The 144,179-nt window shown below is 39.0% G+C and overlaps 3 protein-coding genes across 4 annotated transcripts; all 3 read left to right on the top strand.

Annotated features, from left to right (window-relative positions):
- Nucleotides 1-27,595: 27,595 nt before the first annotated feature.
- LOC145995252 (uncharacterized) lies at nt 27,596-34,789 on the top strand. Its single transcript, XM_083131822.1, has 2 exons — nt 27,596-27,779; nt 34,248-34,789. The coding sequence occupies exons 1-2, from the start codon at nt 27,634-27,636 to the stop codon at nt 34,597-34,599; spliced, it is 498 nt and encodes a 165-aa protein (XP_082987948.1). The 5' UTR covers nt 27,596-27,633; the 3' UTR covers nt 34,600-34,789.
- Nucleotides 34,790-40,296: 5,507 nt separating this feature from the next.
- LOC145995031 (uncharacterized) lies at nt 40,297-100,537 on the top strand. The gene is made up of 4 exons (XM_083131564.1): nt 40,297-40,340; nt 60,332-60,612; nt 77,171-77,516; nt 99,911-100,537. Exons 1-4 carry the CDS (start codon nt 40,311-40,313, stop codon nt 100,535-100,537), a joined length of 1,284 nt encoding a protein of 427 aa, XP_082987690.1. The 5' UTR covers nt 40,297-40,310.
- Nucleotides 100,538-106,921: 6,384 nt separating this feature from the next.
- LOC145994801 (uncharacterized) lies at nt 106,922-124,388 on the top strand. Of its 2 annotated transcripts, none has more exons than XM_083131100.1 (3): nt 106,922-107,335; nt 121,036-121,283; nt 122,339-124,388. In XM_083131100.1, exons 2-3 carry the CDS (start codon nt 121,084-121,086, stop codon nt 122,679-122,681), a joined length of 543 nt encoding a protein of 180 aa, XP_082987226.1. In that variant the 5' UTR covers nt 106,922-107,335; nt 121,036-121,083; the 3' UTR covers nt 122,682-124,388. The 2 variants fall into 2 exon arrangements, with proteins under 2 accessions (XP_082987226.1, XP_082987225.1); XM_083131099.1 differs by having other exon boundaries at nt 107,025-107,331.
- The last annotated feature ends 19,791 nt before the right edge of the window (nt 124,389-144,179 follow it).

Here is a 144,179-nt window from a genome sequence, read left to right as displayed (position 1 = left end):
AGGAGCCTACCATGTACAGGCTTCTGTCATCGTTGAATCTTTCTCAGACATTTCCAAACGTCGAGATTGCGTTCCTCATCTATCTGTGCATGATGGTGTCCAATGCCTCCGGCGAACGGAGCTTCTCAAAGTTGGGAATAGTCAAAGGAGAGCTGCGGTCTTCAATGGGGTAGGAAAGGCTAAGCATGCTGGCGCTTATGAGCATTGAGCATGAGCTGTTGCGCAGCATTGACTTCACTGACACGATAGAAGAGTTCGCGCTTGCTAAGGCTCGAAAAACAGCAACATATGTAAGCAACACTAGCCTACCTCTCATAATCATTTCATGGTACATTATGATAAGCACAAAAATAATAATAAAGAAAACATAAGAAACAAGATAAACATTAAAATAGGAAAACAAAATATATATATGTTAATCATAGTGTAAGTGCATAAGGCCCAATTTGCGCTGCAGCATCAGGCCCAATTTAGTCTTAATCCGGCCCTGGTGATACTTAACAAGATGTTCGTATCCCGCACGTATTCAACAAGTCAATGTACAATGTGACAATTCCAAACTTTTGTAAGTTACAAGTTGAATGGATGCTAATATTTCAATCAATCAATAAAAAACTAAACACAATTCAATTCTTCTTCCAAAAAAGACCTGCTCTTTTAACCTTCCCTGGACGCCGAGTAGTTTACATTATTACATTGTCTACATGTATTCCATATACTACATAATCAGATCAGAGCCGGTCACAGGTTATCAGGTGGCTTTGTAAACAAAGTCCATTTTTCAAAAGTTTAACATTGTTAAATGAAGGTGAATTATGTGCGTGTGTGTGTGTGTGTGGGGGGTCATAAAGTTACATAAAATTTAGAAATATACAAAAACATCGCTTGAAGTGTTAATTGACTGCTATTGAAATCATCCCTTACTACACAATCCATACTACTTTTGATGATACAGATATATATAATCACACAAAAAAGTACAATATTCAATCATAGTGCCTACAGTACATTCTACCCCTGGCCGAAGCAATGAAACTCTCCTTCGTTCCCAAAACTTGGGATCTGTTGACCTTTGACGCAGATGCGGAGGGAATTTGCATGATGACGTCAAAGTCACAGATTTCTGTCTAAAAGGGAGGTCGCAACAGTGGCAGCAAAGGTAGAGAGAAATAATGCAATAGCTGCTGTTCATGTTATGTGAATTTATCCTTCACCAAAATTGTGAGCAAAATAATAAAATGTGCTGTCTACATTTTCACTCTACACTGCAAAAAAATATACAAAATAGTTTTGCCTAATGTCAAGGGAGCTGACGGCAGTGCCAGGGGGGGGGGGCTCAGCCCCCCTGGCCCCTGCCTGGCTACGGGCCTGGCTCTAACACCCATATAAATCCCCCCTTGTTGCGCCTATGGCATTATACACATACAAGCTAATCATGACTGAATGTGCAGTTAAAAGATTGCTGAGGAATTAACTATTAGAAGTAACTGAATTTATTTGCCGCTTACATGTTGCTAAATAAAGCAAGAGAATTACACTTTTCTGTGCCTTAGAGATGTTGGGAAGGGGTGGGGAAGAAAGAAGAGGAAGGATTTTGATTGATTGCAATCTTAGCACTTATTGCATCGTAAGTACCATGAAGTACAAAAGAGCGATATCAGATGGCAGCACAATGCTCCTCTGTTGTGCAGCACTCTGGCGGAGAACAAAGGAACTTCGTACTGCTCTTGCAGACAGATTTTTCTTCGACTTTTTCTAGAAGTTCTAAAAGATCTAAACAAGTCCAAAGCATTGTTCTGTCTGTGGCGGAGTTGTTAGCGGTTAGTACAGCGCGCTACGACGACAAGGGTGCCGGGTTCGAGTCCCGGATAGGGAGTTATTTGTGAGTGTCCCTTCATCAATTTCACATCTCATTCTTATTTTCGTGATCAACCAAAAGTGGCAGAAAAGCGAAGGAAACTAAACCAAATCAAAGAACATTGTTCACGGTAACAAATTAACGTTATTGCATGTTGGTCATTCTATGGAGAGGAACACCGGGGTAGCCCCTTTTCTGGCGGGGTACACAAGACTTCTTTTATTGTCGCGACCAGATATCTAACATTCGCAGTGACGTGCGGTGACGTCGACACTTGGGGTAGCAGTCAGTGGCGTGCTCAAGGGGGGGGGTTGGTGTGAGTCACACCCCTCCTCTCTTTAGGGCCAGTATTCCTTCAAAAAAGAAGAATGTCAGTAACAGGAAAAGATTGCAAAATTATGAATGAGTACTAGAAAAAAGTACACGTAAACCCCACCCACATTCGAAAATAAAAAAACTATTTGATTTGACTCTAAGCCAGAGATCATGGGTTCGAATCTCGGATTGGCCATTTGTGTTCTTTGTGTGTGTTCCTTCATCTATTTTGTTGTACCAAAGGTGGCGGAAAAGCGAAGTAAAATAAACCAATTTGAGCAATCAATCAATGATTTGATTTCATTTTTGTTACTTAGCGTCGCTTTTTTGTCACATTTGGTTAATTGTGAAGATGATACGATGAAACTGATGAAGGGACGAGCATAGGGAACGCCCATGCCCGGGTCAGGGTTCGAACCCGGAACGCCTGGTGTCGTAGCGCGCTGTGATAACCATTCCCAGGCGCTTGGTTGATTTGGTGACAGGAAACAAAACACAACACACTTTTTTGTAGTTTCTTCAATGATATTCATTTGACTTTTTGAGTTCTGAGATACATTTTTCATTCCAAATTATTTCATTATTCGCTGCAACACATAGGACAAGAATGCGCACTCATCACGGGTTCGAATCCTGGCGTGGATTGTTCATATGAGGTCCCTTCACCAATTTCATCATATCATCACTCAATCCTCATTTTCGCGATAACCAAATGTGGCAGAAAAGCGAAGTAAAATAAACCAAACCAACAACAATATGAACACGCGTTCTCTTGCCCAAATAAATACATCCGTATTTATTACTGTTACAGGCCAATATATTAGTATATTTAAATAAAACACTACTAAAACTAGAGTCAGAGAGAACCTGAGCACATATTTGTAATTTAATCATTATATATTCCATATTTGAAAAAGAAAAAAAGAAAGAAAGCATAACATTATTGTCTGCACATAACACGTTCCCATTTTATAAATAATAAAACTACATCCCATATTATACATACATATTGTACAACGTGTAAAAGGTTGTGTAAATACAGAGAACATAAATACTGCAGAAAATTTTACCCTGTGTTCATTAGAGGATTTACAAAAAAAAATATGAGAAACCAATCCCCTATCTGTCCTATAGGAGATAGACTGGGGGACCTGAAAGCCTGGGCTTTCAACCATTGCAGCGGGGGGCGTGGGGGCAAGGGAAGTAGAGGTCGAAATCTTCCTTTTCCTTGCGCCGGCCGTTTCTACCTGGAAACTGGCCTGGCTGAAGAAGAGCGAGCTAGGGTATCCAGCCTGCTTTGCCCGCGGAGAACACCGATGGACGAGAAGTGCGTGGAAAAGAAGATGTTGCATATGAGCTGTGGTGGCTTTAACAAGACAATAAATATTGTGATTTGAATATAATTCGAGATGTGAGATGGATTGATCTATCTCTGCTAGACTAGCTACTCCTCAGTGCACGTCACTGAACATTCGAACCCTTGATTATTATCCATGTGTACCTGGCCCACAGTTTTGGAACCCAATTGCCGTTACTGCGTGTAGCTGTAATTCATTCCACAGAAATTGTGATCTGAACATTTCAGGGGGGAAAAATACATTCAACTTGTTTCAGAAATATTAACAATTTCTTTAGAGACCGAAAACTATGCATTCTCCTTTCAGAATTACACTTAACGGACATACACAGAGTTATTTACAAAGTGCAGACAAGGACAAGACAAGACGTTACATTAGGTCATTATATCAGTCTTCCAGCGGAAGACCGTGTATGATAATTGACTTCCACCTTCCCCCCTTCTTCTCTCCTAAGACAACAAGTGTTGCAAAATCAGCGACGTCGTTGCTAGATCTATAGATTGTCCAGCGAAAAGAATAGACTGTTTTTCAAATGGGCTTTTACTTTCCCTACATCCTCCCTCTTTTTAAATATTGTTTTCACTACTGAGCCGAAAGGTGAAAACAGTTGCTTTTCTTTCGAATGTAAAACGCTATTCTGGAACTGGTTAAGCTTTCAGACCAGCAAAATTTCCTTCCAGCAGCGCGGGTTTTTAATTTTGTTTGTGCAGGGGCACGTGAACGGAGGGGAACGGCGAGCCCAGCGTTGTCGACTGCTTTCCACCCCACCCCCTCAGCCAGTACTGCGGTAGACAAAATTTCACGGAAGGGGAGGGTGACTGACCGTTGGTTTCGACGAGGAATGACTGTGGCGGATCTGTGCGTTGGGTTGTGTTGTGTTGTGCTGTAAAAAACCGTTGGTTTTAATACTGAAATATGAGCGAAAGTAGTGTAAAGAAGAGAAGGCATGGTGAGGTTCTCAAAAGTAAAGAAAGGCAAGTAGTAATGAATATTTTTGTTTATTTAAAACAGAAAAATCCGGATCGCAGTGTAAGTTGGTTAGCCAGCGAGACGGCGAAAGCAACTGGAGTTTCTCGGGCTACTGTGTATAAAATTCGGGGCGAGGTTTCTCAAGGTCCTCTTGAAACACCAGGTAAGAAACGACCCAGGAAAAGATCGCCAATTACAAGTAGAAATGTAAAATATAATGATTTTGTGAGAAGTGCTGTGCGACGTAAAGTTCACGAATTCTTTTTTAAAAACAAACCCCCAACACTTAATTCTGTTCTTGCTGCTGTTAATTCTGACTCCACATTACCGAAGTTTAAAAGATCAACGTTTCATGTCTTTCTCAAAGAACTTGGCTTTTCGTGTGAGAAAAGGGGCAACAAATCCATGTTAATGGAAAGAGAAGATTTAATTTCTCTTCGCCATAAATATTTAAGAGAGAGGAGGAAGTTTAAGCGTGAAAATAGAAATATTGTTTACACTGATGAATCCTGGGTGAACACCGGAACCTCAGTCAATTATGAATGGAAAGACAAGACAATTACAACTGCAAAACAAGCGTTTCTGGCAGGTCTTTCCACTGGATTAAAAAATCGAACATCTCGCGGAGCGCGATACGCTTTAGTGCATGCGGATAACGAACGCGGTTTTCTGCAAAACGCCCAACTTGTGTTTCAGTGCAAAAAGAATACAGCAGATGTCCATGATGAAATGTATGGAGAAACGTACGAGATGTATTTTCGGGAACAGTTGCTCGCCAATCTCCCTCCGGGATCTGTTATTGTTGTTGACAATGCCTCTTATCGTAGCCGCAAGCAAGAGCCAATGCCGACAACCTCGTGGAAGAAGAATGATTTAAGAGAATGGTTGAAATCTCATGGCATTCGTTATGATGAGGACATGTTACGGAGAGATCTTCTGGAACTTACAAATATTCATAAAATTAAGTACGATAAGTATAAGATCGATGAAATGGCAAAACAGATGGGGCATACGGTGCTTCGTTTGCCCCCATATCATTGCGAACTGAACCCGATTGAACTTGTGTGGTCACAGGTTAAGCATTATGTGTGGTGTAACAACACTACATTCAAAACTAAAGATATTGAAAATTTAATCACTGAATCATTTAAGACAGTAACAGTTGAAAACTGGCAAAATTACGTAAAACATGTCATGGACATAGAGAAGGAAATATGGAATGCAGATGAATTGCAGGATGACGTTGATCAGATAATAATCCACTTGGGTGAAGATTCCAGCGAGAGTGATGATCTGACAGAAGAAAATGATTCTGCAATGGAAGGAATTAACCCTCTGGAGTGACATATGAGTGAAAAGTAAGTTCATTAAGAATTATTCTTTCAGTTTATATAATTTTGTGAATTTGTTTCTTGTTTTTAATAATAGCTCACCGTGAACTTATTTCTTCAATTTGTACGTTTGTTTGGTATTGTACTTTCACTGCCAGCAGGTCCGTTACTCGCCCCTGCGGCAAGCGGCAACGCTGTTCTCATATACCCAACAGTCTATTCTTTTCGCTGGACAACCAATAATAACTTTTCATGCAATCTCTTCGTCGGGTCAGCTTGTCGGTTTGTGTGAAGTGATATTTATTTAGAACAATACCTGACCGATTCAAGTCACGATCATCTTTTCACTTCTACGCGTTCCTTAGTCGTTGCCTTGTGTTGTATCTCCATCGCATTACATTGCTTTTTTCCTTGGCTAGGCTAATCGCGATGATGAAGATGAATTGAATTAGATGCCTGACTTCTCCTCGGTTGTTATTCTCTGGGCCAAACTTTTCAAATGATAAGAAAAAGCATCTGATGTAGTCTCCCTTGCCCTCTCTTTGGATCCTCTTGCACCTGATTCCATCAATTTCTCTCTCCACCTGCCGGACCCCGTGGCCGAGTGGTTAGCACATCGCGCTGCGACGCTAGGGGTCCCGGGTTCGGATCCCGCTCGGGCATGGCTGTTTGTAAATGTCCATTCATCAATTTCATCATTTCATCCCTCATCCCCATCTTCGCAACTTAGCCAAGAGGCACAAAATGCGAAGTAAAATAAAACAGATCAATCAATCTCTCTCCACCTCTCCCTTTGTACCTCTCCCCTCCTCCCTTGCTTCATTCCCCATTCTCCTTCCTGCCCCGATGGAGGCACATAGCTTTTCGGATTCCACTTTAAACTATACGTCCAGTTCTGATTAGCCTTTTTGTGCATAAATGGACTTAAACAAAAGCTCAAACCCTTCTTCCCCTCCTATCTCTGTCCCAACATATTGCTCCCCCCTCCACACTTGTGCCCTCCTCATTTCTGTGCCCCCCGCCTTCACTGTAATAAGTTGGCTGTAGAAACGACCAAGCACATTGTCTATCGCCATGTTAATATTTTTTTTTTTGTTTACGCACTGAGAGCTTCAGGACAGTTTGCCAGTGTCAGTTGTGTGCTGTGAAGTGTCTCCTGTTTCTGTAGTTTGTTCCTCTGTGACCTTAACATCCCCCTTGTGTAAGCAGCATCCGATAGATTTTTTCCTTTGCTATAATATCGGATTGAAATGAAAAGGGACGTACTGAAATATTTCAGTGTTTTTACGAAAAACATCAACGGTACTGGTACTCTCAATGAAACTAAAGAAGACGAGAGCTAGCAAATGCGCATATGAATACGTGATTTAATTTATCCAGGGGTATATGCTTATATGCCAGGGATCCCGGATTCCAGTTCGGTTCGGACATGGATGTTTGTTTTTGTCCCAATGAGAATACAGAAAACAGAGAATATTGACATACATGAAAATTAAGAAAATGTGAATAACGGGGGGTACTACCACATAGTACGGTAGGGTGCCTGACTACCACGCGAGAGACCCGGGTTCGATCCTCGGTGGGGAGAACGCATTTTTTCCCACCTGTTGAAGCGGCTCCGGTGCCCACCCAACGTCGTAGGTGGGCACCTGGAGGAAACTCTAGAGGATAAAGGCGGCCAGGGACGAGGTGCTCATCACATCACCCCCAACATCGGCCTTGATCAAGAAAGTGTGGGGCCTTAACTCCACATCCACATACGCCTTCATGGCGTTGCGCAAAGCACAGGAGCGCACTTTATTTTGTAATAAATATAAATATACGAAGACATATTATGTACCAGTAACATAAGTGAAATACATGAAAGTCTTAAAAAAATATTTGATAATAATTAATGGTCGATTTGTGTAATTTGGTTGTAAGAAAATTTTCAGCAGAAAGTAACTGTAAAAGTGGCCGCAGTGGCTCAGTCGGTAACGCGTCTGACTACCATGCTAAAGGTCCCGGGTTCGATCCCCGGCCGGTTCAAATCCGGGAACTTTTCTAACGTTGGAAGCGGCCCCGGCGCCCACCCAGTGACGAATAACATGGGTACCTGGGGGAAAGCCTGGGGTTCAGGGGCATGATGCTGATCACATCACCCCCACTCACGACCGGATCAAGAAAGTGTGGGGCGTTACCACCACACCCCCTATACGCCTTCATGGCGTGGTGCTAAGCACAGGGGAGCACTTTACCTTTTTTTACCTTTACCTTGAAAGTAACTTGCAGTTACTTTTGAAGTACAGGTAACTGTAACTGAGTTACTTTTGTAAATGAGTAACTGGAACCGTTACTTTTTTTAAGCAAGTAAATGTAACTAGTTATCTTTTTAAAAGTAACTTTCCGAACACTGGTAGAACAATATCTGAAATATAGATAGCATAGAACTTGCTGTTTGTTCAACGAGATAAGAACATCTTATTGATAATTTACACAGAGAATGACTTTTTTTTAGTCAGATGTTTGAATTGTGGGTTACCTTTCGAATTGACTATTTTGTGTATTTTGCAAAGGAAAATGCACAATTGCGGTTTAATCTGGGCCCCGGATCGCATTTTAAGCATTGTTCTTGAGGTGTAGAGCACGAATTTACATACATACATTCATTCATCGTTATCTTCGTTATTAGGCAGGTTTTCACTTCAACCTCCAGGCCTTCCGATCTTTCACATTACGCTTCATTTTGAGTTTTCAGTTTTTAGTTTAAGTCCACAAAAGGGTTAATTGAGACTAGACCTACAGTTTAAAGTGGGATCCGAAAAAGTATGTGTTTTCACTGGGTATCGTACTCAGGACCCCTTGATTAGAAGGCCTTAAGCCAGTCTCACACGATAGTTAAGTAGGTCCTCACTTCTCGACCCACCTCCGACTCGAAACTACCATAAGATTTTTTACGTCTACAGTTCGCGAAGGCAGCAAAAGGGGTCTCATCTCACAGGATTCTTAAAATCGCATCTTTAAAAATGGCGACTGCACAAACACGAGTAGTGGTGGTGGGGGAGTTGAACGTCATCAAGTGGGGCTCGGTGGGGCTCGCCTTAATGGATTTCTCTCGTAAGGCATGAGCCCCATTTTCTGGCAGTGTTGCCAGCTGCTTACTCGAAAAAATCACCAAGGTTTTTTTTTGGGTCTAACCTAGCCTAAAGCAAGGAGCTGGCAATCTTGCTTGAGGCTCGCCTTAATGGATTTCTCTCGTAAGGCATGAGCCCTATTTTCTCGCAGTGTTACCAACATCTTACTCGAAAAAATCACCAAGGTTTTTTTTTGGGTCTAACCTAGCCTAAAGCAAGGAGCTGGCAACCTTGCTTGAGGCTTGCCTTACAGTGCATAAAGCAAGGAGCTGGCAACCTTGCTTGAGGCTTGCCTTAGAGTGCATAAAGCAAAGTTGGCAACCTACTGGTACTTTTGCCATAGCCTTTTACAAAAAAAAAAGAGAGAGGAGAGAGAGAGGGAAGAGTTAAACAACCGACAGCTGCCAACACCCACCTACAGCCTTTTTTTTTCTTGGTCTAACCTAACCTAAAGCAAGGAGCTGGCAATCTTACTTAAGACTTGCCTTACAGTGCATAAAGCAATTTTTGCCAACCTACTGGTATTTTTGCCATAATCTTTTACAAAAAAAAAGAGAAAGAAGAGAGAGAGGGAAGAGTTAAACAACCGACAGCTGCCAACACTCACCTACAGCTTTTTTTTTCTTGGTCTAACCTAGCCTCAAGCAAGGAGCTGGCAACTTTGCTTGAGGCTTGCCTTACAGTGCATAAAGCAATTTTTGCCAACCTACACACACTAAACAAGGAGAGCCGGCAACAAACACGCACTGCCGTAAAAGAGAGAGAGATGGGTGGATGGTAATATAGTATGTGTGTGCGTGTGTGCGTATAATATGTAGCATTATTAACTAGAGTGTGTTGGCAATTTACTTACAACTAAAAAAAAATAGAGATGCCAACTTTGCTGTAAGATGAAGAGAGAGAGAGATTTATGGCTGGCAACAGTGGTGAGCGATGTCCTCCCTCTTCTGTGCAATATGATATTATGATGTTACTGTAGTTTTTGACGGGGGTTACGAGTTAACTAAAAAAAAAAACCTGCAACTAGAGAGAGTTGCCAACACACACACGCTATTGTAAGAGAGATGGATGACTGGGAGGGGGGCATTTCTGGCTATTCACAGTGGCGGATGTACTTCCTGTTTTTTTTAAAAGCTAACAATAATGATGGAATTTCATGCTGACAGAGCGGATTTCTACTAATCCACGTTGTTAACCTACATATTACTCCTCGACTAATAAAACTAGAAGCTCGAGGGCATTAACATTAGACCGTCACAGACTTTCACATTACCCATCACTGATGCCGCCAGAACCAAGTTTCCTGCTTCTATTCATAAACCAAAAAAAAAAAAAAGACGGGGACAAGAGAGACATTTACACGCTTCCGACGCCATTTTATAACAACTAGGGGGAGTGGGGCGGGAGGCGGACATGTAACGGGAGATCACACAAGCGAGCTTCCTCTATTCTGACTAATAAAGCATCATTCTACTCTGTGAGCTGCAAGGAGAATATTGTGAGCTGCAAGAAGAACATTGTGATTGTGATTGAAATTAACTAACGTGAGTAAATTTGTTTGTTAGCTTCCATGAGTTGGCTTTGTGTTATATAAATAGGTAGTGTTGCTTCTGTGAGTTGATTCTGTAATAGCCAAACAAATGTAAAGGAATTGTAGATAAAAGGTAAAACTCTCTACAAAAGCCAAACAATTCTTAAGCATATTGTGGAAGGAATATATACTCACAAAGCAAGAAAAAAAGAAGAGAGAGAAAGTATACAAGTTTTAAGTGTGTTGCATGTATCTCTCTTCTTTTTTTCTTGCTTTTTTTATATATATATTTATTACATATTACTATATACACCAAGCATATGCAAAATAGCAATATGCGGGGTGTAAGAGGACGATTTTCTGGTAAGACGCCCAACAGTTAACCTCACTTCCACGTAGTACACCCTGGACTGTAGAGTAACGAGGCTCTGGCGTCTGGCAGACCAGTATAATTTTGCGTGTGTTAGCCTGTTTTTTTTTTTGTGCGTTTGATATTTAGTGGAGGTATATAGTGTTTCGAATTTTATTATTATTTAGTTTTATACACAGAAAAGATATTAAACATAAAATTAAATAAAATATATCTAATTATGTTTTTTTATCACAACAAGCATTCACAAAAAAATAACAATAATGTGGTTTAAAGCTTTTTAACGTAATTGCTACGTAAACAAAATGGCCGACTTGCAATGAGTGTGTCAAAGTTTTTTTAAGCCTAATTGCTACGTAAACAAAATGGGCGACTTGCAATGACTGTGTCAAATATAAATAGATTGAGAGATGGAAAGAGAAGTTAAATATGCTTAAATAAAGTGCTCCTCTGTGCATAGCACCATACCATAAAAGCATATAGGAAAACTGCCATGTTTATGCATGAAACTTAAATATACATATAAAATTAAAATATTTGGTGCTGACCACATCACACATTGCTGATTTTGCATTGTACTTTCCTATATTCACATATGCACAGTAAAACTAATCGGGACTAGGCCTACAGTTTTTTTAAAGTAGGATCCGAACCACTATGTACTTTTATCGGGTTCGAACCTAGGACCTCTTGATTACAAGGCAACAACACAACCACCGCACTTTCGAGCCCTAGTGAATATGTAGGAAAAAACAACGGTATATACATAATCCAAAGTTGCGTGGTTCTAGGCCCCATAGGAACCAAGAAAATCAATGTCTTGGAAAAACATCTTAAGATATTTGTCTTAATCTTTAAGAAAGTCGACTTCCGGTCTGTCAAGATGTTACTTCCGGTCTGTCAAGAAAATTTTCTTAAGATATTTGTCTTAAGATGTTTTCCAAGACATTGATTTTCTTGGTTCCTAATTGACCTAGGATGATGATTTTAGGTTTGTTGGATAGGATTTGACGAAAACTATACGACTAGCAAATAAAATCGATTCCACCGCCTCAAGTTTCGAAAATATAGACAATTTTTTTTATTTTTTGAGAAACTTGATTTGCTGGCTTAGTTTTTACCCTATTTCGAAAATTTTAATGATATTTGATAAAAAATTGAATGTACTCTACAACCTATTGGAAACATAATGATTAGTGCTTACTGTTTTCGAGTTATTTTAAATTTAAGTTTCAAGATGTAATTTCTAAGTTGTTTTGTAACTCGTAAACTAGGGGTCGTAGAAAACCCATTCTTGTTTTATCTGCTATTGCCCGACAAATACTATAAACACAAATAATGTTTATTGTTTGATTTAAAAAAAATCGAAAATAACTTTGTTTTCTGAAAATAAAAAATGTGTGTATGGAAAAAAAATACGATTGTGTAATTTTTTATGATGTATGTTTGCATGTAAAAATAAGTATACCTGAAAGTTTTAGAATTTCAAAAATAGCTATATATATATATATTTGCTATTATATCAGCCGAAACAATAGAATATATATAAACAAGTACATTTTCATAGTTTCATACCTCTACTAGATTGGTAGAAAAATATGCTAATGGGCAATAAAATCTGAAGAAGATTTGTGTCTAGCAAAAAATAAACTAAATAGAATTACACATGCATGCAATATTTATTGTGCTTTTTTCTATCTACAATCATATTTTTCTTATATATTTTTTTAAATTTTTTTACAGGGTTTATTAAAGCACATATTTGAGGAAAACAACGCCACCCATATATAAATAAACCCCTCAAACTAACACTAATTAGAATTAGCCTACAAAATTTTTCTCGTAAGGCATTTTTTTGTAAACACTCTACCACCAACAGATCACATATAAATAAACATACCCCCCAAAAAAATGCGCTCCATGAAAAGTTGTCCTGTGTGCAAGAGAACCATATCAAGCAAACGTTTTGCAAGACATTGTCGCACCTGCGTGCCGGGCAAGCATTTGGCTGCCACCGAACCATGTCCCAGGTGCGGTATACATATTACCATTAATAATTTAAAGAGGCATATAACATCATGCAAAATTGTCGTCGGAACACCTGTTCCACAACCGTCGACCAGCTCGACCAAGAGGAAAGCGGAAGCCGACTCGCCACCATCCGCCAAACGCGTCAAGCCTGTGGCGAAAGCTAACCAGTCTGCTTTCCAGCGTTTGTTAGAAGATTTTGTCATCACTTCGGAGGGCTCATGCGACGTGCGTAGCTTTTTGGAGAACGTGCAAGCCAAAATCATTTCCATCCTCGGTGATGCGCTTGCAACGCACTCCACCAAATTCTACGCATCGCTACGTTGCCAGTACAAGAAGCCGTCTGATGAAATTTACAGCTTCTGCCACAACACCAAGGCGAAGACGCTGCATCTGGCGGATGTCGACAACCTCGAGGTCATCTACAACCAGTTTGCCGATGAGCTGGTGGCAAAACAAGAAGAACATCAAGCTAAAGGCTCGGGGGGTTCGCTGTGTGGCGAGCCTCACGAACTGTGCGTCAAACTTTGTAAGTTCATGCCTCTCTCCGCCTCCAGCTACGTCCTCTTACCACCTACCATTGTGGCAAAGAAGGCCGTCCTGAACATTCAGAACAGTGACGCCAAGTGCTTCGTATGGTGTGTTCTGGCAGCGTTGCACCCAGTTGAGCCAAAAAATAATCCAAAACGCGTTACCCACTACCTACCCTACGAGGCAGAGCTGGAAGTTGCGATGGTTGGGATCGACTATCCCGTAGAGGTCCCGGACATTCAAAAGTTCGAGGCTCGTGCGCGGTTGGCTATCAACGTTTACGGTCTCACTGACAAAAATGCGGTGTACCCTATTTGCGTGAGCGACGTAGACAACAATGATGCTCGAGAAATCCATCTCCTACTTATCAAGAACGAGACCCATCACCACTACACCCTCATTCGCTCGCTCTCCCGGTTGGTGTCGAGCCAAAAAAGCAAGCATCATGGTAGCATAGAAGTTTGTCGAAGGTGCCTGATCACTTTTGACAATCGAGAACAGCAGGATTATCAGCGCATCAGAGGTCCCAACATCGCTGTCGAGAAGCTCGCTCGCCACAAATTTTATTGCAATGACAACGAGCCTGGGGTAGCAGTCTTACCCGAATCTGGCGTCGTGGAGCGTTTCCGCATGCACGGTGCCATGGTGGAGCACCCCGCTATCATCATCGCGGATTTCGAGGCCTTCCTCAAACCCCTGTCCACTTGCGATCCCGATCCCGAAGTTTCCTCCACCACCCCTTACCAACTCCACGAGGCATCCAGTTTCGCATACGTTGTGGTGCGACGTGACCAGCACATCGCCCCCGAGCCCTACGTGTACCGTGGCCCCGACGCAGCCAAACACTTCCTCGAGAGGATGGTTGTCGAGGCCAACGAGATAGGGAAGGTACTGTTGGCCCCCAAGTCTATGCTCCCACTGTCTCCCGACGATCAACGTAGACACGACGAGGCCATCGCTTGCCCTGTCTGCGTCAAGGAGTACACCGCCAACAACCGTAAAGTCCAACAACACGATCACTTTAACGGTAGGTACGTTGGTCCTTGGTGCAACGGATGCAACCTCATGGCCCGGGACCCGCGCTTCATCCCTGTGTTTTTTCATAATGGCTCGGGATACGACTTCCACCATCTGCTGCCTCACTTTGGGTACGACGACATGCGAATCAACGTCCTGGCGCAGAACGAGGAGCGTTATATTAGCTTGAGCAAGTGGGTTCGAATCTCAGGATCACACTCTACCGTCGAGCTTCGCTTCCTCGACTCCCTGAGGTTCCTCCCGGCCAGCCTCGATGCTCTCGCAGGGAAGCTTAGCGACGAGCAAATGCTCATTACCTCCGGAAACTTTCCGAACTTGGACGCCGGCCTCTTCAAGCGTAAGGGGGTCTATCCCTACGAATACATCACAGACCCTTCCAAGTTCGCAGAGACGTCGCTACCTCCTCGAGCAAACTTCTATAGCAAGCTGCGAGGCTCGAACATCACCGACGAGGAATATCACCACGCCCAGTCCATGTGGCGCGAGCTGGGCTGTCGAACTCTCGGGGACTACCACGACGCCTACCTCAGACTTGATGTGACGCTCCTCGCCGACGTGTTCCAGACGTTCCGTGCGACCGCAATGAAGATCTACCAGCTGGACCCTGCCTACTTCTATAGTCTCCCCGGACTGGCGTGGTCAGCCATGTTTCTGGTGACGAAGATCGAGCTGGAGCTTCTTTCGGACGTGGACATGGTGCTGTTTGTGGAACGTGCCGTGCGGGGTGGAATGGTCCAGGTGTCGCAGCGACACTCGCACGCCAACAATCACCACATGTCCACCGGCTACGACCCCTCACAACCGTCCAGCTACATCATGTACACGGACGTCAATAACCTCTACGGACACTCCATGATGCAGCCACTCCCCTTTAGAGACTTCGAGTGGGCTGACCCCTCCAACTTCGACATCGAAAGCTTCGACGATTCAGAACATGGGTTCTTCGCCGAGGTTGATCTGCAATTCTCCGAGAAGCTGCAGGATTTGTTCAGCGATCTCCCCCCTGCACCCGAGTTCAAGTGTCCACCCGATTCCAACCAGAAGAAGCTCGTCATGGATTTCGAGCCCAAGAAGAATTACGTCCTACACTACCAGAATCTCCGGTGGTTGATGCAGCGATGGGGTCACGGTCCACGCAGTTCACCGCATCCTCAAGTTCGAGCATTCTCCGTGGTTGCGTCCATATATTGAAGTCAACACCGAACACCGCACCGCAGCCACGTCCGAGCTTGATAAGGATTTCTTCAAGCTTATGAACAATGCGGTGTTCGGGAAAACCATGGAGAATGTACGGAATCGTGTAGATGTGAGGCTAATATCAAACAAAGCGCAATGTCGCAGGCTCGTAGCAAACCCGTTATTCAAATCGAGGACCATTTATAACGAACAGCTTGCTCTGGTGCATATGAGGAAGAGCGAGGTGAAGCTCAACAAGCCAATTTATGTTGGCGCCTCAGTATTAGACCTGAGCAAGCTGCACATGTTTCAAATATATTATGGGAAACTACGCCAGCACTATAACGACAATATTAGCCTACTCTACACGGACACGGACAGCTTGGTGTACCACGTTCGCACGGACGACGCGTACGGGGATATAGCCACAGTTCCATCTTTGGTTAACCTTTTCGACACCTCGGGCTATGCCCAGCAAAACAAGTACGGTATCCTGCCCCGCAACAAGAAGGTGCCTGGCAAACTCAAAGACGAGAAGGACGGTGATGTAATTCTCGAGTTTGCAGGTCCTCGCGCCAAGGCCTATGCCATCAAAGCCGAGGGCAGCGTTACCAAGAAGGCCAAGGGTGTCGGCAGACAGGTGGTTCGGGAGCATCTCACATTCGAGGACTTCGTCGATTGCCTCAAGACCAGGTCGTCGGTTCTAAGAGCAGAACAGTGCATCCAGAGCGTCGACCATGTGTTGACCACAAATAAAGTTAGAAAAATTGCGCTGGATCCCGATGACGATAAGAGGTGCGTCCTCGAGTGTGGTATTCACACATTGCCGTGGGGGCACTATCGCTTAGCAGAAAGCAAAACCTGCAACATATGTCCATCTTCAACAGAAGATTCATAAAAACAAAAAAAAAACAAAAAAAAAACACTTTGACTGTCATTACAAAAAAAACTTTGACCGTATTCTTAAATAACCAGCATGCCTATGAATTTGTTCGGTTTCAAAAAACAGATCATTATGGAAACCATACCAGATCATGAAGTCTTACCTTCCGTGTTACCTAAACTCAACGGTCTGTTGATTATTCACCTCAACAGCATTTGGACGAAACTGAATGACGATGTGGGCAAGATGTTTTATGTTTTTAATAACAATTTACATTTCTACGAAATTCCGATCGACGGGAAACTTCAAATCACCGTGAATCCGGAAAACGTAGGCGAAATCAAAATTTCTACCGGCAAGAACATTTTTCGAATTAAGCACGACAAGATGCTTTCTAACATTACGTACGATGTGTCTGCAGGAGATTATCTTTACATGGAATTCCTCGGAGATTACGACAAACTTATTCCTCTCTTCGTAGAATTACGAATCGTCTATCCTATTATAAATAACCGTTAACCAAAAATGCCTAACGACATTTTCGGCAACACCAAGCGTGTAGACCACGCAGAAGAGATTCTCATATTGGACATTCGAGTTAAGAAGTTGAGGACCGATTTGATCGCTTTGCAGGAAACCTTAAACAAAAGTTTAGAGTCGGAAATCGCTACGCTCCAAACGCAATGTCTCGACCCCATTCTGAAAATCGATTCCGAACTGAAGACGCTGATAAAAAATTATGTCGACGTACCTTCTTACGACAACGTTCAAAATATACAGTTGAGCGTGGATTCGCTTCAAAATGATTTGGCCAAATTACAGCAATTTCAATTGAAAAATGAAGATTTGGAAAAATTGAAACTCGAAATCGAAGAACGAACTTCCGCAATCGAAAAGAATTTCTCCGAACTTCAAACCGTGGTGAACGATATAGACGCAGAACGCTTGCATGTCGTTGTTTCCAAATTACAAGAAGAATTCACCAGCACGTTGGAAGAAATTAAATCCAAGTTGCAGACTTTGGAAGATACAATGACGAACCTACCATCGTCGGACGAACTGCAGGTCATCGGTAAAAGCGTCGCGAACATAAAAATTCAATTGGAGGCCTATCAAGATTTCGAACACATTCAAACCACCATCGCTACGCTTCAGGCGTCCTTGGAATTGATCAACGAAGAAATTAAAAATATTCACGCTGAAGCGAGAGCGTTGACGAGCATTCAAGACACGTTGAGCACAGTTCAGCAGAAGATCGAATATTTAGAAAATTTAAACGTCGAAACGAATCTCGCTCATTTTCATCACGTACTCGACAACATACAGGGTGACTTGGAATCGTTACGGACGAGCGTGCCTTCGAGCGAAGATTTGGAAAAATTGAAAACGGCGGTGACGGCACTATCCGATTCGAACGACATCAAAAGTTCATTGAGCGATCTCGAGAGTAGGGTGGCCAATCTCCCCACCTCCAAAGAATTGCACGCTTTGAAAAGGAACATATCTCGAATGCTGAAACGACTGGAAACGGAAACGGCGAACGTGGAACAGATTCGAGACGAAATTAGTTCGCTGGTGTCGACGCTGCCCACTTCGCAGAGCGTCGCCGACCTTCACACGCAGTTTACAGAGATGCGAAGCATCGTGAACGATCTTACCGAGAAGAGCTCGAAATTGAATCAAGTCGAGAACCTTCAGAACATCGTCGTCAACATCAGAGATCAAGTCGGAGTGCTGGAATCCACGCAGGAATCGACGCTGGCTTCTTTCGGTGCCAAGTTGCAAGAACTCAACGAAAACTACAAGCAGTTGAACGTGGAAGTGAAAATCAAACCGTCGTTTTCTGCCGTAACAGATACCATAGTCGAGCATTTGCTGCCCATCGAAAATAAACTCGGACAAGTTCACAGTAATCTGCTCGGCGTCGACACTAAATTCGCTAAACTGCATTCTCTGCAAGCCATCGAAATCAACAGCGTACCCAATCAACAGAGAATCTCCACGTTCGTCGAAGGTAACAAACTGTACATGTTACATCCTTATCATCCGTACTACAAGTTTCTCCTCGATGGCACGATTCAGATAAACGAATTTTCGTACTGGTCTCACGGTAGAAAAGCTAGCGTTCCCACCATGACTTTGATATCGAATCGTGGTGTCCAGAAAGCAGGAAACATTCCTCTGGCACGTTGGAACGAAACGCGCAACATATATGAAATACACGAAGACGAAGATCTTACCGTTTTCGACGTGAGTGCCGGCGATAAGCTGATCATTCAAAACACGAGCGAAGTGCCACCCTCTTTGTTTCCCATCACGCTTGTGCTTCTCTTGAAACGTAATCTCTAAAAAAATGTCTAGGCAAGCCATCGTCGAAGAATTGCATAAACCTGCACGCCGTAACTACGAACGTTTGGCTGTGGTAACCAAGGGCATCGACGACCTCTGGCAAAGTGACCTCGTGGAGATGAGTAGCGGCAATTTGAAAAACGTACATAAATTGAACAAGGGCAACAAGTACCTTCTCACCGTCATAGACACGTTTTCGAAATTCGCATGGGCTCTACCTTTGAAAGCCAAAACGGGAACATGCGTCACGGAAGCATTCAAATTAATTTTTCGCGAAAACGGCGGCAGACGACCACGGTTTCTGCAAACAGACAAGGGGAAGGAATTTTACAACGCCGTATTCCAAAAGTTTATTCAAAAACACAAGATTCAACATTATTCGACCTTCAGTCACATCAAAGCCAGCATCGTGGAAAGATTCAATCGAACCTTGAAAACACACATGTGGAAACGATTCACGCTTCGGGGAAATTACAAATGGGTCGACATCCTGCCGGAACTCGTCGACACCTATAATGATACGGTACACAGAACGATAGGCATGAAGCCAGCTGACGTTACGAAATCTGACGAGCAGCGTTTAATTTCTACCGTTTACTGTCCAAAGTACACACCCACGACAAAAAAAGCTAAATACAAAATTGGAGACCAGGTGAGGATCAGCAAATTCAAACGCACCTTCGAGAAGGGATTCACAAAAAATTGGAGCATGGAACTTTTTACGGTGGTTCGAGTTTTACCTGGAAACCGACACACGTATATAATAAAAGATAGTGGCGGCGAGATTTTGAAAGGAAGATTTTACGAAGAGGAACTCTCTAAAACGAAACACCCCGACACGTACCTCATCGAGAAAGTATTGCGTAGGAAAGGTGACAAACTGTTTGTCAAATGGCTGGGACTTCCGGAAAAGAGTTGGATCGACGCGGACGAAGTGATCTTGTGAGTACGTGGAACGTGGTGAAGCGTCTACCGGATCCGGAAAGTCAAACAAGAAAAAAAAAGAACGGTGAGTTGCTTCCCGACAGCATCCGCTGTCTGATCGTAGGTCCTTCGGGGTGTGGGAAAACGACACTGCTCGTGGACAATTTTCTCCTCGCACCGAATTGGTTAGATTGGAAGAACAGGCACCTGTACGTCGTGTTCTCGAAAAGTTTGGAGCAATCCAAATACCAGCAACTGATGAAACTGTACGATGGTCTGGATATTGCAACGTTCGCTTCGGAAATAAAACCACTCGACGATTGTCGTGAAAATTCAGTTGTTGTGTTCGACGACGCCATCCTGGAAAATCAAAATGAAATTCGCAACTTTTTCACGCAAGGTCGTCACAAAGGAATGGATTGTTTTTACCTAGCTCAAACGTTTTCCAAAATTCCAAAACAGTTAGTGCGCGACAACGCTAATTTCATATGTTTGTTTCGTCAAGATCACACCAACCTCAAGCACGCGTACGATGACTACGTAGGCGGAGACATGAACTACAATCAATTTTCGGAAGGCTGCTGCTCTACTTGCTGGAACGGTGACGATTTCGGATTCGCGACGATCGACATGACGAGGAAACCCAACGACGGAAAATACAGAAACAAAATCAACGACTTTCTAAACGTTGCAACGTTGTGAGAAACGACGTATATAAATAAACGTTATGACGAAACGAAAAATCGAAGACGAAAATCTCAAGTTGCGAAAATACCTCGCGAAACGCTTCAAAGGTTGGAAATCCGAGAATCGCGGATTCTACGAAGAGAAGAAACGTCAGGATCAACCTGTGATCGATGCCATCAGCGGTCTAGGTAAAGAAATTAAAAGTGTCACGGAACAAAATAAAAATTTGATCAACGAACTTGTACCGCTCGCAGCTAAAAGTTACGCTGTACCCACGCCTATTTCGAGCATTCCTTCGACGCCGTTCGAACTGAAGGATGCACCGGCACGACGTCGAGCTATTGGTAGCAAGTCGTCTTCGGATAAAATCGAGTTGGGACCTTTGGCACGAGACTACCTGAGCACGGGGAAATTCGACAAGGATGAAGTGTTCGGATTGTATCCCAGCATGGAAACCAACGAAGGCGGTGGTGTGGTGTGGAAGATTGGGAAATCGAAGGTGACCTTCGAAGGCAACGACATTAAAGTTAATTTAGGCGATAAGGATAGTTGGACCAGGTATCCGGGTACGGTGGGACTGTGGGAACTCGTTGCCAAAAAGCAGCCGAAAGATTACACCGACGAAGATTACCAGAGTTACAAGGAAATTCTGATCATGACGGATGCCTTGTACCAGAACAACGACGCCTCGCAGAATAGGGTGAAATCGAGCAGCGGCGAGAAGTACAGGAATCTCATCAAGCCGATTTGGAACCAGGTCAAAACAGGCAGCGGCGTCAAACGCTACAACACGTTACCCAAAGAATTCGTTTGGGTGGACGACGTGAGGAAGCTCGTGGACCGATTGTTGGTAATAGCCGGCGAAGAGAATGCAGGCAACCGTAATTTCTACAACGAGAAGGTTGGCATCGTGGACATGATCAGCTCGAAACTTTCCAACTTCATCGTGAACGACGACAAGGGCATAGGTTACCTGATCAAAATCATCAACACGCTACCTCCGAAATTTTGGAACGTGGCCGAAGGAAAGGGACTCGTGAACGACATCATCAACAAGTTACCTTTCGAGATGCATCTACCTGGCTACCAGTACTGCGGACCGGGTACCAAACTCGAGAAAAGATTGGAGAGAGGAGACAAGGGTGTGAATCCGTTGGACGCGGCATGCAAAGATCACGACATCGCCTACAACACCACGCAGACGGATCTGGACGCACGTCACGAAGCAGACAGAAAGTTAGAGCACGCAGCTTTCGAAAGGTTCGTGAGCAGAGACGCATCGCTGGGTGAACGGGTCGCCGCACTGGGTACCACCATCGCCATGAACACGAAACAAAAATTGGGGTGGGGTATATAAATAACATCCAGTAAAAAAACTACACAAGAAAAAATCTCAGAATATATATATAAATAACATACCGTGAAAATAACACATAGAGCATCAACATGAAGCCCAAGGGTGTTGTGTACCAGATACCATACTCCAATCTTAAAAATCTAGGTGCTCTCGATGGGTTACTCACCAAGAAACAACGCGAGAAGAAACGTTCTTGCTTGAGCAAAGGACACGGAATGAAATTACTTCTCAGCACACCTCAATTGAGACGCTTGCAGCGTTCGCGGAAACAGCAAAAAATCGGAGGTTTCATATTCAGCATCCCGGCCATCCTAGCAGCATTGGGGGCCGTTGGAAGTTTGGCCGGCGGAAGTGCCGCCATCGCGAAAACCGTCATCGACTCGAAGAAGAACAAAGCGGAATTGGAAGAACAGAAACGTCACAACCTGGCCATGGAGAAGAAAGGGGGCAAGGGCATGATGAGAAAGTTTAAAAAAAAGAAACAGAAGCACTTACCAACCGAGACATTGAATCTCTGATCGGACCGTTACAAATCAAACACTTCAGAGGAGTTTTCATGTCCGACTCGTTACCTTCAAGCGTTAAAAGAAGAGAATGTGGAGTAGTCAACTTGGACAATCAAAAAAATCCAGGCACGCATTGGATATGTTACCACAAAAACGATGACAATAACAAAGCATTCGTTTTCGATTCTTTCGGAGGTGTTCCACCTACAAATTTAGTCCATTATCTGAAAACGAACAAAACCTCTATATACTACAACGACGAACGCATTCAAGATTTCGGAGACGTGAACTGCGGTCATCTCTGCCTCTCCGTGCTCGCGTTTCTCTCTAAAATAAATAACCCTACGATCGAGGATTTCCAGAAAGCATTGTGGAACCTCAAACAGCATCACGAGGATGGGCGTGTTCCATCTCACGAGCGAATCTTCGATCTTGAAACTCACGCTGCACGACGACATCGTCTATCCTAAATCCGTGGCTCTGCGTGCATTCTACAGCATGTACCTCATACCTAATGTTACGCATCACAACAAAATTAGCGTCGGAAGCGAACACATCGTCGTCACGCCAGGCCAATACAATCTTTCCACTTTGCAAGCTCAGTTACCCAAAGGCACGTACCTTTCTCAAAATTCGGTCACGCACAGAGTGGAAATCCTATCCGCGACGGAGACCGTGGACCTGGGCACCATGGGAGAACTTTTAGGTTTCGAGAACGACACCAAACTCGAAGCTGGCATCAAACACGTGGCAACCAACATTCCTAAATTCTTGGCCATAGAGACTCTGAACATACACTGCAACGTGGCGGAAGGCATGATCACGAAATCTTCGGACGGATTGTTAGGAAGTCACAAGCAGACGGGAATCATAGCCACTTTCAAACCAAGTTCCGAGTTCATGGAACCGATCATCTACACGCCCTCTTCACCGATCTATTTTCCAGTATGTCGCAACCGCATAGACGACATAGAGTTGGTGGTGACGAACGAGAAAGAAGACGTGGTGGATTTCGCAGGTGCCACTACGACGGCCATCGTGGAGATCAACATATAATAAATAACCATACATGTAAAATGGAGCAAATCGAAAGTTACGAATTGCAATCTTTCCCTCCCAACCGTCGCACGTTCGCCAATCTGAACGAAGCGAACAGGGAGATCGAATACGACGTGGACGTAGGCGATGGGTTCATTCATCTTCACAGAGCGGACCTCTACCTTCAATTCGACGTGGTGAAGAAGGAAAGCGGAGACGCGTTTCCCGCAGCAGCAAACTTGATACTCGTGGACAACTTCGTGCCTCACCTGTTCTCGCAGGTGGAGGTGAGGAAACACAACACCGTCATCGACAGAATAGATTATCCAGGCATCACGTCGACGGCGGTGGGAACGTTGAAATTATCCAAAACAGACGCAGCGTACTACCAGGCCGGGGGATTCGAAGCCGGGACCAAAATATCGACGAGAAGTCACACGGTGCTCTTTCCCATGCGTCTGCTGCCTGGTTTCTTCTCGGACTACAAGGAGATCATGTGGAAGGGGGGACTGAGGATTACGTTTCGAAGAGCGGCCAACGACAACGACGCACTGATGCGATACGCTACTTTGGGTCCGGACGGCACCACGCCGATAGCCAACACTTTACCCGAAGCAGCGAAATGCGTCATCCGGAGCATGGAATTGAGAATGCCGGTGGTGGAATACGAAACGAACTACGCCCTCAAGTACAAAGCGGAGATCTTGAAAAGTCCGCAGGTGCCGATTCACTTTCACGGTTACCAGTGCGTGCAGAAGATGGCGTCGGGAAGTCACATGGAATTCGACGTGACGACGCAGTTCAACAACATACAGTTCGACATGCCAGATTTCGTCGTAGTGCTTTTTCAGACCGGGAGGGACAAGAATCAGGAAAAAGATTCCAGCAAGTTCGACGACTGCAAGATCAAGAACGTTTATCTGAAGAACGGTAGGAACGAAGTGTTCCCGCGCGAGAATTACAACCTCGACGTGACCAAAAACGATTACCTCAAACTTTACGAAGCGTTTTCGGCTTACAAACGCGTGACCGAGGGAAGCGTGGACATGTACTACGCGCCCAACGAGTTCAAAGCACGGAGACCCATGACCGTCATCAACACATCTAAGAGAAAGAAGGTTGTGGTCAACGATCGAACCAACATCAAGGTCGTCTGCGAGTTCCACGATGCCTTGCCCGAGGATACCCTATGCAGTGTCATCCTGATTGCAGAGAAGTCCTTCGCCTACGACGTGAAGAACGAGAGGGTCACAGAGCAGTTTTAACAAGTTTTTAACATCTTTTCTTGCACAATAAGAAATTTTTTGTACTAGCACAATCAGTTACAATAGCACAATACGAATTTCACTAGTTCAGATCAGTTACAAATGTCAATTTCATTAGTTATCAGTTACAATATCTTTTTTTGCACTATAGCACGAGACAATCAGAAAATTTGCACAAAAAAATTTGTTGTTGTTTTTACACGTGAAAATTAACAATAAAATTTCTTTTTTTATCGTTTCAGATGCTGTCGAAACATCAAAAACACATACACACACTAGAAAAAAAAAAGCATGCAACTTTATTTGTAACACACACATATTCTCCATCTTCATCAAGAAAATATTATAATAAACATAATTATTTTTATCTATATCTCACAATAAAACTCTATATCCAAAAATATCACAACATCAAATAACACTAGAGTCGTTAGTACACGTTGCATGCATTACGGAGGTCCTCTGTAGAGTTTCATGGAAGTTTGAGAAAAAAAAAAAAACACGTGAAACTCTACAGAGGTGCGGTTGTAGATAACCGCAGCCGTTAGAAAACCTTTACTTTTTTGGCTGGGCACCACGCACCCTGGCGAGGTTATAGGGGCCAGGTATCCTAAAAAACAACAATTATTATTTTGTTTGTTTGTTTGCGTCACAATACATACGCGCGCGCGCGTGTGTGGCACATCGTTCCCCCGAGAGAGGTTTACAAAAGTCACGATATATAAACATTGGCCTCTCTTTTTTTTTTGGGACTTGGAAAAAATTTACAATAAGAGGACATCGCTCACCACTGTTGCCAGCCATAAATCTCTCTCTCTCTTCATCTTACAGCAAAGTTGGCATCTCTATTTTTTTTTAGTTGTAAGTAAATTGTTAACACACTCTAGTTAATAATGCTACATATTATACGCACACACGCACACACATACTGTGTTGCCATCCACCCATCTCTCTCTCTTTTACGGCAGTGCGTGTTTGTTGCCGGCTCTCCTTGTTTAGTGTGTGTAGGTTGGCAAAAATTGCTTTATGCACTGTAAGGCAAGCCTCAAGCAAAGTTGCCAGCTCCTTGCTTGAGGCTAGGTTAGACCAAGAAAAAAAAAGCTGTAGGTGAGTGTTGGCAGCTGTCGGTTGTTTAACTCTTCCCTCTCTCTCTTCTTTCTCTTTTTTTTTGTAAAAGATTATGGCAAAAATACCAGTAGGTTGGCAAAAATTGCTTTATGCACTGTAAGGCAAGTCTTAAGTAAGATTGCCAGCTCCTTGCTTTAGGTTAGGTTAGACCAAGAAAAAAAAAGGCTGTAGGTGGGTGTTGGCAGCTGTCGGTTGTTTAACTCTTCCCTCTCTCTCTCTCCTCTCTCTTTTTTTTTGTAAAAGGCTATGGCAAAAGTACCAGTAGGTTGCCAACTTTGCTTTATGCACTGTAAGGCAAGCCTCAAGCAAGGTTGCCAGCTCCTTGCTTTATGCACTGTAAGGCAAGCCTCAAGCAAGGTTGCCAGCTCCTTGCTTTAGGCTAGGTTAGACCCAAAAAAAAACCTTGGTGATTTTTTCGAGTAAGATGTTGGTAACACTGCGAGAAAATCAGATTTATTTACTGCGGTGCTACACACAGCACAGTCTGTTTGTTACAGCAACAATCCAGAAAGTACATATATACGTATGTGGCTGTTCAGTGTTTACTTCAAAATAGTATTCTCGTCGGTTGTGAAAATAAAATAGCAGTATCACATTAGGAAATTTAGGCATACCAACTATTTATTTAAAACAATAATAATTAGTAGACCCTTCACTCAACAAATAAAATATTCGCCCAATCATTTATAGCTGTATTGGTCGAATCTTTTTCTTCTTTATCTGTTTCCTTCTGTAAGCATTGTAAACACAAATAAAATGTAGAACGACTTCAATTTCAGAAAAAAAGCTAGCTTTTAATCAAGGGTCTTGGGTTCCATTCCTCATCGAGTTACAGTGAACAGTGATTCGGATTTCAATTTGAAGGTCCAGTCACGATTGGTTTATCTGACCACAAATCAGACCTAAAATGAACCCTGTTGTTTTCTTTATGTGAATCTGATATATAGTATATTTGAGCCTGTTTTTAATGTATAGAGATAGTCTGCAAATTATATTTTCATTGTTACTTCCTATAAGCTTACAGCTTATTCTGTCCCTCTCCCAGGGAAATATTCTAGATCAGTCTATGTTTTCCCCATAAAAAAAAAACCACAATGAACAGGATGAAAGCTTTCACCACTCGTTTTCCAGGTGGAAGGGTAGAGAAAGGTAGAGAAAAAGAAGAACAAAGAAAGAAAGGAGAATGGAGAGAGAAATTAAACAAGAGGAAGAATCAATGATGAAATATAGAAAGAAATGGATAACGGATACGAAAGAAGGGGATATTTAGAAACAGAGAACAAAAGGGAGAAACTGGAAGAAATGGAGAGAGAGAGAGATAGAGATAGAGAGACAGCAAGAGAGAGAGAGAGGGAGAGTGACTATGAGGAAAAATATATCATATTGCAGCCAGGACCAGCATGGAACTTTTGTTGTAAATACGCAGGAAACATTAAAAATGGCGTAAAACACAGAAACTGCACAATTTACTACACATTAAAATTTGTTTAGCATACCATCTTATCCACTTACAACCACTTCCTGGTAATAATAGACATTTTCGGTGTTCTCATGATAACAAAAACTCATGTCCCAGAAGAATAGCCGTTGGTTACCATGTTTGTATTGTAATCAGGTTCCGGGTTAGAGTATCAGCTGCAGATTCATGTTTGAACTGTGCAGGGTTCAGTAACCGTACCCAACAGGAAAATGACCATTTCATCAGTTGCCTACACTGCGTGACACATTTGCATTGCTGTAGACCTTGGGATGGTGGAAGCGAGTGCAAAAATTATATGACGTCATTTGCGCGGGAAATCGGGATCGTGTAGGACTGTTGTCGTGTACGCCATGGAGGAAAATGACAAGTTTCATCTCGGTGAATATTTCAGATTGGCGATGGAGCGAAACTACGAAGCTCTGAGGCATATAAATGTTGTTATCTACAACATCAACGGAAGAAGACACCGGGTTTTGAGAAACACAGATCAGCATGCAGAGGTTCGGATGCTGGAAGAGTTGGAGGCGTTTGATGGCGACATCAGGTAGAGTCTTGCAGCTACTTGCTGAGGTACAGTCAACGGCAAAGATAATGGTAGGTAAATTGTCCACCGCTAATTTCATTACTTTTTTTATTCTACATCCTGCGTTCTTTTAAGAAATGAAACTATGTTAATTCGAAGCAGGCATTGTTCTCTGCTTATTGACGTCATTACTTCAATTCATTGTAATCACATTGTGTAATACAGACCGAATGAAAATGGTTGTGGACAATTTGTCTACTGTTTCTGTACTCTGCATGGAAAAATAAGTTTTAGATCGGGACTACATGCATAGGTGCTGACTTTGGGGGAGAAAGGGGAGGGTTAGTTTACAATTATGTAAGGAGATAATGTTACATGAAAAATTCTATATCAATACACCCACACACACAGGGTAAAGTTCGTGTTCACTCTACAGTACCGTAGTATATATACAGGATGGAAATCACAGAAGTCACTCCTGCCCCGGATGCTGTCCCCCTATCCTCCCCCTTATCCCTCCTATGCCATGTCGTACCCTTTACTTTCCCTTAAGGCTTGCAAAGTTTTCCTTCGTTCCTTCCAAATAGTGTTCAGATAGATACCTTGGGCTCTGACGTCACGCTGCGCGTTCTCCGTCGGCCAGATTTCCTGAATTATCGTACGCAGAGTTCTTTGTATCCTGTCCGCAGTCTCGTCTCCCCATCTGCGCTGTCTGTTCGGAGCTGACCATGAACACTGGACGAGAATGTGCTCCCTCGTCTCAACATCACCACACAATGCGCAGATTGCACTCCTGCCCCCCCCCCCCCCTCAGCTTGTTCTGCCTCCATCCACCCAGTAGGAACCAAGCTAGTCCACTTCTTTCTGTCATTGAGCAAAAATTACAGTTAGGATACTCAAACACGTAGTTGGTTAGAATAGAATAGTGTAGTAGGCAATTGATATCAATGGATTTTTTTGTCGAAGAATTTATTTTTAATTTTTTTGTTGCATCGAGGCTTTACTCTCTTGATGCATGACAAAGCTTGTTTTAAGTCCACTTTACGGCACAGATAGGCTACTCGGTACTGGATCTACAGTTGAAAGTGAGATCAGAATCACTATGTACAGTCATCGGCAATACAAATGGGACGCCTAGATCCTGAAATACTTGCTTCCCTAAGGCGTTATTTGTGTTGCATAACTCAACGGCGCGAAAGGTATATTTTAATAGGAAATTGTCAATGGCAAGTTCTATCACCGCCGTAGAGTTAGGCTATACACATAACGCCTTGCAGGGAAGCGAGTATTTCAGGATCTGGGTGTCCCATTTTTATTGCCGGTGACTGTACCTGTATCGAACCCAGGACTCCTTGATTACATGGTAACGACGTTATCACTACGCACCATTGTGAAGGCTTGGTTGCTCGTGAATATTTATGAATTCGCACTGATTTCTTCAATACATTTTTTAGTTTTCATTACATGTAACATTACGTTTTTGTGGCGCAAGGACGTGATGTGGAAGTAGTACTAAAAGACCATACAAATGAACATTGTAACCCCTTTTAGTGGTTCTATCGAACTTCTATGGCTAACAGTACAGTTCTAGACATTTTAGAACATGCATGTACGTTGGTTTTAAGTTTTTACCCACAATTGATTTGGATTATTTTTCTTCGTTTCTCTACCACTTTTGGCTATTGCGAAGATGAGGATGGATGATGATGAAATTGATGAAGAAACACTCTAAGAACACCCTTGCCCAGGCCGGGAATCGAACTCGGGACCCCTGGTGCCGTAGCGCGCTCCTCAAACTTCTCACCACGGAAGTCGACATGTACATATGTATGTGTTCGGGAAGGCCAAAAATATCCAGAATCTGGATTCCGGAAAATTTGAAATCTAGATTCGGAAAATTTTCAAATACTATATATATGTACGCAAGAACCGGTGTGAGTATTTGATACGGGTAATATAACACTTCTTCTGGACGCGAGAGTGAAGTGCACACCCGAAGAGTCGACCACCAGCCGCAACTGCGTACCGGTAGATTTTTATACGAGCATGGACTCCGGAAGGGGAGGGACACGGCCCCACCTGGAGAATTAAATGTGCTTTGATTTCCCCCATGTACAAAAAATATCACGCTTGCCCTCCCTGGAAAGAATCCTGCGTACGCCCATGCATGCGTGAGATTAATATTTTGACGAAGAAATTGTATGTTCAATTACATGGAAGCATGATCATTTACAAACACTAACTAAATAACTAACTAACTCTCTAGCCTTCTTAAACCCGAAGGTTCATGGCTGCAGCAACACAGGCCTTCCATGTTTCCCTATCTTGAGCAAGATCTATATACTCTTTTCATCCCTACCGATTTCCCTTAGGCCCATCCCTACCGATTTCCCTTAGGTCCATCTCAACGTTGTCCCTCCATCTTCGTCTTGGCCTTCCTACAGGACTCTTACCATCAGGTTTCCCAACAAGAATCCTGTAAACTCCTCTTTCCTCTCCCATTCGTGCCACATGGCCTGCCCACCTAAGTCTTCTTGATTTAATTATTCTAATAATATCTGGACATGAATACAAATTATGTACTTCTAAATTATGTAACCTTCTCCACTCACCTGTCTCCTCATCCCTTTTAGCTCAAAATATTTTCCTAAGGATCTTATTCTCAAATACTCTCAATTTATGTTCCTCTTTCAATGTAAGGGACCAAGTTTCACATCCATATAATACTACAGGCAAAAATTACTGTTTTGTATATTTTAACTTTTAGTTTCTTAGATATTAAACGAGAAGACAAAAGTTTATGAAGAGAGAAGTAACATGCATTTCCTGAATTAAGCCTACTTTTTATTTCCTCTTTAATATAATTTTCATTTGTTAATATTACTCCTAAGTATTTGAATTTCGAAAATGGTTCAAACGAGTTGTTATCAATAATTAGATTTTGATTATTACCTAACACTTGGTTTCGGCCTGTAAGCATATATTTAGTTTTCTCTTTGTTAACTTCCAAACCTATCTCTTTAGCAGTTTTGAAAAATATTTTAGCATTATTCTTAATTGTATTCACATCATCCCCCAGTAAGTCTACATCATCTGCATATGCTAACAACTGAGTCACACCATTTAATTTTAGTCCTTCTTTAGTTTCTTTTACCTTCCTAACAGCATATTCTAAGGCAAAATTAAAGAGCAATGGAGATAATGCATCTCCTCGTTTTAACCCATCATGAATTGTAAATTTTTCAGACATATTAATACCCACACGAATTTTACTTTCTGTTTCACTGGTGCATACTTTTATCATACTAACAAGCTTCTTAGGTATTCCAAACTCTACTAATATATTATATAATTTATCTCTTTTGACCGAATCATATGCTTTTTTGAAATCAATTAATAGCTTATGGACATTTTGATTATATTCCCACTTTTTTTCAAGTGTCTGTCTGATGTGAAAAATTTGATCTGTAGTTGATCTGTTACGTTTAAATCCACATTGATAATCACCTATAATTTCATTAGCATATGGGGTTAGTCTTCTTAAAAGAATGTTAGATAATATTTTATATGTTGTTGAGAGTAGAGAAATTCCACGGTAATTATTGCAGTTCATTTTATCACCTTTTTTAAACACAGGAACAATTATGGATTCTTTCCACTGTTGAGGGATTTCTTCTTTATTCCATATTAAACAAATTAATTTATGAATTTGACATATTAATGAATTTACACCATATTTAATTAACTTAGCTGGTATTAAATCAATGCCAGGTGCTTTGTTATTCTTTAGCCTTTTAATAGCATCTTTAACTTCAGTCAAGTTAGGTTCTGGAACTAAAGGTTCTGCTGTGTGTACTTCATTCACTTCTGATTTATCTCCTACATGGACATTTAAAAGGTCATTAAAGTAGTTCTTCCATCTATTTAGAATATCGCTTGGGTCAGCTAGAAAATCACCGTCTTTATCTTTTATCAAGTTTACTTTAGGTTGCCACCCCTTTCTAAATACATTTACACCTTTATATATATATCTCTTATATTTTTATTTTTGCTGTTTGTTTCAATTTCGTTAATTTTGCTTTTCAAGTAATCTCTCTTTTTACTTCTAAATGTGCGGTTAACTTCTCGCTTTATTCTATTATAATTGTTTAGATTTGTATCATCAGAGTTATTTAACCACCTAAGTCTAGCCTGATTTCTTATTTCTATTAGATTATGACATTCATTATCAAACCATGGCTTACTTTTTCTCGGTTTAAGGTATCCTATACTTTCTTTAGCTGCTGATTCTATTGCATTACGTATGTGCTCCCAATTCTTATTTACGTCTGTTTCATTTATATTTTCATCATCATTTAAATCCTGCAAAACATCAAATCTATTTGACAGTTTAATTTGGTAATCTTTCTTAATTCTTTCATCAGTAAACTTTCGTGTATCAAATTTTAGAACTTTTAGATTTTGTTGCTTATGATTTATCACTGCGAGTCTTTCTCTTAATTTAGCAATTACTAAATAATGGTCACTGGCACAGTCAGCACCTCTATGTGTACGAACGTCAATTATACTAGTATGCCTTCTCTTATCAATGAGAATATGATCTATCTGATTATGAGTTTTACCATCTGGAGAAGACCAGGTATATTTATTGATATCTTTATGTTTAAAAGTGGTACTTTTGACAATTAAATTCTTTGAGGTTGCAAAAGTAATCAATCTTATACCATTATCATTACTTAATTCATGAAGACTTTCTTTACCAGTCGTGGGTTTAAATGTCTCTTCTTTGCCAATCTGTGCATTACAGTCACCTAACAGAATTTTCATATCATACTGAGAAAATTTATCAAAGACCTGTTCTAACTCTGTATAAAAATCATCTTTAGTATTATCATCTTTATCTTCCGTTGGTGCATGTATGTTTATTAAAATAATTTTACACCACCTACCCTGTAAAACTGCATATGATATCCTATCATTAATAAATTCTACTGTTTTAAGAGCCGAGATAATTCTATTATTTATAAAAAAGCCTGTTCCAAAATTATGATTTTCAGTACCACCAAAGAAAAAAGTATAATTTTTAGTTTTACAATTCCCTTCTCCTGGCCACCTAACTTCCTGGACAGCTACTATATCTAATTTATACTTCACTATCTTATTAACTGTACACTGAAATGCCCCAGGCCGGTAAAGGCTCAGAACATTCCAGGTGCCTAATTTAATATCCTTATTCCTAATGTAGATCTTATCCTTAGTCCAGAGACCTCCCAAAGTAGTCACCACCCGGAGATCCGAACGGGGGACTATTTTACCTCCGGAATATTTTACCTTGGGAACATCCATGGCCTTATATTGTTGTTTCTTGACATGTCTTTTTACAGTGCAGAGTTGTCAGCTCTACGCCTAACCCCCAATATGAATGGAGGAACTACTACACAAGACAAACACAAACGCATTAGACAGCACAATTACTACACAAGACGAACACAAACACATTAGACAGCACAACTACTACACAAGACACACACAAACACATCACAACTATAACAAAATATAAACACAAACACACCACAACTACTACACAAGACAAACAAAAACAAATTAGACAGCACAACTACTACGCAAGACAAAACCAACATTCTAGACAGCACAACTACTACACAAACACACTAGACATCACAACTACAACACAAGACACATACATACACACCACCGATACTACACAAGACAAACAGAAACACATTAGACAGCATAACTACTACACAAAATAAACACAAACACACTAGGCACCACAACTACTACACAAGGACAGAATATATCATTATATTACAAATCCACCTATTTTATTTTTTGTGAAATCAAGTTGGCAAAAACTCTTGTTGCAAAAATCAAAGAAGTCAGGGATAACACGGAATATAGTGGTAAAAATTCATGGAATGTAAAGAGGGAAATAGAAGAATTGGAAATTAACAGTACGGATATGATATCGAGTTTTGACGTTGTCAACTTGTACCCCCAGCGTACCAATGGAAAAGGCCGCAGATTGCTTACAGAGGTGGTTGATGGGGAATGGAATTGATGTAGTGACTGCTTGGGAGTATGTAAGATGGTTTAATATACAGGGTACAATTACTTTTGCTGTAATGGAAAAATCTTTGTCCAAAAAGAGGGATTAGCCATGGGGAACTCTGTATCAGGGATAGTATCAAGTATATTCCTTCACTTCATTTACAAACATGCCACAATATTTCGAGCAGTTCCTCATGATTAACACATTAATAACACAATAACAATAAACACACCAACTTACTAACTTGAAGAGTAGCGTCACTATTTTTTATGAAAAAAAAAGTACTGTGTATGTGTGTTTCTATTTATATGTATATTCTTATCATTGTACAGGGTTAGATTCATTCGAAATACCAAAATAACATTTCAGAATGTTAGATATTTAATTCACTATGACGTATCCTCTTGCACTTTCAGGACGGTGAAGGTATTTTCCACGTTCGCTCCATGCGAAGACTGCGTTGACGAGATACTAAGGTTCAAGGAGAAGTTTAAGGTAGAGAACTTCGAAATTCGATTCGTCCTGTTCTACTTCCGACATAACAGATGCCGACGTCATCATCTTAAAAGTCTGAGAAATTTGTTCAATTATAATATCGAGGTGTCTCCTGTGAGATCTTGCGATTGGCGAGCAGTCTGCACTGTGACGAAGAAGAAGATGGCGTACGACAAGAAATTCTGCCTGAAGATGAAGAGGGTCACCACAATGCTGAAGTCTGTACGCCCGATAGATGATGCTGAAAAGACAGCCATCAACTACCAGCTCTGATCTTCTGGTGGAATTGGTCTAGAGATCAACATCTTCCCTTTTGCTGTGATGCTTATAGAATAACTAGGTTATAGTGTAAGACATTAAAAACTAACTAACTCTCAAGCCTTCCAGAACTCGAAGGTTTATGGCTGAAGCAACACAGGCCTTCCATCTGTCCCTATCTATAGCAAGATCTATATACTCCTTTCCATCCCTATCGATTTCCTTTAGGTCCATCTCAACATTATTCCTCCATCTTCGTCTTGGCCTTCCTACAGGTCTCTTACCATCAGGTTTCCCAACAAGAATCCTGTAAACTCTTCTTTCCTCTCCCATTCATGCTACATGGCCTGCCCACCTAAGTCTTCTTGAATTAATTATTCTAATAATATCATGAATACGAATTATGTAGTTCTAAATTATGTAACCTTCTCCACTCACCTGTGTCCTCATCCCTTTTAGGCCCAAATATTATCCTAAGGATCTTATTTTCAAATACTCTCAATTTATGTTCCTCCTTCAATGTAAGGGACCACGTTTTTAGTATAATACATTAATTATTTTAATTTACATACTCTGCGGGAAATGTCAAAACTAAAAAATAAAGGACATTGCTTGAATTGCTTCTTTTATATTACTCAAAAGTTGGGAATTTGTAGCACAGGCATTGGGTCTTTGTTGTACGACCAATATAAAGTTTCTAAACTACATCTCTCTCTATATGTGTACATATGTGTGTGTGTTTGTCAGTGCTTGAAATTAGCCGTCGCAAGTCGAAAAAATGCGACTAGATTTTTATTATTATTTTGCACCAATCTATATTCTTCAAATCGACGCTTCTGTCTACTAGGCTCAGAGCTTTCAGTGACTAGACAGTGCAGTTCCCTCAGCTATTCATTCACTAATTTCTCACTTGACTTGGTTGTTCTTTTGAACTGCAGTGATAACTAGAGTACGGACTTTTCTTTTTTGTAACTTTAACTTTTCACATACCGGTATGTACTAGACTGAGGCTCTGTCCGAAAGGTACAAAGTACAGACTTGAAATATAGTCATGACGGAAGTGACGTCACCTAGTACAGGTCGAAAGCGCCAAGAAGACAAGTACGCAAGTGTACAGCTCGCAGTACAGATGGTTGTTGACTAGGTCACGTGATTTTCACACTCGTTGTTCATTTGTTTAAAATCATGGAGGTAGAAAGCCAGCAAGTTGTTGGTTAAAGTTCTTATAATGTGTGGAAATGTATGTGTACGAACGTTTGAAAATTCTATGTGATTTCTATGTGAAAATTAAGTGTTTAAAAAGAGGGGAAAACAACGAGTACTCAGTTTTACCTACTGATCGTATTTGGTGGCGCTGCAGTCGAAGTGCAATTCGAAAGACTTTTACTTCCAGTTCACGACTTGAAGTCCGAACTCCAACACCATACTCGGAGGATGCTCGCTTCAAGTACGGTCTTGCACATTTAGGACACGGCCTGAACATACATAGTAGGAAAGTATGTAAGTTCCCGAAAGGGTAAAAATGTTGAAAACTTCCACTCTCGTTCTATCCATTCATCTTCATACAGTCATGGACACTTCTGGATTGTAACTATCTCGTTGAAAGTCGTACTTACAGCCCAGAAGTGTCCGTGGCTGTACAACAAATAGTACACTCCCAACATTGAGTGAATACGACTAAGTAGTGATAAAAAAATGTACCCAATAAGTATACACATTTTTTTTGTCAACGAAATGATATTGTATTGGTAATTGTTATGAGTATCCAAACAACTTTTATGCAAAGTTTTATAACTTCTTGGGGTTTGTAATAAACTGAAAATGTTATTCTTTTGTTTTTGTAATGTGGTTTTTAACCACTACCAAAGTGAAAATAATATTTGTCTTTGATACATTGGTAAATTGAGGTATAATTGGGTAAATAAGTTCTCCACTCTGACGACTACAATCTGTTCCAGGAATCTGTGGAGTAATCGAGCGATAAAAAGTTCTCTGCTCAAGTAATGTCTCGAGAAGGCTCGACCAAATTATTTCATATTTGATAAATGGACCATTAATGGACATGAATTGTTTTTAATTGTGTTTTTTACATTCTTAATAAATAGTATACTACTACATGTTTTCAATTCTATTTTCTTTAAGAGGGATAAAAACATGCCTGGCAGGGATAAAAATAATTTTATTTTGACGAGAATATTTTTCTTTGTGGAATGAAACACCTGGTATTCCCCCGTTAATTTGTAAACACATCATTCAAGAAAAGCCTTAAAAGTTAGTGGAAATTTAGTTATAAACTTTATATTGTGTAACCTCTCACTTAAAAATCTCATAGGTCTATGCATGCATTTCAGTACACTAACTGCATGAAATGTTAAAAAAATAATGAAAAACAGTTGTACTGGATATTCACTGATTTGTTACAGTTGGCATAAGTTCCCATAATGATAGGTCCGATAGGTAATAATAATAATAATACATTTCCAGTAAAATGAGTTCACTATTTTTAATAGTTATTATAAAACAATAATATTTTTGTTCCATCTATTCAAGTTTTATTAACGGCGGCTTACCCCCCCCCCACAATACCATCCTACAAAATTTCATGGCAACGTCAATGCTTTTGGAAATGTGTAATGTTGTATCAGACAGAATACAGCGCGGTGGTTTCTTAAATTACTAGACCATTCCATCTTGTATTCACACATACGTATACTAGAACCACAGATAAGTGTATATATATATCTTTATCTGTGCTACAACCAATAACGAGTTCCAACGATACATGAAATGCATTAGCCCAACACCAATATTAGTACGCTCCTTGCATTCGTTTGTTGTTTGCTTTGAAATTGTGTTATTTCTTTTAATGTAGCTGCGGTACGACGCCAGGGGTCCCGGGTTCGAATCCCGGCCTGGGCATGGGTATTTGTGAGTGTCCATTCATGAATTTCATCACTCATCCCCATCTTCGCAAATTAGCCAAAAGTGGCACAAGAAGCGAAGTAAAATTATGCAAATCAAATAGAATCAAACCATTTAATGCAGCTATGCCATTCTTGGGCAAAGTCCAAAAGATTTAGCTTGAACGAGAAACCAAATTAAAATATTCTGGGTGCATTAGTTCCGGCGTTATCTTGCCCATGAATAGGCCTATGTTGGTCTTAGCTGTCCAGCTTATAAGATAGCAGCAGGGGCGTAAATAACACCCCGCAACCCACGCGGTGCAGGCGGGGGGGGGGGGAGTCGCAGTAAGAATGATAAATTAAGAAAGACCGATAGTTCGCAAAAGTTTTCCTATCGGCGTTACAATATATTTTCAACCAAACATATTATATGTTTATGCCCCTACAACTGCAAACAAAAAAAATTAATCATTAGAAAAGTAGAATATGAACTAACAGATTAGAATAAAAACTTCATTAGCTGAATAGTTCAAGTCATTGATTACGTCGCCGAAGGGAAGACGACAGTCAAGAAAATGCGAGTTTCTACCGTGTTTGAGATATTCCAGTAAATCAAGTAAACAATAGATTTCAGAGTACGAAACAAATCAAAGAAAGCTTTACCTTTTTAAGCCCCACAACTCTAACAAAATACACTGGTAGTCAGTTGGTGGAATCCGCTATTACTTTCTGGGAGAAATATGAAGAAAATGTATCTTGCACTACAGCTACAGAATTTATATTCTTTTCGGAATGTATTGTCAACTGAAATCAAAAGAAGAATCATGTCGAACATCAGCGAAGTTGCAGATTTCCTCTTGATAGAAACAAAATTCTGGCTAGTAGCATTCTTGACGTATGCACTGTTTATATGCTGCATTTAACCCTACCTGTGACGTCTTCATCAGCTGAGAGGTCGTTTTCCAAGCTATAATTGATCAAAAATTACTTGAGTAGCACAATGACAAGAGTGAGATTAAGTTGACTGGCGCTGTTTATCTGTTGTCTTAACCTTCCGTACCACAGTTTGTACATCCAAATTACGTTATGTATTGTCATATTTGTGTATACCTAATATAAATGGCGTGAATTAATATTTTAGAGGAGAAAACTTTTTAAAAGAGAAATATGAAACGAGTAGTGGTGCACAACTGAAAGTTGGGGGGGCGCAGGGCGTGTTAGTTACGCTACTGGATAGCAGCTACGTTGAGTGGTATGGTTTTATCACATGCCCTGCGCGCAAAATTCGTGTACAGTTGAAACAACCAATAGGATTTCTCACAAACCACGCTTATTTCTTTACGTTGACTGTTCTTACACCGGACAGAGAATAAGACAGGTCTCGTGGCTTGAAAGAAAAAAAAATGGATTGGAATTAATCTGACGCAAGATAAACTCCTCCTTAGCACCAATATCTAAAGTAGGCTATATCAAAAACCTAACAGAGATCTGCCTAGTATCTCCATAGCTATGATACACTGTAAGAAAAAAGGGTTAAAACCGCGAATAGAGGAGGTTCACACTACACATTGGTCAACGTTTAATGCCGGTCCCCATGACTGAGTGGTTATCACATCGCGCCATGACGCCAGGGGTTCCGGGTTCGAATCCAGGCCTGGGCATGGATGTTTATGAGTGTCCATTCATCATTTTCATCATATCACCACTCATCCCCTTATTTGCAAATTAGCCAACAGTGGCACAAAAAGCGAAGTAAAATAAAGCAAATCAATCAATCAACATTTAACTTCACTGGTGTTAAAATGCTACAGATATACGGTTGAAATCAACATAATTTTCACACCACTGATGTTAAACGTTGGCCAAGTGTGGACCTCCTGGGACCAGTGTCTGCTTCGCTTTAACACCATACTCTATCAAGGGAATCTATGGAGCAAGGCCGCCCATAAGTGCAGAACCGAGTGGGCGGAGCGAAGCAGTAGTTTTCCCCTCTCCATGCAATTCCGTTCTCTCACGTGTTCATTTCACTCAGGACACACAATTTTATATTATGAGGGACTCAACACAACCTCACAGACGATTACATACAATGTTTTCAGATTTTATGTAGTAGCTATATTCTCAGAAATAATTTTGAATTTCATCATTTCTTTTTTTAAATCATGTGGCTGCTGGTTCAATATAGATGGCCAGAAATTTTCGGATCCGGGTTACCGATTTGGCGACAACCAGATAACCCAATTCGGAACCGATATTCGAGTTCCATAATTCTCAAAGCCAAAGTACAAAGTATTTGTGTTCATTTTATGCTCAGATAGGCTCATTGGGACTGGACCTATAGTTTAAAGTGGGATCCTCCACCGTCAATTGAGAAGGCGACAACATTACCACTTTGGCTATATATTTGAGGGCCAGTTCTACTCAAGAACTTACTTTTCAAAATCATCGTCTTGGTCTATTCACAATGTCGAAGGTTCTGGGTTCGTGTCGTGGTCTGGACATGTATGAGCGACCCGCTCAATAATTTCATCTATTATCATCATTCATGCCCAAAAGTGTTTTTTTAAAAAAGCAATGAAAAGCAAGAAGTCGTAGTTCTTTATGAATTGATCAATTGTAATATGGCTATCTCGATTATATGGCAAGAATTACTTCCTTGATCATTATCAACACTTTTATATCGATGTGTGCGGAATATGAGCGACATTGTTCGAGAACATGCAGTGGGTGGAGTTTGTTTGTATGGTCGATAATTGCGGTACGTTGATGTCGCGTTTCCATGTCCCTGTCCCCATTTTTCCAGAGAGTGTGCATGTGTTCGGAATGGCTGACGATGAGGATCCTATAAGAGGGGTATGAGATTTTCATTCTTTTGCGAATTGAATATGTTCAGCAGTAAATTAGCGTTTAATTAGCTATCCCCTCCACCGGTGATATACATTTTTTTCATTAAGGCAGAGTTGCCCAAATCTCACTTGTTTTTCAATATAGTCGTAGTTGGAAAATTAGTAATATAATTTAAGTTATTGATGTATCAGCTAGTAAAGTGATGTTTTAACTTTATTCGTATTTATGTTTTTTTGTTCTAATTGAAAGTGTAAAAAAAATCCAAACTCTTGCAAATGGAATGTCATAGTCTCCTAAATCGCACAGCTATTTAAAATATTGAGAAGTAACGTGTTTCAACGACTACAAGATTGAATATCAACATTTTGAATTGAAGTGATATTTATTTAGGGCCATAATCAGTGCTAACATGTGAAATATATCTGATCTTCAGTGTAAGAAAATACATACCTAAAATGAATAACAAGTATTCTCAAAATGTAGATCTGTCCCGGGTTCGAATTACGGCCTAGGCATGAGTGTTCTTTGTGAGTGTTCCATCATCAATTTCATCATATCATCACTCATTCTCATCTTCGCCATTAGCCAAAAGTGACAGAAAACGAAGTTAACTAAATTAAATCAATCAGTCGATATGGAGATCAAATTATTTGTAAATATTGAACTGTAGTAATTTATATTCGCACACCACAAGTGTAGAAATTCAGATCCTTATTTAAGCGTCCAGAACACTAATAGTGTGCCATTTGATGCACGGTACCGCGTTTTCTTCCACAGTTTCTCCACACAGGAAAATATACCATGATTTCCATTTCAGTTACAGTTTTTCCCAGCAAAAGTTGTTTCTTAGGCTTAATCGTAGGCCTAGTGGTGTTTATCTTCTCAGGAAGTTTTTTGTTTTCCCGCTTGGTTAGCCTTAGATTTCATGTTCTCAGAAGTCCATTAATAATTCACCCTTTTCATCTTTTCTCCTATCTTCTCTTCCTTCACTGCCAGGCGCGCCGACTTGTCAAAATTATTGGGGGGGGCTCTGATCACTGAAATACATCAATGAATGACTCACTCCCTCTCTTTTATAAAAATAAAAATTACGTCTTCGTATAGCAGATTTTAAGCAGTATTATATTCCTCATGCAAATGAAATGTAACATGAAAAACGTTTAGAAAATGTTTCAAAGTCTCTTTATGTCTTTTGAGTAGTGGGGTTTACGGTACGGACAGCGCAACTTTTAAGTGTAGAAAAGGCGAGGCTATTTGATTGAACAATCAGATTTGCTTATACTTAAAACAAAGCCAAGAGAGGCCTATACCCCAATTCTTCAGGTGTGATATGCTCTGATTTTTAAGAAATTCTGAATTTCTAGTGTAGAAAAGGCGAGGGCTCAACAGATAGATTTACCCATACTTAAGACAATGCCAAGAGGGGCCTATACCCCAATTCTTCCAGTGTGATATGCTCTTAATTTTAAGAATTTTGAATTCTAGTGTAGAAAGGGTGAAAGCCTCTCAGACAGATTTGCTTATACTTAAAATTATGCCAAGTTCCCATATGATCTTATTGCTTATAGTGTGTTTTTTGTCAAAATCCCAGGAATTGAATTTTAGTGTAGCTCAGATTGATTCTGCCATGTATATTAATATAAAGCTTATAGTTACTGGGTTCTGAGGCCCAGTGGAGTGTGGTGCATAGCCCTATGGTTTTTATTGCCTTGCAATCAGGAGGCCTCTGGGTTTGAGTCCTGATAAAATGTGAAGCCTCTCCTGATGGCAAAATGTTAATATTGTTGCTTTGTAATCAAAAGGCTCGGGTTTGAGTCCTGATAAAATGTAAAGCCTCTCCTGATGGCAAAATGTTAATATTGTTGTCTTGTAAACAAGGGGCTCCGGGTTCGAGTCCTCATATAATATTTAAGATTGAAAACATGTGGCAAAATAATATGTCCACAAGTGGGATTTTGAGAATAGTTGATATACAACTCCCAGATCTGAAAACCTGGTAAAAAGTGTTTTACAATAATATATTGTACAAAAAACTGAATTTTCTTATTTTTTCATGTTTTATAACCACCTCCTCAATACAATAGGAGAAGAGCGGGTAAGCATAGTTAATTGTTTGCGTGCTTTGCCGGCACGCAAGAGACACGCTAGAAGGGAACATTAATGATTTTTCTGTATGATTCACTGAAGGGGTCATTAATCTTTCAGCACGACAGGGGAAAAAGTGTAACAAATTCCTAGTCATGCAAGACAACATGTAAAAGTGTAACAAAGATTATTGAGATAAAGATACATATTTTCACACAGTGGCAATGAACTGTACCCCCCTCATGCTAAAAGCAATTCTGTTCAGATAATATGAGCCTAGGCAAAGACTTAGAAAATATTATGGCAGTTCAAAATCCAATTTTGTCTGCATAAGGGTCTCAGAACCCAGTAAAATATGGGCATATTCTATTTGGAGACGTATTAATATTGTGGCATTGTAATCAGAGGCTTTGGGTTCGAGTCCTGATATAAGATTGAAATATATGCAACTGCCCACACATAAGATATTCACTGCTAGCTGATAAACAGTTGAGGTTTGTGTGTTGTATAACAGCAAAACTATCACCAAAACCTAGTTACTGCTGTTGTTTGGGTATAAAAGCACCAGCTCAGCCATTAACTGCTGAACCCAACTGATATTTTTATTAAGTATAAAGTTTGGAATTGAAGCCCAGAAAATCTTATATAATAAACTACAAGAAAAAATGCCAAAACAAAAATATTGCAATCAGTGTAATAAAAATATATCTAGTTCTCATTGGGCTAGACATTGCCGTATTTGTAACTCTAAGAAATGCAGAAAGGCCATGAAAATATGTCCAAGATGCCATAAAATATTAAGCAAGGCATATTACAAATGGCATAAGTGTAATTCTTATGTACAGTCATCAACATTGCCCCCACAACCATCCACATCTGGTCTGAAAAGGAAGCATGAAACACCTGTTAATGCTGGACCTGCAAAGCAGCCACGCTATGAACCACCCATACATAGCAGTTTTAATGCCCAACTTAGGGATTACCAGTTTGTATCAGAGCCAAGATGCGGCATTAAGAATTTCTTGAACAGTATAAATTCTGATCTGCAGGCAATTCTTAATGCACAAAATGGCTCTTATAAGCTATCCCTCAAATTGTTTGTACAATATAAGAAACCAAATGGCACAAAATTTACACAGCCCCACATAACAGAAACTGTACCTGTATATTCAAATGCAAATTCAGACACAATAATAAGCAGCTTGATAAATCAACTGAACATCAAACACTCTGAATTTGCAGCAAAAGAGTCCGGATGGAGCCTATGCGGTTCATCACACAAGTTATATGTTAATATTTCTGAATTCACTCCTTTACAAGGATCTACTTATGTACCATTGCCTGCCAATATCAAAAACAAAAGAGCCGTGGTCAATATAAAAAATGCCGACCAGAAATGCTTTTTGTGGTGTATATTAGCTGCTTTGTATCCAGTTTCAAAGGATCCTCAGAGAATAACTTATTACAAACAACATGAACATCTTTTTGACGATGTAATGGAGGGTTTGGAATATCCAATGTCAGTTCAGAATATTGATAAATTTGAAAAAAGAGCCAAGCACATCAATGGCAAACAATTATCTATTAATGTATTTACTTGTTCCACTGGCAATTGCCCGATAGCACCTCTCAGAATCAGTACACTTGATGATCAATCTGCTATTCCGATTGATTTGCTCTTAATTGAAGGGGATGGCACATATCATTACACTCTGATACATAATCTTGAAGCTTTAGTGAGAACACAACTAGACAAAACTCATACAATATTTAAGTTGTGCAGAAGATGTTTAACTGTATTTGATGGTCAAAAAATGGTGAAGGGGGTTCGGGAAGAGAATGCAGAAATTGCTAAAAACAAGTTAATTGAGCATCTGAAATACTGTGGCAACCATAAACCTGTTCATATGGTGATGCCCAATCCAAGTGAAAAAGCAGAATTCAAAAAGTATGAAGCCTTGTTGGAACACCCAGCATATATTGTCTGTGATTTCGAATCGAATCTCAAATCTCTTGCATTCTGTAGCCCAGATCCAGAAGAATCATCAATTACACCATACCAGCTACATGAACCTTCCAGCTTTTGTTATGTGGTTGTACGGGACGGTGTAGCTAGTGAGCCATACTTATACGTGGGACCAAATGCCATCAAAGAATTTAAACATAGAATAGAAAATGAGTGCCGTGACATAGCATCTAACATCTTATTAATATCAAAGCCTATGTTGCCTTTAACAGAGGAACAGATTGAAGATTTCAACAAAGCAGAAAAATGCCCGGTATGTGATTGTGAATTTTCAGATACAAATATCAAGGTTAAACACCATTCTCATACAGATGGTCGATATAAACAGGCCCTGTGTAATAGCTGTAATATTCAGATCAAGAGACCAAGATTTGTCCCCATATTTTGCCATGGAGCATCCAATTATGATTTCCATCATCTGATCAGATACGAGGGGTTTGAGAAGCAGAATTTAAATATTTTAGCTGAAAATGATGAGAAATATATATCTATTAGCAAGATAATTAAAGTTGATGGTGTTCCTATTCAATTAAGATTTCTTGATTCTTACAGATTTTTATCTGCTAGCCTGGCTATACTGGCCTCTCAATTATCTGATGATGACTTGAAAATCACACGTGCCTCGTTTCCAGATCAGGAGCTGAAATTAATTAGGCGGAAGGGTGTATATCCATATGACTATGTCACAGATTTTTCTAAATTTGATGAGTGTTCCCTGCCACCACAAGAAGAGTTTTACAGCAAAATCAGAGGATCTGGAATCACTGATGAAGATTATCACCATGCCAAATTGATGTGGAACAATTTAAAATGCCAGACATTTGGTGATTATCACAAGGCTTATTTAAAACTTGATGTGACCCTCTTAGCTGATATATTGCAGGTATTCAGAAAATCTTCTATGCAAAATTATGGACTGGACCCAGTGTATTTTTACAGTGCCCCGGGCCTAGCATGGGCTGCAATGTTTTTCAACACCAAAAAGCCATTGGATCTGATCCACGATCAAGAAAAGTATCTGTTTATGGAGGAATGTATAAGAGGGGGGATGGTGCAATGTTCCCAGAGATATGCCAGAGCAAATAACAAATACATGCCTGATTATGATCCAACACGGCCATCAAATTATATACTGTATGGAGATGCAAACAACCTCTATGGTCACGCTATGATGCAAAAACTGCCATATGCAGGGCTTGAGTGGGTCGAAGATTTCAATATTGAAGATCTTCAGGATTTTGATGACAGTGAATATGGCCTCTTCTTAGAGACTGATCTGATGTTTCCAGATCATTTACACAACAAATTTTCTGATCTGCCCCCAATTCCCGAGGTTCAGTGCTCACCTGGCTCTAAACAGAGGAAGCTCATGACGACTCTGGAGCCGAAACAAGGCTATGTCATATATTACAAAAACCTACAGTTCCTGATGAAACATGGTGTTCAAGTAACCAAAGTTGGCAAAGTTTTGAGGTTCAGGCACTCAAGATGGTTGAAACCATACATTGATACAAATACGGAGCTTCGAACATCTGCAAAAAGCGAATTTGATAAGGGCTTGTTTAAATTGATGGTGAATTCAGTGTATGGCAAAACAATTGAAAATGTCAGGAAACATACCGATGTTAAAATAATTACTGACCCCAGCCGGAGCAAAAAATTGGTTGCAAAGCCCAACTTCAATTACAGAAGAATTTATGATGAGCACATGGCACTTTTCAACATGATGAAAACAAAAATCAAATTTGATAAACCTATTTATGAAGGGGCTGTGATATTGGAATCGTCCAAATTACATATGTTAATATTATATTATGATGTGCTGAAACCTTTTTATGGTGATCGTGTAAAATTATTGTACATGGACACGGATAGTTTTATTCTTGAAATTCAAACAGAAGATGTTTATCAAGATATGTCACAGCCTGAATTGTTTCAATACTTTGATACCAGTGAACATACAAGGATTCAACAACACCACAACAAAAAGGTGCCTGGCAAGTTAAAAGATGAGACACTTGGTGATGTTATTGTGGAATTTGCTGGGTTAAGTGCCAAGATGTACAGTTTTAAAACATGTAGTGCTGTTGTCAAAAAAGCCAAGGGCATTGGCAGAGTGACTGTGGAAAAAGAGCTTGTATTTGAAGATTATAAAAATTGCATCAAATCACAGAATTCAATTAGAACATCAGAAAATAGAATTCAGAGTGAGAATCACTTATTGACTTCAAATATTGTAACAAAAGTGGCTCTGGACCCACATGATGACAAGAGATGCATTTTGTCATGTAACATACATACTCTACCTTGGGGGCATTGTGATTTGAAAAATGGGAAACAATGCCCAATTCCAGAGCATGATTTGAAATAAATAAACATGCCTATGAACTTATTTGGGTTCAAAAAACAGGCTATTATGGACCTGCCAACACCGCAAGCCTCTCCTGATATGCTGTCTAAACTGAGTGGCTTGTTAATTATTCATCTGAACAGCATACTTACAGATAATGATGAAGAAACAGGCAAAATATTGTACATATTTAACAATAATTTAAATCACTACCAATTACCTGTAGGTGGGCAATTGCAATTTATTACAACCCCTGAGGGTGATGTTAAAATTTCAATAGGGAGAAATATTTATAGAATCAAGCACTCAAACATGATTTCTGGCACTGTTTATACTGTTTCTGCTGGTGACTGCTTATATATTGAGGTCCCTGGATCCTATGACAAGCTTATACCCTTTTTTATAGAATTAAGAATCAGATACTCTATAATAAATAACCAGTAAAAGAAAATGCCTAATGATATATTTGGCCATACAAGACATGAAGATCACAGTGATGAGATTCTGATGCTTGATGTCAGAGTCAAGAAATTAAGAAGTGATTTGCAAGCTTTACAAACCACACTCAATGCCAGTCTTCAATTAGAAATTACAAATTTACAATCACAATGCATGGACCGTCTTCTTAAAATTGATTCTGAACTCAAAGTGCTGCTTCAGAAATATACTGACCTGGCAACATTGGATAATTTTCAAAGTTTGGAAGAAGCTGTAGCAGCTCTTCAAGCCAAATTTAAGACCCAGGCCACCAACTCCGAGCAATTGAAACAGCAATTGGAAGAGCAGATAAATAATGTCCAGACACAGCTCCAAACAATTGTCAAAAGCATAAAATCACAAGAAGATTTTGATCTAGTGATTTCCACTCTAAAGGAACAGATTCAGTCACTCCAGATACCTAATCTGGACCCTCTGCACAATGCCATAGCCGAGGTTAAAGAAAAAATTGAGACACTTGAAAATTTTATGAACAACTTGCCATCTTCTGATGCTTTGAATGCAATAACTCGGAGTGTTGCAAACATTAAGCTGCAACTTGAAACATACGAAGATTTTGGAAAAATTCAAAGTACCATAACCCATCTTGAAGGTACCATAGCAGCAGTGCAAAGTGATTTGGCAAATGTACAAGAATCCAGATTGCCTGGGATTGTAGACACACTTGTCAGTGTCCAGCAACAGATCACAAAGCTTGAAAACCTCAACACTGAATCTGAACTATCTCATTTTCATCACTTGATAGATGATATCCAAACAAAACTTGAAATTTTACAACAATCCACACCCTCTCAGGCAGATATAGCCCTGCTCCAAAATGCTATGCAAAATGTGGCTGATGCTTCTGAATTAAACAATGTAAAATTGGCACTTGAATTTTTGCAAAATACAGTATCAAATCTTCCCACATCACAGGAACTTAAAAATATTAAGAGAGCAGTGAATCGCATATTGAAATCGGAAGATATCAAGAATATCCAAGGAGAGATCAAACAACTCACTCAGACAGTGGCCACTCTTCCAACCAATCAACATATTAATGAACTGCATGCCCTGTTTGAGGATATCAGAAGGCAGGTCCATGATCTTACTGCTCAAAATTCAAAATTGGCAGTTGTTGAAAATTTGCAACAAATTGTAGCCAATATCAAGCAACAGCTAGGGACCATGGAATCCAATCAAGCAAATGCTTTGTCTGTTTTTGCCACCCAGCTTCAAGAGATTGTGCAACAATACAAGAGACTTGCTGTGGACATAAAGATCAAGCCAGGCCATGATGATGTTGTTAGGACCATCAATGAGCACCTTGAATCTGTAACAAGCAGATTGCTTACAGCAGAAAAAGAAATAACGGGCATAATCGAGAATCCAAAACATACAGTAATTCTTGAATTGTACAGTATCCCCAACAAAGAATATGATTCACCATTTACACCAGGCGGCAAAATATATATGCTGTCCCCTGCACAATTTTATTACCAGTTTTTTGTTGGAGGCACATTGAGACCAATCAAGATCAAATATTGGCTTCAACCACAGGCACACCACTACCCTACCTTATCAATAACAAATGCTGATAACAAAGTGAAAATCACCAGTGTAGAGTTAGAGGATTTTACAGATCCCAATACATTAGAAACAGCCTATACTGAAGATGATGGCTCTCTGGAATTTAAAATACAAATAGGGGACAAATTATATTTAGAAAATCCTGCAGTTTCAGCTGCTGAACACCCCATAGTTGCAATATTCTTGTTTACATATTATGTCTAGACAAATTATTGTTGATGAATTACACAGACAAGCCAGACATAATTATAAGAGACTCCCAGTAGTCACAAAGGGCATAGATGATTTATGGCAAAGCGACTTGATTGAAATGGCAACCGGACAGTTGAAAAACTTAGACAAAATCAACAAGGGCTACAAGTATCTACTCACTGTGATAGACACATTTTCAAAATTTGCATGGGCTGTGCCACTCAAATCCAAGACTGGAAAATGTGTTACAGAAGCCCTCAGGACAATCATCAATCATTCAGGAAGATCTCCGCGCTATTTGCAAACAGATAATGGCAAAGAATTTTATAATTCAGTGTTCCAACAATTTATTAAGAGCCAGGCAATAAAACATTACTCGAGTTACAGTGATCTCAAAGCCTCAATTGTAGAGAGATTCAACAGAACCTTAAAAAATCTTATGTATAAACAATTTACCCTCCAAGGTAATTATAAATGGCTTAATATTCTTCCAGAACTTCTACATAAATACAACAACTCGGTCCATTCTACAATCAACATGAAACCCTCTGAAGTAACTTCATCTGATGAGCAAAAATTGATCAGGACTGTTTATTATCCTAGATACCAGCCAACAACAAGAAGGGCCAAATACAGGGTGGGCGACCAAGTAAGAATCAGCAAATATAAGCACTTATTCAAGAGAGGCTTTACGAGAAACTGGAGCACTGAATTATTTACAGTGGTTCAAGTTAAACCCGGGACCCTTAACACATATATAATAAAAGATCACCGAGGAGAAATTCTCAAAGGCAGGTTCTATGAACAAGAGCTCAGCAAAACTAAACAGCCTGACACATATCTTATAGAAAAAATCATCCGCAGGAAAGGCAACAAGTTATTTGTCAAATGGCTGGGTCATCCGGAAAACAGCTGGATCGATGCAGACAAAGTGATAATATGAGCACCTGGGATGTTATAAAAAGGCTGCCAGAACCTGAACAGCAGATTAAGAGAAATGGCAACTTGCTGCCTGATAATATTAGATGTCTTATTGTTGGGCCATCTGCTTGTGGTAAAACTACACTAATGGTTGATAATTTTTTATTGGCACCCAACTGGTTAGACTGGAAAAACAGGCACTTGTATATCTTCTCTAAGAGCTTGGAACAATTAAAATATCAGCAGCTGATGAAGCTATATGATGGACTGGATATTGCCACTTTTGAATCAGATGTTAAGCCACTCCATGAATGTCTCGATAATTCTGCTGTTGTGTTTGATGACATTATACTGGATAATCAAAACAAGGTTAGAAATTTCTTTACACAGGGCCGACACAAAAACATTGATTGCTTCTACCTGGCACAGACTTTTTCTAAAATACCGAAGCAACTGATCCGAGACAACAGCAATTTTATATGTGTGTTTCATCAAGATCATACCAACCTCAAACACATACATGATGAATATGTAGGTGGGGACTTGAGCTACAATGATTTTTCCAAGTTTTGCAGCAAGTGCTGGAGCCAGGACAGTTATGGGTTTGTCACAATTGATATGACAAGAACACCTAATACTGGCAAATACAGAAATAAAATCAACGATTTTCTAGACGTTGAGACATAAATAAACAACCATGAAACGACCAGTCATTGATGATCTTAAGTTAAGAGATTATCTTGTAAAAAGATTTAAGGGATGGAAATCAGAGAACCGTGGAATTTATGAAAAACACAAACAAACAGAACAGCCTGTCATTGATGCTATTAATAATTTAGGTAAGAATATCAAAACTGTTACAGAGCAAAATCAAGATTTGATCACGGAGCTTGTACCTGTAGCTGCAAGAAACATATTAGATTATCCATTCACCCCACTTTCCAGTATTCATACACCTAGTCCTGTTGCTCCTAGAAGAATTGAAGCTACTCAGGATCCTATTGAATTGGGTCTTCTTGCTCAAAAATATTTAACCACACCTAAAGACAACAAAGATGAGGTCTTTGGCTTATATGCCGACACAGAGCTTGATGGCAGTATCATACATAGAATCGGTAATTTCAGAGTAACTTTTATGGGAGATGATCTGATTGTTTATTCAGAATCTCGTCTCGGAGAAAAAGGTGGTTTTGTTAAGTACCCCGGCACACCTGGATTGTGGGAACTGATGACTAGGAAAAGGCCTGGCAGCTATACAGATCAAGATTATGAACATTACAAAGAAATATTAATAAAATCAGATGCTCTGTACCAGAACAATGATCCTACACAAAAAAGAGTTAAGTCGAGCAGTGGGGCAAAATACAATAATTTAATCAAGCCCATATGGTCACAGATCAAGACTGGCAGTGGGATCAAACAATACAACACCCTGCCTAAAGAATTTGTGTGGGTTGATGATGTCAGGAAACTTATAGATAGGTTGCTGGTGATAGCTGGGGAGGAAAATGCAGGGAACCACAATTTTTACAATGAAAAGGTTGGAATTATGGACATGATAAGCACAAAATTGTCTAATTTTATAGTGAATGACCCTAAGGGCATTGGATATCTCATAAAAATTATTAATACTCTACCACCTAAATTTTGGAATGTTTCTGAGGGTCGGGGGTTGGTTAATGACATTATAAACAAGCTGCCATTTGAACTACACATTCCAGGCTATCAGTATTGTGGTCCCGGTACAAAATTGGACCATAGATTAAACAGAGGGGACCCTGGTGTTAATCCCCTAGATGCTGCTTGTAGAGACCATGACATAGCATACAACACACATTCTGATCTAGACAAGAGACATGTTGCAGACAAAAAATTAGAAGAGGCTGCATTTGGTAGATTTGTAAGCAAAGATGCTTCTTTGAGTGAGAGAATAGCAGCATTGGGGACCACCATAGCTATGAGTACCAAACAAAAACTGGGGTGGGGGCTGTGAACATGTATATAATAAACCTACAATGAAGGCCAAGGGTGTTATGTATCAAATACCTTATGCAGGTCTCAAATCTCTTAAAACTATTGACAGTCTTTTGACCAAAAAGCAGCGCAAGAAAAAAAGCTCTTGTCTTGCAAAGGGACATGGTATGAAATTGTTGCTTAGTACCCCCCAATTAAAAAAATTACAGCAATCTAGGAAAAAATTTCATACAGGGGGTTTCATATTTACCATCCCTGCCATCTTAGCTGCTCTCGGGGCTGTGGGGAGCTTGGCCGGGGGATCAGCTGCCATAGCAAAAACAGTAATAGATGCCAAGAAGAATAGGGCAGAATTAGATGAGCAGAGGCGCCATAACCTGGCCATGGAGAAAAAAGGCAAAGGTGTTAAGAGAGCCATGAATAAGTTTAAAAAAAACAAGAGCCGCTTACAAACCAAGATATTGAAGCTTTAATCAAGCCACTGGGCATCAAACATTTTAGAGGTGTGTACATGTCTGATTCTTTACCGGAACAACCACTCAACAAAGAGTGTGGCATTGTTAATTTGGATGAGTACAAAAATCAGGGCACTCACTGGATCTGTTATCTTAAATATTTAAACAATGAGGCATTTGTGTTTGATTCATTTGGAGGTGTTCCACCTGAAAATTTAGTAAAATATTTAAAATCACCCAATCTTTATTACAATAATGCCCGTGTTCAAAACTTCAAAGATGTTAATTGCGGACATTTGTGTTTATCCGTTCTCAGATATATGTCTCAAATAAATAAACCATCAATTGAAAATTTTCAAAAGGCCCTGTGGTATTTAAAACATCATGGGGGTATTCCATCTCACCAGCCAAAATTCAATATTGAAACTCAAATTGCATGATGACATAGTGTATCCCAAAACAATAGCTCTCAGAGCATTTTACGGCATGTACCTGATCCCAAATATTACGCACCACAACAACACAATTGCAGTAGGGGATCAAAAAATTGTCATCACTCCAGGACAGTATAATCTGTCCACTCTAAATGCTCACTTACCCAGAGGTATAGTATTAAGTCAAAATTCTGTCACTCACAGAGTAGAGATTGTATCTGCTACGGAGACAGTGCATCTGGGTACTATAGGAGAGCTGCTAGGCTTTGAGAACAACACAAAACTTGAAGCAGGCATCAAACACACTGCTATGAATATACCTAAATTCTTAGCCATAGAGACTCTGAATATTCACTGTAATGTGGCCGAGGGTATGATCACCAAATCAAATGGCATAGGCACTCACAAACAAACCGGCATCATTGCAACATTCAAACCTAATTCCGAATTCATGGAGCCAATCATCTACAATCCATCCCCAACATTATATTTTCCTGTGTGCCATAATAGAATAGATTACATTGAGTTGATGGTCACTAATGAAAAAGAAGAATTAGTTGATTTTGCTGGAGCCACAACAACTGCAATCATAGAGATTAACATTTAAATAAAAATACATACAATGGAAAATATTGAGAGTTATGAGCTACAATCGTTCCCCCCAAACAGGAGGACATTTGCAAATTTAAATCAACCCAACACAGAGATCGAGGTTGATCTTGATGTAGGGGATGGCTTTATACACCCCCACAGAGCAGATCTATACATCAAATTTGATGTTGTAAAGCTCGATGGAACAGATTATCCGGCAAATTCAAACATAAGATTGGTAGATAATTTTGTGCCGCATCTGTTCTCTGAAATTGAGATCAGAAAGCATGGCGTTGTTATAAACAGAATAGATTATCCCGGCATTACCTCCACAGCTTTGGCCACATTAAAATTATCCAAAACCGAGGCTTCATACTACAAAATCGGTGGATTTGAGGCTGGTGATAAAATATTATCTAAAAACCACACAGTGCTGTTCCCTATGCGCCTGTTGCCAGGATTCTTCTCGGATTACAAAGATATTATGTGGAAGGGTGGTTTAAGAATCACATTTAGAAGAGCTGCAAATGATAACAATGCTTTGATGAGGTACAGCACATTAAACCCTACAGGAGAAGCTCTGCCTAATACCTTACCTGATGAAGGCAAATGCATTATTCAGACTATGGAGCTAAGAATCCCGGTTGTTGAATATGAGGCCAGTTATGCTCTTAAATACAAAGCTGATATCCTAAAAAATCCACAGATTCCTCTGCAATTTTATACATATCAATGTGTACAGAAGCCCGCCACTGGTACCTATTATGAGTTTGATGCTACAAATTCATTCTCCAGTATTCAATATGACATGCCTGATTTTGTAGTGGTATTGTTTCAGACTGGAAGACACAATAATCAGGAAAAAAATTCAAGTAGATTTGATAACTGCAACATCAAGAACATATATCTTAAAAATGGCAGAAATGAGGTATTCCCCAGAGAAAATTACAATTTAGACATGTCCAAGGATGATTTTCTCAAATTATATGAGGCATTTTCGGCTTTCAAAAGAGTCACTACTGGCAGTACTGATATGTACTACACTCCAGATGAATTCAAAACACGGAGACCCATGTTTGTAATCAACACTTCAAAAAGAAAACAAGTTGTGGTGAATGACAGAACAAACATTAAAATTATCTGTGAATTCCATGAGGCTTTACCTGAAGACACCATTTGTAGTGTCATTCTCATAGGTGAAAAATCATATGTTTATGATGTAAGAAATGAGAGAGTCACGGAGCAGTTCTAGAAGATAATTGTTCTATTATCCTGTTGTACAACACACAAACCTCAACTGTATTATCAGCTAGCAGTGAATATCTTATGTGTGGGCAGTTGTATATATTTCAATCTTATATGAGGACTCGAACCCGGAGCCCCTTGTTTACAAGACAACAATATTAACATTTTGCCATCAGGAGAGGCTTTACATTTTATCAGGACTCAAACCCGAGCCTTTTGATTACAAAGCAACAATATTAACATTTTGCCATCAGGAGAGGCTTCACATTTTATCAGGACTCAAACCCAGAGGCCTCCTGATTGCAAGGCAATAAAAACCATAGGGCTATGCACCACACTCCACTGGGCCTCAGAACCCAGTAACTATAAGCTTTATATTAATATACATGGCAGAATCAATCTGAGCTACACTAAAATTCAATTCCTGGGATTTTGACAAAAAACACACTATAAGCAATAAGATCATATGGGAACTTGGCATAATTTTAAGTATAAGCAAATCTGTCTGAGAGGCTTTCACCCTTTCTACACTAGAATTCAAAATTCTTAAAATTAAGAGCATATCACACTGGAAGAATTGGGGTATAGGCCCCTCTTGGCATTGTCTTAAGTATGGGTAAATCTATCTGTTGAGCCCTCGCCTTTTCTACACTAGAAATTCAGAATTTCTTAAAAATCAGAGCATATCACACCTGAAGAATTGGGGTATAGGCCTCTCTTGGCTTTGTTTTAAGTATAAGCAAATCTGATTGTTCAATCAAATAGCCTCGCCTTTTCTACACTTAAAAGTTGCGCTGTCCGTACCGTAAACCCCACTACTCTTTTGTGTCTGCTCATTTGTTTTTTGGATAACAATTAACATTTTTATTGAAAAGTTTGTATTTACATTAAGAGGCCAACCTATCAGTTTGATGCCGGCCTCGGTAGCCGAGCGTGTTGGGTAGTCGACTCAACTCGCTTTGATTCGGTGGTCTCGGGTTCGAGTCCCGGCGAGGGCATTGGTATGTTTTAATGTCCGCAACAGACCTGTAAAGAAAGGACATGTGACGGGTGCAAATAACCTTAGTGTTGACGTACCCATACAAATAACGAATATTTACAATATTTAACAGTTGCAGAATACTGACGACGTTAATAGACGTTTAATTATTTTCATAAATGCTAACACAAATCGCAGGAAAATAGTTTTACTTTGTTGTTCTTGCTACAATGTTTTACTTTTTAATTTAATTTTGCAATAATAAAAAAATGCCTAGCATGTACACTAAGATATAAAGTGACATACACCAGAAAAACATATGAACATGATTTCAAAATAAAGCAAAAGTTGCTCTACGCACTGGGTTATTCCTTATGAACTCAATAACGAGCAATCTCAGGTCCACATTATCAAGCACATTTTGATGTGTGGAATACGCTAAGCTGCTCAGTCTCTTCTGCCCCATTGTAGATCTCAAATATGTCTTCAGTCGGCGAAGAGCACTGAATGACCTTTCGGCTGTGGCTGTCGTCACTGGCACAATGCGGAGGAGCATCATGAATTTGGTAAGTTTAGGCAGAAGCTCCTGGAGGGTGCTGTCTTCCAAAAGAAACTTCCTCATGTCACGCATGGTAGTTAGAACCATTTTCTTCTGTTTGGCGATATCACCAAGCATGGGCAGGTGTAAGGAGAGCCTATCGGCATCCAAATCTTGGCGAAGAATTCTCGCGTTTTCTCAGTTTGTTGTGCAACTATTCACAGCTGAGATGCATTCTTTCTCTACGGCTGTTAATTTTTGTAGTCCTGTAGATTCATGTCTTTGTTTAACACATGATTTTACTGTGTCACACACGTCAGTGTATATTGATTTATAATACTCTTTTGGAGTGTAGAAGTTTGTCAGCATCAGGATTTACAAGTCTCTTAATGACGTGACGTTGCCGGGCCAATACTGGCTCATCAACGAGGCTGGGTTTGCCCTCTGTGCATTTCTGCCAGAACTGCTCAAAACCCATTCGCTTTTCTTGAAAGATGTCAGTCAAGTATTTTAGTTTTGATTCTGTAGCACCAATGCGTGGAGACTGAATATCATAGTTTACCTCTTCTATTGGACCCATCACATTGCAGTAGAGGAAGAGAAAGAAAAATGTCTTGAGGTGGAGCATTTCCTCCAGGTATCCAGCACATTTTGATGCTGCGTCAGTAGAATCTTCTTCATGAATTTCTCATAAAAATTGAGAAGGTTTTCAAAGTTATTTAAGATCTGTTGGATACTGGAGGCTCTCAACGTCCACCGACGATGGCAAAGTGGTCGCAGTCCAGTATGGCCAGTCTTCTCGTTCACATCAATAATATTCCTAAATATTTGCATTCCTTTAGGGGATTCCCTAATAGTCTTTAACTAGTCGTTGGCAAAATTCATTATGTCTCTGATACAGGGCAGATGACGCAAGCTATGAGCTGCACAGTGTACACAAATAGCCTGCGGCTGCAGATCTGTAGCTAACTTTTGCAGCCCTTTAAATCTTCCCCTCATACAAGAGGCACCATCGTAACACTGTCCCCTCAGATTCTGTATGGTCAAGTCCAGACGCACCAGAATGTATTTTACAACGTCAAAAAGAGTTCTGGCCTCAGTATTCGGAATCTCGTAAAAGCCCATGAATTCCTAAAAAATATCAACACTTTCATTCACAGTTCGAATACCGAATGTCAATTGTTCACGGATGGATGTGTCACAAGTTTCGTCAAATGTAATAGCAAAATATTCCCGACTTTTAATATCTGCTACCACGGAGCACAAAACAGATCTCCCTAATATATCAATGATCTCGTTCTGAAGGTCATGTGAGAGCCATTTGTAGCCCGAACGTCGCATCCACTCCCCTAGTTCATGCACATCGTCTTTTGAAACTCTTTTTAGTAAAAATGTTAACAATACTCATAATTATATACTTAGTATATAGTAATAAGTCATGTGTTTTGCTGTCTCTGGTCATAGACCCGCAAAGTAGATGGTTTAGCGGTCTCAGCCCCCCAAAGTTGATGGTCTAGAACATTTCAAATGTGTATTTAAAGTTAAGTTCATGTGGCACAATTCAGAGTAAACTTTAAAAGAGGAGGAAAATAATACATTAGATCCTCTTAAGCAAAATTATTTGGGGCTCTTCCCCCACATTGTTAACATGGAGGTGGCGCCTATGTTCATTGTACTTGTCTCTAGGAAATAATAATAAAAAAAATAAATCATTCTTCTCATGTAACCCAAATCGCAATTTAAGAGCCCCACAACATTTTGAAGTAAATGATTTCTCTTGCCTTACTATTATAGTCCTGTCTAGTTCGCTGCACTTTATTTCTCTCTTTCTCTCTCTCTCTCTGCACTCGCGCGTCTAGTTGGCTACTCATTTATTTGGGGGTTCACGCGCGAGTGTGCGAATAGCCAGCAGCCGCCACTGCCCTGTCACTTTCCATTTCATTTTTGGAGGGGGAGAGATTTTCTCAATTTCGTTTGTTTTTCTGCCATTTTTGCCAAATCGTGACGATGAGCACGACGTGATGTGATAGATGCAAAGCGACATTCATGTCCAGGTCAGAAATCGAACATGGATCCTTCGGCAACGATATCGTGCGTAGAGCGTTTAACACAATGTGCGAATTAACAAGGGGTGAATGCTGGGGATTTTTCCCCAACAAAAAATTTTATCCCTGGCAAAAGAAAAAAAAATGATCCCTGTCAGTGAAGTTTTATCCCCGTCAAGGAAAATTAAATTGACAGCATACACGTAGATACCATTTCATAACTATGAATCAAACACCACTGAAAAATTATTCTGGAAAACAATTAACCTTTAAAACAATTGCATCCTGCTTCGAGTCTCAATTTCTATTTTTAAATAACTCATTGTTTATTGTCGTCGGGTACAGAGGTTTTACACAAAGGTCCCAGAGTAATGCCGTTGCTCTGTCCATTGCCAAATAAGGTACAAAAAGCCTATCGCCATGGCAAGATGAGCTGATTTCGTCAGCTTTATTCGCTGGAACGTAGATCACATTTCTCGCTGCACGCCGTCATTGAGTTGAGCGCGCTATGGATATTTGGTCAAATTTTCTCGGTGTTACTAGTTCAATACCTCTTTTTGAATTTGGATTTGGGTTTCCTTAGATTACTGTTTCTAAATTACGTCTAAATGTTATTAGGCAGGTACTAGAAACTTAGAACTGGCAGGCAACAGTAGAGTTTACTAACTGCTAACATACATATTTCCATACCTAAAAGAACCTACGCCCCATCCCCACCGAAAAGAATATTACAAATACGACACTGATTGACTGATTGGGGCATCCCCTCCAAACAGGCACGTAGTAAGGGAAGGGCTAAGGAGTTTGAAGCCCTCCCTCCGAAATCCTACAAATATCTAATTTGAATAGCCGGCCTCCGTGGCGGAGTGGTTAGCACAGCGCACTATGACGCCAGGGGTCCCGGGTTCGAATCCCGGCCTGGGCATGGATGTTTGTGAATGTGCATTTATCAATTTCATCATATCATCACTCATCCCCATCTTCGCAAATTAGTCAAAAGTGGCATAAAAAGCGAAGTAAAATAAAGCAAATTTAATCAATAAATCTAATTTGAATAGTGTATAGTGGTAATTAATCTTACTTCCTTAGTAAGATTAAACATTAGATCGAGAAACCTTTAGTGCATAATAGAGAAACAAGTTTATATTTTTATATTCTGCCATTTAATCCAAAGAATAAATGGATCCACAGCTCTCAAAATGTTCAGTTTTCTTTGTTAAAGGTCACACAATATACACTTTATGAGTGAACTTTACTCCTAACTTTTAAAGCAATTTTTAGAACGGAATGTGTAGAAGTTAATAACAAAATGCAATAACTATGAATTTCAGTACAAATTGTACAAAATATAAGAAAAATAATGGACAAGAGTTTTCACATATGGTGGGGTGCAAGGGGTACCTTCCACGTAGGCGCCCAAAAGTCAACCTCACTTCCACGTAGTGCACCCTGGACTAAAGACTAACGAGGCTCTGGCGACTGGCCCCATGGCCAGTATAATTTTGTGTGTGTTGTCCTGTTTTTTGTCCTTGTGTGTGCTGAGTGCCCATTTACAGCCTCAGCTTTTACCAGAAGTCAGAAGATTTTAAGATTTTTAGTCATGCAACGTTAGAGTTGTTATTTGTAATGGTAAGGGGCTGGCCCCCGTATAATGTGACGGGAGCAAAATAGCCTAAGCGCTGACGCTCCCAAACTTTTAAATTCAAATCAAATCAAATTTTCTCATATGGTGGATCTAGTAGCAAAGTCTCTCCATCCATATAATAATAACAACAACAATAAAGTTGGATCAAAATTGGTGTATTTTTAATAACTATTGTAAAATGGTTAGAATTATTATTGTCTTCTACTAATCAAGTTTTATCAATGGGCTGCGCCTTCTACAAATATTTCTGTCGGCGCCTCTGCTGATAAGGAACGAGTCCTCTCCCCCCCCCCAAATAAAATTCTGGCTACGGGCCTGTCCCCAAAGCAAAAAGCTGAATTTGCACACTGGTTTAACGCATTCGGTCACCTAGGCGAGTTGTTACTTTTATATTACTCGCATTTAAGAATATATGTTTCAATATGTCTTGTGCTTCTTTTGCATTTCCAGCCGGCTTGGAGAACAAAAAAATACGGCGGTGGAAGAAAGCTTGATGAACTGAATAGTCATAAATACAACGTCTTTTTAAACAACTTGCGTCCGGAAAAAGATAGCGGTGTTACGGCACTGTTGTGTATCGTCAAGTTTGGAGTCAACCCAGGCTGGAGAGAGTTCATGTTTGTGACAAGAAATCGAGGAGGAAAGCACGCTGAAGATCACGCGATAATTCACATCACAAACTTTGAAAAGGAAAAATTTGGAGACAATGATGAAGATCTACAGCGGTTAAGGTAAATAGAAATAAATTAATTAATCAGAAAATGTTCCAGTGAGTCCATACCCGGGTAATCCACTGACCTTTTCAGAAGACACTCAATTATCAACCACTTTTACACGTATTACCCCCTCGAAACTATATTACATTGATTGAGTTCCTGTTTCAAGTCCACTTTATGCACAGTAAGGCTAATCGGGACTGGACCTACAGTTTAAAGTGGGATCCGAACCACTATGTGCCTCCACCGGGTATCGAACCCGGAACCCCTTGATTACAAGGCGATGACGCTAGCACTGCGCCAACGGGGAGGCCCCGAAACTACATTACATTCCTGCAAACTAATGAGTCAGGATTTTGCTACCTATAATCCATCCCAGGATAAAAACGAACGAAATAAGTCCTCTGCGCAAGTAGGACCCGATACGGCGCGACCAATGAACGCGTGAGAGGGAAAGGGGGTGCATGGAGGGGGAAATGCGGCTGCTACCAGCCGTGTGCAGCACCACAGCACTGATTTGCTCCGCCATTTGTTATGTCCCCTTCTTTACCGTTATGCGAAACACTTCTGCACCGAATCCAGAGACATGTGACATGTTCTTGCAGCGTTATCACATCTGAACAGGTCAAACTCGTACTCGTATGTCAATTTTTTTATCTCATAGTTTCCTGTACTATATGTCCAGAAAGTAAATGCTCGGTTGATGGTGGCGTTGCAAGCAAAACTTCAAACATGAAAAATTTTGATTTCAAATGTGTGACTGAACACATCATTCCCACCTCAATTTTTTTGAAACTAAGATATTATCTTTTCTGGTAGTTGCATCCCAATAATGTATTGTATAAGGATCCCCATAGGTGGCAGAAGGTAAAAAATTGTAGCGGTCTGGAAAAACAACTACATATGAAAGAAAATGAGCGAGAAAAAGTACTCGTCGCCAGTGGTGAAACAATTCAAAAACTTACCTGATAAGTACACATTTTCCACATTTTGTAAGAGGTTTTATATCACGTAGTTGCTGTAAAAAACAATTACATTTTTATAAAAAATAACAGTCGTGTAATGAATTCCATCGTAGGTATACACATAGTTGGCACTGCACTATAAGAAAAAGCTCTGCTTTGATGAGAAGCGAACCCAGGACTATTGGCACGTTGGGCAGTTATCATACCGACTTGACTACAATGTCACATTCACAGAGCACTTTATTTGCCCACTTAGGCTTCTGTAGAAAATATAATATACGACTTTATCTGTTATTGGACAAAAATGTAAGTTTAGGTATTAAGGGTGCAACGATCCTACTAGATCGTTACAAAGCTACGCATTTGTTCTTTTTATTGTTGAATAGCATTGTGTAATCTTATCTGTTCTGTTATCGCTTCTGCATAGGATTTCACTGCTATGCTTGGTAGAGAACGAAGTTCTACCATATATCAGTAGGGAGCGTTTTTGTTCAAATAGTTCTTTTGTTAACCTGTATAGATGGCACTCGATGTTGTGCAGCGCTCTCGTAGTTCACGAGAATCCATTAGAGGCGCTGGCGCTGCGCTCAGAATTGTATATAAGCAGCGACGCGGCCCCGGCCAGTGCCCTCTGTCCGAAGGGGCCTGGAGTGGAAACCTCACGGTGTCCAACGAAGCTCCAGACCATCGAACGTTGAGATCGCGCGATGACAGTGAGGAACTTAAACCTACCCGACCCCGTCCAGGGAAATAATGGAACAACCCAATGATCCGATAGGCCAACGAGCTCAACCATTCACGGGGGACAGTTCGTGCTCCCACTTCCTCCCTCTGATAGGCTATCGAGGCAACCAATGATAGATGCAGAACGCCTTAGCGATTCTGAAATGCACAATATCGACAACCGGGAACCTCAGGGCATTGAATCTGAGTACGGTTACACATCAGATTATGTTGTAAATGAAGAGAGAAGGGTATCCTCTCACACCGAAGCCATCTCCAAATCGCAAGGAGGGAAAATGCGCCCACCACGACGAGCATATTCCAGATCTTCCGAAAACTTCTTTATGAAGCCAACGGATAGAAGAGATCCTTATATGGAATCCACACAAACCAGCATCGTTGATGCCGAAGGGTTTCAACTCGTACCTCCAAGAAAGAAACTTCCGGCCAGTACTGTGACTGCTGATCCACTATCAACAATTGAAACATCAAATAGATATGATGCGTTCACATCAGACCAACCAGAATTACCAGCTGAAAATATGCAGATTCAAACAGAGGGAGAAAACGAAATACCTTCCGTTTCCACACCAAAAGCTACCAGAGAGTCGTTGATCTATGTCTATCATCAACCGGCACCTCATAATTTTGTCATGAAAACTATCGAAACTACCAAGATTAACCCAAGGGTGCGTTACACGATGGATAGTATACGTTTCCAATGTACTTCATCAAATTGTTTCAACAAATTGAAAACATATCTTCAAACAAACAGAGAAAGATTCGCCATAGCTCCGAATCGTCAAAATCGTCCACTTCGGGTTGTCATTCGACATCTTCCTATAGATCTAGATACGAAGTTCATCATGTCGGAGCTCATTGATTATGGATTTGAAGTTATGACTGTTCACCAAATGAGCCACCGTAACCCAAAAGGTCCCGGAAGGAAGAACATACCACTATTCCTGATTACTCTCAAGAGATCACCAGCAGCATCGACGATCTACTATTTGGAAAATATTAACATCTATAAAATTGAGGTCGTAGAATATCTGCCTCCAACAGTCATACAATGCCATAAATGCCAACGACTAGGCCACACCCAGCAACAATGTTTTACCATATCACGCTGTGTTAAATGTGGTAAACCACATGAAGCATATACATGTCAGAAGAAGAGGGATGATCCCCCCACGTGTGCAAACTGTGGGGGAGAACATCCCGCAAACTTTAGAGGCTGTCGGATCTTCACTGTAATAGATCAACAACAGAGAAAACCTCAGATGATAACTGCCAGTCAACCTGTCAGAACCACCACTACAGCTCCAGCAGCTTCAGCTCCAGCTCCAGCTTCAACATCTATCAGGCCCACTGAAGCAGCACGTTATACATCTTATGCCTACAGAGCTGACCCACATGCTCGAATGGGACAACGTCACCAACCAGCAACAAATACTGGGCAAGCTGGCCAAGGTCTGCAAATACTCCTGGATCTGGCTAATACATGGAACTTTACCAAGATATGGCAACATGTATCCCGAGGACTACGAAAGATCTCCCAAGCAACCTCTGGAATGTCTATAATACCAATATTAATACAAATACTGATGGAAATGCAATCTGATGGCTGTTTTTAGTCGATATAATTCACTTCAACATATCAATTTGCTGATATACAATGCCGATGGCATAGCAAATCAGACACCTGAACTCACTCATCTACTTTGCAATAAAACTATAGATATTGCACTAATTAACGAGACTCACCTCAAATCACATATGAAATGGACCATCTCTCGTTATAGAATCTTCCGTGAAGGAAAGTAGGGATCATGCACAGAAAAGCCGATTTTCATTTCACACACAGGAAGTTAGTTCTTCTCTGCTTCAACGCGTAGCCTCCACGATATGACGTCATCTCTTACTTCAATCACGTGGTTCCACATATGAAACCTCCGTGCGGTGGAGAGACGCGTAATTTTGTAAGCAAGTGATGTGGCTGTATAAGGAGGGGACCGGGCGGGGGGGGGGGAGGTGATGAAGTTCTTTCAGTTTTTGAGGAACGTTTGTATGTAGTTAGGGACTGATGAGTGCAGTGATACAAAGTCGATATCTTCTTCGCTCAGTGCATGCATACAATTCGTGAAACTGCACATTTGTTCAAGGTATGAATCAATATAAATAATTTATTATTTTAATAGAAACTGAAGGAACATAAATGGCAAACTGAAAGAAACATCACTTTATGAAATGACAGCTTGACAATGGGTTACTAACAATTCCAGCATTAACGCTTGCGTCTGTGTTTGGATTTAGAGACAAGATTTAATAGCACAGTAAACCAATGATGCACTAAGCATAAGATATAGTTCCATCAATTCCATAAAAACAGTAGTTTCAAATAATACACTGTTTATTGTTTTTGTTATTACGTTTATTGTATTCGTCTCATTTAATGGTCTCAAATTTTTTAAAGTAGTTTTGTATTGAGCAGTTTCAAAAATATTTGCAATTTGTATCGAAAGGTAAAAACATTTGTCATCAAATACGCAATAAATATTTCACAGATTTACATTAATTGGCATTCTGTCGTTTAAAAAAAAGTGCTGTACGGGAAGAATCGAACCGAGGACCCTTCGTGTGGTGAGTAGGTATCGTAGTGACTGGACCACACCGTTCTTACTTGATTTATTGCTTATATGCTCGTACTCATGTCTTGGAACCATATTGCACTATTTTATCTGATATTCATAGAAAATATTACAAGCAGAATATTACAATTAAACTGGGTTTTCGAAACTACGAAACATTATGTTTTCTTGTTAACTCTAAATATTGAAGCGACACTTGTGGTTTGTCGTCTTGGTATGAAATATCTCTCAGGATACTATTTACATTCTAATAACAGAAACTTTAGTACACAATCCAACACCTGACGTCCGGAATCACATTGCGATGTTTCTTCTTGGTTACGGATGCTATTGATTTATTAATTTTATTTTACTTTTCTTTCCAAATTAATGCCATTTCGTGCCTGCAAATCACTCCACAAATATAACTGTTCCCATCAATTCACGTACCACCTTTCAAGACAAAAAAAATTACACAATATATTCCAGTGGCGGCTGGCAGCTAGTATGATGGGTAGTGCCAACGTGATCAACAAATCGAAAAATTTTCGCTAGCATATGTCATAGAAATCTAATGAAAGAGGTAATTTTAATGGAACTTTGTTTACTAAAATTGCAGACAAAAATTCAGAGTTCGTAAGATTGGTTTATTTTACTTCGCATTTGTACTACTTTTGGCTAATTGTGAAGATAAGGATGAGTGAACACTCACATAGAACACCGATGCCCAGGCCGAGATTCGAACCCGCAATCCCTGGCGTCGAAGCATGCTGTGCGGAGGTCGGCCAGAGTTTCTAAGTAATAAATGCGACTATTAAAATTTCGAAACCTGTCACCTTTACCATTTTTTTTTATATTTTTAAATAGAATTGATGTTTAAATCTGGCGTGGGACAGTCAAGTTGTTTAACTTTTAATTTAATATCGTATAGTTCCTTGGAAAACGGTGTATGTAATAATGCTCTAATCTGACTCATCTTTACTAACTATCCTTCCTTTCACACACCATCGGACACTTTCACTTCACTAAAAAGAAAAACACTGGACAATTAGAGACACCGAGTCGATCGGTATTCTCGCCTTGCTTTGTTTATAATGTGAAACCCCTGCACGGCAGACGGTACATCAACAATCGGTGTTACTAACAACTGAAATATGATTATCTGCTAAATGAACTGTAGATCTGCAATTTTTAGAATTCAATCAAGAAATTGAATTATATCTCCAAGTGAAATTCTTATACTGATAGAGTTTCCGTGTGATTTTTTACGAATATTAAAGTAAAAAATCCTCTGGTGATGCGAATTCCCTTTGATCTTTAGGCAATTCTTTTGTACTTAAAGTAAATGTCTTGAATGTTGTCAACGTCAGTTGCAACACATGAGTGTCTGTGTGCGTGAGAGCAAGGGATATATCTTTTCTTAAGGAAGAAACCGATAACAAAAAAGTCTGGATGGCTCTTTAGACGCATCTATCTAAATGGTTATATAAATTTGGAGAAGATATTACGTTCGTTCTTGCCAAGTATGCAGGAAAGTATCTTTCTCGCGAATTACTTCTCCAAAGAGTATTACAAATCGGTCAGGATTAGTCACTTCTCTGTGAAGTTTGCAACTATGTCAACACAATGCGAAAGCTCTCGCGTCGTGCCACGACGCGACCTGGCACGGTTGATTGTCTTATGGCTGCCACTGGGCTACCACCCCACCTCCTCGCTCGTTGACTGCGGAGACTTTTTCATGCCTCCGCGCATGCCTCTGCGCGCAGGCCAGACTATGCTGGCTCAGAGCAAGTACGAGAACAGCTGGGAATGCGGCGCAGGAATTGAGGCGTCCGTAAGCTGGAACGCTTACGAGATTCGAATCTCCTCGTTCGTAAATGTATTAATTTAACTATATTTTGGCAAAGCAAGTGCTTTTTCTTTTTCTGAGGGTAGAGCCATGACACGGCGGCTTTCCCCTTAGAGCCGCCGCTGATATATTCCAAAAACTAACTAAGCCGCATTACTTTCATAAGAAAATTAGCAGCCGTACTGATCGCACTGCCATCTATGTTGTCATCCGTCTCGGGAACCAGTTTCTTGGGTCGTTTTCCACACTACTTTATTCAGGGCGCTGTAATTCAACAGTCTTACTTACAGAAGCCTGCGAGCTGAGCATGCGCAGTTCAACGATTGGCAAGCATCGTAATCTCTTCCTGAGACCACAATTCACACCGTCAACGCAAAGGTTCTCTCAGCAGTATGACGTCATCCTTGGTTGATTTACAGCGGAGTTCCCAGGAATTTGTAAACGAGGTGTATGGGTTTTCATGGCCTCTGTTTTTTTTGTTTTTTTTTAAGTTTCAACTTCTATTTTACCTCACAGTTGTGCCTCAAAGAGTTAAGATTTTTACTAATATTTCTCTGTTCACCATATTGTCTCGTGTAAGAAGTAATTTAGTATTGTAGAAGTTATGTGGAAAAACACATCCCAAGTGATATCGCAGAAGGGTTTTCATATTCTTCCTTTTATAAATGTCCAAAAGTGATAATTCTACTAAATAAAAAATAGTCGATTCTACAAGAGATTTGAACCTGCGACCTTCAGACAACTCGGCCAGCTCTGCTGTTTTTCACTAGTTTATTTTTACAACCTGGAATAGATTTGAGGTCTGCAACTCAGAACTAGACTTCTGTGGTAACTTATTCTTTCCAGTCTGATCTAATGTGACAAATGTCATGTAGCTATTGTAAATGCGATGTGGCATTCTTACATGTTGCAAATAATTTCTCATAAAGACGTTAGTTCCAGATTTGGCTACAGCCATGAGCACTTATTTTCTGGACATATAGTACATTATATGTAAGCACGTGTGTGTGTGTGTGTGTGTGTGTGTGTGTGTGTGTGTGTGTGTATGGCTTAGTGAATATTTTTATCGAGCCTGAACTCCCTCAAATATACAAATTCGCGGTGTGAACTAAATTATCAGCCATTCAATTGCTGTCAGAACAAAATTACTTTTAAATTACATAGTATGGCTCAGTATTTTAGAACGCTCTGCTTATTTTTATTGGTTGCTGGTTTGTATTTTGTGCGGATGCTGACAATAATTTCTTACGCTTCAATTTCTTAAGTTTTCTTGTGTTTAAGATGAAGTCATGCCCTTCGTCCAAGCGCGGCCGTTCCTCTCCGTCTCTATCTTAGAAAGACGAGTTTTTACCATTTACTTCTTTCAAAAAGTATCAATTTTACTGTATCTCCATAACTATTGGACTTGCGACCTTCACATTTTTATGGGATATTATTGAAAGGTGTATTTTATGGTCCATGCAATGTAGCACAAATTGTTTGATACTTGGTTTTAAGGCGATCTCCTACTCAGACGAAGTTTGAGCATTTTCCATATAAGCTTATCCGCCCACTTTTGTCACGTTATCTCGAGAACTAGTCTACAGAAAATATTCAAATTTTAACTGAACACTGACATAGGATATGTCTAAAGTAGCTCCGGCTAGAGTTTGGACTTGAGGATCCACAGACTTTTCGTCTCAGTTGTGCTAGTGTGAAGGGGGGAAAAGCGGTGTTGCCAAACGTCTGAGAGTCTGATTTTTTTGTCCAGTCGTACAGGATATCTTTTCTTGACAACATGCACCCTTCCCTCGCTCGCATTTCAGGCAAAGGCAGGGAGGCGGAGACCCACGCATTCGCTTGCTACACAGCGGCAACCGGCTTCGTCGTGCTTGGCCTTTTAGAGAACTACTGATTGATATTTTCATTTGCTGCATCAACGTACCAAAATTTAATAATTTGATTTTCCTCTTGAAATATAGAATTTTTTCATCTTTCTTGACAGGGCAACCCTGCCTTCAGTCGAAAGACTCTCCACAGGATCAAGCGGTCGGCTAATGAGCTTGTAGATAGTGGGTTGGAATTCAGCCGGGTGGTTTTGTCCCAGCATACAATAGGCTTAGATGATGAACAGAAAGTAACATGTCTTTTGAAATGGGTAGATTTTAAATTATGGACTGGAAATGGTAGCATGAAATTGGTGAAGTGTGCTCCGAACCCACATGAAGTTGGGATGTAGTGCGAGAGTATGGGTTTGAGGGTGAATTATGTTTCTCAAGCATTGGCGTTCCTGTAACGGGGCTGCTTGTGGCATTATTATTATTATTATTATTTGTAAAATAAACTATTGTTGATTCTCCCATTATGAATGTAGATAACGGGCCATACTTTACACGTAGAAATAACATGAGCTTGTTTTTAAATTTGTTTTATGCACAGAAAGGCTAGCCAGGTTTGGATCTACAGTTTTAAGTAGTGTCTGAACCACAATGTCCCTCTACCGGGTATCGACCTGGGAACCCTTTGATTACAAGGCGACGCTACCGGGAAGGCCAACGCATAATTACATGATTAGACACAATGTGTCATGCATATGTCATATATACTAGGGTTGGCAAACAAGAGATGGTTAGGATACCTGGATCCGGATCCCAGAACTGACTGTCCATTGATTGACTGATTGATTTGGTTATTTTAATTTTCTCCTACTTTTGGATAATTCTGACGACAATGATGAATGAGGATTAGATGAATTATGAACGGCAACTCACGAAGAACTCCCATGCCCTATCTGGGATTCGAACCCAGAAAACCTGACGTTTTAGCGAACTTTGCTAAAATACAGACACATCTGATTTCTTTCCAGTCTGCCATACAGACTTGCACTCCGGTTAAAATACATTACTAGAAATAGGGTTATAATGTTAATAAGTTATTTAGACGTTAGATACTCCTTCCTTCTACCATCTTTCATGAAAGAGGCAAATAAAATTTTGATTTTTGATTTGATTTAGTTTATTTTACTTCGCGTTTTGTGCCTCTTGGCTAATTTGCGAAGATGGGGATGAGTGATGAAATGATGAAATTGATGAATGGACATTAACAAACAACCAAGCCCGACCGGGATTCGAACCCGGGACCCTTGGCGTCGCAGCGCGATGTGCTAACCATTCGGCCACAGGGTCGGGCAAAGAGGCAAATAAAAGTACTTAGACATGTTTTATTTTGCTATTATTTTAAAAGTCGATGGTCTTTGTCACTTCTGCCGGTTCAGCGTCTCATTTTTGTGCGGCTTCCTGGACTTGCGGGTCATAGGCTAAAGCCTAGGATAGCCTAGTGGCAAATCCCTCACTGACATTAACCGTTCCACATACTGCCAGCTAGTGACGTGTCCAACTGCTACAGATGTCATGTTCTACGGAACATATGATCATACTGTTGTACAGTGTCTCTGAAAAGTTTTAGGACAGCAACTTTTTAAACTAGGCAACCCAATTTACACAAGGCGTTGGTGGGTTGCGTGTAGAGTTAGGCTCAATTTCAGGGTAGCCACATGCACAATAGATATTTATGAAATACGAGAAAGAAAGAAATCTAAGTATTATTGTATAAAACTTGAAAAAAATATCAGTATTACATTTGTTGCAAATGAGAAATACTTTCTGAAAGAAAGAAAATCTATTTTCTAGTACTTCATTGCTGATGAGTCTACACAAAGAAAAGAGGAGAGAGGAAACGGAAGGGGACAAAAGAGAGGAGAACAGAGAAAGGGGAAGAGGAAAAGTAAAGGAGGGAAGAAAATAGAGGACAGAAGTGGATAGGAGAAGTAATGAGGAGAAAGGAAAAAGATTCGAGGAGATATGAGGAAAATAGAGCAAGCGCAGATACGAGGAGGAAAATGAGATGAGAGAAGAGGAGAGGAGACGAGGAGAAGAGAAGAGAAGAGAGGAGTGGAGAGTAGAGTAAAAGAGAAGAAAGAAAAGAAGAGGAGAAAAGTGCAGTGGAGTCGTAAATCGAAGACAGGATAGGAGATAAGGAGTGGAGAAGAGGCGGATGGAGACAAGGTAATATAAAAGCAGAGGAGGAGGGGAGAGAACATGGAGAAGAGAAGAACAGAAGAGAATGGAGACGAGAGGAGAGAAGAAGTAGTTACAGAAAATATCGTCTCAGCGTCAAGAATTGATGCCTTGATTAAATTATCGACATGGAACATTCAATAACATTTTGAAATGTATTGGAGAATGTATTAAATCGGTGAGAAATGCCTTTTGGCTGAGTACAGAGCAAGATAAAATTTTCCACGTAAAATCCTCTCCTCCTGCGATTATATTACTAAAAACATAAATGTAATATTAATATTTATCTAATTTTTTTCCACTTCTCGGTTTGTTGAAATGGAGATTTTGTAATTTAATATTTCCCCTCTTCCATCGTTAATTCCAAACTGAAAAATTCCGTTTCACACAACATGGACAATGAACACTATGGGCTATGTTTAAAAAGGAACGAGAATTTCTTGCCACGGGATGGGTTTGTACCCACGACCATCAGGTTGGCAACCTTTAACGGTAACCACTACCCCACAAGCTTTCACTCCTGAAATCAGGTAGAAGCAGCTGACCAATGTAATGTAAAATGTAGATCAAACTCTCCTCCTACATGTAATGTGCAAAGAATACTTGTTTGTAACAAAGAAAACTAAGGTAGTGCGAATCGGTGAAAACATTTAATGGAGAGTTGCACGTGATGAAAACTTTTCATTCGATATTTGCGGAGGTATCCTTGCATTGAACTCGAGTGGGAAAATAGGTAAAATTAGTATGTCATGAATTGCCACAAATATAGATAGTTATTTCATTAATATTTGTCAATGTCTTTGAAGCAGTACACAATTATCGTTAGAGTATCAGAATTCACGATCTTATACATGAAAATATCTCTTTGAACGTGTGTCAATTCAGTTTTTTTACATATATAAATTCCAGATGCAGAACAAAGTAACCACTTAACTCTGCTATTACAAATAACGTCACGGTCCTATTCAGTAATAAAAAGACAATTAAAAAAGAGAAAAACTCGTAAGGAGAATCGAACCTGGGACCGCTAGCAGTCCAAACAAAAACTCCAAGCACTACACAAGGCCCTTACCTTGTATAGCAGCTACAAATAGAAATAAATTTTCGAAGTGATGAAGAAAAGCCAAAATATTGGTAATTTTGAAAATGCGAGTTATTTCTTCTAACTTATTATTGTGATTAGACATTATTAATCTAGAGGCTTCAACATTGCAGGACGATGTTCTTTCGCCGATTCGCACTACCTTCGTTTTCTTTGTTACAAACAAGTATTCTTTGCACATTACATGTAGGAGGAGAGTTTGATCTACATTTTACATTGGTCAGCTGCTTCTACCTGCTTTCAGAAGCGAAAGCTTTGTGGGCTAGTGGTTACCGTTAAAGGCTGCCAACCAGAAGGTTGTGGATTCAAACCCCTCCCGCGGCAGAAAATTTTCGTACGTTTTAGACATATCCCATAGTGTTCATTGTCCATGCCGTATGAAACGGAATTACAAAATCTCCATTTCAACGAACTGAGAAGTGAAGAAAAATTGGATAAATATTAAAATTATATTTATGTTTTTAGTGATATAATCGCAGGTAAAATCAAAGATCTTACGTAGAAAATTCTATCTTGCTCTGTACTCAGCCAAAAGGCATTTCGCACCGATTTAATACATTCTCCAATACATTTCAAAATGTTATTGAATGTTCCATGTCGATAATTTAATCAATGCATCAATTCTTGACGCTGAGACGATATTTTCTGTAACTACTTCTTCTCTCCTCTCGTCTCCATTCTCTTCTGTTCTTCTCTTATCCATGTTCTCTCCCCTCCTCCTCTGCTTTTATATTACCTTGTCTCCATCCGCCTCTTCTCCACTCCTTATCTCCTATCCTGTCTTCGATTTACGACTCCACTGCACTTTTCTCCTCTTCTTTTCTTTCTTCTCTTTTACTCTACTCTCCACTCCTCTCTTCTCTTCTCTTCTCCTCGTCTCCTCTCCTCTTCTCTCATCTCATTTTCCTCCTCGTATCTGCGCTTGCTCTATTTTCCTCATATCTCCTCGAATCTTTTTCCTTTCTCCTCATTACTTCTCCTATCCACTTCTGTCCTCTATTTTCTTCCCTCCTTTACTTTTCCTCTTCCCCTTTCTCTGTTCTCCTCTCTTTTGTCCCCTTCCGTTTCCTCTCTCCTCTTTTCTTTGTGTAGACTCATCAGCAATGAAGTACTAGAAAATAGATTTTCTTTCTTTCAGAAAGTATTTCTCATTTGCAACAAATGTAATACTGATATTTTTTTCAAGTTTTATACAATAATACTTAGATTTCTTTCTTTCTCGTATTTCATAAATATCTATTGTGCATGTGGCTACCCTGAAATTGAGCCTAACTCTACACGCAACCCACCAACGCTTTGTGTAAATTGGGTTGCCTAGTTTAAAATGTTGCTGTCCTAAAACTTTTGAGAGACACTGTACCACCTTTTAACTTTGACAAACAATATAGTTGCCATGACGTATGCCCCAGCCCTCGTTAGGAGAAATTTCAAAATTTTGGTTTTATAATTTGATGCCCATGACGCCCCCCCTCAATGAAGCTTGAAATCCCCCCTGGAGGAAAGTGACTGGATTAAACACTTGCTACAAGGCTAGAACGTTAATCATTGCGCTATCTGTGAAGCTTTTGTAGAAAAGTTATAATTTGAATAGATATATTCTCACTGGACCTTCGTACATGACCTATGTTTGGCACTTAGTCCGGAGACCGAAGTCCCCTTCCTAGGTGCCGGGCCCAGCTAAACGGTTTGATTCCAGGGTACGTGTGACCGGATCGGTTTTTACCCCCGACGAATGGCCGACTCGTGCATAAAGTGACGTTGAATAATAATAATAATAATCAATAATAATAATAATAATAATAATCAATAATAATAATAATAATAATAATAATAATGACGTAGATAATAATAATAATTGATGTTAGCCAGCAGAAATGCTTTGCTGACTTAACGTTGAACTAAAATATAAATACCACCAGTTATGAGGATTAGTATACTATTTGTATGAACACAAATCATAGTCAAATCATAAATAACAAAAATGTATATTATATAACACACAAAAAATAGACACATTACACAACCCCTCACTATCATTCAAGCATTCACACACTCTCTCGTACCGCAGGGGAAAAATTACATTAAGATAAATACATTGGCCCTTTTTTAGACACCATGCAATATTTAGTTTTTCTTATGAATATTAAACTGCGCCCGAAGACGTTAATTTGCTTAGAATTAAAGATACTAAACTTTCATCTGCGCGTGCTCATTACATTCTGCCAACGGGCATGACACGTAAACTTTTCATTCTTGCAATTTATTTAGACATTTAAATAATTGTTGTAGAATTATCACTAATGCGCCTTGGAACTTCAATAACATTAGGCAGGGCACGCAACTCGTGCAACATAGATATCAACTGCAAGGCATACATGTTTACAGAATAAAAATGAAGACACTGATGTATGAATATATATTAAAAATAACACGAAGTTAATTTACTTCCTCACTTAGCAAACTTGAGAGGTGATCTCTGTAAGAGATACACGATTTATGCTGTTTTAATCAAATATTTACCGAGTAAAGCATATAAGGTGACATAAATAAAAATTATTACTCAACAGTTCGGCGCAGAGCGTGGAAAAACAACAGTATGCTGTGAATATCTCTTCCGAATTAGCAATCGTGAAATTTAGACGATGTTGGCAAGAAATAATTTAATCAATACCTTTGCGACTTTTAACTTTAAATACTGGTATCTTTTCGTCCGACGGCCGATCTTTGGAGACTTGGGTAGATGATCACTCACACATATAGAAAATTAACAGTAGTATACTATACCATCTCGGCGTTCTAGACGTTTCAGCGACGTTTACCGTAGTCCTCTAAACGACGGCGTGACGTGAATCCGCGGTCCTCTTTGCGACACTAACACTTCCCCACATTACTTCTTTGTAGCGGCACTTCGCAATCTTCTTGGAAACACTTTCCTTCTACGCTTCGACATCACGGCGATTATCTTGTAGGCCTCGTAATGGAGCGATTAATTTGATTCGCATCGTCTCTCTCTCTCTTTCTGGGGGGACGGCGAAAAACGGGCGAAGTTTCTTTACCGGGGGTACTCGTGGATTCTCGCTGCTAACCTCACGCGGGACGTCGGCGTCGTCTCAAGACGCAGTAGGTGTCGCTTCATTATCTCAATCTTCTCTTCTAGACGGTAGATCTAAGTGTGGGCTGGTGTCGCTTCATCTTCCAATTTCTCTCTCTCTCTCTCTCTCTTTCTCTCTCCGTAGAATTCTCGTCGGGCGTCGGCGTCTCGAGTGGCGGCTTTTGGCGGTATCATTTCATGGCTTCTAATCGGGCTGTGGGCGTCATTTGTGGCGATGTGGCCTTTGTGTTTTAGTGGTGTGGTGCGGCGTCGCGACGCGACGCTGAGCGGTGATCTGCTGCGTTGTCGGCTTCATGCAGGCTAGGAAGACCCGTAGCCCTCCTTCTCTTGATTTTAGCCCGCCATAGTGGTATTAATGTTCCTCGTCACAAAACGAATAACGCGAATCCAATGCACAGGTCACTAATTAACACTGCGTATTCGTACAACTAGTCACTGTCACTCACTCACGCAGGATAAAATACACGGCGCGGTAGAAAAAAGACAAAGTCCCGAATCTTTACTCCGACTGTCGCAGAGGTGTTGTCGGATCGAAAACTGGCGGTAGACTGTACTTGTTTGTTCGTTCTGCCACTATATAAAGACAGCTTGAAACTTCGAATACAACGGACTGACTTTTAGGCGCGGGAATCTGAAGTTACGACGTTGGTGGTCAAGCGTCCATTTTTTGCCTGGTCCAGCTTCTTCAAGCCCACGTGTTGCGTTAGAATGGGGTAAAAAGAATAGTTCTACCCTCATCCGGTACGTAACATGTTACTCCAGTAATTGGCCTCCCACGTTGACTTTCCTGTCGCCAAATGCACAAAAGTCGCTCAAAAACAGTGAAAGATTTATCACAGCACATTGTTAGTTCCCAGCTCCTACGACCGAAAGGGGGAAAAGTCAACAAAAGCAGAGAAACACAAAAGGTTCAGAAACGTGGTGTTTTTCTACCGAAGCTTCAAGAGGATACGAAGTTTACAGAAAAATATAAAATAATGAAAACCTAGGATATAGAATAGTAAAAAAAAAGTAGGTGACAAAAACTGATTATCATAATATTATAATTCATTTTTATCTTTTCATAATAATATTGCTCGCGACTGTACTTCTCTAACTCTAATGATACGGAGTGATTGTAAAGCCTGAATGCATTAATTATTTCTTAACTGTAAATTAAATAATAAGGGGTGAGTTTTAAATGGAAGTGGTACCCAGATTTGGCACTGTCTCGTGAATAAGGAAGCCTATTTCATTCTCGTCTCGATATACAGGGAAGAGCAGAAAAATTTAGACGATTTAAATTTGGCGCCATACCGACATCTTTGCAGGTGGTGACACACACATCCCTGGGTAGAGCGGTTTAAAGCCTCTAGTCGTCATGCAGCGTTGGTCGGAAGAGCATCGAGCGTTTGCTGTTATAAGGTGGAAACGCTGAGGACTACGCTGATTATGCTTCTGCCACTCGGTGCACATTTCTCGGTGTTCGTACAGTTCGAGGGCGACCAGGAGGCCTCTTGCTGACAATGGATGCCGTAGTCCTGAATTGTGTGACCCAATTCGATATTGTTTGGCGTGTCGGAACTTTTCCATTCCCTTCCGATGTCAAAATGTTTTCATAAAACACGCTGCGTTATAGTAGCGGAGTCATTGTTTCAAGAGAACTAACTATTCCAGCAAACGCTCGATGCTCTTCCGACCAACGCTGCATGACGACTGAAGACTTTAAACCGCTCTACCCAGGGATGTGTTTCACCAGCTGCAAATATGTTGATATGGTGCCAAATTTAAAACGTATTAATTTTTCTACCCCACCTTGCTTAAACCTCAATCTCGCTATGTCTCGAATTTATTCATCAAAATATATAAACGATATTTATCAATACAATGCTCATCCAATAAACACACATTCATAAATAATTACACCCTCCTTTGTATGTCTAAATAAGTACTATGTGAAATTTTCATTCGAACAAGAGAAGACTTTCGGACGATTACTTGGTCTTATATCGAAGGGTCTCTCGTCTCGTTCCTAGACACTAGTCATCGTCTCGGTACCATCATTAATTTGAAATAAACCCCCCAAAAAAACAAGAAGAGACAACATTTCTTAACAGCGAATTAAAAAATTTGATTTTTTTTCTGCCTTTACTTGCAGCAAAATTACAATGTACATCAGTAACATCCCTTGCCCTACATGTAGACATGCTTTGATAGGATTTGTCGACAGAAGAAACCAGTTCCGAGGAGAAAACAACCCAGGACACTTGAAATTAGAATTAAAAATCAGCTCATTTAAAACCAGTAAAAATAATGATACAACGGTGAGGAAAATGAACGAACATGAAGACATCAGCATCTCAACTTTCAACGAAAATGATTGGAAGATTTTGGAAAATGTATCATCAGCCAATTTAGTGCCTACAGATCTGCAAAGTCGCCAGTACTGGGACCGACTGATGCGGGAGAGATTCCAACAGATTTTACGAAAGGGTCCCTATTGGGTGAGTAATTATAAAGGCACACACACAAGCTAATAGTTCCAAAATGGTTATTAGACTGATAATTATAAATAGCACTGGTATAGTCAACGAATATACTAATACTTAGGGGTGTATCCAAAAATAAAATTTTGCGGGTCGGCACAGCAGGTATAGGCCAATTTGATTTCTAATAACATTCTTCCGACCACATCAAAAATCAATGTTAACTGATCCCACATTCCATATATAACAAAAACACCTTTCGATACTTGAAATAGAACAAAGGATTGTCTTTCATTTTATTTTTTAGTTTATTATTAAGTTTCACGACAGGAGACCAATTTTTCTTTGTTTCTGAGCCATAATATTCCGAACCTCATCTGGAGAGAAGCTTGTACAGTATGTAATTGTAGACTGAAAAGTGACAATATAGCTATGCTGGTAAGTTAGTCATTCCCAAGTGTACTGCGAAGGAAGGTTTTAACTGTCATCATCATTGTTGAAAATGATCTTTCCACTCTTATTGTTGACACTGGCAATGTGGCTAGTGCTTTTAAGACATGATTAATGTTTTGAGAATGAATTTTGTTGGTCTTATTAATAATGTTGGAAGCACACACACATTTTTTTTGTTGTAGACTCTGCACCTTCGCTTTCCGCTTCAGACACCAAAGGGAAGATACACTCTTAAATGCTGTACCTAAAGCTTCATTTCCATAATACCTACATTACATGCTGTGGAGAAGAATCTTTTGACAGGAGATCTTCAAATTATGCAAAAATATTATGACTTTTGAGAAATCTGTTCGTTAGATTACCTATTAAATCACCGATAGAAGGAATTAAAATAGTCCTGTGGAAATATGCCTCTATCGTATAGCATGAGGATGGTTATCTTGCTTTGTTTAATCGTTTTGTTACTCTCGGAATCTCAGTTTCGGCATTGAATGTCTGTAGATACTTTCCAGAAGCACTTTGAAATAATTGGCTGAACTCTTTATCTGAATTTTCCCGCTGTTCTGTGACATCTCTTCAGGGGTGCCCACAGGGGAGACTGTGGCGCAGGTTTGGGGGGATTTTTTCCTTAATGTATTATAATATTCAACATTTATATATTTCCAAAATAAATGTAAAGACGTTTATACCTTAGGTACACCATATTTAATCCATTAGATGAGGAAAATGAAGTATTTAGAGGTAGCGATGATGCCCACAGGTGGGTTTGTGAACTCACGTTATGTCCAAGCAACATATTTTTTTTTGGGTGGGGGACGATTTTTTTGATGGAAATTTGATGTGAAACAGTACAGCATTTGGCACAAGTTAAATTACGTTATTAACTATCCATTGCTGTTAAATAAATAGGAAATTCTAGACTGCCAAGGAAATTGTAACGGGTAATATTATTATTAAGGAAGTGGGGATAACCAACTCTTACAGATTGGGTCTTAAATCGACACGTGGATTCTGGTGGGGGATTGAGGATTAAACGTTGGGGGAGGGGGCAATATCCGGCTATTGAATATCATTGTTAAATCTTAGATTATCGTGGGAATTTTAGTTAGGGGGGGGGGTTGAGCATTATATTGGGGGATATATCCAACTTTTGTGTATTAATTTTACGTCTGAGATTGTAGCGGAAAATGTTGTTTGGAGATTTTTTTCTTTTGGAGGGAGTAATATCTAGGTTGAAGAATTGAATATTAAGTTTGAGGCGAGGAGATATGGAGCTCTTAATAAAGTGTAAAATCTTAGATTGTGTTACGGCATTATTATGTTAGGGCTTTATTCTTATGCAAAATGTTGAAAAATGTAACGCGGTTGTATTACGCATTTAATGTTCCGCCAATCAGTGCTCAGATGAAGAGAGCGTTTAAGCTGTACATAACCTTTTGGATCAACGGATTACTGTAACTGGTAAATTATGAGCTTCGGAAAAAAGGAAAGTGATTGGTAGATAGCTTGCTTAGTGATGGCAGATTGGATGAAATATAATTCAGTTTTAGACTTAAAATTTTCAGCTAAATAATATCAAAACCAATATACTGTACAATATGAAAACTTTGTGGACATAATAACTCAAGTTATGGATTATGCCTGTCCCTGACTGAAACCGCAATATGATCGAAATTTTTCTAAAATAGATTTGGTGAAATCAAGAATGTTTTCAAGCAAAAATGAAGCGAATACAAGCACTTAAACAATTTGTAAGTGCTCCTTCGCCTGCAACTTTGATAAATTTAAAACGAGCTACTGCGAAATCTAGAAAATTATATATAAAGGCTAAGAGATTTTCATGGCAAAATTATTGCGATGAAATAAACCCTAACACAAAATTAGTCGACATATGGCGCAAGTTCAGATCGCTTAGAAAAGCACATGCAAGGCGGACTTTACCTTTGTCCACTGAATGGAAAACCGATTTTATTAATAAAGTAATTCCTACACCCTTTACATCAGCCTGCAAACCTCCTAATATATTCTACACGTTCTCATCTACATCAAAATACGCAAAGGAGTTCACATCCTCTATCACTGTTAATGAAATTCATGAAATTCTTCAAGGGTCTAAAGATTCTGCTCCTGGCATTGATGGAATTACGTATTCTATGGTACGAAATCTTCCACAGAATGCACTAAGCATGTTATGTAAAATTTTCAATCAAATATTCGTATCGGGTAAAATTCCCGTTGCATGGACCTCTCAAATTATTATGCCATTTTTAAAACCAGGAAAAAACCCTTCGTTGGGTCAGTCATATCGCCCAATAGCTCTTAGTTCCGTATTGGCAAAATACGCGTATTTTGAGAAGATGTCATTAAAAAGATTAGAGTGGTTTATGGAAGGTCAAGAGGTATTTTCGCCCAGACAAATGAGATTTCGTAATAGTTATGGAACCCAGGATGCATTAGTAACAGTACCTTCTCATATTTATAGCGTTATTAAAAGAAACCAATCAGTACTTTCAGCCTTTATTGATATTCAAAGTGCATATGACAACGTAGATATTACTGTTCTATTGAAACAACTACAATTACTAAAAGTGCCACATCGTATACTCAGATTGACATGGAAATTGTTATCTAAAAGACAACTTTATTTTTATTTTGGTTCAGAAATGGTAGGTCCAAAATATATTTGACAAGGACTACCACAGGGAAGTTCTCTGATCCCATTATTATATAATGTTTATTTATCAGATATTAAAACAATAATAGATGCCCCATTTCAGTTTCTACAATAAGCTGATGATGTATGTATGTATTTAAACTCAAACAATCACTTACAAGATTTTTCAATGTTTGAATTTAAATTAATAGAATTTAACCAATGGTTAAGCAGAAAAATTATCAATATCGTTAGAAAAGTCCAAAATAGTAGTATTTAAGCATAAGGGTCTTCAAAATAGTTTCAATATGATCCCTAGGAGATTACAAAATCCAATTGTTTTACAAGTAAAATATCTAGAATGAATGAAGCACTTTGATTCTTCATTATCATGGCAGTATCAATTAAATATGATGAAAAATAGATTCGAAAAAATATTTCATTTTTATAAGGCAATGGCGAATACCAAATGGGGAGCACATCCTACCAGCATGCTTATGTTTTATAAGAATTATTATCGAGCAGTATTAGATTATGGATTAATGGTTTTGTGTAATCTTCCAGTAACAAAACTTGCTCCTCTAGAAGTCCAGCAACGGAAAATTCTAAAAAGATGTTTGGGATTAATGAATAGTATTCCTAATATAGCGATATATATGGAGTCTGTAGAATGGTAGGTTCTGTCAGGATAAAGTTAATCGCAATAAAAATGTTATTTAAAATTCAACATTCACCATGGCATCTTTTCAATGATGTTTTATCAAATCTTTTAGAGCTGCATGATTCAGGAATAACCAATGATAAATCAGCTACGCTTTGGGTACAACTATTTAGTAAATATCACCATGAATGTGACACGCACCTTCTGCCTTTAGGGCTTTAGGTTAGTCTGGTTATAACCCTTTTATCGGACTTCTTAAATGCTTCTAAGGGTTTGTAGGACCAAGCCCTTGCGAGGTCTGTGGTGTAGAATTTATTTTTAATTATCACCTATGTAGGTTTGAAATGAAAGATCATTAAGACCTTTTACTCGAAGATTTATTTAGACTTCGGATGTTATACAAACACTTTTTCAAACAGACAATTCACCCGGTACAGCTTGTAGGCCTAAACCTATTAGTTGTACCGAAGTTTATAACCCTGGTCTTTTGACGGTGCAGGAGAATGCCTTATTCAGAGTTGGGTTAGTGGAATATCTGCCAAATGGAGTACAAGTACCCCCAGCCAATCCGAAGATTGAAGCAAGATATTACCCAACGTCCCCTGAACCATCAGCCTTTCGGCAATCAGGAGAATGTCCCGTAGGCTTACAAAAGTCTAACTCTTTTATATCATAATTTTGTTTACAATTTACCATGGTTACTACATAGTTGTTTTATATTTCTATAGTTTCAACATTTTTTCCTGATTTAAGTTAAACAATTCATTACCTATTGTAACATTAACAATAACACATTTTTAAAGAAAAGATTCCAACATAGATTAATATAATACAGATTGAATAGTTTTTTGCTTGAAAAGGCATGTGTTGACAGGGGCGACATATAGCGTTCCCCCAGAAGAAAATAAAATTAAATATAAGTGAACGTTATTTAATTTTGTTTTATAACTTTTTCTCCTTTTTTGTATATTTTAATTTTTCTTTCACTTCTTCTTCTTCATGATGTGAGGCGATGTTTCATTTGGGATCGTCTTCTTGGACTTCATTCTTCATTCGCATGTAGCTTCTGGAGAAAACAAGAAATGGTTTTACATCTTGTTCAACACACTCCTTCGTAAAACTTCTTGACGTCCATTAGCCAGGTCTTCCATCTATTTAGGTCTTCTTCTATATTCTCCTCTTTTGAAATGGGAGATGGATTTTGTAAAGGAAATACAGGTTGTTCTGCACTTATCTTGCATATTGAAGTATTTACAAGTCTCTGTTTGTCAGAAAATAATGGGCAGTGTAGTTTCTCCTCATCTTCTTGATTCAGCAACCCTGGAGCGAAAGCCTTCTTTCTTATATCTTCCTCAGCGGCGGACCTATTGTCTGAATGCGATTCCCTTTCAGCCATCGATAGTTTAACACACGAAGTCTTACCATTAATTGCTTCAAAACTATCTTCTTGGTCATCTGGAATCAAACTTTCTTCAACGACTTGTCCCTTCACCGTTAAATATAATTTATTGGCACCTGCATCCAAATTGACTCTATATCTCTTGAAGAAGGGATATCCAAATAACAAATCTGCCTCTAAATTCTTCACTACATAGACTTGAACTTCAAAAGTGTGTCCTGCAATTTCAAAAAGAATGGTTCGGCATCCTACAATACGGGACCTCTCATGTCCAACAAAATCCTTTAACCTTATTCCTGGACATCTTTGCAGTTTCAAGCCTGGTAATCTCTCTCGGAGCTTTACCCAAACATTGTAATTCATGACGGTGCATTCACTTCCTGTATCCAAAGTACACCTTATTTTTAATCCTAAAACTTCTATTAGAATTTCTGGCTTCTGGCTGCAATTCCCAGTTACTTCGAAAACATTAAACAATTTCTCTTCTTCTGAATTTGGATAAGAATTTAGATCTAGATATAAAACATCTAAATTTTCATTAGTAATTAGTTTGTCTTCTTCGCTCTCACAAACATCTAGATTGTGTCGCGTTGTAGAAGGGAGAGCTTCATCTACAACGACCTCTGGTTTAAATTTGCTCGACTGGTAGAGGGAATTTCCCAAGAAGGTGCTTTAATAGTGGAAGGAATTTCCCATACAGGTGCTCTAGGGTTCAAAGCACAGTCTTCTGGAATTTCGTCAGTTTGTATTCCGCATTCTTTCTTGCGAGACTGGTTCCAGTTTCTTTGATTTTGGTTCTTATTCCAGTATGTCCTTCTATCGGCATCCTTCCTTTGGAACCTTAGATTTCCATTAAACCTTTGGTTGATCGGTGTGGTCCTCTTATATGTTGATATGTTAATATGTTGGAGAGGAAACCCTAGGGTATAAAAGCGAGGATTTTGAGATATATTGGTCACTTCCTGTGTTTAATAGGAAGTATGTCACCTGTGTTTAACAGGTTTTAGGGACTACTCGTCTGTGTTGAATAGGGAGTAGAAGACCTGTGTTTAATAGGTCTGAGCTTACCTGTGTTTAACAATCTATAGATACTACTCTTCTGTGTTGAATAGAGAGTAGAAGACCTGTGTTTAACAGGTCTGAAGTTGAACTCTTCCTGTGTTGAATAGGAAGAAGACAACCTGTGTTTAGTGTTGCCCACGAGACGAGACTTTGGCCTGTCTCGTCTCGTGGAAATGCTGTGAAATGCTGTCTCGTCTCGAAAATATTCGTTTGTGTTGGGACACATGATCAATCTCGTCTCGTCTCGAATTTTTAAAAGCCTGTCCCGTCTCGTCCCGTGGGCAACACTACCTGTGTTGAACAGGTCAACTTTTCATTCCCTGTGTTGAACAGGATTTGGCTGGATGTCAAAACTTCCGAACCAAAAAACTAGTAAATTCTAAACTTCAAAGCAAGGTTTACTCGTCAATCCCGTCTTACTACAAACTGTATGAAATTTGGAAAATAAACAGTCAAACCCATTTATGGTGTTCAGTGTTTCCATGATCCAGAGATGGCTTCAATGAAGGTCTCAAGAGTCTTAGGCCCGACGGAAAAAGCATTGGGTAACAACTAACTAAAAGGAACGTAACAGTTGTTTTTGGCGCACCAACGTGAAGGCTCGACAGTTGATGACTTTTGATCACCCTAGATCCTCGACGCAGTCGTTTGACACACCAGAGTGCTGGCACGACGAGGAAGCAGACGTATGACGAAGCAGAGAATAGATAAGAAATCTATAGAAGTTGTATTCAGCGAGGGACATGGGCGGAGTTTGAGCTTTTGCTTTGGAGTGCCAGACTCTGGAGAAGCATATGATGTACCTGAGGGTTATTGAATATCCCCTAGTTTGTTAGGGGTCCGGAGGCCTTCCCCCGGATTTTTTTTAAAGGCAACTTAAAAACACTGAGTTTTAGGCTTTTTAGATTTGAAAATGTTAAATTTATTCGCTTAAGTAAACAAATATTAATTAGTATATTGGTTGTCACTTTTAAAAGAAGCAAAACAGTACGTTTATTGAATTTTGCATTTCATTATTTTTTCATTGGTACAATACTCGTATTACTTTAAAAAGTTACGGTACAATAGTAAGCTTCAGAAATTTTAGAAAAATTAAATTGAAAAGTTTTTTTGATTCCTCAGCAGTAACTATTGACTCAACACAAAGTCATTTTACGTTTTTCTTTCTTCAAACTGTACAGATCAATCAAATCGTCTAAGACCCGCTATTGCGGCGCAATTACCGCACATGCCATCATGCCCAACGTCAAGATTTGCGGTATGGCTTCATAACAAAAATGTAGTAACTGAACTTAATAATGTGTTATTTTTAGTCTTCTTTAAGTTGGGGGGCAGGCCCCCCTGGCCCCTCCAGAACTCCGCCTATGGCGAGGAAGCGACAGAACAGTTGAAGCCTCTACCGAGAAGTTCGTTCTGACAGCGGAGTTGTGATTGTGCAAAAATAACACTAAAAGAAACTTTACTTAAAATCTGTGGGTTTCAAGATAAAATAAATATTGTAAATTTTAATTTTAATTAGGGTTATATAAGTTTTTGATCTAGTATTGAAAACAGGTTATAGGTTTAATTAGGAAAAATAATGTCAAAGAAAAATAAAAAAGTGAACTTTAGAAATCCACAATGTCTGACGTAGTTTGTTGTTCAAGTAGAAGTAAATTTAAAGATCTAATTATAAAATGTATTGAATGCGAGAAATTGTTTCATATTGAATGCGCAGAGTTAATGACTCCTATAAGAGCAGGAATGGATTTCAAATGTAACACTTGCTTGGAAAAGGGAGATTCTCCACAGATGCCAAATTGGTTCATGCTTTTCTTGCATGAAAGAAAGAAAGAGAAATTGGAGGAAGAAGAAAAAGAAAAAAGAGAGATTGGAAGATGAAAGGAAAATACTAGAAAGAGAGGAGAATCGAGCAAAAGAGAAATTGGAGGAAGAAGAAAAAAGAAAGTAAGAGAGATTGGAATATGAATGGAAAATACTAGAAAGAGAGGAGAAGCGAGCAAAAGAGAAATTGGAGGAAGAAGAAAAAGAAAGAAAGAGAAATTGGAAGATGAAAGGAAAATACTAGAAAGAGAGGAGAAACGAGCGAAAGAGAAAATGGAGGAATAAGAAAAAGAAAGCAAGAGAAATTGGAGATGAAAGGATGGATAGAAATGATAAGAACTGAATGCAAGGAAAACAAAGATGAATTAAAATTTCTTATAGAGGATAGCCGTAAGGAAACCCAAACTGAATTTGTTAAATTTGGACAAGAGCTTCGAAAAGAGGTAGAAGAACAAAGGAAAGAGGACCATGATAAAGTACAGAAAGATAAAGAAAGGAAGATGAGGCTTAGGGAAGCCAAAGACGCAGAATTAGTTGGTTTGATGGGTAAATTAACTGTAGAAACCAACAAATTGGAAGCAGAAATAGGAAATGAAAAGGAATTAAATGAAAAAAATAGAATCTCTAATTTTGAAATTTGGACAACTAACCTTGCAAAGAGATAGCCAAAGAGGAAGAGAGAGAAGAGAAGTGCCTATGATTCCAAGGCTGGAGCACAAAATAAGTTTTAAAGAAAGAGATAGTGTTTCGTCCTGTCAATCAGTCTCTTCTGACGAATCAGAACCGATCTCAAGAAGCAAGTCCAAGCGGATGAGAATAACTCTTAATTCTTCTAGTGGTCACTCGGTTGACAACTACCAAGTAGATTTAGTTAAGAAGAAATCTTCCGATACATTTAAAAGAAACTTCCGTATGTCTGATGTAAATTTTTTGGCAAGTTTCCTGGTGAGATAAATACAGTTTCGGCAGAGATATATATTGAAGATTTATACAGTTATATGGACATGATGAATATTCCACCAACATACAGGCTGATTTTATTACCTACTCTTATGACCGGCAAAGCTAAGTCTTGGTATATAGCTAACGAACGTAAGTGGAAATCATTTGAACACTTCTGTTCAGCTTTCCGGAAACAATATGCTTCCACCGAGGCTAAACAACGCGAAATACATAACCTACGAAATAAGAGATACTATCGTTCATTAGGAATGTCCCTAGAAGAATACTCATGGAAAATTTATGGTACCTATTGTAATTTGGTAGAGAATGTCGATCAAGAGAAAGTTCTGAATTTGATTATTAGTCAACTATCTATCAGGATTAGACAGTTAGTTTTAACCAGAAATTCGAAAACTGTTGATCAACTAATATATTTTCTTAGTCGATACGAAGCTTCTGAACAACTTGACTCTAATAGAAATGAAACATTCAGATCTGAAGAGGGCAGGTAACCTCGAGTGAAGCAAAGTCAATTAGTAAATTCTCCGACTAACCACCGAGATGATAGAAGAGGTGGATACAGAAGGAATAATTCATTCCAACAAATACGATATTATAATAATAGAAATCAAACTTATAATCAAAGAAGAGAGAATAATAATAATAGAGGTAATAGTAGCCATAGTGACCAAGGCAATAGAACTTGCAGTGAAAATGAAAGAAATAGAAGACCTTGGCGATCCTTTAGAGATCAAAATAATACATCTCCTCGTAGTTACAATAGAAACAGAACAGATGGAAATTGGAGAACTAAAGAATGTTCTACTCAAACTGAGAATAGTGATGCAAATCCTTGTAGTCCTATCTTAATTGATCCTACTATACCACACAGATCTTGCGATGGGTGGAATTAGATTACTTTTGTATTGTAGGTATTAAACATTTTGTATATGAAACCTTCATTATTGTTAATAAGTTGTTATATGTTTGGATTGAATTTTTGAAATGTAGTTCTGTTTGAAAAAACAAATGACTAATGATATGCCCTAACGGGAATGAATACAATTAGCAAGACCTTGTATTAGAGAGTAAGAAAGATCAGAAATTTCATAATGGTCTAGCCATGAGGTGTTAACATTGATTTATATATTCAAGTTAAAGGTTTGAGGTTATATTTGAGTTATGATTTGATAATGAATTCCTAATTTAAAGGAAATTAGATGTTGATAATTATTATAAAGAAAAGAATATGCAAAGTATTACTATGAAACCAATTTCTGATTTTCTTATTTGTTCATTTACGTTAATCAGAAAAGTGATGTTGAAATATTATATAAAATATGAGTAACAGAAAACATTTAATGATAATTAGGTAAAGAAAGTTCTTCGTGAAGGCTGTAAGTCTTAATAATTTACTATTGATTTGTATACAAGTGATATTATCAAATGTTTAAAAAACAAAGTTAATATATTAAGGTAATGCTCATATTGGAAAATTGAAGTTAATTGGTAGAGAAATTATATATTAAATGAAATTGCTTTGAATATGCATTCATAAAAATTTGAAATATATGATATAAAGAAAATTTCCTCCATTCCTCATTTTGTAAATTTTCTTTGCTTTCGAGGAGGAGAACATGTTACGGCTTTATTATGTATTTATTACTATTATTATTATTATTATTATTATTTTTTACGGCTTTATTCTTATGAAAAATGTTGAAAAATGTAACGCGGTTGTATTACGCATTTAATGTTCCGTCAATCAGTGCTCAGATGAAGAGAGCGTTTAACCTGTACATAACCGTTTGGATCAACGGATTACTGTAACTTGTAAATTAAACATTCTATTCTTTGTGAAGCAAGATAAAAGAAAGAAACATATTACGACTCAACTTTTAAAATTATATAATGATAAAAGAACTTATGTATAAATTACAGTAAACCCTCTTTAACACAAATCTCGAGGGAAAAATCAAGAGTTGGTGTTAAAAGAATTCGTGCTAACCGGGGATTTTAAGTTTTGTTTGCAGATCTATGCCTGTCTGCTTCCTCTTGGCCATGACTCCCGTCTTACTGCTTGCAACTTGATGTTACTCGTACTGGCTACGTTTTAAAGAATAGAAAAACACATCTCAACACACAACTGAATTTGTTGGTTAAATACGTAGAAGCTCATTGTTGACGCGATGATCGCGATTGTCGAGCAATTGCACCCAAGTTTTAATCTTGATGTTACTCGTACTGGCTATGTTTTAAAGAATAGAAAAACACATTTGAACACATTGTTGATCTGAATCTGTTGGTTACAATACTGTATAAGTTGACTGTTGACAAGATGATAGAGATTGTTGAGCCATTTCTTACATACCTAACAGAGGAACGACAGAAAAAAATATGAAAAACTTTGAAAGTTCGTGTTAAATGAGATTTAATGAAGCAACGAACTAAGAAACAGTTCGTAATTCGTTGCTACCGAAATTCGCGTTAACCGGTAAAACTTTCTAAAAGATATAATACATCTCTGCCGGGACCAACATTTTGTTCATGTTAACCTAGTGTTCGTCTTAAGCGAGTTTGTGTTAACGAGGGTTTACTGTATTTAAAAGAATGTAAAGCTGTAAGTCCAATAAAACTTTGTTGAGTTGAGTTGACTTGTAAATTATAAATTCTATTCTTTGTGAAGCAAGATAAAAGGAAGAAACATATTATGACTCAACTTTTAAAATTGTATAATGATAAAAGAACTTATGTATTAATTATTTAAAAGAATGTAACTCCATTATGATATGAAAAATATGTAATCGCCGGGGGTTGGAGAGGAAACCCTAGGGTATAAAAGCGAAGATTTTGAGATATATTGGTCACTTCCTGTGTTTAATAGGAAGTATGTCACCTGTGTTTAACAGGTTTTAGGGACTACTCGTCTGTGTTTAATAGGTCTGAGCTTACCTGTGTTTAACAATCTATAGATACTACTCTTCTGTTTTGAATAGAGAGTAGAAGACCTGTGTTTAACAGGTCTGAGGTTTAACTCTTCCTGTGTTGAATAGGAAGAAGACAACCTGTGTTGAACAGGTCAACTTTTCATTCCCTGTGTTGAACAGGATTTGGCTGGATGTCAAAACTTCCAAACCAAAAAACTAGTAAATTCTAAACTTCAAAGGAAGGTTTACTCGTGCTACCTTCATTTGGTGCAAAGGTACATAAACCTTAAACTTAAAACTCAGCTAGCTTATCTACAGGGTAGGGTTCTTTGTAGACAACGAAACCAGACAGGATGCCTTCCAATGGAGACGTTTAAACGAATATATTATTTAAACACAGGATACATGGAGTAAGAATATTTACATGATAAGCTACTTTCTTCTATGCTTTTTATTATTTTATTTTCTCTATTTGTATATTCTTCTATCTGGACTTCCTTTGTTGTGGGTAGATCTGGATCGGACTTCCTTCTTAATGGACGGTCTGGATCGGGACTTCCTTCTCAATGGACGGTCTGGATAGGGACTTCCTTCTTAATGAACGTTCTGGATCTGGACTTCCTTCTTGTCTTCTTTGTGAACTTCCCTCTGGATTTATTTAGGTTTTGACTATTAACGAATTCCTTTATCAACTTTTTCCTTTAAGCTTTGGGAATAATACTAATATCCTCCCTCGGGGCTGCAATTGGAACGCGCCACCACTAACTAGGTACAACAGAGTGTATACTTGGTGCAGCCGATTGACATGCGCATCCAAGTAGGTGCTACGGTTAAACCGCGCAACCAAAAAGTGCTGTGGGGCGTCGATCGGAACGCGCTCGCCACTGATGTAAACAAAATTTCCGCTACGGGAATGGTAAATCAACCAAACAGATGCAATATCTGTTCAAAGACACAAACTTGTATCAGTGCTTTGACTTCCTTAATTTTCATATTAACTTACATGTGATCATTGATTTGATTTATAAGATATATATATTAATTTACTTCTTTCATATTTATTCTTTGTCTTCTTATAATATATTCTATTGTTTTTCATCTTTCCAATTTGCTTTGTTCTTATTTATAAAGTTATTCCCATATATTATGCCAGTTCTTAATCTTGCACGCCTGGTGCTGCCATCTCTATTCGTCTTTGGCAAACTATTCACATTACTTGGTCCTATTGGGTACGTAACACTCGTCAATCCCGTCTTACTACAAACTGTATGAAATTTGACAAATAAACAGTCAAACCCATCTATGGTGTTCAGTGTTTCCATGATACAGAGATGGCTTCAATGAAGGTCTCAAGAGTCTTAGGCCCGACGGAAAGAGCCTTGGGTAACAACTAACTAAAAGGAACGTAACAGTTGTCAAGGGATTTCTTTAGAGTTCGAACATTATATTTGGGGACTTTATTTAGCGATATGGAATGTGAACGTTTCGGCGCAGAACATGGGAAAAGAGAAGCTGGAAAAGAGTAAATATCGAGGGATCCTATGAAAGTATTGAAGTCCCATTAAATTATTATTCTTGCAAGCCTGCAAAGTAATGGATATAAAAATTGTCTTTCTCGCTTCGGTCGCAATGTTGCGTTACAAAAATGTGTGTCGGGCATTTTCATGAGACGATTGTGAAGAATTATACTGTAGCTGTATTACAAGATAAACAATATTCTCTATATTTATTAATAATTTCTTAAAATATAAAGTTTAGTGTCGGTATACTGCTTAATATAAAGCAGGTGAGTCAGTTTGATTATTTGGTTCTATTAGCAACATTATTCTATTGATTCCCTGTAGGCTATGCTGCAATAGTTGTACTAACTGTGTATTTCATAGTAACGCCTTGCACATTACTTGATAAAACAGGAAAATAAATAGTGTCAAATTCGCATTTCTAACTTGTTGTTGCAGGGTAATTTTGCTTTAGCAAGTGAAATTTGCACTTAAGATGAAATCAATGTAATTATTGCTATGGATTACTAAAAAAATGTAATTACCCCAAGCAGAGGGGTTGAGCTCTTTGAAGGAGGCACCTTATTATATTCTTGTCCCGGCCTTAGGAATTTCTAGCTAGGGTTCTCTAATTTTTCGATCTTAAGTTGTATAAGACTTTGTGTTAAATACCCAAATTGTGGGTTATTGAAATCTTGTTCTCCAACCACAAACACTGTTTAAATAAATATTTATATAATTATGACACTTGAGATTGCTAGCTTTCCGTTATTTTGAAAATTTGAACCATTAACAAATATGGACAGTTTAACAGGCTATTGTATTAAAATAAAATGAATTATTACGTATTCACCAAAATATTTTGAGGGCTAATGCATCCATGGTCTAGCTGGGGGATGGAAACCTCTATTTAAGGAGGTCGGGCAGATCAAGTATCGTGTTCAATAAAGCTTAAAAAAACGTTACTTTCAGTAGACACGCTATCGTAATTAAATACTTCATGTGGATTACCACACGATTTGGGGGGACGCATGACGTTATTTGGGGGGGATTGCTCCATTGCCCTTGGGGGGATGGGCACCCCTGCATCTCTTGCATAGTAAAGAGCAGATAACTCTGTAGATAATTTGACAACTGTACGGTAAAACTGAAAAGCGTTTCATAGATGAAGGACTGAAGTCAGAGTTTAAGATGACATATTACTAACTTAGAAATTTTTCATGGATATTATTTTCAAAATCTACAAACTGTACACAGCGGGGAGACCTTTCCTATATCTGCTACATCAAGTGTCTCACCGGTAAGCATGCTGAATACACCATGTTTTTTCTCAAAAAGAAGAAAGAAATGTGGAGCGGGGGGTTCGGTACCCCTTGACCATTCCCTGGATACGCCCCTGCTAGTACTGTGTGATTTGCACAGCGGAATGTTGGTGCACTCATTTTAATGTATTGTAAAATTTATTACAAAAGTTTACACTTTCATTAAGAATAATCATATACTCATTACACAAAGTAATAGAAAATTCTACTTAAAAGCAATCGAAAAATGTTGGTCGAATTGCACCTTTGGACAAAAATGTTCACTACTATGTGAGAAAAATGTACAAATCGTTGAGGAAACGCAGTTATATCTAACTGCAGAAGTCACCCCCCCCCCACAAAAAAAACTTGCGTAAATCCTTGGATGTTGTCCCTCCAGGGCAACCTCAAATGTTTTGACTGGCATATTGATAGTTTTTTTTGGGGGGGGTTGTTATATTTTCGAGTGGGTGCCCATAAATTGTTTGCGGCTTCAAGGAGTGTCTAACTTCGTAAAATAGAAAACAAAGCAAAAAAATATCTACGTCATAACATGAAAATGATTAGGACGAGTCCAATAATTGTCTGGATTCGATTCCCTGTATAGACACATTGTACAGTCACGGACACTTCTGAGTTGTAAAGATTCCTTTAAGAGTCAATGTTATTGTTACAACCCAGAAGTGTCCGTGACTGTACAATATTACAGACCTATAGATAAGTCCGGAATAGCCTATCTGAGCATGAAGCAGACTTTAATTTTAAAATATTTTATCAAGTACCTGTATTTAGAAAATTCACGGATCCTGCTAAAGAAATTGCCTGGGAGGGCAAAGTGCTCTCAAAAATTTTATACTGAAAATAGGATTCAAGTGTCTTAGTTAAAGATTTGGTAGGAAATATTTTTTGGAATGAGATTGTAAGTTTGTAACGTACTAACTAACTAACTAACTCCCTAGCCTTCTTAAACCCGAAGGTTCATGGCTGCAGCAACAGAGGCCTTCCATCTGTCCCTATCTTGAGCAAGTTCTATATACTCTTTTCCATCCCTACCGATTTCCTTTAGGTCCATCTCAACGTTGTCCCTCCATCTTCGTCATGGTCTTCTTACAGGTCTCTTACCATCAGGTTTCCCAACAAGAATCCTGTAAACTCCTCTTTCCTCCCATTGGTGCCACATGTCCTGCCCACCTAAGTCTTCTTGATTTAATCATTCTAATAATATCTGGACATGAATACAAATTATGTAGTTCTAAATTATGTAACCTTCTCCACTCACCTGTCTCCTCATCCCTTTTAGGTCCAAATATTTTCCTAAGGATCTTATTTTCAAATACTCTCAATTTATGTTCCTCTTTCAATGTAAGGGACCAAGTTTCACACCCATATAATACTGCAGGCAAAATTACTGTTTTGTATATTTTAACTTTTAGTTTCTTAGATATTAAACGAGAAGACAAAAGTTTATGAAGAGAGAAGTAACATGCATTTCCTGAATTAAGCCTACTTTTTATTTCCTCTTTAATATCATTTTCATTTGTTAATATTACTCCTAAGTATTTGAATTTGGAAAGTGGTTCAAACGAGTTGTTATCAATAATTAGATTTTGATTATTACCTAACACTTGGTTTCGGCCTGTAAGCATATATATTTAGTTTTCTCTTTGTTAACTTCCAAACCTATCTCTTTAGCAGTTTTGGAAAATATTTTAGCATTATTCTTAATTGTATTCACATCATCCCCCAGTAAGTCTACATCATCTGCATATGCTAACAACTGAGTCACACCATTTAATTTTAGTCCTTCTTTAGTTTCTCTTACCTTCCTAACAGCATATTCTAAGGCAAAATTAAAGAGCAATGGAGATAATGCATCTCCTTGTTTTAACCCATCATGAATTGTAAATTTGTCAGACATATTAATACCCACACGAATTTTACTTTCTGTTTCACTGGTGCATATTTTTATCATACTAACAAGCTTCTTAGGTATTCCAAACTCTACTAATATATTATATAATTTATCTATTTTGACCGAATCATATGCTTTTTTGAAATCAATGTATAGCAGATGGACATTTTGATTATATTCCCACTTTTTTTCAAGTGTCTGTCTGATGTGAAAAATTTGATCTGTAGTTGATCTGTTACGTTTAAATCCACATTGATAATCACCTATAATGTCATTAGCATATGGGGTTAGTCTTGTTAAAAGAATGTTAGATAATATTTTATATGTTGTTGAGAGTAGAGAAATTCCACGGTAATTATTGCAGTTCATTTTATCACCTTTTTTAAACACAGGAACAATTATGGATTCTTTCCACTGTTGAGGGATTTCTTCTTTATTCCATATTAAACAAATTAATTTATGAATTTCACATATTAATGAATTTCCACCATATTTAATTAACTCAGCTGGTATTAAATCAATGCCAGATGCTTTGTTATTTTTTAACCTTTTAATAGCATCTTTAACTTCAGTCAGGTTAGGTTTTGGAACTAAAGGTTCTGCTGTGTGGACTTCATTAACTTCTGATTTATCTTCTACATGGACATTTAAAAGGTCATTAAAGTAGTTCTTCCATCTATTTAGAATATCGCTTGGGTCAGCTAGAAAATCACCGTCTTTATCTTTTATCAAGTTTACTTTAGGTTGCCACCCCTTTCTAAACTCATTTACACCTTTATATAAATCTCAGATATTTTTATTTTTGCTGTTTGTTTCAATTTAGTTAATTTTGCTTTTCAAGTAATCTCTTTTTTACTTCTAAACGTGCAGTTAACTTCTCGCTTTATTCTATTATAATTGTTTAGATTTGTATCATCAGAGTTATTTAACCACTTAAGTCTAGCCTGATTTCTTATTTCTATTAGATTATGACATTCATTATCAAACCATGGCTTACTTTTTCTCGGTTTATGGTATCCTATACTTTCTTTAGCTGATTCTATTGCATTACGTATGTGCTCCCAATTCTTATTTACGTCTGTTTCATTTATATTTTCATCATCATTTAAATCCTGCAAAACATCAAATCTATTTGACAGTTTAATTTGGTAATCTTTCTTAATTCTTTCATCAGTAAACTTTCCTGTATCAAATTTTAGAACTTTTAGATTTTGTTGCTTATGATTTATCACTGCGAGTCTTTCTCTTAATTTAGCAATTACTAAATAATGGTCACTGGCACAGTCAGCACCTCTATGTGTACGAACGTCAATTATACTAGTATGCCTTTTCTTATCAATGAGAATATGATCTATCTGATTATGAGTTTTACCATCTGGAGAAGACCAGGTATATTTATGGATATCTTTATGTTTAAAAGTGGTACTTTTGACAATTAAATTCTTTAAGGTTGCAAAAGTAATCAATCTTATACCATTATCATTACTTAATTCATGAAGACTTTCTTTACCAATCGTGGGTTTAAATGTCTCTTCTTTGTCAATCTGTGCATTACAGTCACCTAACAGAATTTTCATATCATACTGAGATTGATTGATTGACTTAGTTTATTTTACTTCGCGTTTTGTGCCTCTTGGCTAATTTGCGAAGATGGCGATGAGTGATGAAATGATGAAATTGATGAATGGACATTCACAAACAACCAAACCCGACCGGGATTCGAACCCGGGACCCTTGGCGTCACAGCGCGATGTGCTAACCACTCGGCCACAGGGTCGGGCGTATCATACTGAGAAAATTTATCAAAGACCTGTTCTAACTCTGTATAAAAATCATCTTTAGTATTATCATCTTTATCTTCCGTTTGTGCATGTATGTTTATTAAAATAATTTTACACCACCTACCCTGTAAAACTGCATATGATATCCTATCATTAATAAATTCTACTGTTTTAAGAGCCGAGATAATTATTTATGAAAAAGCTTGTTCCAAAATTATGATTTTCAGTACCACCATAGAAAAAAGTATAATTTTTAGTTTTACAATTCCCTTCTCCTGGCCACCTAACTTCCTGGACAGCTACATCTAATTTATACTTAACTATCTCATTAACTGTACACTGAAATGCCCCAGGCCGGTAAAGGCTCAGAACATTCCAGGTGCCTAATTTAATATAATTTGTAACGTACAAAGAATATATTATGAACACTTAATGTAGGAGAAAGTTGAACAAAATGGGACGTGCATTTCTGTTCCGCCTAATGGCTACAAGATATGGTGATGCATTTGCGTTTCGTCTAATCAGATTAAAAAGAAAATTATTCTGTGTGAGGGTAAATACCAGGGAAGAAATAGCCTACTTTATTATATGTAATGACAGCATCATGGCATAACCATTTTTAATACTCTATATGTGTACGTATCAGTGTCGTGGTGTGGTTTTCTCAAAAGGGGACTAGGTATGAAAAAAACATTGAATTTGCAAACGAACGTGAACAATAATACATAGTATGTTGAGGTAAAGTTGTGAAAGAAATGTCAGTAAGGATCCGCATGAGATTGATGCGTAATAGTAGAAGCTCACCTTCATTTATACAGGGTGTTTCAGAGCGACCCAGACACTACCATTTTCTCGAGAACGGGAGATCGTTTCAAGTTGAAACAAAAAATACACCACTAAGTTGGGCCCAGAGAATCCGTAGAAAGTATTTGCAACAGCCCGAAAGCCACCCTTTGACCGCCCTTCACACTTTCTCCAGGCTTAGGACTGGCAACGAATGGTTTACTGTCACGCACAATAAGGAATTCGTTGGCGTTGTTAAAGGCTGCTTGGTCAACGAAAAAGGTCCTTTTCTCACAATTGATTGCCAAACCATTGTGTGACAAGAGAAATAGGTCTAACTGAAATGATGATAAGAAAAACGAAAGAGTAATCAGAAACCAATGAACAACGAAAACGAGACGAATAGGTAAAGCACCCCAGTGTGATGCACATTTACCAACTTACAGTAAATGTTCGAAATGTCTTCCCTCGGTCTCAATAAATTTCTGCAGACGGACACTGAAATCATTCTGTGCTGCAATAACTTCTGCCTCACTAATCTGCCTACATGAAGCAACTATGTGCTCGATCATGTCGTCCCTCGTTGTAGGGCGATTTTGGTAAACAATTTCCTTCAGTCGTCCCCAGAGGTAATAATCTAAACATGTTAAGTCTGGTGACCTAGGAGGCCACGGCACAGGACCATCCAGCAACCACGAAACATTGCATTCACCTGATTCCTCGCTGTCAGCTCAAAATGTGCTGGGCAGCCATCTTGTTGTAACCACATGTGTGTTCTGATGTGTAAGGGGACGTTTTCGAGAAGACTGGGCAATTTTTCTTGAAGAAATGTACGGTACACAACACCCGTAAGCATCGCTTGAAAAAAATGAGGTCCAATTATTCGTCCGCCGATGATTCCACACCACACATTAACAGACCATCTACGTTGATGATCAACCTCTTGCATCCACCGTGGGTTTTCGGCGGCCCAGTAATGCATGTTGTGCCAATTTACCTGACCATCACTTTTAAATGTACCCTCGTCAGACCACAACATTTCGTCGAAGAATCGAACATTTGCACTCACTTGAGCTTGAGACCACATGCAAAAGTCTAGCCTGCTTTCAAAATCAGTTCCGTGTAGCTCTTGATGCAAGGACACGTGGTACGGATGAAATCTGTGATCCTTTAAAATCCTTCTCACTGTACTTGCGCTGACACCAGAATCACGAGCAACTTGCCTGATACTCACGTGAGGATTGAGATGGAAGGCTGCAAGTACACCAGCAGACCTCTCATCTCGAACAGGCCGTGCAATGCGTTCATGTTTGTGACTCCTAGAAGGCTGAACATTGCACCTTCTGCGTACACGATCGGCAAGGGTGCGGAAAACGTGTCTTGAACGATGTTCCCGATCCGGATACCTTGCAGCATACACACGAGCAGCAGCAGAACTATTTCGTTGGCACTCACCCAACACCATGAGCATATCAAATGCTTCTTCGTTCGTGAAAGGCATTATTAGTTCACATTCAACAATTTGCCACTGCGAATTAAGTACAGGAATGCACACTACCCGCGAGGAATGCACTGTAGAACGTCCTGAGGTACTGTACCACACAATGCCTTCAACGATGCAACCACTTGTAACAGACAACGGTGCATGAGACCAAGATTGGAGGGGCGTATTCGCGTTATCAGTGGAAGCACACTGGAACCGACTGCTATGCAGGAGAGCTCGTCACACCTCGACCCGTGGTACTTTCCGATTGCCTTTGTTGAACCGGGCAGTGGGAACAGCGTACGTGCAGTCAAATGGAACTGGACGCACCGGCATTTGGCGTACTTTGTAATTTGTCGACTGGGCCATCATGCTGTGTTGTGTACTGCAGCCTACCGAACACGTGGGCTTATGCTTATTCCTACTCATACACAATGGACCTGAAGTTTACTCACTGCATGTTGTACACTCACAGAGGCATGTCCTAATACGAAACCGCAAACCTCACCCGGACGTTCAGTACACTGACGTTACATGTGACGGATGGCATGGTCTGACAATGGTAGCTAACCAGTAACTATTTAGAAACCTTGTCACGAATAAACAGCTGTTCCGCTGGCATTCTTTGTACAAGATCTCATGTACTCTGTCCAGTGTTTGTATTTTCCTATTTACGTACATAATTCCTCACTTTGGAACACCAACTTCAGGGGTCGGAATTGTTTTGGTCGCCATTTTGAAACCGGTCAGTGGATTACAAAATCATGTTCGCATCCTTTTCACGTTTTCTGTGACCTTTAAAACTAGGTATTACTCGACCCCCCTTGCCATTTGAAATTTTCGAGTTCTTCCCTAACTTTAGACCCCCTTTTTTTGGGTCACGCGGATTCATCCGTTTTTAGTCCCGCAGTCATTATGTGGCATATTGTTGGAAAGCTTGTGTCCTTCACTTTCCGAAACTGTTATGGTGATGCACTTATCTTAATTGTTAAGCTCGGTATACTCGATTTGGCTCAACTTCCCTTTCTTGCAAAACCATTTTCTACACGGAAAACGGTAGGTGGTACAGACAAATGTTTCATATGGCAATCGTATTTTTCCCCCGCCTTTCCGAATCTGCATTCCAAACATACCCTTCCCATTTGAAAATCGCACAAACGGGGCATGTGCCCCCCACTAAAAACACAAAGGGTGGCTTTCGGACTGTTGCAAATACTTTCTACGGATTCATTGGGCTCAACTTAGTGGTGCATTTTTTGTTTCAACTTGATACGAATTCCCGTTGTCGAGAAAAAGGTAGTGACTGGGTCGCTCTGAAACACCCTGTATGTGAGTGCAAACCTCCTGGCACCTTTCCGAAAAAAATTCTCGATTACGACATCACAGAAGAACCCTTTTATTTTGCAGTTCAAGCGTACCCTTTTCAATGAAAAACAACGAAAATGTGGAGAGCCTGTATGCGTACTCGCACAGTCTAATACGCACAGAAGTTTTTATGCATTCTAGACAGAAGGAAGTCAGTTCCACTGATTGGTATTGTAGATAGATATTAGGCAACAAAGTTTGTATATCTCGTGGAAAGGCAGAAACTTTCTGATTGCAGTCAGTGTTTTGTTTGAATACTCTGGTATAGCCAGCAAACAGCCACCAATTCATTTTGCAGTTGATCAAAATTAGAGATTTTATTTCCACTCGAAAATGATTGATTAACTTTCACTACATTTTCTTACAGGGATATCCCGGGTGGACAGAACTATTATGCTTTTGGTGCCTTCAGCCCCGTGTTTTGGTCAAGCACGATTGCACAATGGAGAACGTCGAATTACAAGGAAGACACATCACGTCTCTAGATTCCAACCGGAAGAAAGCAGCCTTGTTTTATGCATTAAGCGTATGTGGAAATGATCTCATGGTTATTGTGTCGGCATGGGTACAGTACTTGGAGAAACGGCAAGATGAAATTGACAATATAAACAGTGCCCAGGGTATGGAAGTTTCACTCCAGTTGTCGGTACAGCAAAGAAATGCCCTGGCGAAAATCACGGAGAACGAACGTTACAGAACGAATTCTGAGATAGAGTCTTACATCAGAAAACGCATTTCCACTTACTCTCAGTATTCCGCTTTAATGACCGAAGAAATGATAGATGCTATTTTAAGTCAAGATGAAACTAGATTATTCTACGGAGATTGTAAGTGGTTGTTTCGAAATAAGCTGGAGAAAGCTCTCTCTCGTTTCACTGAACTGGCAACTCTTGATGTTGCTGGTAGGTTACTCGTGGCAAGACAACGCGTCAGGATTATAAATTTTACCAGCCTTGCACAGAGGAAGCGGAGAGGTAGGGTACCAGTACAGTGAAACATAATGCATGTTGCACATAAACCCGGAGACAGGTCAAGACATAAAAATTTCAAGATTCAATGAACAGGCAGTCCCACAGTGAGGTACCTTGCTCGCCAACGGACAAAGTACTCCTACCCGACCTACCCGCCTAATCTTTCAATTGAGCGGTAATAGTGCCCGTCTAGACCGTGTTACATTATTATTATTAATACTTTAGATAAAATGTTAAGTGACAGTGGTAGTTTTCCTATGGCTTGGGTTCATAGTGTTTTGATTGAAGGAACTCCAATTTTGATATGTCTATACGGAACAGGATGAACATAGGAGTAACTTGGTGGGGGCAAGTTGGCCCTAAAATTTGCAGGTTTATTAAAATGTATACTTTAATTGTACTTTTGTTAATCTCTTCGGACCTGAGAAGCAAAATAATTAGTATTTTTTTTATTATTTCTCAAATTTGACAGTTATTTAGCAGAATTGTCCTGGACGCTATTTTTATGGAATTGGAAAGCTTTTGATTCTACCCCCTCCCTAAGTTCGATTCGGCCCCCTCAAAGTTAGGTCCCAAGTTACGCCCATGATATTGAAGAAGACTTGATGTTAGCTTAGAAGATTTGTGTAATATCGTGTGGATAGACTTCAAAATATGAAAGTATGAAGAACGAAAGCTTAGAATCACTCCCCCCTCCTCTCCAGTTCCATCAATTCGAACACTGCTACGCAAGATGCCTAAAACTAACAGTCAGTGGCGGTGATTGGGTGCCAGAACTTGGGGACAAGGACAGCTTACTTTCTGTTGGTAGACGAGGCTTAGCATTAAGAGGCCATAGTGCGAGGCAAAAAGTGACAAAAATTGGAGCAAGGGACAATTGCCGTCCGGCGTCCACGCTCCCCTAATCACTGCCACTACTAACAGTAAATTATTGATTAGGATAAGAGTAAAATTTATGACGCAAAAATAATACAACTGTATTGCACATAGTGCTAGCGAAGTAATTATTCTCCATTAAATTTAATTTTGAAAGATCGAATAATAATGTAGTGTATCAATTGTAATAAAATGTTTAACGAACCATTTTAAAGCAATATTTATTTTCTGACATTTGATGGTATGTTGTCCTTCTATGGGTTACTTGCACATCGTTTTTCTCCTGTACGTAGCCACGAAACTATTGATAATATGTAAACAACAGCGAAAGCAAACCATGTGAAGAATCAAGTGAATGCTCTAGAAGGAGTTAAAGATGTATTTTTCAGATGGATTATCATAACGATTTTTTGAAAGGAGAGAAAATTTCGAAAACTGCTTCTCTGGCGACGGTTAAATGTCCAGCCGAGATCTCCTTGAAACACACACTTCAGTTTAATATAAGGAAGAATAATTTACGTTGTACAAATATATTCATCACCAAAATTCCAAGAACCCAAAAATTTAAGAGCTGCCTGATTAATAGAATTTGTGATATGTACAGGGTGGCTCAATAAGTCACTTAACACCCTCAGTACAAGGCCACTGCAGCGCGCAACATGTAAATGGTGATGACCAATCGTTATCAGGCCAAGAGGGAACCACATTGACGCCACCCACACGGTCGGCGGCCATCTTGATGTCCGCCATCTTGAATTCAACTTCAGAATTTTAAATGGGAAGGGGGTCGTGCGAAAAACAAAATGGGCTAGAATTTCACGAGAAATGCAATGGTGAAGGGTTTTTCGGCGTATCTTTAACCAGTAAAAAGTTATGACTGAATTCTTGTACCAATTTGCTCCTTTTCGAGGTGTTAGAAAAATGCCTTAAAATTTGTTTAGCGCTTCGGTAATGCATCGAGATCAAAGTGACGTGTATGGAGAGACGTTCGCATGCCATTGCACATTATTTTAATCGGATACATCCATGAAGAGCTGTGCATTATGAATGGTTGTCGCGAACAATTTACAGTGTGACGCTTCCATTGAATTAAAAGTCCTTCACAGTGAAAAGGCTAATGTTTATGTTCATAAGGAAGTTCATAAACAGAATATTCGATGATTTTTATGAAATTTGGGGAGTTGAAACTATGCATGGAACTTAGTAACTATGAAAATTTTTAGTCTCATGCGTTTTGTAATTGTTATATTATTCAAAGTCAAAGTTTGCATAAATTGCCCTTCTTGAGCCCGCTTAGCTATACTAAATGTGCTGTAACTCCACCATTATTTCGCCTAGGAAGCTCAAATAAAGCTTATTGTACAGGGAATTGAACAAGCTTGCCAGTGATATATAACAAGCCTACCTTTGGATAAAAACATAATTTGTCACGTGACCTTGACCTTTGACCTTGAATATCTCAAAACATGTCATCACTAAAAATCGTGAAAAAATATATTTGGTCCCTCATGCCATACTATAAAACATATCAAAAATCATTCTGGGACTGCAATGGAATCAGAAGATACAAAATAATATGTATAACTATGTGACTGATAAAAGCCCCATTACATGAACTATGACGAGTCAAAGTCCTTTAACACCCCCTGCAAAATGTAAAGGAGATCCCTTAGCTGTGTGTGTCAAGCGCAAGTCCTCCACATTGTTGACCGCCGTATTGAATTCAACGCAAAAATTTCAAAGGAAAGTGGGTGATGTGATATATTAGAAGCGATATATCACGCAGAGCCTGTCCGTGGCGACCAACCAATGGTAGGAGTGCAACATTGTGTAGTTAGGAAACTGCGGCGTTTGGTTGATTGATTTGTTGTTTTAAGTCCACTTAATGCAAAATAAGGCTAATCGGGACTGAACCTACAGTTTAAGGTGGGATCCGAACCACTTGTGCCTCCACCGGGTATCGATCCAGGGACCCCTTGATTACAAGGCGACGACGCTACCACTGCGCCATCGGGGAGGCCCTGAAACTGCGGCGTGCAAGTTAAAAGTCGTGTTCTGTATTTTTCTTGCGCGGAAAATGTTTTCATAAAGCTCGGCACTTTAAGCTTCATCATAAGATGGGGCAAGACATTTTGAACCTGACTGTCCATGTCCCATAAATTTCCGTCGCCTTCTGCCTGAGTTATTGTGTCTTGGGAAAACAATGGGTGTTAAATTCGAATCAATAATATACAATGTCTCTTTTCTTTGTTGTGGGCGTTCTCCAACATTACGAGTCAGTGGCGGAGATTGGGTTCCAAAACTAGGAGGGCAAGGTGCAAAAAGTGGGGGAGGGGCAAGGGCAGTATACTTTTTCTTGGTAAGGTTTAACATAGTGCGAGGGCAAAAGTAGCAAAAAGCGGGGGTGGGGGGGGGGCAACTGCCACCCTCCCCCAATCGCCGCCACTGTTACGAGTCTGAGCCAGTTTGAGTTCTTATATGCTGCAGTGATATGATAATATATCCTGTGTAGAAATATTCACTATACTATTTCACAGAAGCGTGCGATAAGGAAAGGCGGGGCAAGCGCCGCTTGCGTTCTTTTTTAAAACACTTTTGATATTTAAAGTTCGTGTTTTTCAATGCCTCTATACACATTAGAATGGAATTTATTTACTATAAGATATTTACATTGCAGAATTTTCATTTCCTCTATTTTCTGTTCTTTTGGCTTGAAACATAAACCGGCTACACCCTTGACGACGTTGGGCGATGCGCCACGATTGACCGCGTTTAGAAGAAGAGGACTGCTCGCCTTTCTCCCCGCTTTTCGAGTGACTTATGCAGTTCTTGCATGGACACTGTCCATCCCCGTTTACGAAGAAAAAATGCCGAAGGCAAGCAACACCAAGACCGCATCTGTCTTTGGCAAGGGTGTTGGAAAGAATTCGTCCACACGGCCACAAGTGTTGCTAACTTCCAGAATTTTCTGTGAATCCGTAGTACCACCTAACGCGGTACGATTTTCATGTTTGATACTCTATAGTAATCAACAAATTACATTATGAAGTTAGCCAGTGATCACAAGTCGTATGCTATTTATAAGAAATGAAATCACAGCCGGTACTTGAACATATTCGTCATGTGGTCGGTTACTCGGAAATATGGAGGGCATGTAACACTGCAGGTTATGGTGAAAAGGAAGGTTAATTTAAAACCGTGGGTGCTGCTGTTGCATGTTGTTTTTTACTGTGATATTGTGATGTTTTTTTTCTGTTCTTTGTGTCGTGTTTTTGTACCTGGTGTAAAAGTACATTGAAAATTTCCGCCATGGTTGACATACCAGAAGAGCCATCGATTTGCAGTGCTGCAGGTAAGGCCTTGATTAGGGACCTTCTTTCAAAACCACTCAGTTCGAGAAGATATGGTGTAAAGTTGGAGCTTGTGATTGTGAGTCGAGCGACCGTGTCCTGAACTGTGCACAACCAAACCAACTAAGAAAGATGGGAAAGTTTTCATTAGGCAGTTTAAAACATCTCAGTACAACAATATTATGTGGTAGCAACGATCTTAATAAATTATTTTGTTGGCCATGTGTTTTGTTCAATACAAATTTAGGAACAAGCTACAGTGACTTGAGCAATTTTTATAATGCAGTGCAAAGACATGAGCGTTCCCAGAATCACATCTGCGCTTGCATCCAACTGAAGACAAGTCATGATTCATAATTCTAGCCAAGTAAGAAACCGAAACCCGTTTAAGATCGAAACTTTATGCTAATAGGATGTTTATTATTTTTAGGGTTAAAAAAGAACGTAATTTAATTTACAGTTGCCCTCAAATATCAAGTAAATCATTATTTTCTTCATGGTTGAAATTTACAAGTTTATATCGAGAGGCTTTTTTCTTCTTTATAAACCTGCAGCGAAGATTTAATTTTACGGTATGTATGCACTTCACACACTCAAGCCCGATACTTCACCATTATGCACATTATTGTAGATAGGGATGTGTGTAGGCTTATATTATATTTGAATAGGGTGACCAGACATACTCTTTTTAAGAGTATTATACTCTTTTTGAGGTTCATATACTCTATACTCTTTTCAATTTGCAAAACTCCCCAAATATACTCTTTTCCTTACCATTTAATTCATTATTTTATGCGTAAAAATGCCTTAAAATCCACAGAACGGAAAACGTCAAGATGTCAACAAACGGAAGTATTTACTCCTTGACTCAAGAATTTCCTATGAACAATTTCAAGAGTCATTTTCATATTCCATCAACAAAGCAAAACATATTTCAAATTCATTGGAATTTAATGATAATGATTAGGGCTGAGCCGATACCATTTTGTACCGATACCGATGCTGATACTCTCACCGATACCCACCGATACCGATACTTGAAAATTGCAATAATTAAAATTTGTTCAAAATATTGATCAATATTGGTGTGTAAATATTCTCCTCCAATTATATGCATCAACATATCAAGAAATGTGCTTTAGAATATTCAAGAATTGCATCAGAATATTAAAATAGATATTATGTAGTCACAAAATATAGTTTTTCGTGCATAATTAGTGTAAAATAAAAATGAAGTTTTAATTTTGCATAATTTTCAGGATAATTAGACTCAAGAAGTCGCGCGGGATTTTTGCGGACCCCTTGAAAGACCAAAATGTAAGAAAGTATCGGCTGGTATCGGTAGCTGAATTCGGCTCAGCCCTAATAATGATATTATTGACACTTACTGTGCAATTTCAAAAGCCGTTGAAAAACATATTGAAGAGTGGGGGGGGGGGGAACAATGATGGGTAAGTGGAGGTCAGTGTGCAAAGATTTAGTACAGGCTGGGTCAACTTTAAAAGTGATTGTGCCTCTTATAAAATTCTCGTTTACTCTGCCTGGTACGAATGTTGGTTGTGAAAGACTCTTCAGTGTTATTAAAACTTATTAGGGAGAGGAAAAAAGTACACTCCTGGTGTCAACACTCGAAGTGAAATTCAATGTGGACATGACCTGTGAAGAGTTTGGACTGGCAATGAAGGGCGACTTAAACATACTCAAGAAAGCAAAATCATCCCAGAAGTATGAATGATGGTGCTGCCCATTGGTGAGTAAGTATTTGTAATTAGCTAATTACATTAGACCCATAAGTAATTTGAATCTGTAGAGTGTAGGCCTATTTTATAGAGGCTACAATAGAAGCAATAACAAATAGCCACCTTATTTCCGTTTTCTTTTTATGTTTTTTGCATGCGCACCTTCAACCTATAGACTATACGCTTTTTGGTCAACAAATATCTGGTCACCCTATATTTGAAATTGTTCTAATTAACCAAAACGAAAAATTAACCCATCGCTTGCCTATCACGAAAGGTCACGGCACGCCCCTGCTATTTCACTGTATTAATATATACTGTGTATGTATTATACAAGGAAATAGTTAAATATCGGACACCGCTAATTCTGTCTTTCCCTTCCGGTAGCAGTCAGTTTGACACCAGCGCAATAGAACCGTTAGCCGGTGGTGGCAAATGTCGGGAAGATCAAGACATCGACGCTGATGTTCCTTCTTCTGTGAAATTCTTCACCGGCTGGCTGGATGACGTCATAGTTCCATACAAGGACTGTATCACTCTGTTGCCCTCTAGCGAGAAAAATGCGAAACCAAGACCAAAACATGATCGGACATGCATCGCATCAGGGACAAGTTAAAGTCCATTGTGAGTGAAAACGGAAATTGCATCAGCAGTATAGTGAGGACTGCAACGGGGAAATAGAAGTCACAGGAAAGCTAGAAGATTACTGTTATCAACTGTGTCCTCCTAGAAGAACCCGTTATTAACGTGACAAAGTTTGTGTTGTTGATACATACTTAAAATCGTCTCCCTTCTGCTTCTCGAATACGTCGCTTGGTCTAGCAGCCAACAAACGTCAACATTGCTTCTATGGTACGTAAGTAACAATACATTTTCTTTGCTTAGTTTAGCTTAGTAGTTAGCATATCGAGCTGCGACACCAGGGGCCCCGGGTTCGAATTCCGGCGTAGGCATGGGTGTACTTTGTGAGCGTCCCTTCATCAATTCCATCATGTCATTACTCATCCCCATCTTCGTGATTATACTGTGCCTCAGTTTTCTCTGGAGCAAGCGAAAGAAAACAAGTCTCTGCGCAAGTAGTGACGCGAGACGGCTCCACTAATAAACACGTGAGAGGGAATGAGCTTGCGTGGGGAGACAGCGGCTGCAGTTACCAGCTTTCGCAGCAGCAGCATGTACTGCTTCGCTCTGCCCACTCGATTCCCCCTCCTTTCTTTTTCTCTTCCGTTATGCGCGGCCTTGCTCCATAGATAGATGGGACAAAGTATAGTCAAAAGTGGCTGAAATGTGAAGTAAAATAAACCTATTAAAAATCTTATTTTTACTTTTCGGGAAGTACCCGCACACTTTGTTTCACCTCACTTTACATTAAGTTAAGGCAAAACACACACACACATACGTTTTGCTTGCCCGCAAACGTATTGGTAACGTCGTCACTATGTAATCAAGTGGTCTCGGGTTCGGTTCGATATCCGGTTCATATGGAGGTTCATAGTGGGTCGGATCCCACTTTAAGCTGTATGTCCAGTCCCAATTAGCCTTACTGTGCATAAAGTGGACTTAAAACACCAACTCAAACCAAACCCACTTTAAGCTGTATGTCCAGTCCAAATTAGCCTTACTGTGCACAAAGTGGACTTCATAAAATAAAATAAAACGAACAAATAAGTCGGCTATGTTGCTTACGTCAAAAATAATCCTCAAAGTAGGAGAACAATGCGGGGATTCTAACCCTCAGTTAAGAAAACACTCACAAAGCATCCTCCCAGCTAGGTAATTTTCATAGCCATCCCCCGTCTACAGTATTGTCTCTCCACACAAGCATCCCCTTACCTATCTCCAAACTCGACAAAGCATCCCTCCAACAGTAATTTCCACTTCGAGCATTGATCACCAGGAAAAAAGTCGGAAAATATATGCCAAAAGTTAATAAGACGTTTGAAATAAACATGAATAAAATAAAATAATCACAATGACATAAACTCCAAGAACATCATTTTCTGTAATTCAAAGTTATTGATCACGTTACTGCCATTACTTATCAATGTTTTGTACAGTGGTAAGCACAAGTATTACCCAGCAAATTGTCCATGATTATTTTCATTAATTTTCTTATTGCATCCTACGTGTTCTTATGGACTGCATTTTTACAAATGCTGGTGCAGACGTTTGTTGTTTTGTTTCAATCCTTGACGCTTCCGTTGTGTAAAACTAAGAGAATCCACTCAATGCCGGATCTACAAACACATACATACAAACACATATATAATGTAAGTGTGTGTGTGTGTGTGTGTGGAATTTTTTATTTCATGTTGACGAAGTCACATATAAGGGCCTAGAGGGTGATTCAAAGGCCCCTTAACACCCCCTATCATAAGCGCCGACTCCATGGGGCTTGGGGGCGAGCCCCCCAATATTAACGATGTGAGGGCAGAGCCCTTCAAATTGTTTTGCTTAAGAGGATCTGATGTATTATTTTGCTTCTCTTGTAAAGTTTACTCTGAATTGTGCCACATGAACTTAACTCTAAATACACACTTGAAATGTTCTAAACCATCAACTTTGGGGGCTGAGACCGCTAAACCATCAACTTGGGGGGGGGGGCTATGACCAGAGACAGCAAAACACATAACTTATTACTATATACTAAGTATGTAATTATGAGTATTGTTAAAATTTTTACTAAAAAAAGTTACAAAAGACGATGTGCATGAACTAGGGTAGTGGATGGGACGTTCGGGCTACAAATGGCTCTCACATGACATTCAGAACGAGATCATTGATATATTAGGGAGATCTGTTTTGCGCTCTGAGGTAGCAGATATTAAAAGTCGGGAATATTTTGCTATTATGGTTAACGAAACTTGTGACATATCCATCCATGGACAATTAATATTCTGCATTCGAACTGTGAATGGAAATTTTCGTATTTTTGAGGAATGCATGGGCTTTTTGAGATTCCGAACACTGAGGCCAAAACTTAAAAATGGGAGAGAGTGAGTCATTCATTAATTTATTTCAGTGATCAGAGCCGCCCTCCCAATAATTTTGACAAGTCGTCGCCCCTGCCCCCTATAAAAAGTAAAGGAGTCAGGCTGGGTACAATTGGTTATGATAGAAACAATTAAGGCTTCGTGTGTTCCTAGCGGACGTCCGCCATACTGGTAGTCACGATATTGAATTCAAGCCAAAACTTTTAAATGGGAAGTGGGTGATCAGTGGCGTGCTCAGGATTTTTGAAAGGGAGGGGCTACGTATACTTTTTCTTGGTAGTTCGCCCTCATTTTGTCATATTTTCCTACCATTGACGTTCTTTTTTTTTAGGAATATTGGACCAAAGGAGGGGGGTTATGGTTATAACCCCCACGAACCCCCCCCTTTGGGCACGCCACTGGGGCTGATGTAATGACACTGTTTTCTCACACCTTGAAAATGATGCATTTGTTACAATCATGCAGTCGTAACTTTTTCCTGATTAAAGATTATGAAGAAACCTTCTCCACTGCATTTCTCGTGAAATTATAGCGATTTGATTGTAGTCTAACTGCCACGCGGGATACCCGGGGTGGGTGATCTAAAGTCGGAATTTTACCGGTTTTGTCGCCCGAATAAAGCGGCTCTAGAGCCCACGCAGCCTCAAAACAAATGGGAACTTTAACTTTACCTTAACTGTATATATTGTATTCGTTTCTGTACCCCTGGGTAACATTTATTTTTTTACATACGCATATATGAACCCTCTACTATGTCAATGGCTGAGGGCCCCCTAAATGCTCACTGGTCTCCTGCCCCCCCCCCCCCCCCCCGGCACTGCGGGGTTTTGCGGCTTGTAGATCCCACACTGATTCCACTCTACACAACTGAAAATGTCTATGTTTATTTTGGTAAATTCACGGCTAAACAAGACAACAATTAACTACAAAGCACCCGAACTACAAATGGAACTTCATTCCGGAAAGCTCTGAAACTGACATTGCTCACGGGAGAGTGAAAGAACTGGCCTAAAGAGATTTAAGATTTAACTATGGAATCATAGGGCATTAAAACTGGAAGCAAATGCACCTCTTTATTTTCTGTCCTTAGTGCACAACATCAACATAATACTATTCCATATTAATGAAAATAGTATGTGGAGTTCGATAACATTTAGGACTTTTGTGTTTAATTGATTGATTGAATTAAAATTGTTGGGTGCGATGACACATTAGCTCATTTTGCATCCTTCAATGTAGGCGTGAAAATAACCCTTTATCTGAAAATTTGAAACAATCGGTGTAAAAAGCCCCCCGGGAAAAATAATAAGTGTCAGGTTGTAAAAGGACTTGCACAAGACAAACGCTAATGGAAACTAAATAAGTAAAATTATATATTAAGTAGCTACATTAAACAAGATTTAATAGTGCAAGCAGTGTTTGCATTGCTTGATTATTCCCCGTTGCAAAGGAACACCCATGTCGAAAACCGAACTCGAACCCGGAACCTTGTTCGGTGAGATCGTGAAGCGACTGCACAACTCGCTCCTTGCTTTGTTTGTGATTGTTAGAATTTTCTAAACAAGTATCTTCGTTTACTGCTAGGCGGCCAGGAAGATGAATGCTCTTGCAGCGTAGCAGCTGCTCCATCCAATCATTGTAATATTCATGCCCTAGCGTCGGGTTATGAACCTGGAACAATATGGTGAGAGTTCAAGTCGAGCATTCAACATGCTTGGCCAATGGCAACCGAAGTGGCAACTTTGAGTTCAATATCTTTTCGTGTCTTTTTTAAATTGTAAGGTTGTCTTTCCCAGACAACCAAAGAACAAAACGAGATTTGGCACAAATAAGGTTATCGAAACTAGATTTGCTGGACACAGGAATGTACGCCACTGGATATCGATACTATACTCTGTCCCGGCTAATTCTGGAGCAAGGCCGCGCTTAGCGGCAGAGAAGGGAGGGGGGACGATTACATGCTGCTGCAAAGGTTGGTAACAGCAGTCGCTTCCCCCTCCACGCAACCCCATTCCCTATCAGTGGCGCAGGAACGGGGGAGGGTACAGGGGTATGATGCACCCCTATATTATTGAAGGGGGTACAGTATCCACCTAAATTCCTGATCCAAGCTGTAACCCTTGTACCCCCCTCCCTCACGTAATCTGACAGGACCAAGGTACTGCTGTTCAAAGAAACTTTTTTTTTTAGTAGTTACAAAAGATAATGTTTGTATTTTGTTTACAAGCATTATCTTCCTTTCCAAAAGAATTAAAAACCCCTGTAAACCTATTGATTGTACTCGTACCAGTTAATTCACTTGATCTGCACTCTGGGAAAACTTTTCTAAGGGCATGAAAATGAATGTAAAATGGTTAATTATGATAAAGTTTTGTTTTAGGAAATTAAAGAAAAGTTCAGCTTCTTTGTGTATGGGGGTACACAATTCTATAGAGATAATGGACTGGAAGATAAGATATAAATCTGCTTCAGAAGAGTACTGTTGAGGTTCACTTCAAAATTTTCCAAATGGAATTTTTAGAAAAATTATATATTTCCATTTCCACTATGAAATATTAGCTACATTTTATCGAAACTACACTGTAAGGTTTGAATATTACTTTTTTGTACAATAAGTTTCAGGAAATGAAATTCACATTGGAATAAGTAAATGAGAAAGCGTGTTCTGCGCTCATTTTTAACAGAAAAAGAGTAGAAAATCCGGGCAAAATTTTAACATACTGTAAAATATGTTATCAAGTCGTCCAAGTATTCAACGATCAAAAGTGAACAACTAAATATACCTCTGCCAAATTCTGACAATTTAAAGATATGGTCATTCGACGATATTCTACACAATTACGGTGAAATGTCGGAGAAATAAGTGACTGTTCTTGCATCTTAGTGCAATTCCCAACTAACTAACTAACTCTCTAGCCTTCTTGAACCCGAAGGTTCATGGCTGCATCAACACAGGCCTTCCATCTGTCCCTATCCTGAGCAATACTTTATACTCTTTTCCATCCCTACCAATTTCCTTTAGGTCTATCTCAACGTTATCCTTCCATCATCGCCCTAGCCTTCCTACAGGTCTCTTACCATCAGGTGTCCCAACAAGAATCCTGTAAAATCTTGTTTCCTCTCCCATTCGTGCCACATGGCCTGCCCACCTAAGTCTTCTTGATTTAATCATTCTAATAATATCTGGACATGAATACAAATTATGTAGTTCTAAATTATGTAACCTTCTCCACTCACCTGTCTCCTCATCCCTTTTAGGCCCAAATATTTTCTTAAGGATCTTATTTTCAAATACTCTTTACAAAAAGACATTAAGCTGCAACACTGATCAAGTGAGCTACAAATGTGGTGCTTGTACACTGGCGAATTTTAAAAAAAGGTAGTTGGAAACACTTCATTACTCCTGTATTGGATAAGAAAGTGGGGGAAGGCAGTTGCAGACAAGGCCATCACTACCCTATGCGCACGTAAACTTGTTTCCGGAAAGCTTTCTGTTGGAGTCTTGCCAGGCATGATCTGGTCAGTTTGTGGAAGAATTTTGTGTTCCTACCCCCCCCCCCCCATTTCTCTGTGTATGTGTACGCCGACACCAGTTTTTTTTTAAAATTTGGCGTATTTTTATTGCATCGACTAATTGCTGTTATGGCTGGGAATGAACCAGGTTAGCAATGGGCAAATAAAAAAGTATATAAAATACCAAAATTCCTGGCATGAGTAGTTAGTAGTAGTAAAGGTTAGGTAAAGTTCCTCGTGCGTATAGCAACGTGCCATGAAGGCACATTTAGGGGATGTGGTAGTAGGGCACCGCATATTCTCGAGCTCGGCCATTTTGGAGGTGATACGATCAGCACCACGCTCCAGCCGCCTTTTTTCGCCAGGGTTGTAGTAGAAATGAGAAAATAGAAATGTTTTGCATTCTGCGTATGTGACAGTATTCTTTGGATATTGTCCCTGAAATATCTGTTAACGTCCTAACCCGCAGTTTTTTCAGGATAAACTAGTTGAAGGCCACGAGTGACGAGTGGTTCCTGAGAAGTAATGAACATATCACAGAATGCGCACTAGTTTAGCTCACGTTTCTTGGGGGGAGGGGGAGAATGATATACAAATTTATTCTACGAATGCTTACGTCATTGTGACAATGGAGTATATTTGCAGACTAACGAGGATCTGGCGTCTAGACACAAGGCCAGTGTAATGGTCTGTGAAATTTGGGCTGTGTCCTACGTTTATGATTGCCTTTCACAAATTTCTTCTTAACACACCTTTCATCCTTATCTACGTATGTGATTACTCAAAAGTGGAAGAAAAGCGAAGTAAAATAAATAAATAAATCAATTGGTCATTGTGTCCCTGCGTTTTTCAATATTTCTTCCTGAACGAAAATTAATGTTTCACCGATGTAATGCATGAATATAGTCATGTGAATTATTATTTTCCGTCTTCATAGTGTGCTTAATCATTCCTTAAAGAGTTTTTAACGCTGTTGTCCTTAGTGTAAACGATCTTAACTGTGTGGAAGTTTTTATATAGGCAACAAAATGGTTAAGACTAAATCCCAATTGATTGTTAGAAATTTAAAATATTATAACTCTGACGTGACGCATATTAACTGTTCTTAGTTCGCTGTCAAGGAACGATTTCTCCTAACTAAAAAGGATTCCGGCCTCCGTGGTAGAGTGGTTAACCCAGCTTGCTTAAACACCGCCTTGGCATTGTGTTCGTTCGGTGTTCATTGTGACTGTTCCTTCATCAATTTCATCATTTCATCGCTCATCCTCATCGTCGCGTTTAGCCAAAAGTGGCAGAAATGCGAAGTAAAATAAACCAAACAAACATAAATAAGAATCTGAAGGGAAAAATATTCCATTATCAAAAATAAAATATATAAATATACAGTAATTACTTTGTTGGCACTGCAGTTTTTTAGCAGTGTGTAGCTGTCTTAGGATCGTATGTTCGAATTAGCTGATCTCAAAATATACGAAGAGTGAACGATTAATGGAAATGGGGGTGCACATTTCTATTACTTTAGTAAGCGTTCAGTCGTAAATCATGTGGACACAGTGTGATTTTCGTGCAAGGAAGGGTTCCTGGGACATCAACTAGGTCGACGTTTACTTATAACATTACGAGGGTATGGATTTCTCTCAACAAGTGCAGTTTGCCCCATCACATCCATGTTATCAATTGGTCAATCATTCTCATCGCCACGGATTAACCAAGAGGCAAAAAGGCAACGTAATATATCCTAAATAGAAAAAAATACAGAAAAGGGGCAAGGAAATGCACATATCGTGCCTAGTCGAGGTTGTGTGTTGCAAGACGGAAATGTGTAACTATTATCGCAAGAGCACGTTCAATTATATTAGGGCAGAACCATATATCACACAATACAGGTGAAATTGTTGTAAGTTGACGTGAACTGTTAATCTGCCTAAACTCTTAAAATACTCTAATATCAGTTTGGTTTTTTGTTCCACTTATTATTTCAATTTTGAGGGTCTTCATGACCGAGTGCTTTGCATACTGCTCTATGAAACCGGAGACCCTATGTTCGATTGATTGATTTGCTTTATTTTACTTCGCTTCTTGTGCCACTTTTGGCTAAGTTGCAAATATGGGGGACGCCTCCCCGATGGCGCAGTGGTAGCATCGTCGCCTTGTGAACAAGGGTTCCCGGGTTCGATACCCGGTGGAGGCACATAGTGGTTCGGATCCCACTTTAAACTGTAGGTCCAGTCCCGATTAGCCTTACTGTGCATAAAGTGGACTTAAAAAAAATCACTCAAATATGAGGATTAGTGACGATATGATGAAATTGATGAATGGATACTCACAAATCCAAGCCCAGGCCAGGATTCGAATGCGGGACGCCTGGCGTCGTAGCGTGATGTGGTAACTACTCTGCCACTGGGGCCGGAATCTATTTTCGAAGCGTGGGTAATATTTAAGAGCTTATTGTCTTCGTTCATTTTTTCTAGTCACTCCAACATTCGTCCTTATCGTTGAAAATAAACAAGAGGGATATAATATGGTCGTAAAAGTAGCAAAGTTACCACATATGCCTGTCACGTGCCGATAGAAACGACCTTTTTGCTCATTTTCTTTTTATATTTGTTTTAGAGCTAATGACAAAAGAGAGAAAAGAAACGAAAAAATGAACAACCTATTTTCATTCATGAAGTAAATAAATCGCCAGCTCAGAACCTGATATCTTGAAAGCTCAAAATGGACAACAAATATTTCTTCCGAGGCCGAATGACCACAGAAAGAAACGCTCTGCTAATTCCTTGATGACTCATGGTTAACATTGCTCTTCTGTGTGGTGTTCACGACTGACAACTGTGCAGCTCTTCCTTATCTTGCATAGATTTTCGGCATTGACGCTCGAGTGTTTCCAATTCCATATCGGTTTTTGTTTGTTGCTTCCAATCTAACTGAGAGGAGGGAGACCTTTTTTTAAAGTTCGCCAGTGTACCAATAAAGAGAAGTGGTGTCTTGTCTCATGGAAGACTAAATCTAATAGAAATTCTCTGGCAAATGAAAATTCAATATTTGTATGCATGCAATTTATGTTCCTCTTTCAATGTAAGGGACCAAGTTTCGCATTCATTTAATGTTACAGGCAAAATTACTGTTTTGTATATTTTAACTTTTAGTTTCTTAGATGTTAAACGAGAAGACAAAAAAAGTTCATGAAGAGAAAAGTAACATGTATTTCCTGAATTAAGCCTGCTTTTTATTTCCTCTTTAATATCATTTTCATTTATTAATATTACTCCTAAGTACTTGAATTTGGAAACTGGTTCAAACGAGTTGTTATCAATAATTAGATTTTGATTATTTCCTAACACTTGATTTCGGCCTGTAAGCATATATTTAGTTTTCTCTTTGCTAACTTCCAAACGTATCTCTTTAGCTGCTTTGAAAAATATTTTAGCATTATTCTTAATTGTATTTACATGTAAGTCTACTTCATCTGCATATGCTAACAGCTGAGTCACACCATTTAATTTTAGTCTTTCGTTGGTTTCTTTTACCTTCCTAACAGCATATTCTAAGGCAAGATTAAAGAGCAATGGAGATAATGCATCTCCTTGTTTTAACCCATCATGAATTGTAAATTTGTCAGACATATTAATATCCACACGAATTTTACTTTGTTTCACTGGTGCATACTTTTAACATATTAACAAGCTTCTTAGGTATTCCAAACTCGACTAATATATTATATAATTTTTGACTGAATCATATGCTTTTTTTTTTAAAATCAATGAATAGCTGATGGACATTTTGATTATATTCCCACTTGCAATTCCCTGATGCCAGAAAATAGTTAAGCTTTGACGATTTTCTCCACCTACCAATAATGGACCAAATGAAATGAGACTGGCGCATCACAGACACCAAGAACGGTAGAGAAACCATGACATTTTGTTTTCTAACTTCTATAAAACCACAAGAAATAACTAACTATTTAACAACAAAGTTCAATTTTCAAGTCACCCTTGGTCAAAATTTTCTTCCTTTTTTATCTCTTTGATGCGATTGTGACAAAAGATGTAATTGTGGATTTTTACTACTTCCAACACAAATAAAAGCTTTTCATATTCCGTCATGGTAAGCTCAATTCATAACTTCCTCATTTTGTGCATAAATAAGGCACTGAATTTGGAATAATGAAAGGAAAATAGAATGAAACGACAGACTGAAATTCTCCCATCGAAGTATGTCATATTTAGTATTCACCAGCTAATGTCGTCAGTTTTTATGAGAGAGCTCACCGATATCTTTTTTTTTAATCTTTGACAGGGGATGTTCGGTAAAGAATAGTTAAATCTATCTACAGAAATTATGTTGAAAATAAACATGGTACCAATACAAGTTTCGGATTCATGGTTTCGCCTCGAATTCACATATAACTTACATATGGACGGCTTGAAGTTACAGTGGTGTAAGTCTCTTAGAAAACAAAATAAGTATGATTCATAGCACTTTTCTGATCAACACAACAGCTGTTTCCTTTATCACTAGACCTTAAACTGTCATGTGTTGACAGTTGAATGAAGCTCTGATTGACTTCACGTTTTCTGTTAACAGATTGACTTATATAGATGAGGTTTCTGTGTCTAAGTAATTTTTTTTTTCAAAGTGACTTACACCACTGTAACTTTAACCCGTCCATATATAATTTATGTATGTCTGAGTTATTCAGATAGACATAAAGCGGATATCTACCTAATTATTGATAGATAAATCATATGTTTTGTTTATCGTAATTGCAAAGTCAATCAGTCAATTTCAATTGTAAGCCATGGCTGCCTGCTTTCATATATCCGAGATAAAATTCCTCATGTCAAGGGTTCACAGCATGGAAATGAAACATCAATCAGTAAAACGTTTTAGCAAAAATGGTTTGCTTTAACGTTGCGAGACTTTGTTCGGTGACATAATGTATACATTGCTTATACCATACATTTCATTAATTGAGAGGAGATAAAGAGCCTCCACGCTTCTCAAGCAGTCTTTAGATCGATCCAGCAAAAGACACATGCACAGTGGTTCGTATTCCAGTTTAAACTTAAATCTTGTCCTGATTAGCCTATCTGAATATAAACTGAACCTAAAATAAACTTTGACAAACTTTTGAGTTGAGACAGAGGCGAGAATGAGAACATTTAACAAGAAGTTTTAAAAACATATCTCTAAAATAACCATAAAATTCTAAATAAATATGTAGCCTAAATAAAAATTATTTATACAAATTTTTCATTTTAAAACAGGAAACCCGTGTCTGCTGTTCTAAAATGGTATTTCCGATGCTCCCCTAAACGTACATACCTCACCCCACACACATACATACAAATATAAAATATACAGGGTGTCCGGCTTAGACCTTTAACATTACAAAACAGTATAACTTTAGTTACAATCAATTTCAAATGAAACTTATTGTTTGTTTGGGACTGGCAACTGTGGCCATTTACGAGAATCGCCAGTACGTCGAGTTGACGTGACGCGCATGCGCGTGTAACGCATAAATTCCAAGATGGTGGAGTGGACGGTTCAGCAGAAAGTGTTCTGCGTTATTTCACTGGCAGAAAACAAATATGTGAAGCTTGTTCAACGTGCTTTTCGGCGTGAATTCAATCTTCAACGTCACGACAATGTTCCTTCCTATTTGAGTATTGCTAAGTGGGATAAACAACTAAGAGAAACTGGAAGTGTTGTGTCGGTGCTCGGGAAGTACGCGAAGCGGAAGGTATCAGAGGAAAACATTGAAGTGACTTGCACTGTATTCACAAGAAGTCCAAGAAAATCAATAAGACGTGCAAGTTTAGAGCTCAACAATCCTCGGTTTACTATCCATGACGTTGTGCACAAAATGTTTCGTCTACGGGCGTACAAGATCCAGTTAGATCAACGAAATTATCCTGATGATAAACCTAAAAGACAGACGTCTTCGGGCAAAATGTTAACCGAAATTGACAACAACAATGCTTTTTTGTGACAAGGTGTGCTTTTCTGATCAAGCTGCATTCCACACGTGTGGCAAAGTTAACAAGCAAAATTGTCATATTTGGAGAAGTGACAATCCTCATGAGTTTCGTGAAATTATGAGAGACTCGCCAAAAGTTAATGTGTGGTGTGGGTTAATGAAAGAGAAGATAATAGACCCGTTCTTATTTGCTGAAGAAACAGTGAGAGGAACGAATTATTTAGACATGCTTGAGCATTACGCTGTGCCTCAAATGCCTCCAGAAACCATTTTCCAACAAGACGGAGCCCCGGCACAATTTGCTATCATTGTACGAGAATTTCTCGATGAGCATTTTCCTAGAAGATGGATAGGAAGAAGATCTAAACCACTTGCTTGGCCTCGGCGCTCGCCGGATCTTTCCTCCCTAGACTCTTTGTTTTGGGGGTTCATCAAGGACCAAGTCTACAGTATGCCCGTCGAGAACTTGGAATATCTGCGTAACAGAATTCGTCAGGCGATTAACAATGTGACCCCTCAAATGCTGGTGTATATCTGGACGGAATTGGAATATAGGTTCGACATCTGCCGTGCCACAGGGGGGGCTCATATCGAAGTTGTGTGAAGTGCTGGTGCTGGGACAAAAAAATGCATGAGTTTTTCTACCAAAATGTAAATTTTGGTAATAAAATTGGGTTTCTCTGCAAAATTATGCTCTTTTGTAATGTTAAAGGTCTAAGCCGGACACCCTGTACATGCGCGCATGTTTATGTCGAGCTCGAATTTTGTACCCCCCAAATGGAAAACGTTCCTGCGCCACTGTTCCCTCTCACGAGTTCATTGGTGGAACCGTCTCGCGTCACTACTTACGCAGAGACTTGTTTTCGTTCGCTTTCTCCAGAGATAGCCTGGACAGAGTATAGGATGTATTGATTGCATTACTTAAAGATCACGTGAATGCTGCACCCCCTTAAAGGCCCTCAAAGCATAAAGTATGGATAGAGGTTATACATAAATGACACCCATGCCAATAAAGTTGAAGTATCTAGAAACCTTTTCCCCCTTTCTCTCCCTTTCACACACACACACACATACACACGTCTTCCCGAAGTTTGTGATACTTTTACCTTAGTAAGCAAATTCTCACCCTCCATTTTTCGTTTTAAAATATAGTTTTAAAACGAGCAATGTAGAACTACTTCTCACAAACTGTTGGCGCTGTCGCCTTATCAAGAGGTCCCAGATTGGATTTCCAGTGACATGGCACAGTGGATTGGATCCCACTCTAAACTGTTAGGCCCAGTCTCGATTAGTTTACCTGGATGCAAAGTGGATTCCTTTATTTTTATTTTGAATTTTTGTTTTGAGTTCACTTTATGTGTACAGATAGACTAATCGGGTCTGGAAGCGCAATGCAATGTATCTCCACCAGATATCGAACCCGGGATCCCTTGATTGATTTCAAGGCGGGGATGTTACCACTACGCCATCGGCCCTGTAAAGTGGGCCTAAAACAAACTTTGCGATTTTTTTTTAATAATTATTATAATAACAAACTCGCGATGTAGCAAAGTATGGTTGTGTTTAGTATGTGTAACATGCTACACATTATATTCCCAAAGTTCCATCCTACGATATGCTTATTCTCGACTTATGCGTATTTTGTGCCACTATCAAAAAATAATTCTTGATCCGCCCATGTACAGGTATGACACTATCTGAATTCCGGGAATCTCTGGGGCAGACCAACAAAACAAGTCTCTGCGCAAGTAGTGACTCGAGAAGGCTCGACCAATTAACGCGTGACAGAGGAAGCGAGTGGATGAAGAGGAATATGCGGCTGAAACTACCAGCTGCTAGAAGCAAAGCGTACTGTTTCGCTCCGTCCACTCGCTTTCTCCCCCTCTCTAACGTTATGCACGGCCTTTCTACAGATTTCCGATACACAGTATAATCTTAATATATTGTGCAATGTAGTAAGCCCCTTCTACGTGGTGACATTTTTGTTTCTAGCATACAACTCCCCCTCCTTCCTTGTATTATAATTCTTGTTTGAGACTGAAGTCTGACAATGTTTTGCAGGCTTATTGGGAAACATGCGAGGACAATCAGAGACTTCAAGACTTCAGGATGAAAGACTACAGGGTGTTCCTTGAGAATTGCAGACCATATCCTAACACCACCACCTTACTGCTGTGCAAAGTTGTAATCAACGAGGAGGTCCTGTGGTTCCTCGTTCGGAACGTCAAATACACGCATTCTGAAATTCAAGCGATTGCTCAGATCGGAATATTGGAGAACATGATATGTGGAGGCGCACTAGGACTCAGGTACGTTGCAAATTTATATATATATGTAATTTAATCGTACCTTATGTACATACATGTATTTGTTTATCGTCTCTTCTCTGTAACTTTTGGCTACTAACGACGATCAAAATAAGTGATGATATGATGAAATTGACAAAGGAGCACTCACAAACAACACCCATGCCTACGCCGAGATTGGAACCTAGAAATTTTGGTGGTGAAATCGAACGTCAACCACTAATCGCGCTAGGCCACCTAATTTGTTCTAACCATAATATCCTAAATTGTACAGTCTGTTCTTTCCCCCATCGATTACGTATCCCTGTAAGTTTTTATGTTTCCTCTTTTAAAATTTAAATGCACCAAAATGCAGAAAATATACACAAATTACCACCTTACCATAGCTTAGTCCATTCCATCGTGGAAATCACTCTTATAATATTTACCTTGGAGCTGTGCAACAGTGAACCATCCTTTATACCACCACAATCCGTGTAATTAATTAATCCATAGCCTCTTCTGGTAGCGACAGTAATGTACTAGTAAAACAAAAATAAATCTTGAAATGTATATTTCGGGGGTTACCCCCTTTTCAATGCCCAAAATCCACCCGCATACATTCAGAGGTATGTGGAGATGTACATTACACAGTGTTTCGGATCCCACTGTATGTCCAGACCCGGTTAGCCTATCTGTACACATAAGTGAATTTGAAACAAAAATTCAAAATCCAAAAAATCCAATTTGCATCCAAGTAAACTAATCGAGACCGGGCCAATCCACTGTGCCATGTACGGTCACTGGAAATCGAATCGGGGACCTCTTGATAAGGCGACAGTGCCAACAGTTTGTGTAAAATAGTTCTACATTGCTTGTTTTAAAAATATATATTAAAAAAGATAAATGGAAGGCAATTATTACATGATAATAGTATGATCATATAGTATGTAATATTTCTTTTAAAATATTATTAGAAATACCTTAGTAAGCACATTTATAAAACTGTACAATGCAGGTTACGTGATTTTTTATTTATTTTCTTCAAATTAATCTTGATATATGTTGTTCTTTTTCAGTGAAGTGGAATTTTACCTCAGCTATTCTCCTTGTCTGAACTGCGCGAACATTTTAGCGCAATATATCAGTGACAGGAACAAGTACTTCACCTACGTAAGGATGACGCTCAGATTCAGCTCCTTGTACAAGCCCTGGGGACAAGACCAAAATTCGAATCCCGCTCTGGAGGTGTTGAAAGAATGTATGGACATTGACGTGTCAACGTTCTCAGAACCTGACTGGGATATTTTGGAGAGCAAAGTGTCATATTTCAATCCAGACGAAGTTGATTTCAATTCGCGTGACTGGTGGGATTCGGAAAAGTACAGAGATTTTCAGACTTCGTCACAAACAAATGGGTAATTAATATCATTACTTATGCAGGTTGTATTGGATTAAATTGTCGATGATGCGCCATGTTTTGCTTCCCAGGATTATCCATCCTGATCTAAACATTATACTTATAGCATTTTTTACGTGAGCAAGATTAGTTGACTTTAATTGTGTGCAGTATCTTGCGCATATACAGTTTGGTCCAAAAAAATATCCCCACTTGCAATATTTGTTTATTTCTTTAGATATTTCAACATAAATCTGTTTCAATGTCATAGGAACGCCAATATTATTTATTTTAGAAACAAGTATCAATTAACTGGTGACTGTAGATAAGAATGCCTATAATTGACATCCTTTCACACAGATAATCGACGTGAATTACATCATACATACACAAGAATTTAATTGTATTTTATTACGTATATGTTTGATGGCAATGTTGTAGATGGTTGTGCTTCTTTCTATTTCTGCTAAACAATTTTATTTCAACACCCCGGAGTAATTTTCTTGCATGTGTACATGCATCTGGACAATTACTGACTCGACTAATTAACGCATGAGAGTGGAAGCGAGGACATGGAGGGGAAAACGTGGCTGCAGCTACCATCCGGTTGCATCAGCACGCACTGCTTTGCTCTGCCCATTCGCTTTCTCCCCTTCACTAACGCATGGTCTTGCTCCACGGATTCCCAAGACACAGTATAGTTAGTTCTCTGTTAGTAAACTTCAAAATTATTGGTTAAATTAGGTTATTTTTCATTCTCATGTGCTTTAAATAAAATCTTTGGGTGGGGATAATTTTTTGGACCAAACTGTAAATTAAATTTTTTGACATCTCTGAAAAAAAATTCTTTGACGTGAATACAAGTTGTTGAAGTCTTAACTGCTTGTTATTCGAGATACACCATTTTGCCTTTGTCACTTGATGACGAGGATAATATTAACACATTAGAAAAACAATATAAGAAGTATAAGTAAGTGCCATAAACAGTTACTTTCCTCTTCTTCCTGAGAAATTTGTCGTGCTATATTGTACGTACCTACGATAAGGAAACAGAAGATACATGAGTTATTTTTAAAAGACATCGAGTATAGTTTAAAGGATAGTAGAAAGATATTTCTGCATGTATGAACCCAAAAGTGACTTTCATATCTCCGTTATATGATTATTAACACTTAAAATTTTTACACAGGTTCAATAATTTCATACATTACTCCCTGTCCTTATGTAACCAAATAACTATATTTCCCAATGAATGTTGAGCTTTTTGTGCATATTTTTACTCTATTGTGCACTTGCGAAAATTTATAGGCTATATTATTTATTTCAAGTAAAGATATTGTTAAATGCGTTGTTCATGTACGCATTTTTAGATGTTTTATATGATTCAACTTTTTAAAAAAAACTTTTAAATATTTTTTAGAAACATAATGTTATGTAATGTTGGACAACCGTACTAGAGGACGTTAGGATTGACATTTTTCATGCCTAAAATGTATAAGTAATAATAATGATGTTGAGATATTTGTCTAATTAATATATATTATTTTGTCTTGTTGGTAAAATTCTTTTATATTATTTAATGTACTTTGTTTCATATTAGTGCGTTCATTTGCTAGTGGGTATGCTCTTACAGCAAATCGATTTTCATTTTACATTTCATATTGCTGGATCTGATTATTAATAAAAATGAAATGTAAAAAAAAAAAAATATGTGTAATACAATTGACTGCAACACAATCTAAGACTTGCCTATTATTTTTAAATATGCCAACCCTTTACCCAAAATAAGAGCCAGAATTTATATTGTCTCAACCACAGGTTGTAAGTGGAGAAGGCTGTACTTCATACGACGAACTGTTTACCATTTATTATCAACATGACTCTTTGTTCACGAAGTGAGCAAATTTTCGAGCTTTCAACAATCTGAAATGCAGTCACATCGAGTTATTGTACAATGAGCAGAAAATATTTAACAGTAGGCAAATTTCCTGTCGCTATTTTCTTTCTTCATTCTACACATTTTCAGAAAATGGAATTGTACTTGTGCTGAAGTAGACGTTGTTTTCGGCTTATTCCTGTGTTTCGTTTTAATTCTTGAACTCCAGGTTGTGGAAAACGCAATTAATGCACATGCAGATGGACAATTTACTTACTAGTATATTTTCTGTTGGCTCTACAAGGTAAGCCAGTGGCCTTTTCTTCCACTCTTGCAAATAATAAACTGTATAAAATATAAAAATGTGGGTGTCCGCCAAGGATGTTTGTACATGTAACATTGTAGTGACACAAACACACACATTTACATACCATACTTTAAACATAATATATTTTTTAAAAAAAGTGGTGTGTTCTCCCATCTTATCTGGTTTAACGCCTGTAAACCAACTTTTTTTAAAATATATATGTATAAATTGCCGCAAAACTTGAAGTTGTCTTGACTTCTGTTTCTGTTTTACCTGTTGTTGCAGTAGGTCAATACGCCACTGAAAAAAATATTTCATACACAAGAGAACAAAGATAAATAATGTTATAAGCACCCACATCCACCTGCACCATATAAAATTTAAAGATGGTATACAAATAGAAAAATATTAGGGCTGAGCCGATACCACTTTGGACCGATACCGATACCCTTACCGATTCCCACCGATACCGATACCGATATTTGAAAATTGCAATAAATAAAATTTGCTCAATATATTGATCAATATTGGTGTGTAAATATTCTTCTTCAATTATGTGCATCAATTTACCAAGAAATTTGCTTTAGAATATTCCAGAATTACGTCAGAATATTAAAATAGACATCATACGTATCATAGCAAAATATAGTTTTTCGTGCAAAATTGGTGCGAAATAAAAATAAATTCTAAATTTGGCATACTTTCCAGGATAATTATTTCTCTCCTTCTTCCTTTCTCTTTCTCTCTCTCTCACCCTTTCTTCCTTTCTCTCTCTTTCTAGACTCCGTGAAAGTGTTGCTGGCATTTTTACGGGCCGTGTGAAAGACCAAAATGCCGGAAAAGTATCGGTTAGTACCGATCCATCGGCATCGGTATCGGCTCAGCCCTAAAAAATATACATTAAAACAATAATATATGTACACACAGACTCGCATATAATATACATATGCACATTCAGACAACATACAGAGCTTCGATGTTCACATAGTAACCTGGGATGAAAAGCATTAGGTACATTTTTATTTTTCAGTACTAAAGGTCTTTTCAGTTATTACGGCGGGCGCTCTAGAAGCTGGCAAGGGAAATGGGGAAGTAACTATAGCTCTTTTCAGTTCTTAAGGCGGGCGCTCTAGAAGCTAGCAGGGGAAGTGGGGAGCGGGGATTACGCAACAGACCAACCAGTGGCGCCGAGAGACACGACGCGGCCGGAAAAAGTACTACGTGAAACTCGTTCTACTGGCCGCTACGTTTCTTATCGTGCTGGATTGGTCGCTTCCCCGCTCCACACTTTCCCTGCCAGCTTCTAGAGCGCCCGCCGTAAGAACTGAAAAGAGCTATAATCCAGCGCGATAAGAAACGCAACAGGCAGTAGAACGAGGTACACGTAGTACTTCATACCGCCGCTTCGTAACTATCGGCGGCGCCACTGCTGTTGTCTGGTTGGGCTGCGGTGTAATTGTCGCTCCCCACTTCCCTTGTGAGAACGATGACCGGCCGCCGTAAGAGTGGAAAACATCTATAGTAAGTTATTTCCAAAAAGTATTTTTTATAAACTTTGACTTGAAGCAGACGAGAAACGAACAGTTCCTGAGTTCATTGGACAGGTCATTCTATCATGTTAGTGGCAGATGCGGTAAACGAATTACGTAGCAGTTTGTGGCATTGAATGGCCAAGCGAGAGAGAGAGAGAGAGAGAGTGAGTGAGCGAACGAGCGTGTTTCTTGGGAACGGGTGGCAAAAGAGTGGTGGAGATTCGAAAGTTCTAGGGAATTTATCTTATAAATGGTGTAAGAGCGTGGAAGCGACGTCGTGTGCAGTGACTGAACTGAACCAGCCTTGATCTTTTAGGTGAGAAGTTGGGTGTTCGAAATATTTGATGCAAATAAAACGTACACAAGTGTTTGCTACTCCTTGCAGCCGTTTGATCAACTCGCTGCTAAAATCCATGATACTCCGTTATATATTTGCAGCACCAGTGACTCGACGAGAGCTTTTTTTTAGTTCCTGCGGAAATATGTTTTTTTAGTAGTCCAGCCGCATATGATTTTTCACAAATGGAGTTTGCATTATCAGTAAAATAGAGCTTATGGTCTAAAAAAATCCCAAATCTTCAACAGAGTGTCAAAATGCGACACGTCTTCAGTCAACCACAATATCAGAAAGGCTTGTATATTATAAGTTGCGGAAATGAGCTACCGTGAGCCAGTGAGGACGCATTTAGTTTTTTCTGCATTGAGTTCGTGTGCGTGTGACCAACTGCAGACGTTGGCAAAATTATAATTTAAACCTGTGATGGTGGCAGTCGTTCTGTTTTCGAGAAGAATATGTTACACTGGACGCCGTCAGTGTACAGGTAAAAATTTGATAATTAAAAATAGCTCGAAGTGCCACAGAAACGGGGCAAAGATGCTTGCTGGAGGTAGCCACAGGTTATGGGTAGTCACGATGATTTGATTGTGTATTGTTGTCAATCCGTCAATTGTATAGGTACAATTCAAATCTGCAGCGATTTGGGAAAAGTTGATATAGTGTGATTATTTAGCTAGCAGGATATCATGATATTGTTAAATTTAATCTCCACTAACATCAGTTAATTAAAATTCGAATGGCTCTTTCCTTTGGGCACGTTGCAAGATTTCGTCCAGTGTAATGGCCAAAGAGGTTCCACATTCAATTCATGGTGTTTCGGGTCTCCCTTTCTCTGTATGCCTTGTCCCAATTAAGCCTCTGAGTAGAAAGTGTACTTAAAACAATTTATTGTAATTAAGAGTTCTGAGAGCGGTTCTTTAAGGGAGCTTGTTGTACAGTGGCTCGGATTCCACTTTAAATTGTGTATGTAGTCCAGATTACCCTATTTGAGCATAGGTGGTGCATATCCAAAGCTGTCGCTTTATAAATAATTACTTGTTAGACTAAACATTACCTATCTTTTAAGCAGAGGAACGATATATCTGCTCCCTTAAAAAGAAAATCAGAAAATTGGATTCTTCCTCTCTTCTTTCAAAATAAATATTAAGATCAAGAAGGCAATTCTTAGCGATTCCCCACACCCAAACAAAATCCGCATAAATGGCTGCCCTGAGATGAATGAACAGCTTTCGTAATTACTGTTTAGAGAATAGCATACATTTGGACATATTTTCCAAATTTCCTTAATTTAATCTAAATTCAACCTCCAGGATACTAAATTATATTATAATTTAGATGTACTTAATATTTTTATTTCTGTTTTTAAACATCTATGTATACATGATTAGTCATTATCAACTTTTGCATTACGCGATACTGTGTAGTGTGTATGGATTTTCTGTGTAACATTTATATGCATATTTTTATTTTAAAATGTTGTACATATTTTTACATAAATTTCAAAATGTATTCAATTTACTGTGCATTGTTGTAAATGACAGACGCTGGTTATGCACAGCATGGTAAGATTTCGAAGTTTAGTTTGAAATTTTCCCAGAAACTCAAAAAATGTAACATTTCAATTTTGTCTATGTATTTCATTGTGTTGTTTGCCATTTTGAACTGTAAGCCCAGTGTCTATTACCGTCCGTATGCAAAACAAAGCGGACTTTGAAACGAAAAATTGTTAAGCGTATTTGTTGAAGATTGTAAGAAGATAAGAAGTTTAATTATCTATATTATCATTTATTCTGGAGTACCGATAAAGAAGAAGCGGAAGTTATAAGGTCGTTTGCAAGAGGATTGTTCACGTCATCAGAAGTGCCGGTTATGGAATCAACAAGCACCCTGGTAAGTTAGTACTTAATATCTTGTGTTCTTTGTCAAGTTCATAAATAAGATCAAAGTTAGACGAATGTGAAATAACTTAAGTCTCAAGGAGAATATATCTCAATGATTAGGTAACTAGGGATTCGAGTACTGCATAGAACCACTCGTTCGAATTTCCCACGCTCGAGCGTTTACAATGGAATATCATTTTAGTGTGAAAATAATCGTAGACGCATGTTTGTAAAATATACGCCTTGGCAGTTTCAGGCCACAATCATCTATTTCATTTTCATATATCACTGTGTATTGGTGAGATACACTAAACTACATTTTAACATGGAGATAATGACGATGTTAACTTTACTTTCGATTTCATTCTGTCATTCACTCCCCGATCCATATTTGAAGACCTACTACCACAGACAAATTACAACACTCGGCATTGAGTGTATACCGCTCCCAATTTCGTACGCTATCTATCAATTTAATACGAATTGGATTGCATTGATTTTTGTTTATTTTACTTCGATTCTGTGCTACTTTGGATAATCGCGAAGATGAGGATGAGTGATGACGAAGATGAAATTTATTCACAAGGAACACCCGGGTCATGATTCGAACCCCGAACCCTTGTCATTGTAGAGCGCTGTCCTAACCAGTCCACTACGAAGGCAGGTAAATTTAATACGGATCCGATATTAAATGGTTTATTTACTTCGCTATTTATTGTAGTTAACTAAGTGACTGTAATTCATTTTCCCATGTAAAAAAAATATATTTCTTTAAAACACCAGAGTATGTAAATTGTATCTTAACATTCATAACCAAATACCTAAATAGCAGAATTTTGCACTATTTGTAGAAAATATGTTAATATGATAAGTAATTTCACCGATAGGCTAAACTGACGTGCCTAATGTTGACGGAGAACGATAGACTACCCTTCCATAATATATTGTAACCAGACCATACTCGCAGGTATCAACCCGCCTTCACATATCTTAATTATTTGCAGCCCTATTGGGAAACGTGTGGAGACAATGGAAGGTTACAGAGCTTCTGCATGGACGAATACGACGTGTTCCTTCACAATTGTCGACCTGAAGGAAAGTACGTCACCATCATGTTGTGCAAAGTTGTAATCAGGGGTAATATACGATGGTTTCTTGTGCGAAATGTGAATTATACTCATTCCGAAATTCAGGCGATGTCGCAAGTTGGAATCTTAGAGAAGGAAATATGCAGAGGTTTGCTAGGTCTCAGGTGAGTTAGCCAATGCTCTTGTTTTTACTAATTAGACCCTTATGTATTGCTTTGAGTCTATATTGTATTGCCTTTTCTAAATGATCCATATACGTATTTTCTACAGTGACTTCATTTGGTTATTTTGCCTCTCGAACGCGCGCCTGTGTAGTAGCTTGAATTAATCCTCTTGCCGGCGAAATCGGATATGCGTAATCCCTTACCACAAGTGCATAGATTATTTTAATTAATATAGTACACAATGACAAGCTCAGTTATTACGTACTTTTGTCACAGAAGATGTTGGAAATGCTTTCTTTGTACTAACACATTTTCTTTCCACGTCTTAGAGAAAGTTCATTTAAAAATCACCAACTCTGAAAGAGTTATTTTCGTGTGTTGCGTCATAACAACACTAATAACACTTATCAACACTCAACACTTATCGCCTTATCAGTTAAAACCTTATCAAACTATACAAAGCGAATACAATACTATAACGATAAAATCTTGCTAATTATCAGGTAAATCAATTAATCATCGTAATAAGCAATAATATGCATTGGATTGTGGCTGTTCACCGGGACTTGGACGGCAGAGAGCGAAGGACTAGCCTGTTTCCCGAGAGAAGAGGCCGAGCCTCGGGTAAAGAAATATAAAAATACAACTTTATTACCAATGGTCAGATTCAACTGAAATTAAAGACAGCCCAGCAGCAGATTATCATCGACGAAATCCCCAAAGCAGAATTTGATAGGAGATAAATTAAGCCCGATATTAAAGGTTAAACAGCTAGACTGGATAACAATAGCTACAGACTTCATGGCACGGTCTTCGGAACGAGCGTGCAGGTTACAATGGGCCCAGTCTTATGCTAACCTCTCTTCGAGGTGCTTTTTGAAAAGGTCAAAGAACTCCAAATACACGGGGGAAGATAGCAGGACAAGAGACTACAACTTGAGGACATTTTAGCAACGCTTGGACAGAGAGGGTACAGTAACGAACCTTTTGAATAGCAAATAAATAGACGAGCAGAGAAGCGGAAGACACAGTATTATTCAGATTTTCTTCGACGCGCTATCAGACAGTTTTACTTGGATTTTCTTCGACGCGCTATCAGACAGTTTTACTCGGGTTTTCTTCGACGCGCTATCAACCAGTTTTACTCAGATTTTCTTCGGCGTGTTATCATACACAATCTTTCGCGAACCACCCACTTAAAGTATTCGCTTTGTGTGTCGCACCGTTCCGTGTTGTGTTATTTCGCACGTGTCTGTGTACTATCAATATGGAGTAGAGACAGAGAAAGGCCCTGCTGGGGGGGCGTCCGACCCAGTTGCCACCTAGGAAGATGCGGAGATCCTATCTTATCGCCCGGAAGCTATCTAGTGACTACACTACAAACTTCCACATTTCCACCACGAGGACTTCAGTCTGAGCCGACAAAGGTAAGCCGTGAATGGAACGTGCAAATGGATAAGCTTCGTTCGCCCCGTCGTGACATCCAATGAACTCGCTTTAATTACATAAAAAATCTCGAAATGACATTGCTTATTACGGTGATTAAATTGCACCAACTATAATTTTAACATGTAAAACCGTACAGCTTTCAGTTATTAAATTATGCAAAGTATTTGATATTCAGATTGTACGACGCTATAATTTGTCAATATAATTATATATCAGTGATCCTCGTTAACCTCAAAATTAACAATATATAGATTAACATTCATTCAACAACAACAACATAAAAGGAGTAGTGTTTTTACAGTGCAGGTTAAGCTCCTACCGGAACAGTTTCTTTTCCGTAAATACAAAAGTAAATGTCAAATTAAGAACAGTTTAAATTAATGTAGCTAACTATAAACATGCCGCCGAACTATTATTGTATTAATTACTCCTGTATTTTGGATTGCCGAGAAGTGAATGCGAGAGTGAATGTATGAGTGAAAGGGGCAATGATGTAATGTTTATGCATGTGCTCTTTTATAGAAATTACAGTATATATATAGAACTAACCCTGTAGTGTGATTTGTTCTACCCTATGTAATCTCTTGGGCTCCAACTGATGGCACTTACCCTGGGACAAAAGGTAAATAGGTTGTTAATGATTGCCTTTTGTTTATGTGTTTAATTGTTTTGTGGGTTTGACCTTACCCTCGTAACGTAGAATCAGAATGACGTCAGGCACGTTAAATAAGTAGACGTCGCGTTAAGTTACGTCAAAATACGACACATCCGCCCGTATGAAAGCAATTACCAACATTTAGACAGGGAGACAGGCAGAGAGGTGCCACATTCCGACGGCAAGGATCTGTTCTCCACAACATGTTGTTGTTCAGACTTATCTCTATTGCAATGTTCTGCAGTGTGCTTATCAAAGAGAAATTTGACGAAACCTCAGCTTGGAAAGGTACATAATACCAAATGTGCTATGTGCTTGAGTTGAAGGGATACACACATAAGATTTCGCCCACAAACAGAGTGGTTTCAGTCTCTACAGGGTCACGCGGCATAATAAGCAAATAAGGGACTGTATAATGCATTATATTCAAATGATTTCAGATCATCTTGGTCCGATTCTGGTAAGGATCAGGCTTTTATAATCCGTTAATGATAATGTCACAAAGTTTATGCTCAGTATTCTTTAGCATGAAATCGATTTTTTTTCCCTCAATAGGTCTATTGAGCTTTTCATAATGTGCACTGATTCCACCCTGTTTCTACTACAAGCCAATTGACGCTATCAATTATTCCACTTCTTCATTGACTATAGGTATTTTCTGCTGTTACGGCGGCCGGTCCTCATGCTGGCAAGGCTAGTGCGTAGCGGGGATTACGACTCGCAGACCAACCAGACAACAGCGGTGGCGCCAAGAGTTACGACACGGCGGTAGGAAGTACTACGTGTATCTTGTTCTACCGGCTGCTGCGTTTCTTATCGTGCTGCATTGGCTGCTTCCCCGCTCCCCACTTCCCTTGTCAGCTGGATGATCGGCCGCCGTAACAGAAAAAAACAAACTTTAGGTGTTCGAAATTTTGTATACATTAGTGAGTTTTAACTGCCAAATTCACTTGCAGAGACCATTTTTTGCCTCCCCGATGGGACAGTGGTTGCGTCGTCACCTTGTAATCAAGGGGTCCCGAGTTCGATACCCGGTGGAGGCAGATAGTGGTTCGGAAGACACTTTAAACTGTAGTACAGTCTCGATTAGCCTTACTGTACATAAAGTGAACTTAAAAACACTAACTCAGTCAATCAAAGCTGGGAACATTTTGTGTAATTTATGATATATTTCCGAATACGTTTGCAATTAACAAGATTTCATTTAGAAATACCTTGTTTTGTACCTCAGTACATTCTTGCGCTCAGGTAGGCTCACCGGGACTCGATCTGTGCAAAGTATCTTAACTGGGAATCGAACCCGGTACTCCCCCTTGAATGCAAGACAACAGCACTATCACTCCGCCATCGGAGAGGCATTCAGAAGTAAATGTTGTGCTATTTTTAATGTCCCCGCTGAACACTTTACCGTGAAAAATTATGAAAATAGAACTTATTAATTGAAAACTGGATTCTTGAATAACCACCTAGCACACTTGCCTCTAAATCTTTCCCCGCTTTTCCCTTGCATTGGCGTCCTTTCTTCTTGTTACCTCTTGAGGGTAGCGGAACGGCCTCCCCCTTCGCTCTTGTCGGCTGCAGAAAAAATGTCCTCTGCAATATACACTCGAATGCAACGCTGTCGGTTAAGGAATTTAACACTTGTTATTTTATTGGTTACATGCACGCCACGCCTCTGGTTGTAATAAAGAGATAAATACGCCAAACAATATTTTGAGTTTCAACCTTAACGTAAATTATAATTTTAATATGGATATTTTTACCTCTGTAGTGAAATGGAATTCTACATCAGCTATTCACCTTGCCTGAATTGCGCAAACGTCATAAAGCAGTTTGTAGCTGACAGGAATAAAAAGGAGACCTATGTGAAGTTGAAACTAAGATTCAGCGCATTGTATAAGCCCAAGGACAAATTGGAAGATTCGAAACAAGGCCTGAAGATGTTGGAAGAATGCAAAGACATAGATGTGTCAACATTTTCAAAAGCTGATTGGGATATTTTGGAAAGCAAGGTGACAAATTTCAATAATGAGGAGGTAGATAGAATTTCACGTGGATTGTGGGATTTGGAAACGTATGAGAATTTTCAAGATTTTGTCAAGGGCAAGGAAGCGTTTATGTACCATGTAAGTATATTCCATATTCAACGACATACAAATGACTTTCACTTGATTATTAACGTTTGCGTACTTTTTGCTGTTATACTCTGCCCGGGAATCTGTGGAGCAAGCGAATGAAAACGAGTCACGGGCTCGACCAATGAGCGCGTGAGAGGGATAAGGTAGGACAGCTACCAGACGTTTACATCAGGGCGCACTGCTTCCCTTCGCCCACTCGCTTTCTTCCATTCTCTACCAGTATGTGCGGCTTTGCTCCTGGAACAGAGTACAGATTAAAGCTTGCCTCAATGGTTTGCTAGATAATAGTTTGTTTTGTATTTTTAATATTTTACATCACGTTTCTACATCCTTGGGTTAATGGCAACCGTGATGATGAATTATAGGCTGAAGGAACAGCCAATGGCCTTCCCCGATGTCATAATGGTAATGCTGTTTACTTACAACCAAGAGCATTCTCGGTTCTATTTCCGATGGGGACAGCTAGTAGTTTGTATCCCACTTGAAACTACAGGTCTAGTCCAGGTTAGCCTATCTGTGCACAAAGCAGACTTAAATTTAAGTTTTGACAACAAACACTCATTCAGTGCTCTAACCAGGATTATCTGGTAAGGAGATAGTGCCGATCACCAAACCTAGAAAAGTAGAAAGGTGACGTAAAATAACAAGAATAGAAATAGAAAAATAAAAAATAACTGTTGAACTATTCAAAACGGCTGAGCATGGCCACCTAAAGAGCATACACGTGTCAATAATGCGTGTTATATTTATATACTGTATTATTTTATTCGGTAATGCTTTTTTTCCCGGCCATGGAAACCTGCAACGACGACTGGGGTTCGTCGTGCTGACCACACGTCGTCCCGTAACTCGTGGGATGATCGCCCACATCTAGGCATGTGGGAGTGAGTGTGGCTGTCGGTAGGGCTGTTGTGCCACGGGTTATTATAATGCTTATTATTATTACTTCCATTTATCATTTATTGTACTTAGTAAAATTTTAGGAATGTCAGCACCAGCAATTCCATTACGATTTGCTATAGTCTATGCGGTGTTATCAATTCACACTGGCTCTGGCTACGAAGTTCACAGCCAGTAAATTAAGAAGAAATCTTTAGGTCTAATTACTAGACATGAGATGTAATTTCATATTAATGCTACTTTTTACCTCCTTTATTTTTACTACTTCATTTATCCATTGATATCGAATCGAACTTATATATATTCTTTTTTTATACCGAACCCTCTAAATAATAATATTTAATTTCAGGAATATCCTTGTTGGCCAAAAAACCTATGTATATTTTGCTTGAAACCTGAGCAAGATGTGGAAAATCATCTGTGTGAACTACCTTCTGAGGAGAAGCTAAGCGTTTTTGCTTCAGTCGATGAGAGAATTGCTTTCGTCAATGCTGTGTGCATTAATGCTGCAGAAATCCGAGACTACCTTAGCAAACTTCCAGATAAGGAAAAAGAAGACATTCTCTCGTCAGTTTTCTTCCTCAGAGCTTACCATTCTCTGCATCGGTTGTCTTCCGGAGACGATTCTTCCGTTAAATTTCCCAAACCAAGGGGAAAACAGCAAGAAATTTTTACTTTCTTCATGTATTCGGATGCTATTTCACGTCAAATGGTTGAAATTCTTCACAAAGACATGGAAACCACAAAATGGTGCAGATCAGCAATTGCAGAATTCTTGAATTTGATAAAGCATTGTATGAGACAAGAGCTGGGAGGTTCTAAATTTACCGCACAGTATTACAGCAACGGCACCAGTGCATCAGACCAAGCGAGTGCAGTAAGAGATTCTTATCCTCCAATCAAGAAGAAAAAAACCCAAGGAGAATGGTGGAATTGATCTTTAAAGTATGGCGAAAACCCTTTCTCGTTTTCACGAATTATACGATACATTTTGTGTGATTTTCTACCAAAGTGTAACAAGAGTAAATCTATTTTTATATGTATGTATTGCAATAGTACTAGTCCATGTATTGCACAATTTAACGAAAATGTATTTATTTAGTTACTACTATCTTGTTCCAATCTGAATAATTTATGCTAATCGTAAAGTTTATTTCTGCAAATATTTAAGATACCTTCTTAAATAAAGAAATATGAAGTACTGATAACTGATCCTCACATATTTTGATTATTTAAGGTTTACAATCTTCCATAATCTGTACACGTATCCAAAAAGGTATTTCATATTTTAAAAAAAATATATAACTAGCTGATTATCCGGCGTTGCCCGGGTGTTTAATGAATTCTAACTATAGCGTAAAATGTAACTAATTTTATTTACAGGTATTCAAATGTATAAGTACAGTATACAAATTATAAAGTAATATCTTTTACAAATTCACTATAATATAAATTTAACAACAATTTGTGAACAACATTTTTAGTTCCACCTCCAAGAGCAAGAATAAATAAATTGAACGGCATTGGGAATGTCACTATTCATCTTAGCGACTCAGAAAACTATTGGATTCCACACTAATATCGGTCGTTTTACATGTCACCCCCACCCCTAGGAGTGCCAGTGGTGTGTCTTGGAGTTGAACGGCATTGAGAGTGCCACTATTCACCTTAGCGACCACGAAAACTATGAATTCAACACTAATGTCGGTCGTTTTCGATTATTTTTACATGTCACCCCCTTCCCACCCACACCCTAGGGGTGCTACAGGTGTTTTAAAGTTGAACGGCATTTGGAGTGTCACTATTTATCTTAGCGACACCGAAAAATATGTATTCCACACTAATATCGGTCGTTCTACATGTCATCCTTTTCCACTCCCACCCCTAGGGGTGGCAGACGTGTCTTGAGGTTCAACGGCATTGGGAGTGTTACTATTAATCTTACCAACCCCGAAAAGTATGGATTCCACACGAATATCAGTCGTTTTCGATTATTTTTACATGTCACCCCCTTTTCACCCCCAGCCCAAGGGCTTCCAGGGGTGCCTTGTTGTTGAACGGAATTGGGGATGTCACTATTCATCTTAGCAACCCCGGAAACTATGGATTCCACACTAATATGGGTCGTTTTCGAGTATTTTTACATGTCACCCCTTCCCACCCCCTCCCCCAGAGGTGCCAGGGGTGTCTCGGAGTTGGACGGCATTGGGAGAGTCACCATTCATCTTACCTATCCCGAAAACTGTTTATCAGACACTAATATCGGTCGTTTTTGATTATTTTTACATGTCACCCCCTTACATGCCCAACCCCCAGGGGTACCAAGGGTGTATTTCCCCCACAGCATTTCATTCCAAGTTGCAAGTGACACGCGTCCCAAGTTTGGTTGAAATCGCTCCAGGCGTTCGTGAGTTATGGCGGAACAAACATACATACATATACATACAGACATCCATTTTTATATATTAGACTCGCGTACTTTCGACGTGGCCTTTGGCCACGTCTTATACGCTCGCATGCGTGATCTTCAGCCACAGGGTTCCTTATTGACTTTGAAAATGTCTGCATGTTGTATTGGATGAAGGGAAACAAGTGTATAAGTTTGATAATTTGAAAAGTTTAGAAAATAACTTGATGTATGTACTCTAATATTGTTCAAATATGTAACACATAATTGTCTATTTTCATAATAATAAACTGGGTAAATATTGTTAGTTTCAAAATAGTTAGATATTTCATATAAACGAATTGAATAGTGACACTATATTGGAAAAGCAGTATTTACGTCTTTTGTCATTTTCACATTTGTAAACGTAATTGAAAAATAATTGTTTTCCCTCATTCCCCTCAAATTCCTACCTCTCCTCTGTAATAAAATCTGATGCTCATGTTTTGAAATTCGAAAAGTCTAGCATAATTCCCTTACAGTAGTTTTCGGGGTGAAAATAAACTTTTATTAAGTTTCCTAGCAACGTACGTTTCCATGGACAACAACAAGCACGGCAAGCTCTAGAGAATTGTTTGTTATTATGCCTCTAAACATTTAGTTAAAAAAGGCCCGATGTACATAATATTTTCGCATTGAGTATACCAATATATACGCAATTGTATTTGGACTGAAACTCCTTATTATGTAGATGTCACTTTTATTTGAAGCATCAATTCTAACCAGGGGTTGATTCATTTGTGTGTTACTGATCTGTGAGAAATATAATGTTGCTTGACAATGAAAATGTGAATCAAACAATGTGTGGAAAAAATTCGCCGTGGCAACGGGTTGCTAATGACGTGGAAAAAGTGCATTTTCACCCTTAAGGAAGGGCCAATTGAGCGATTTTTGAATTTTCTCGGCCTTTTGGGACAATTTCATGGGGGGTCGTAATCGGGCATTTTTCGCCTCCGGGTCTTCCTTCATGGAGAACATTTATGTCAGTGAGTCAGTGGTGGGATTGGGGCTTTATATTTATTGGATGGACTCGCGTACCTTCGACGTGGCCTTTGGCCACGTCTTGTACGCTCGCATGCGTGACCTTCGTCCACGTTGTGGGCGCAATCATGTTATAGATGGAGTTCTTCATAGATCTTAATGACTTTGAAAATGTCTGCATGTTGTATTGGATGATGGGGAACATATGTATAAGTTTGAAAAGTTTAAAAAGTAACTTTATGTGTGTATGGGCTCTAATAAGGTACAAATATTCAAACTATTATTGTCTATTTTCTTAATAATGAACTGAGTAAGTAATAACAGTTTCAAGATAAGTAGTTGGATGTTTTTCATTTACGAATTAAATTGCGACAATAAATTGAAAATGTTATATTTACTTCTTTTTCAATTTTCACATTTTTGAACGTAATTGGATAATAACTGTTTTCCGTCATTCCCCTCTTTTGCCTGCCTTGCCTCTGTAATAAATTCTGATGCTCGCATTTTGAAATTCGAAGAGTCTAGCATAATTCCCTTACAGTAGTTTTCGGGTTGAAAATAAACATTCTTTAGGTTCCCTAGCAACGTCCGTTTCCATGGACAACAACAGGCACGGCAAGCTATAAGGAATTGCATGTCATTATACCTACTAAACATTTAGTTAAAACAAGCACGATGTAGATATTTACGCATTGAGTATAACAATATATACGTAATTGTATCTGGGCTGAAACTCCTTATTATGTAGATGTCACCCTTGTTTCAGGCACCTTTTCAAAGTCATGAGTTCATTCATCTGTGTGCTATTGATCTGTGAGAAATATAATGTAGCTAGACAATTAAGAATTGAAGGAAACAATGTGTGCAAAAGAAATGCCCGTGGCAACAGTTGCTAAGGACGTGAAAAAATGGCATTTTCGCCCTTAAGGAAGGGCCGATTGAGCGATTTTTGAATTTTCTCGAACTTTTGGGACGATTTCATGGGGGGTCGTGATCGGGCACTTTTCGCCTCCGGGGCTTCCTTCACGGAGAACATTTATGTCAGTGAGTCAGTGAGTGGTGGGATTGGGGCTATATATATATTGGACTCGCGCACTTTCGACGTGGCCTTTGGCCACGTCTTGTACGCTCGAATGCGTGACCTTCGGCCACGTTGTGGGCGTTATCATGTTCTAGATGGGGTAAAATGTCTGCATGTTTTATTGGATGAAGCCAAACAAGTGTATAAGTTCGCTAATTTGAAAACTTTAGAAAGTAACATTATGTCTGTATGGGCTCTAATAAGGTACAAATATTCAAAATATTATTGTCTATTTTCCTAATAATAAACTGAGTAAGTAATAACCGTTTCAAGATAATTAGTTGGATGTTTTGCATAAACGAATTCAATAACGACACTAAATTGGAAATGCAATATTTACGTCTTTTGTCATTTTCACATTTTTAAACTTAATTGGATAATAATTGCTTTCTGTCATTCTCCTCAAATTCCTACCTTGCCTCTGTAATAAATTCTGACGCTCGTATTTTGAAATTCGAAAAGTCTAGCATAATTCCCTTACAGTAGTTCTCGGGGTGAAAATAAACTTTCTGTAAGTGCCCTAGCAACGTCCGTTTCCATGGTGAACAACAAGCACGGCAAACTCTCTAAATAATTGTTTGTTATTATACCTCTAAACATTTAATTAAAACAACCACGATGTAAATATGTTCGCATTGAGTTTACCTATATATACACGTTTCGCTTATTTGGAAAGTTTTGAACGTAACTCAGTGTGTGTGTACGGGCTCTAATATGGTACAAATATACAAAATATTCAAAATTGTCTATTTTCTTAATAATAAAGTGAGTAAGCAAGTTTCAAGATAGTTAGTTAGATTTCTTGTATAAACGAATTCTAGAGCGACATTAAATTGAGAAAACAATATTTACGTCTTTTGCTATTTTCACATTTGTAAACGTAATAGAAAAATAATTGTTTTCCGTCATTCCCATTAAATTCCTACCTCTCCTCTGTAATAAATTCTGATGCTCATGTTTTGAAATACGAAAAGTCTAGCATAATTCCCTTACAGTACTTTTCGGGGTGAAATTAAACGTTCTTTAAGTTCCCTAGCAACGTCCGTTTCCATGGACAACAAGCACTGCAAACTCTCTAAATAATTGTTTGTTATTATACCTCTAAACATTTAGTTAAAACAACCACGATGTAGATAATATTTTCGCATTGAGTTTACCAATATATACGTAAGTAATTGATTCTGGGCTGAAACTCCTTATGTAGATGTCACCCTTGTTTAAGGCACCTTTTTGAACCAGGTGTTCATTCATCTGTGTGTGATCTGTGACACATATAATGTAGCTAGACAATTAAGAATTGAAGGAAACAATGTGTGCAAAAGAAATGCCCGTGGCAACGGTTGCTAAGGACGTGAAAAAAGGGCATTTTCACCCTTAAGGAAGGGCCGATTGAGCGATTTTTGAATTTTCTTGGACTTTTGGGACGATTTCATGGGGGGTCGTAATCGGGCGTTTTTCGCCTCCGGGGCTTCCTTCATGGAGAACATTTATGTCAGTGAGTGAGTGAGTGGTGGGATTGGGGCTATATATATATTGGACTCGCGTACTTTCGACGTGGCCCTTGGCCACGTCTTGTACGCTCGCATGCGTGACCTTCGTCCATGTTGTGGGCAAAATCATATTATAGATGGGATAAAATGGCTGCATGTTGTATTGGATGAAGGGGAACAAGTGTATAAGTTCGCTCATTTGGAAAGTTAGAAAGTAGCTTTATGTGTGTATGGGCACTAACGTACAAATATTCAAAATAGTATTGTCTAATTTCTTAATAATAAACTGAGTAAGTAATAAACGTTTCAAGATAATTAGTCGGATGTTTTGCATAAACGAATAAACGAATTCAATAGCGACACTAAGTTGGAAATGTAATATTTACGTCTTTTGTCATTTTCACATTTTTAAACGTAATTGGAAAATAATTGTTTTCAGTCAATCCCCTCAAATTCCTACCTTGCCTCTGTAATAAATTATTCTGACGCTCGTATTTTGAAATTCGAAAGGTCTAGCATAATTCACTTACAGTAGTTTTCGGGGTGAAAATAAACTTTCTTTAAGTTCCCTAGCAACGTCCGTTTCCATGGACAACAACAGGCACGGCAAGCTCTAAGGAATTGCATGTCATTATACCTCCTAAATATTTAGTTAAAACAAGCACGATGTAGATATTTACGCATTTAGTATAACAATATATACGTAATTGTATCTGGGCTGAAACTCCTTATCATGTAGATGTCACCCTTGTTTCAGGCACCTTTTCAAAACCATGAGTTCATTCATCTGTGTGCTATTGATCTGTGAGAAATATAATGTAGCTAGACAATTAAGAATTGAAGGAAACAATGTGTGCGAAAGAAATGCCCGTGGCAACGGTTGCTAAGGACGTGAAAAAAGGGCATTTTCACCCTTAAGGAAGGGCCGATTGAGCGATTTTTGAATTTTCTTGGACTTTTGGGACGATTTCATGGGGGGTCGTAATCGGGCGTTTTTCGCCTTCGGGGCTTCCTTCATGGAGAACATTTATGTCAGTGAGTGAGTGAGTGAGTGGTGGGATTGGGGCTTTATATATATTGGACTCGCGCACTTTCTACGTGGCCTGTGGCCACGTCTCGTGCGCTCGCCGACGTGGTTCGCTTATTTGGAAAGTTTTGAACGTAAATTTATGTGTGTATGCGCTGTAATATGTACAAATAATCAAAATATTATTGGTTTCTTTCTTAATAATAAGCTGGGTAAGTAATAACAGTTTCAGGATAGTTAGTTAGATGTTTTATGTAAACGAATTCAATAGCGACACTAAATTGGAAAAGTAACATTTTACTTCTGTAGTCAGTTTTACATTTTTAAACATAATTGAAATAAAGAAATGTTTTCCTTCATTCTTCGCAAATTTCTATCTCTCCTCTGCAATGAATTCTGATGCTCACATTTTAAAATTCGAAAACTCTAATACTGTGCACAAAGTGGACCTAAAACACCAAATCAATCAATCAATCAATCAATCGAAAACTCTAGCATAATTCCCTTACAGTAGCATTCGGGGTGAAAATAAACTTTCTTAAAGTTCCCTAGCAACGTCCGTTTCCATGGTGAACAACAAGCACGGCAAGCTCTAAGGAATTGCATGTCATTATACCCCCTAAACATTTAGTTGAAACAAGCACGATGCAGATATTTACGCATTGAGTATAACAATATATACGTAATTGTATCTGGGCTGAAACTCCTTATTATGTAGATGTCACCCTTGTTTCAGGCACCTTTTCAAAGCCAGGAGTTGATTCATCTGTGTGTTACTTATCTGTGAGAAATATAATGTAGCTGGACAATTAAGAATTGAAGGAAACAATGTGTGCAAAAGAAATGCCCGTGGCAACGGTTGCTAAGGACGTGAGAAAAGGGCATTTTCACCCTTAAGGAAGGGCCGATTGAGGAATTTTTGAATTTTCTCGGCCTTTTGGGACGATTTCATGGGGGGTCGTAATCGGGTGTTTTTCGCCTCCGGGGCTTCCTTCATGGAGAACATTTATGTCAGTGAGTGAGTGAGTGAGTGGTGGGATTGGGGCTTTATATATATTGGATAAATAAAATATGCGTGAGAGTCAATATTATTTTATTTTAATTTGTTGGCCCATTTTATTTTTTGTTACTGTAAAGGGGCCTGTACCTCCGCGTAGCCAGGCACGGTTTAACGGGTCCAGGGCCCATCCTGAAATTTTCGGAAATTACGTAGAATTAATTGCATTGCTTTCAAGATATTTGCAACAATCTTTAGTGTTGATCTTCTAAATATATCATGCTTTCATTTGTTAGGCTGAAATTTCAGGTTGAAAGCAACCAACTATGAAAACAAAACGGCCGACTGGTGTGATGCAAGTAATTTGAAATAATTCTTGAAGCTTTCCTGACGGTAAATGATGAGGTTTTCTCGGAATATCAACCACTTCCTTCCCTGAAGATGAGAGTGACGTTAGCTCTCAAAAGATCGGAAGCTTAACCGGAAATCACGTTAACAATTTGTTGACGAAATACGACTCGTACAAGTGGACTGCTGCAACTTTTATTATACTGTAGCTCACCATTTGTCAAATGAGCTACGCTGAAGAACGCCTTTAGTTGGCTAATCGTGGAAACTGCACTCGATTACTTCAGGGGCAGTGTTCAATATGTTTGTGAAAAAGCGCAGCCGCATATGCATATCGCTGTAAGGGACGTGAACGACCTTACTTATTACAAGTGAAAAAATATCGATTTTGTCTTAATGGCTAGTTAGAAAGAAATGCTTGAGTACAGTACTCGCAATGGGTATGCACAGCGAGAAATACGATGGAAGTTGTTACGTGAGTACTCTTCATTCTCCTTGCAATGTTAAACATTTTTTTTCCCTTCTTTATCGAAGGCTAGATAAAACAATCTGGCGAAGTGCTGGCTTCCGATAAAGCACTCCGTGACAAACTAAATGTTTTTTTCTCCTGGTGACGCTAAACTCCGAAAGGAGTGTTTTCATGAAATCACAAGGTCATCTATGAAGGCACATCTTATGTCATGCGTCTGTGTCCGTCGCACCACCCACTTCATTTAATCTATCGATCTGCCACATTTTGTGACGGAGCGGAAATATTGTGTTGCATAGAATGCATGTAGAAATGATACAGACAATGTTTAAGTTCACTTTTGTGCTCAGTTTAAA

This window comes from Lepisma saccharinum, chromosome 11 (assembly GCF_977018435.1).
Source record: "Lepisma saccharinum chromosome 11, izLepSacc3.1, whole genome shotgun sequence".
In the NCBI taxonomy this organism is placed as follows: Eukaryota; Metazoa; Arthropoda; class Insecta; order Zygentoma; family Lepismatidae; genus Lepisma; species Lepisma saccharinum.
This window is presented reverse-complemented; position numbering and strand designations above follow the sequence as displayed.

Bases quoted from the DNA above. Each gene is read 5' to 3' on its own strand.
- LOC145995031 (XM_083131564.1), top strand. From the start codon at position 40,311: ATGGCTGACGATGAGGATCCTATAAGAGGG. The intron at 60,613-77,170 runs GTAAATAGAAAT...CTTTACTTGCAG, and splicing joins GAAGATCTACAGCGGTTAAG to CAAAATTACAATGTACATCA. The intron at 77,517-99,910 runs GTGAGTAATTAT...ATTTTCTTACAG, and splicing joins TACGAAAGGGTCCCTATTGG to GGATATCCCGGGTGGACAGA.
- LOC145994801 (XM_083131099.1), top strand. The intron at 121,284-122,338 runs GTACGTTGCAAA...GTTCTTTTTCAG, and splicing joins GGAGGCGCACTAGGACTCAG to TGAAGTGGAATTTTACCTCA.
- LOC145995252 (XM_083131822.1), top strand. From the start codon at position 27,634: ATGGAGCGAAACTACGAAGCTCTGAGGCATATAAATGTTGTTATCTAC. The intron at 27,780-34,247 runs GTAGAGTCTTGC...TTGCACTTTCAG, and splicing joins GCGTTTGATGGCGACATCAG to GACGGTGAAGGTATTTTCCA.